Here is a 144,179-nt window from a genome sequence, read left to right on the forward strand (position 1 = left end):
TCAATTTTTTTTTTTTTTCTTTCTCTGTCACTTCTTGCCTCTTCAGTTCTATATCCAAGCAGTTTTTCTCACCAAGATCCAGACAATCTGTCCCAGATGGACCACCCGCTAAAATGCCCCCTAGCTCAGCCCTCTCCTCCTCTCTGTCTTATGGACTGCATTGCCGGGTAGAAAGAGATAAATAACCAATGGAGCAGAACTGCTCATTTGCCACCCACTGTGGGAGTTCAGTGTTACTTTTTTGTTTTCTCATCTTATAGTCATTTGTGGAAACTTCCTTTGTGTGGATCGTTTTCTACTTTACTTTGATGTGGGTCAGAACCCCAAATTAAGTGGCCAAATATCCCAAATACTCCTTCCTCCAAACATGTCTACAGAACCCAAATCAGACAATAGTACAAATGAGAATGAACAAAAGTAAAGATAGTAATACCTTTATTCTTATCTGAAGTTATCTAGTCAATACATAATCATTTATCTCACCTTTGTTACTTTTGCTGCTCTGGTTTCTTCATCACAACATCAAGAAAGGACTTTTCATCCTGACTTTCAGTGTGAAGACCGAGAATCACATTGTAACTCACATGTGTAAACTGCCTCAGTATTTCCAAGAATCTTTATATAAATTACTGCCTCATTAAAGATTAGAATTCAGTAGGGACAACCTATCCCAACTTGTCATTTTTCTCCATATTTTTCAATAAAGCAGAAGATGGCAAATGTTTTTTGTACGCATCAAATAAATATTTTAGGCTTCGCATGACATCCTGTCTCTGTTGTAGGCTAAAAGTAGCCACAGACAATACATAAACAAATGCAAGTGAAGTATTACAATAAAAATTTACAAAAGCAGGTGGAGGGCTAGACTTGGTCAATGGTCTATTGTTTGCCAACCCATGCTATAAAGGATTTGTTTACTAATCTTTAAATATATCTTGTATTTTCCCATCTTTTCACACTTGTAATTGGCTGTTGCTTAGCCTATTATGTACCTTTGCACAAACTAGAAAAAGGAAAAATGTGCCTCCTCTGAGATATCAATTTTGATAGAGACCAGCCCTTTGGGAGAATGAATTAAAACAAGTTTTTAAGCTCCTTCAGGGTTATGGTCACATCTAGGTATCCCACTATAAGGCACTTTAAAAAATAATTAATGTTGCTGATTTAATAAAGATGAAAATTATAGCTTCAGAAATACCTTATGTCTTTTGAACTTAAAACATTAGAACATTAAGGGCACCTGGGTAGCTCAGTCTCCTGAGCGTCTCCTTTGGCTCAGGTCATGATCCTGGGGTCTCCTTTGGCTCAGGTCATGATCCTGGGGTCCTAGGATCAAGTCCTGCATCAGGCTTCCTTCAGGGAGCCTGCTTCTCCCTCTGCCTGTGTCTCAGCCTCTCTCTCTCTGTGTCCTTCATGAATAAATAAATAAAACCATTTTTAAAAAATTAGAGCATTAATCCTTATGCATCTAAATTATTTTCTAGCTTTATGTTTACAATGGAATAAAAAAAATGATTGTAGCAATTCACAGTCCCTAAATAGTAGAGAGAACAAAGTAGTATTTTTTTTTTTTTTTAATTTGCAGCATCTGAAACTTTTCCTTTGTTTAGAGATTCCTCCTCCAAAAGGATACTGGTGAAAGACAAAGCTTGTCTCCAATATAAAACACCAACAAACCAGACTATTTTTTCAAGTCTTTCCTGCAGCTGGCATGAAAATGTGACTACACCTCATCAATCACAGGAATTCACCTTGGACTTTGGACCTGGAGCCTTGTGACAGGAGAGGGGAGGCATTGGAGAACCACTCTTGAGGTCACAACAGTTATACCTAGGGTTCAGAGGTGGTCACTAAGCCTACAGAGTAGGTAGTAGCCTCCGCAGACAAGACCTCACCTATGATTTTATCTGTGATTAGATTCTGTTAGTTTCAGGGATCCCTGGGTGGCTCAGTGGTTTAGCGCCTGCCTTTGGCCCAGGGCAGGATCCTGGAGTCCCAGGATCGAGTCCCGCGTAGGGCTCCCTGCATGGAGCCTGCTTCTCCCTCTGCCTGTGTCTTTACCTCTCTCTCTGACTATCATGAATAAATAAATAAAACCTTAAAAAAAAATTTAGCTTCTCTTGTTTTACTCATTATGTGAACATTGTTTTCCAGCCTTCTGGATACTTTACAAACTCCTTAATAATTTTCCAATACATTCCTTTTTTCTGATTAAATCACCCAGATGCTTACAATTAAGGATGTTGGTTGATACAGCCTTTTCCTCCACATTTTCACCAATAGATGTGATAGCTCTTAAAATTTTACCAATGTGATAAAGAATATATATATATATATATATATATATATATATATATATATATATATAATCTCATTATGGGGATAATTTTTAGTTTCCAGACTGACTCCTAGAGCAATTAAAAGTGTTTCTTTATCAATTTTTAGGCATTTACATTTCTTAGGACTGTACCTATTTATTATCTCTACCCAATAAACTTTACCATACTCTTTAATATCAGATTTCTTATTTTTCCTTACCTATTTTCAGGATATTATTTATAATGTGGATAATACTCTGTTAAATTTTTTAATTCTGGAATTTTTTTGATGCATTGTATGAAGAGACACTCAAAGGGGAGGTGGGGGTTATTATCATTACATAGTTGACTAATTATATCAACAACATTCTTAGACTTTTTGTCCTTTCTCTACTTCTTTATAAAATTGAGCAGGTTTCTGTTTTTTGCTTTAACAATTCTAAGTCTCAAAGTGTTTATCTAACAGAATACTAATTTACCATATAATTTAATAATTCTCTAATTATGACATTTATCTCTATTCAGTGTGACACACGATGCATAACTGGGAAAATAAAGAATGAGAGATACTTTTAAAGTAGTAAGGGTAGCAGTTTAGAACTGAATACATCTTATTTATTATTTCAGCTGATAAGGCACAAAGTCCTGATAATAGAAAGTTAATTATACTAGAACTTAGTCAATGAAAGAATCTGGAAACAACAGAAACAATAAGACCCTGAAAATCTACATGAAGGATTTTGCATGTAAGGATGCAAGGATGGAAGTCTTAAAGACTACTGAGTTTCTTGTCTGGAAGGCTGCAGAGAGAAACTTAACCAAAGGTCTCACATGAAATAAGTGGACAAAATTCAAATGTTGCCTAGTAAATTATCAAGGATTAAGAAAAATATAAAGTCTAATACTAATATACATGAGCTACTGGTTGAGAGATTATGGGCCCAAACTGAAAATCATAAAACATTGTTGATTCAGTTAAAATTCTGGAAATGCCCAACTAGGGTGTGATTGATTCCCAGAGTAAAGCAGACAAAAGTGATAGTTATGCCAATAGACTCCAACAGACACTGTCAGGAAGTTGGTGGTAGTTCAAATAACTTCACACTTTGCATCTGTTGATAAATTTTACCTTATGAGTCACTATCATTTCATCATATTGGCCCTTCAGAACTCACCTATCCAGAAAGTCTTACATGTGAGAAGCAGCTCCTAAGCTTTGACATACCCACCTATGACCACTCACTATGACTGTTTGGCTTAAAATTGTAATCTTGGAAGGTCAGTGATTTGTTTTCCTATCTCTTGAGATGCTAAACAAAAGATACCAAAAATATGAACTTTAACCTTTTTATATATTGTGTTTTTTAATATTGTAGCATAATTTGGGGATGACATTCTCAGCATAAGAGCAGTTACATGGGAAAATACTTCCTCTCTAGCTTTATTTTGTAATGGGCTGGGGTAGGAGTTGAGGACATATACTAAGTAAATATGACTTAGTATTGACAGATTTTTATTTTTTTATTGACATCTGAGATAACTAAAGGTGATAGCAGTGATTTAAGCAGAAATAAATCATTATTTATCTAAGCATAAGTAAACAGTGATCTAAGCATAAGGAAACACTGAAGCAAAGAATTACCTCAGACATTCTGTGAAGATAAACTATATTCTTAATTTGGTGGGGAAAAGTAAAGAAAAGATATAAAATTCTAAGTTTTCGGTAGAAACATGGTCTTTACTGTAATATTCCAATACTAAGAAATAAGCTTACTACATGATGAATAATTACTGTCTCAAGAAACAGTTTCCAAAGGCAATTCAAAAATATGCCTAAATAGATAAAATTACAAATATATTCAAGACAAAAATAATAAACGTAAAAAAAATATTTTCACAACTTTTAATTAGAGCAGAATGAAACTTGGCAGCCTCATCTGGGACACTTCAGAAAAGGAGGTCAGTGCCCTAGGATGAACCCAGTCCCTGACTGACAGGTCAGAGTGTTTTTGCTTAATTAAACCCATGGAGGGAAGCCCTCTTTGGGTTTATGTGAGGGATATAGAAGAAACATAAGAATGCCTTTCCTTACTATACTTGTATGATTTTATGAAAGGCTGCTTTAGATACATTGCATTCAAGACATCTCCATTTCCACACCCCCAGGCACATACTTATACTAGGGGCCAGATATGGAGAGAATCTGGCAGAAGGCATTGCTTGAGTCTGTTCCCGTTACCCTGATAATTTGCTTTTTTGCAATACTTGTAAACCGTCAGTTTTAGCTTTGAGAGGACACAGCCCACCCACTGAGGCAAAGTGTTCTTTTCTTGACTAAGCATATGCCTGAATCTTGGAGAGAATGTAAGAAGAGGTGAAAAAGGCTCCACAGTTAAGAAAATAAAGAATTATTTAATGTTGAAAGACAAAATTTAGCCTTTTGAATACTAAAAGCTAAAACTTGTATCTACGTGATACCCAAAGAAGAATGCCAAATGGCTATTTCACTTTTCCATCAATTCTGTCCATTCATTTATGTGTGTATGCAATTAATTTTTCTGTCCACCTACTGAATTTCAGGCATATATTGGTCTTTGGTGATTAAGTGGAAAAGAAAGACAAAGTCCCTGTTCACATGGATCTTACAAGTGTGAAAGGACTGCCATTGAAAAACCATTAAAAAAAAATCTCATGTAAGTTTCACATTAGAATACATTAGACCCTATGTATAGACATTCAATCTTTGGAATCCAGTCATTTGGATCCATTTGATGTGAGACTTAAGGTGCAAATGTTAGTATTTGTTGTTGATGATGAAGTCATCTGGGCTGTCAGAGGATAAGAGCCAGAAAGAAAAGGCCTAGCTTTCCTCTGACTTGGTGTAACTCTCACCTTCCTGGGTAAAGGAAACATAAAATGGGCACTGGGTAGCCCTGTCTGCTTGGCCACTTGATTTATCCTTTGCCCTGTATTGTCAGATTAAATCTATTACCCATGATCACTAAACATACATGACTGCTACAACCAACCTTCCAAAAGTCACATTCCTTCTAAGTCACCCTTACTGGAGCTCTCCAATGCTGACATTTTCTAATCAAGAAGATGTATGGAAAGCAAGCAGACAAATAAAATGAAAAAGTAATTACAGATCCATCAAAGGGCACACAAATAGGTTAACAGCTAGGAAAGCAAAGGGAAATAGTTACTTTAATTAGAGTAAGCAAAATGGTCTCTCACAAAAGGTGACATTGAAACTAACAAGGATAACAAGCCTAACATTAGAAAAGCTAGTGAGATCTTTCCATTTAGAGGAAACAGCTGGTGAGAAATACCTAAAGCAATGAAGAGTGCATTGGTCCTAGGAATAGAAAGCAGGTTAGCATAGCAAGAACAAGGGAATTAAGAGAAGATGGTATAACAAGATGTTGAAACATTAGGCAGAAACCAGATCAATTGAAGCCTTGCAGGCTGTGCTGACATCAATCAGATGAGGCTTTGTGTTTATCTGCCAGGTTCCTGTTTATAGCTATTCAGATGTAGAACAATAGACTGAAGTTCCAAACCATAAAATGAATGAAACTAACCAATGACTCAGCAAAAATTAACATGTGTACTAAATATTTAAATGGCAGCCACGCCACTGATAATTACTCTCCTGAAATCCGCTCTCTTTAGGACACAGATGTGAGAATCCTATGAGGCTTTTCGTTAAGAAAAAAACTACAAGTTCATGTTAAGGACTTAATTCAATTGTAAATGAGCATAGTTAAATAATGTTAGTTTTCTATCAAATTCATTAATGTTTTTCTGGAACATGATAGACACTTGGATAAAAATTAAATTCTATTTCCAATCTTACCAATAGCATACTACATTTGGCTTCTGGACATTTATTATTCTTCATGGAATTATCTTTGGAACCCATAGGTGGAAGAAGGTGTCTCTCTGGAAACCAGCTATCAAACTTGAATATTTTTCTGTTGGATTACTAAAACAAAAAGAAACTGGAGTGAAATACAAGAGTCAGCATTTGTTGGAACAGAAACAATTAAAATGTGCCTATCAACTAAAGGCTGTCACACAAAGTTTGCAAGACAATTGGAAGATGGCTTACTACCCAAAGTTTGCAAGACAACTGGAAGATGGCTTACTATCCAGATTACCTATACTTGGGACCTAAAGTAAGGTGAATACAAAGATTCTCAAATAGTTAAGAATGAGGAAATGTTGGTTTGGGTCCTTCAGTGGAAACTAGGCCACTATACATTGAATTAAATTTGAGAGCCCTTATTATTATCCTGTGAGAAGAGTTCTGGTTTCATAGGATCTCAAATAGCATTCATGTGGTAAACTTATTAGATTCATGTTTAAGAATTTACCACCTTCCTGATTATCTGTCACCCATCCTTCAGCAGCTACTTACTGTTCTAGCTCACTCTCCTTGCAATCAGTAGTTGATGGTCAGGGAATGAAGATTAATAGTAATATTTGCCTGAATTATTGGCAAATAATTCAGAAGTATATCTCCTGTTAAAATACTAAATATCCCTCAACCATTATGAAATATACATGATTTTTGGATTATCTCAAACCAAAACTTGTTGCAGATCTTGACTTACCACAGGATCTACTTATCTAAAAATAGCTTCTCAAAAAGAATTTATTATCTTTTTTGTTTTCATTTTATTGGGCCACTGGACCTTTTGAGATTCAGGTGAAGCATTCATGGTTAGGATATAAGCTTTTTTACCTGAATCCCCTTAAAGGTATCAATAAATACATTCTTGTTGACTTTCTTGTACTCTTGTATTTCATTCCAGGTAGTTGTTGGTTTTTATTGGGGGGGAGAGGGTGGCGGGGGTTATATGTGCACTAAGACACATTGGACTAAAAATTTGTTGAGTAAAATCGCCTATAGACTAAGATATCTGAGAACTTAGAAGTTGTTGGATCCAGAAAAAAAATCCAATTAGTTTATTTAGAGATCATGTTAAAGGCAAAAATAGAAAGATAAAGGTCTCTCGAATTCCAAAGAAAAGTATATTTCCCAAGCAGAAAGTCTGTTAGATCCAACTCAACTTAAAAACCTACAGTTATCTTTCATCCATGCAGGATGAACTATCCAATATTATAGTTTTTGTTATGATCCTAAAGTGAGATTGTGGCCTTCTAGGTCACTCTCATGATTTTGAAAAAAAGTCTTCAAATGGTTTCAATGTAAAACTGGAAAGCAAATACCTGCTGACAATGCTTCATTGAGTTATTTGGCATTTCAAAAAGAAGTAACAGTCACTTGTCTTTCACTTTATTCAGTTTTTGTTTAGATTTTGGCTTAAATTTAGTATTTATTGGAGGCAGTGTAATAGTCTCAGAAAAAAAATCTTTAGGACTACTTAATCTCTCAATTTACTATATGCTATAAGTATGCTTCCATACTACTATACAGTTTAATGGAATAAGTGGCTTGTTCTTAGGCAGTTTGCAAAAAGGGGTATAAACAGACTCTGCATCTGGCATGAAGAATGCTCCTGTACCATACTTCCTTTTTAAAAGAGTTCATATTATTAATATTGAAAGAGAAAACTTAAAAATCTAATTAATCTCCAAATGTAGAATTCTTAGATTTCTATTATAATGAAGAATGCAATATCACATAATTTAACAAGGGGGGGCAAGAGATCTTATAAAGATTAAGATGTTCAGATCTGCTCTAAGATTGCCCCATTGCTCTTAAATGAACTTGGGAATAGATCGGGATAAAAGGGAAGATGCATACACAGTAGAAGCAAACCATCTAGCTTCCCAACACAGGCCAAGGCCAGGTGCATTGTCTCAGTCATTGGGAAGAAGCATGACTTTCCTTTTCCCCTGTGTTAGACAAAATACAGCATTTCAACCTGAATCACATAGTGAAATGTCCTGCTATGGTATGATAAAAGATACCCACATTAGGAGAGAAGAATCTCAAATAAGAAAAAATGATGTTTCTCATTTAATAATTTTGGTGCATTGAAAAACAATGCAAACTTTACTTGAATATTTATTGAATATCTACCAGATTCTCTCCCTCCAAGGCAATTTCTCTAGCTTTCTTTTCTTCTGTTATATCTTCAGCACTTGGAAAAAGATCTACCTCATATTAGATGCTCAATATATTTGGTTATTTATGATGAGAGAGAAAATAACAGAGATTTACAGTATAATATTCTTGATACACAATGTGAATCCTAAGTCAAAAGCTACTCCTTGATTTCAACTTGGCTACCACCTCTCACAATTAAAATAGTGTATTAGCAGTTAAGAGATCAGGGCTCTAAAATCTGGGACCCTTGGGATGCCTGGGTGGCTCAGCGGTTGAGTGTCTGCCTTTGGCCCAGGGCATGATCCCAGGATCCGGTGTCGAGTCCCACATCAGGCTCCTTGCAGGGAGCCTGCTTCTCCCTCAGCCTATGTTTCTGACTCTCTCTCTCTCTCTTTCTCGCAGTGTCTCTCATGAATAAATAACAATCTTTGAAACTGGGACCCTAAAATCAGGGATCTAAAATACACAAGTCATTTCTGACTTAACAACTTACTAATTTTATAAAACTGGGTGAGATACTTGACCTTATAAATCCAGTTTTAAATTGAAACCACCTTTCACAATGATTCTGATGATACAACAAGGTAATGCAAAATTACCTAAGTAATGTACCTCACTCATCTTAAGGGTTTGGTGAGCGGTCATCTATTAAAACAAACAAATGAATAAGCAAATATTATTCAACAGGAAAATCATGTCTATTCTGTGCTTTCTACTTCATTCATTTGAACCTGCAATTTTCACATCCAAAGAGAGTTGGCTTTTTTTTTAAGTCTTAACATATAAAAAGTTTATTCCCATACACATGAGGCAATCAGCAAATGGTACACAATCAACATATAAAGATAGCTGGATATCTTATACAAAGCCAAATACTTTATTTGTTCATAATTGAGGGAGCATGATCATTACCAACAATTAAGATATAAAGTCAATCCGTTTGATTAAACATGGCTTTAATTTCATGCTCGCTTATGATATGGTCTATCATACAGACAGACTACAAGACTTTCTAAATTATTTTATGACTTTTGAGTTGTTTCTTTATTCTATCAGAAGTGAGTGTGAATTCTTCAACTCTCATTAGGTGATGCCTACAATAAATTAAGCTAAGTGACTTCCAAAAATCAATATTATTTCTTTTCATGTGATGAGTCAGTAGATGTGAGACCACAGCTACAGTTCTGCTCCATGATGACAACTTAGTTTGTATCTGCTACCAGGTGTTTTTCAGTCTAGGCTTCTAGGCTAAAGCAGCAACCCTTTAGTGTGATGTGTCCTTTCTTGTGTCAGAGAGAGAGAATCAAAAGAGCCAGGAGAAAACAGCAGATGCCTGTTACATCCTCTTCTCAGAAATGACCATTGAGTGTAACATATCACCTACATATCTACCACATGGCCAAGTACAAAGTCAGTGAGGCATGGACCTATATTCTTGCTACACATATTACATGACAGTGGGTAGAAATATATAATCACTTTTTATCAGAGGAGAGAGTGATGGAAAAGTCCTAAGTATTTCATAGAAATTGGGATTCTAATGAAGTTTCCCCATCTATAAACATAATATGAATGAAATACAAACCAAGTACAGATCTTCAGGAAGGCAGGTAAAATATTTGAAAACATTTTTTGAATGACTGTAAATAGTAAGGACTTTCTCTGTCCATGTTACTTGAAAGTGTATTTGACAGAATAATAAATCTGTAAATCTCCAAGATTTCTTAATGGGAACAGATGAAGAGAGCATTAAACACACGAGGATGAAACCATAGGGCATCACCGATTCATTTTGTCTGATAAGATCTTCCCTTTATAAATAAAGAAAAACAGTTTTAGAAAAGAAGATGAAAACCAATCAAACATAAAACCATATTCAAAACCAATCAAAGAAGCTAATCTCCCAGGAAGGACAGTGGATTGATACACTAGGAAGATGAATCAAACAACATCCAAAGCTGAGAACCAACCCTGAGATTTAACAATCAATGAATCACTGGACACCTAATCAGCCTGCCTCCTTAGAACATCATGATCTAAAGGCAAATCGATAGTAGTCGATCATATTATGATCTTGTTAAAATGGTGAATGATGAGTGAAGACCAGGCAGTTTTAAACTTTCTACAATATTGCTTTGGGCAATGAAGTGTAGAGAATCCAAGGAGAAAATCATGAGGTTGGAAACAAGGAAATATGGCCAATTTCTGACAGTTAACATGCCTGAAATAGATGGGATATCTGACTTGAAGGACTGTGCTGTGAACTATAGGTTACTTTTGTGCCTGGAAGACCTGGAGGCCGGAGATGCCCCAAAGGAGCATTCCAGAGTTTCTTGTGTTGGAGAAATGTCTTATAATCTTTCCTTGAAAAGTCTCAACAGGCTAACAACAAGAAGGCCAATCTAGAGATGATTGAGTACCTCAAGACCCTAATTTCCAGCAACTAGTGATGTGGAGGAAAGCAGTTCACCATTCCACCTCATGGCAGTTGATGGGAAACAGGGCAACATGGAAGCTTCTGTAAATCAGCACTTTTGCTTCTTTAAGTTAGGTAGTAGGGCGAGAGGTGATGGATAGACAGGTCATAGATAGATAGAGCTTTGCACACCCTTTATGTTTTCATTCTAATTCAGTAATTCTCAGCCAGGAGCAATTTTACCCTCCAGGGAATGTTTGGCAGTGTCTGGAGACATTTTTTTTTTTTTTAATTTTCACAGCCGCATAGATGTTACTTGTATCTGGTAAGTAGAAGCCAAAGTTATTGCTAAACATCTTATGGTGAACAATATCATCTCCTACAACAAATAATAATTTAGCTCAAAATGTAAATAAGGCTGAGATTAAGAAACTCTAGTCCACCTGAAGCTTGAAACTCCTCTGAGGATACTACTCACTCTGTGACCCTCTCAAGTTCTGGTTCTACCTGAAGGCCTCTCCATTTGTTATTCCCTCTGTATAAAAAGTTCTTACCATTGTCTTCCTCATCACCTGCTGCTTCACATCCTTCATGTTGGAATCAAATACTACCTTCTCAAGTGAAGCCTTCTCTCAAACTCCCTCCCCCTCCAGTGCCTGCTTTGTTTATCAATATTTGCCATGTCATCTTATCTATTTTGTTTGTTTCTTGTCTATCTTCCCATATTAGAATATAAACTGTGTCTTTCTTACTCTCCCACTGATCTATGAGTAGTACTTATAATAATGCCAGGCACATACAAGAAATTCATAGATGCTTATCAGTCATCATGTATAGATATCTTTACCAGAATGTAAAAGTCTTAGGTGGGTATGCCAAACTCTAATAGAAGTGTCCAGGAAGACAGAACAGAATACAATGGTAAATTAACAAGCCTAATCTAATCAACTGCTTGATTTTATCATTACTGTGAAACATAAAAGAAGATGCCCAAAGAGGAAAAAAATTTGATCATGTGGCTATAGTAATTCAATACTGAGCGAGGGAAAGGCGACAGGGAAGGAGGGAAAAAGAGAAGAATGCTGTGTATAGCAGCTATGAATATAGTCATTTGAGAGATATGTATACTCTGCTGTGGGGTATGAATGACTCACCAGACATCATCACAGTGGGATTGGGAATTTATGAGTTTTCACCTCCTTTTGCTCAGATTCTATTTTTACCAAAGAAGTAAACTTCTGTTCACTTACTCAGCTTTCTAGTTACTCTAATATTGGAAAAAGATGTTTTAAAGGGTAGACAAAAATGGTTTGGTCCCAAAAAGGTGACGCAGCAGTCAGAAAGACCTACGAAAGGTGCATATTCTAATAAGCCACAGTTCCCATTCCTGTGCCTGCTAGTATCTACTGTATGAAAAGACCATAAGATTTAGAAGCAAGTGTCCAAAATGTATTAGTGTATTTTTGTGTTTGTTTTTTGATTAGCTTGATGACAAAGGTAATTTATACCTCAGTCTTTCGACCTTAGTTAACATGGGTAAGTTTTCTGAATCTGACCAGCTATGGAAATCCTGATAAGAGTGAAGTTTTAAAACTTTAAGGATGATGGAGATGTCACCAAAGCGGCTTTGTCTTTTGAAACTCAACCAAAGACAGCCAGTCATTTGGCTTGTCCTGTATAATAAAAATTACCAGCACTCACCAATATCTCTTTTCCTTCCTTCTGGCTACACCGAAGATGACACTTCTCAGTCCTCTTGAAGTTAGGTGAGGGGGGGTCACATGACTAGTTCTGGCCAATGGTAGTGAGTGAAACCTCTTATATGTGTCCCTTAGAAACTGAAATAGAAGAGCAGTATGAAACCTTCACCTACTCTCTCTCTTCCCCCTCCACAATGACTGCTGAAGCCACAGGTTGAACTATTGTTACTTCCATCAATATGTCTCCTGAATGTGTGAATGGAGTAGAATGTCTTCGTGAGATATAATGGGCATGAGTAAAAAAATTTCCTTGGTTAAGCCACTAAGGTTTTCCCAATTAGACATATGTTGTCTATAAAACTTTCCTTGCCAAAATATAGTAGGATAAACGAAACATTTGGAACTAGTGCTTAGGGGAGGCTGAAGCAATTGTGTCCCCTCCCTATTAGGAAGAGAGTAGAGAATGACTCTGTGGGAGAAAGGGGGCATGCCCACGTGACACATGAGTGATTATAATGTGATTAGATGGATTATACATGAATGGATAACGGCAGATCTAAAGTGTGGCAGGGCAGGAACCTGCACATGCACACATGTATGCTCTAACATAAAAGCCCTGAATCAAATGCATCCAGTGTTTCTAGTACTTCAATAATTCTTTATTCTAGAGTACTGCATTCCTTGAATTATAAACTTGCAGGAGATTAACTGTAGCAGTCTCTTTGAGGAATATATTATTGGTTTCATAGAATGGGAGTAACCCTTACTTCTAGCACAATATATGCTCAACTAAATCCTCTCTAGAAAGTCAGAGAAGGCATTCAAGGAGACAGCTCATGACTAAAAATTACAACACATCATATGCAACTCATTGTCCCTGAATGAGTACATGGGGTTGTTCCCTAGGACCAGACACTTGCTTAGGGGTACCCTCACCATCATATATATAAGGCTAAAAATTGCAATACTCACAAATCTCCACAATGGAGCATGATGCATGGCATAGGATTTCATCAGGATCCACTAATAAGACTTTTTTTGAGAGAGAATGAGAGAGCATGAGCATGAGTTGGGGGGGCAGGGCAGGGCAGAAGGAGAGAGAGAGAGTCTTAAGCAGGCTTTCAGCTTAGTCTCACAACCCTGAGATCATGACTGAGCTGAAGTCAAAGGTCAGACCCTCAACCGACTGAGCCACCCAAGCACCCCAAGAGATTTTGTCCATAAATAATCAGACTTGGGGCACCTGGGTTGCTCAGTGGTTGAGCGTCTGCCTGTGGCTCAGGTCATAATCCCAGGATCCTGGGATCAAGTCCAACATCAGGCCCCCTAAAGGGAGCCTGCTTCTCTCTCTGCCTCTCTCTATGTTTCTCATGAATAAATAAAATCTTTTAAAAATGATAATAATCAGCCTAACCAGAAACAAAATTTAACCTCTGCTTTTTGTGGGTTAATATAATTTTAGGAGTGAATGTGAAGTAAAGTAAAATACTACTGAATTTTGCAAGTTAGAGAAGGAAGAAAGCAGAGAGTGAAATAGTATTGTGACAGCTCCTTTAGAGTGTAAATGTTATACTCTCTCTCTCTTTCTCTCTCTCTCCCTTCTCCATCACCCTATGTGCTCTTATGAACAAAGCATATGCCTTTACATGAATCATGGCCAATGGATAAAATCTTCCAACTAGAGTTTAGCAATTTATACTTACTTTTTCTAATATTCAATTGTATCACTCAAAGAACAAATTTTCCCTTGTTCTCCATGGAATAGAAAAAATGTTGTCTACAAGGAATTCTAATTGATATGGTAACACTTGTTTTTGTAACTCCTAGTATTTTGTAGGATTTTTCAAATAGAAATAAAGATGATAATAATTTTTGCTAAAAATTTCAGAGGCAAAGAAAATTTGATCCAAGTCAATGAACATTTAAGTGATAAACGTTTGTCTAAATAAAATCTACTCTTAAAAAAGTCCATTCTTAAAAAGTTTTCAAGTTGATTAACTATCTATAAATTAACATTTTCCTTTTTTCTGCCTTTTCCTCAATTTATTTTACTCTTATCCTCTGACCTCAATCCCAATATAATCTACTCCTATCTAAATTTTGATCATGTTCAGCTGTGATTATGTTGTTCCAAAAACAACTCAAAAACAGCTTGAGAGGTGTACATCATTTGCTTTTGCAAAAGACACACAGACTTTTACTAAGTTTCAGATTCAGGGAGTTACTCAAATCCAAACCAGATGTTTGCCATAATATAAATAATAATTTACTATTTATTAATCATTCGTTGACTTCATGCCAAGGTCTTTAATTCATTAAGCTCTAATCATTACAAAAAACCTACAAGTTGGTTGCTCTGACTCCTACTTTGTAAATTAGGAAAATGAGGCTAGTTTGTTTGCCTATTTATTAGTCACCAAAACATTTAATTTGGCACATGTAATTAAAAATTATATTTTTAATTCTTCAATTTTCATTTGTCTATTTGCTATACATTTATCTCTTTAATTTTTTTTACTTGCTATATATTTAAACTCAACTTTCCTGGTCCACAGAAAAAGTTATATTTTTGTGAAGAGTTATGTTTTTTGAAACAAGTTTCTTAAAGATAGCTACAAGAAAAAGTGAAATAGTTGGCTAAGTGAATTACCAGTGGAATCTACTTATAATTGGATATTTTATCTTTTGCCTTCATTTCCTCTCCCTGCCAGTATCCCACACTCCTAGATAATTTAGAATTGTTGATACAGATGAATATCTGCGTGTCTTAGTATGTCCCCTCTTTTTTGATGTCTCTAGTCTTCCCTATAAATCAACCCTATTAAACTCTGGAATCTTTTAAGAAAGGGACTATGCCTAATCATCTTTATTTTCTCAATGACAACGAACATGCCTCCGCACTTAGTAGATGATCCCTAAGGGTTTGTTCACTTAGTTAAGATAATTCATCATTTTAAACTTTTTTTGTATTGTAGATACTTTCTCCAAGAGGGTTTCAACAACTAACTTCCCTCTTTGCCACCTAAGGTCTGAACAACATGAAAGACAAGTACACCATTATTATAATCAAGGACTAGATGGAAGATGACCTTTAATATGAAATCCTAGAAATCTCACAACTAAATCCCAGAATTAGGCAGAATTGTTCATGCTAGGCACAGGCAAGATTAGGCACAAGCTGACTTCACACTCCAGCTCCCAAATCTAGGGGACAGAAATACTAGATTAAGAGAGAGAAAGAGAGAAACCAAAGGTGCAGCTGAGCCACACAAGCCCAGCTATTGCTCCCAATACTACTAGCCAAACAATCCTCTTCACCTCTCCAAAGATGAAATAAAGAGTGAATTGGAGAAATACTTGTAGTTATAGAGCTCCCTTACAGAAAAGAAACTCATCAGGAATGGAGAAGTGTTCCCAAATGATATTATATGGTTTTCATCAGGACATCAAAATTGTGAGTTAGCTTGGAAGTTAAGTGAAAGATTGTGGGATCTACTTTATTTGCTAATTTTGAGAGAAGAGTTCCCCAAAGGGGGGGAAAAAAGGTTATACACAGAAAAATAGCAGCATTTAATAGAAAGGACAGCTACCAACTATAAAACAGCAGGAAGGCCATTTCCCAGTCTGCATTCAAGGACACACACACACACCCCTGGACCAAAATTGGCTGTGTGTAGGAGGTGGAGAGAAATCAAAATGATGAAGTCCTCATCACTGCCTCCTCTGGGGGACTATAGGAGTTCCCTGGAAAAGTTGCCAAAACAACTGAGTGAGTCTAGCTGGCTTGCGTCAGTTTGGCAGAACTGTGAAAGCTCAGCCAGAGGTTTCACAACAATCCCTAAAATCAGGGCACCAAATCTGTGGCAACAGAAAAATTGGGGAGCTGACATTAGCTTTATATGGTTATTTGAAGTGCATCATTAGAGAAAGACAAGTTTTAAAGATAACATACTGTTATTCATGGATTCTAAGTCAGCAGTTCAGTATCATAATTTGAAATTTATATAGGGTTGTTTCAGTAGCTGCTTCACAACTGTAAAGTTTTACTTTAAAGCAGTAAAATTTAAATAAAGAATCTATCAGAAGCTACGTTATAATAACTAGTATTTATTTATTGTGACTACTAACCCAACATTGAATCTTTAATGTATTATTTTGAGAATTTGAATGAACTTAGAAAATAAAAACAGACCACAAAGAAGGAAAGAAGCAAGGGAAGGGAAGGGAAGAGAGAATGAAGGAAGAAAGGGAGAAGAAGGAAACAATGGGAAGAGAGTCAAAGAACAGAGACTCTGGTACTGGTTGCCTCATCAACCACCAGTGTAACCCTGGCAGATACCCATTTCTGTAGATAACACGGTAAGGAATTAAAGCAGAAGGGCTCTCAGAAATAAGTTACTGACATATTATCATCTTATAGAAGATGCCCTGAGATCTCAGAGGAAAGAAAGTATGTTCTCATGACATGCATTAAATCAACGCAGAGCTAAGATCAAATCCACATATCCTCACTCCTGGTTTAGTTCTTTTCTTCTAAACATCTCTGTGGTTCCTTTGAGCTCTAAAATTCTGTGATTATAGTCACTTCCTTTTTGATACTTTTCATCCCTAAAATATGGTTAAAGTATATCTTCTTACTCCTCCTTACCACTCCACTTTACAGATGTGAAAGCAGAAGCTCTGAGGGTAGGAATTATTTACTACATACTAAGAAGTACAGTTTCGTTCTGAGAAAGAAGATATACAATTCATAATGCTCTCTGCTCAGCACATGTCCCCAAGAGAGCTAAAATTCCTCTTAGAATAATTTACAGAGCAAGCTCACCTTGAACTGAAATCTGTATGCATTTACCCACCCTCCTATCTGTACGCTTCTTCTCAACATAGACCAAAAAGATAATCAGGAGACCATCTCTCAAAGGTGCCAGCAAGATTCTCTTTTAAAGAGAAAAGGAAAGGCTCTAAGAAAGTTTTACAAATGTTCAGGTTCCCAATGTCTGATCTCATTCCTGACAAATAAATATTAGCAAGTGCCTAGAATATCCTTCAGCACAATTCCAGAGAGTCCCTTAAACTTACTATCTTTATTTTATAATATCTGTATTTTATAATTCCTTTTCAAAGCTAGGACAATTCCAGTGTGGGTTTATCCTTATTGTAAAGAACTTCCAAATTGAACCACTACATTCCTGCATTGACATTGGAAACTAAGCCCCATGCTTCCACCTCCAGGAGTGTTTATGACAACTAGCCATTCTCTGCACTGGAGGGAAGCAGAGTTCTCCCTGAGTTAATTGAACCTTATATACCCCTACTAGTTCATTGGTTCTAATGAACCTATATCTGTACTTAAAAGGGTCTTTTTCAGTAACAATGGCTAAGTACCATAAACATCATTTTCTTCTGGTTCTTGAGTATAACACCTGAGACCGGGGTTAGGAAGTATCTGCGCACCAACATGGGCTATTTCACATTTCCAATATCCTTATTTTTTTTTCTAATGCACAGTAATGTCCCCTTCACTCTCTACCTGTGCGGGATTGCCCTGCGTCTTCTAATCTTAGATACAGACTCCAAGGTTATCCTCTGGCATGCAGCTTCTTAAACGCAAGCTGAATTATCTAGTGTGCCTTCCCGCATCCCCTGTGGGGTCAGGGTTCCCCTTTCCCCTCTCAGTTCAGTTCTCCTTGTCATCTTTGTAACACTTAGCAAAAGATAACAGATTAAGCCAAGTGCAGAGATAATGAAATATAAATTAGTAGGTTTTCTAGCCTTTATCCACAGCCCTGTCAGAGTGTATTATCTGATAGATAGAGTTCAGAGCAAGTCAGTTAAATTTTCCCTTATCAGAAACTGAGTGTGAAGTGTGGTAATGTTGCTAAGTGCAGAACAAAAATCTTTCTCTTTTGCATCCCATGACTGCTCCAGGCAACATTCTTGGAAACCTCTGACTAGGAAGGAAGAGAAGACCCTGAGATATATACAGTGTGACAAGCCAGGAGGCTATGCTTCTCCAGTAACCGTCCTATGAACGGCAGTCGCCTGTGGCTGTGACATTACCACACTTTGCTCAGCTTCAGAAAGGGAAATTTAACTGACGACTGCTATGAACTGAAGCCACAGCCTAAACCAGATAATACACCCTGACAACACTGTCAGGCAAAAAAGGCTGTGTTCCCATTGATTTCAGCGCATTAGAGACATATTACCCTGAGCAGTGTGTGTTCCAGGGTATATTGTGAACACTGTGGGAATATCAAAGAAAATGCACACTGATTTAGGCAGAAGCAGGCCTAAAAGAGAAGGATCTCCGATTGGCCTGCCAGGAACATGCAGCATTTGGCAAAGTGGAGAAGGCAATACTATTGACAGTAATTAAAACTTGGTTCTCCATCTGTATCAACTGTTACCTGCTGGGTTTATTTGAGAGAGGAAACTAGTTCAAATATAACAAGAACAAAACTGAACCTTTCCTTCTCTTTTCTTACAGAAAGATAGCAGAAGACAGGATGTGTGAAAATTATTTGAATTAACCCAATGTTGACTAAGTTTTATACCTCATTCAATTTGGAGATATAAAACCCTCTAGAACTTTCTCTTCTTTAACTATCATGTATGAGCACCTTTTACAAAACAATGTTGCCACACGTCCAGTCAAATAAATCAACATTCCTATTATAGTCAACTAATCTGGCAAAATCTGAACTTCACTGTGTAATGTGAAGGCAAAAGGAATTGAAGAGGAGAATTTTCTAATTTATATATTTTAAAATTTTAGAAATATCTCATAATTTTTAATTTGGTATTTTTAATAGTTTGTGTGTGTCCTGTTTGAATCAGAAGGTCATATAAGGAAGAACTGCTCTAGAAAGAATATGTCTTTACTTCTCATAAACTCAAAAACTAAATTCTAAGATCATCTTGAGAGACACCTGAGTGGCTCAGCAGTTGAGCATCTGCCTTCAACTCAGGGTGTGATCCCAGGGTCCAGGATTAAGTCCTGCATTGGGTTCTCTGTGAGGAGCCTGCTTCTCCTTCTGCCTATGTCTCTGCCTCTCTCTTTCTCTCTCTGTGTCTGTCTCTCATGAATAAATAAATCTTGAAAAAAATAAAATTAAAAAAAATTATCTTGAAACTCAAGCTCAAAAAACTATTTTATTAACATTTCCACTAAGTGTTAAATAATCTCATATTCAGACTCCCTAGCTATTCTTTAATTACATCTTTTTATTTTAAAATCTTCTGAAGTATTGCTCTCAGGATCAGTTATCTCTATCATAACTCTGATCCTAGCACTTTCTACTTCTGAAACCTTTCATTCCTCTGTAGACAATGTTTTGGACTTCTGTGACTCATTTTTTTTTTTTTTAACTGTAACCTACTGACGTGGGTAGGTAATCAACATCCTTAATTAGTCTTAGTACTATTCAACAATGGATACTTTCATTCAAATGATCTATATGATAAATTAAAGATTCACTGTTATCATTGGTTACATGGAGCACCTGGGTGGCTCAATTGGTTAAGCATCTAATTCTTGACTTTGGCTCAGTTCATGATCTCAGGGTAGTGAGATCCAGCCCACACAGGGCTCAGCACTGAGCATGGAACTGTCTCCTGTTTAAAATTCTGTCTCTCTACCCCTCCCTACTCTCCTTCCCACTTGCTCACTCTCTCTCTTAAAAACACATATATATATAAAACTATATATAAATATATATTAAAAAAACAATTTTATATAAAACTATATATAAATATATAAAAACTATATATATAGTTTTATATATGCTTTATATATAGTTATATTTATATATTTACATTTATGTATAATATGATTCTATGTAAATATATACAGTTATATGTATATTTATATATAAATATATAATATAGTTATATTTATATATAGATATATAAAATGTGTGAATATCTAGGGAAAAAAACACCAAAAAAACCTGCTCACACCTTTCTAAAACAAGGGTTAACTCTTAATCAGGAGGGTGATTTGTTATTCAAAAACCTCAGTTTTGATGCCATAATTTTTTAATTAATTTTTTTAATTTAATTCTTTAATTAGAATAATAGGCTAGTAGTTTGGGAAGAGAGAGGAAGTAGTGAAAAGACAAATTCAAATGTACTTAAGTCAATTCAAATCAGGTTCCTCCACCATCAAAGAATGATGTCAATATAGGAAAACAAGATGACCATCCTCTCCTCCGTGTCTTCTTTTCAATATTTTAATTAACAATATATTTGAACTTATCTTGATACCTTTTATACTATGTTTTTCTGCTGCTTTCCTCCCTCCACTTTCTTTTTATAGTTAGATTGACAGATTTTTCTTTCTTTATAAGTTATAATTTTCCTCCTTTATAAGTTATGAGTTACCATTCCATTTTGAACAAATTCATTAAAGTATTATCAACATCAAGAGCCTGTAAACTTGCTCTTCTGCATACCCAAGTATGTCAATAGCTGCCCAAATCTGGCTCAAACACCTTCCAGATATAGATTTTGGGTTTTATTTTCTGGTTTAACTTTTAATTTGGGGATTAATGTGTTGGCACAGGGAAAGGCATACTCTGTGTATGTATGTGGGTATATAGTTATTTTGGGTTAGTAAAATATATCCTCATTAATCTTTGTAGAAAAAAATTTGCAAATGATGAACTTCTTAACTTCTCCAATAACCAAAAATGTCTTTTTTTTTTTTTTTTACTTTCAAAGTTGAACGCAATTTTAACTGGGTATAGAATTCTAGGTTTAAAATATTTTCCCTGCAGAATTTTCAAAATATTGTGCAATTTACTTCTAGTATCTCAAGTGTCCATTAATAAATCAGTTGTTAAACTCATTCTTATTTCTTGTTCCTTTGTGGATGACCTTTTTCTTCTCTAAGGGAGCCGTTGTAATTATTCTTCCAAATTTTTAGAATTGAGTGAAAGAGTTTCCTGTTACGAATTATGCTTAATGCATTGGGTTAAATGTTAAGTATCTCTTTGGAAATAATTTATAAATTCAGTAAGTATTTATAGGTACATATTGTTTGTCTCACACTATCGAACAAGATAAATATAGCTCCACACTGGTTATGCTCATAATTTCCTAGGAAAATTACAGACATTAAATTACTGACAGTAAATTTGCAAGCCTATATATAATTACACTTTTGATAAGAGCTACAAAGGAAAGTAATGATGAGTGTAAAATGGTATAGGCAGGAAAGGGTGGGGATCAGGGTCAAGTCAAGTCAGAGAAACCTTCCTCAAAGAAATAGTATGTAATGCTGCAACTAAAATGTGAGCAGTCAGGTAGGTAGTTAAGTGTACAAAAAGGAAAAACTGAGACCTATATCATTTAACCTTGCAATAGTAATGAAATGACGTAAGTTTTTAAAGATTTATTTATTTATTTGAGAGAGAGAGAGAGGCACGAATTGGGGGAAGGGGCAGAAGGAGAGAATCTCATGTAGACTCATGCTGAACATGAAGCCTGATGTGGGCTCTATCCCACCACCCTAAGATCATGACCTAAGCCGAAATCAAGACACTTACCAACTAAGCCACCCAGGTGTCCCTTGAAATGATATAATTAAATGAGAAACTAGACAAAATCATAATCCTTAAGTAAAAATCACCATTTTTTCAAGTTATTATTTAAAATACCCTTTATATGCTAAAATTCCACAAATAGTTTTATACTAAGGTCTCTTCTATAGGATGACACCAGCAAGTTGAAAAATAGATGATCTGGTGCTATGAACCAACATGACTGCTAAATCATAACACAGCACAGGGGGCAACTGGGTGGCTCAGTCATTTAGGTGTCCAACTCTTGACTTTAGCTCAGGTCATGATCTCAGGGTTGTGAGATCGAGCTCCACAATGGCTTCCACACTTAGTATGGAGCCTGCTTAGGATTCTGTCTCTCTGTTTCCCTCTGTCCTTCCCCCCACTCCACCCCTTTTCTTTATCACTCTAAAAAAATAAATAAATACATAAAAATAACACAGCAGAGTGGATTTGATGGTTTGTGCCCTATGACACAACTACTCAAGCCACAAAGGACCTATTGCTGAACACCTTATGTGACAGCCTCAGGGAGATAACAGTATCAACGTTCATTTCCTACTTGTTAGACTTGTTAGACTGGCAAATTTAAGGCATGACTCACTTCTCAATACAAAAATACTTTTTGAAAAAAAGATTAATGAAGAAAGAGCAAGAGCAAGACCTTAGCTACTCTACAGCCTAAAGTTGGGGAATTTGAACCATAATTTTGCTAGAATTTATTTGATTCTACAAATCAAAAACTTGGATCTGGGGAGTTAGAATCCATTCTATCATAAAGTTTACTAATGTTTTCTTTTTTCTGTACTGTGAAGGCACACTCTTAGAGATAGAATCACACAGTGTTGGAAAACTAGGACAGTGGGTAATATAATGAGGGGACTTTTTGGGAGTGTGATTCCAGAATCTCCTGAGCAAATCGATACACTAATCAAATGTCACAGTTTAAATAAGATGCAGTGGCAACAGCATGAGGTCAGAGAGTCAATTATTTCCTTTATGCCATCCCCAGACTTTCTCTGTATAGTATATTCATAGTATAGTATGGGGACCTGCTCCTTAACTAGATATAACCAGAGGAGTCAAGAATCAAAAATCAATTTTGTCACCAGCGAAGTGATGACAAAAACCCTGTAACTATGATAGAATTAATCTGGTATTATTGTTATTCAGCCTATACCAGCAATTCTTAAAGTTTCTAGAATGTCACATAATTTTTAAATATTAAATAATCATAATAATTGGTGCCCCGTTGAAAAACAATTTTCTCTTCTCCTTTTAATAAGGTTGAAAAGTGGTAGGAGCAATCCCTTCAATTTGTTCCATCTGTTATATTCATGTGACTGTGTTTTTTTCATTCCTTTTTTTTCCACAGATCAACAAGATAAATCTAACTGCCTTGCTGCAAAAAAGGATGAAAGGGGCTCCACTGTGAACTGAAGTTTGAGTTGAGATGCCTTATACTGGCTGGTGTTCTGAAATTAGCATGAAACAGCACCAGAGGAAACAGAGGGATTCTTCAGTGTTGTACAAAGGACCCTGTGAACTTTCCAAATGCCTGAGATCTCATTACTGACAACATTTTTTTGCCCTCCAAGTTTTCACGTGGTGACCTTATGGCTTCCATAGGAGCGCAGATGCAGATTTCCTCTCCAGTGAAATGGCACGAACAGAGTGAAAAACACAGTCTTTAAGAAGACAAGCTGTGCGCCACCGACATAATTAGGAAAGCTGCTTGGGAGGCAAGCAGTGGACATCTAATGAGCTAGAGAGGATAAGGTGGGAAATGAGAGTGTGGCTATGTAGTGGAGGCACTGTTTGAGTTTTCCTTTAGGTGGGCTGAAAAACAAAATATTAAGCCTGCTGAAGCCCTTCCAGAGTTTGGGGATTCAAAGCTCTAAGGATACTCATGCCACTGTATAAAGAGAAGAGAGACAAGAGAGTGTTCTGCCTTTAGTGACTGTGGCTGATGACTACTCTTTGACCCAAATCCACTTTGAAAGGCAACATCAATGCCAGCAGGAAAAAGTCACAGAAAATGTTTTTAATGATTTCAATCTAGAAACAGGATTTTAAGTAGGCCATGTGACATATTCTGACAGAAGTGCAAGGAAGATTTTAAGTACAAGTAATCTGACTTTAAGGGTAACCACTACAAAACAAAGGACTCTTTGTCATTGTATTTTAGAGCCCCTTTAAAAATGCATGAACCCTGAGTAGCTGTGTGACTTTAGACAAGTTGCCAAACTTCTCTGACCCTCCAGTATCCTTTTTTTTGACCCTCCAGTTTCTGATCTACATAAAGACAAAAATAGTAGTCTTTATTTCAAAGATAAATTCTGTGAGAATTAACTAAAATAGTCCATAAAAACACTGAAGAGCACTATCCCATAAAAATGAGTGTTAGCTATTTTTGTCATTGTTATCAGAAATGATGAGGATCTAAACACAGTGGGAGCAGCAATAGAGGGAAACATGATGACATTTGAGAAATATCTAGATAGTAAAATCAGGAAATCTGGAGATTCATTGACTATGTGTGTAACAGAAAAGAAGTTATCAAGGATAATTCCCAGAATTTAATATGGACAGTTGTGTGGATGAAAGGTAATCATTTGAAATGGAGAGGACCAATGTTGAATGGAGAGGATGATGAAGAAGACTAGTTAGGAAATCATGAAGTTCTCATTGATTATTCCAGGACAGGACAACAAAGTGTTTGGTCTTAGAAGACAAAGAGCTCTTAAAGGAGACTAAAATAAATTGGTACCAGAAGCATGTGGAAAACCCAGTGTGTTTAGTGAAATGGAAACAAAGGATTAGAAAGGGTCAAAGAGACAATGATTTAACCAAAGAAAGGAAGAAAAATAGTGCAGAGAGAGAACAGTACACATAGAAGCCTAAAGGGCAGAAAAGGGTTTAGTGACTAAAAACAGGGCAAAACAGAGGAAATAATATAAAAAGGACTAAAAATGAAGTCAAGAAGCCTGTAATATTTTGGATTTTACTTGAAGGCAATAGGAGACCATTGAATAACCTCATGCAGGGGCATGCTCTAATCAAATTTTATCATTAGGAAGACAATTAAAAAGGAAAAAAAAAAGCTATGGATAATAGGTCAGAGAGGAACAAGCCTGGAGTCAGAATGACCATTTGGGAAGCAATTACAAGAATGGAGTGGGGAACAGGGGGATATAGATAGGATGAGATTGTGATTCTAGGGTAGTTAAGGGAATAGACTCAAGACATTTGGAAAGTTAATAATACAAAGAAGGTAAGGATGAAAACCTGATTTAAGACCATACATCTAGGTAGATAATAATGAGCAGAGAGAAAGAAATAGATTTGTTGGGAAGATAAATAGCCCCATTTTAGGTTTACTATGATTTTTCATTTTCTTTAGACATTGGATAGGAGATGTTGGGAGATGCCTCCACAGATATTTGTCTCAGGAGAGAAAACTATATTGGAAATACAGATCTGAGAGCCATTAGCCCATGAATTATACTTGGTTTGCAGGAGAAAGTGAAAGGGCAAAAGAAAGTGGCCCAGGAAAGAACTTGAAGAGCAAGCATTAATATAAGAGCACAAGAGGAGGCACCTGAAAGTAGACTATGAAAGAATGACCATCGATACAGGAGCAACTCGAATAGATCATTTCACCATAACATTGAAAAAGGAACATCTCTGGAAGAAAGTGACTGGGTTATTAGCGGGAGAAAATAATTCAAAGAAGTCAAGCAAGGTGAGTACTCAGGAATATCTGTGGAACCTAAACACAAAATCATCAGAACCCTTGGGAAGAGAGAACTAATGAAGGTGAGGAAGGATTGTAACTTGGCCTGTGGTAATATTACATCTTCCATTCAAAATGTGGGTGATGAGGCTGGCAACAATTTTAGAGAGTGATCTCTCTTCAATAAGACCTCCTAACCGGGGGATCCCTGGGTGGCGCAGCAGTTTGGCGCCTGCCTTTGGCCCAGGGCGCGATCCTGGAGACCCGGGATCGAATCCCACATCAGGCTCCCGGTGTATGGAGCCTGCTTCTCTCTCTGCCTATGTCTCTGCCTCTCTCTCTCTCTCTCTCTCTCTCTCTGTGTGCCTATCATAAATAAATAAAAAAAATTAAAAAAAAAAAGACCTCCTAACCTAGAATGGGTCTTAAAAGATGAGGAAGTAAGTGATCTAAAGAAACAGGAATATAAAGTGAAAAGATATCAAGGAAATGAAGTAGAATGAGAAAGTCACTTCACAAAGATTCTGAGAGGTACATTCTTATGTTTTTGTATTGTGATTTCTGTGGATACTGTTCCTTGAACATGAATGTACCTTTCCTCATACTTTTAGCCATCAGTTTGTTTCTACTTGAATGATCTTCTTATTTCTCATAGCTTCTCTTAGCCTTATTCCAACTGAAATAGCTGTCCTTTCAAATAACAATAATAGTAGCTAACATTTATATGCTTATTATATGTCAGCAAGGCTCTATGTGCTTTATAGGTATTAACTCATAGCCAGTTAAGGTAGATACTAGAATAAATGTGAAAACGGTGGTATAAAGAATTTAAGAATTTAAGCCTATCAAGTGGAGGATCTGGAATCAAACACAGGGTCTCTGGCTCTAGACTGTGTTCACAACCATTACAGTTAGTGCCTGCTCTACAGAAATCATCATAAAGATAAATATATTTATCAGCAATTCTACTTGACATTTTTTATTAGTTATTGAAACTGACACATTAACAAGTGCTTGACCGTTCTACCCTAACTCTGGCTCATCTGATTGATTTATGAGCCTGTATTGTAGATTAGCTCAGACCCGAACAAACCAGGAAGAATGTTTGTGACTGTGCAGAAGGGAGCAAGATGAATGACAGTAACCTCTGCAATAACACACACCAAGATCTCCTCCCCATTCATCATGCTTACATTGCCAGTTTTTGCATACGTCCCATGAAGAGACATGATTCTTGAATGTGCGCGCTTATACAGGAAGACACCCTCCTTTTCCCTATATCCATTCAGCATATTCCATTCTACCTATATATCCCATAACATCCTTATCCTTAAATACACCCAACCTCAACTCTTCAGAGAGATGGATTCATGGCCTGCCCTCTAGTCTCTTGTTTGGCTGTCTCAAGTAAAATCTTTCCTTACTACTTACCTGATGTCTCAGTGATTGCCATTACTGTGCATTGGGCATACAAACTTGAATTCAGTTATGTTATTTTCATTCTGTATATGATACAACAGATATTTTTTCTCTTCAACTAAATTGTGAGCTCCTTAAAGGAAAAAAAAAAAAAAACGTAGTGAGCATTTGTTGGGTTTTGATTATCCGGCATCCAATCATTTTCTTCTGGTAGAAGGATCCAAAGTTTCTTTAAGGAAAATATCTCATTCACTCTCCACACATTTCCACTTCTTCACTACATGACCCAATGTATATCGGTGAGTACACCAAATCTCTTGAAACACTCATTTAGGAGTAGATGCCAAGTTAGTCCAGAGTGAATCCTAGAATGTGTGGGAAAAACTTCCACAGAGATATTGCCTTACCTACTGGACTTAACCTTGACCTGCAACCACAGCCACTACCACCATGAGTCTCTTCAACAACCCCAAGAGCGAGAGGACCCCAGAGGAGCTGCAGAAGTGGGAAGAGGAAGAATTAAACATGGGTCATTTTTCCGTGCTCACGCAGTTAGTCAAGAACAACACCCAGGTGCTCATCAACTGTCACAACAACTAAAAGCTCCTGGGCTGCGTCAAGGCCTTCAACAGGCACTGCAACATGGTTTTACAGAATGTGAAAGATATGTGGACCAACGTCCCCAAGAGTGGCTAGGGCAAGAAGTCCAAGCCAGATAACAAGGACTACTACATCTTCAAGATGTTCCTGCACAGGGACTCGGTCATCATGGTCCTACAGAACCCACTCATCACTGGCTAGTAGCGGCCTCCTTCCTGCAGAATTTGCTCCCTCCTCTTGCGAAGACCTGTCCTTTGTATTGGGAATAATAAAGTCCTGGGTGTTTTTCTAGTGGGAAAAAAAAAAAGTGATATGAGCCTTGAAGCCTTGAAGCTCTCAAAGGAACTACATGGAGCTTCAGAACAAAACAAAAAAGGATAATCTGAGAGAAATATGGGGGAAGAAAAATAATTTTTCCTCTACCTTTGTAACTTCTTAACTGATAGCCCCCTATAATAAAAGGAGAAAAACAGAGGATTCATAACATATATACCTCCTTTATACATGGGAAAGACCCAAGGAACCTGAGTTACTCCCCAACATGGCCTAAGCTGTCACCTTAAACACCATCTCCAGCTAAAGACAAAGACGGTATTTGGGGGGTGGGTAACCATTTATGGAAGCTTTCGAATAAAGCATAGTAAAAGAAGGTAAGGTTGTTACGCAGATTTAAGTCTCTGCCTACTCCATTGATAAAAGGTTCTAGAGATTGTGAGTCATCCTTCTCTTGGTTCAGAAAGGAACACTTACAAATGAAGATCTTCCTTATAAATGTAAATGTCTCTTACAAAAGGGTAACTTTTGCTGCTTTTTCACTGCTTTTCCTATGTGTGCTGTTTCTTATATATAACCAGCTCAATGTCAACTACACCTCAATTTAAAAAATAATGAAAAATCAGAATAACGACCAGCTCAAGATGATCCTTATAACAAAGAGATACATTTGGGGGTGGCAAATTGTGCTCCCCTTCAGAAGCAAGAAGTATAAGGAAGGAGGAAAAAATGGAAAAGAATAAAGGAATGGAGAAGATAAAGAGAGAGAACAAGAAAAAGGAAAGGAAAATAAGAATTGGAAAGGGGAAGAAAATTATTTTGCACATCTACAAAAATTCCTCTCTGCAAGCTAGTCACTTTCACATGAATTATCCTATTTAATATTTATAAAAATCTTGTGAGGCTATAAACAAATATAATGGCTAGGGCTCAACCCAGCCCTAACTACTTTTTTTTTTCTTTATTCATCACTTTATGCAGTTTCTTAAAAGGAATAAAATTAGTATAATGTGTTAAGCCTATTTTAAATATTCCGTGTGCAAAATAAATGTAGTTGATATTAATGATAATGTACTGATATACTTGTAAACATAGTGTCATAAAATTTTCTTCTGAAAATAAAATGTCTAGTTTAATATATTAGAAATATAGTAACTAAGGTGAGCTCTAAGAAGAAACTAAAATTTTTAAAGTGGCATCTTTAAGTCCTAATAATTGTCATTTAGATTATCCTTCAAAATCTAGGGATTGGATTTTTTTATACTAGACAAATAGCAATAAATACTAATTAAATTTATTTCACCAATTGTTTTGCTTCAGGGTAGTGAAAATCGGGAGACTATGAATAAAGTAGAATACAGTAAAGGAATCAACAAAAAACAGTTCTTAAATTACATCATTATAGGTTGATATAAAATAAAAAGTTATTTTATAGAGCTCAAGCCCAACAAATTCATGTTCCCATTTATTATCACATTTATATTACCAGGAGGCTGGTCAAGGTACACATTATACTTTCCATTCTGATAAAATTTATAGAAAATCTTTCTGATTCAGCACTTTTACAGATGGCCCATTGAAAGATGCCTTCACTTTCTGAGAACCCTGTATTTCAAAAGCATGTCTAATGTAGATTCTCTGAGAGTATGTGTAAGGGTCAAGTCTTAGGATCTTCCTGGATATGTGATTTGGCAAATAGAGAAGTGAATGTGGCAAATAAAAGAGCAAATCCAGTTCAGTCTCGGCTATATTCCCCTAAATTCCATATTCATAGGTTTTAAAAAATAAGGTTAAATAGTTAGATATGTAATGTTATAAATTATCAATATTTCATTTGTCAGAAAAAAACTCATTCATATTAGTCTTCAACTTCCTATATTGATAAAAATGATTATAGTGGTCATCTCTTGATTTTGTCTCTTCAGGACACCTCCCCTACTTTGTCTGGTGTTAGAGAACTTTTTGTCTGAGGATAGCCCACTCTACATGGCTCAGACAAGCCTGATTCTTCTCCTACTCCAGGTGTAGGGATGACTCTGTTCTGACCCATCACAGTAACCCACTCAGCCAAATACAGTGAGGCAAACTAAGTCCAACAAAATCTTCTTTATGCGTTTTGCCAAAGATAATGGCCAAATCATGAAAATGCAACTTAAATTGTGGGCTCATGCAGCATTGTTCTGTAATCATTTATATAATTGACGTCTAACTCCTGCCTCTCACTCATCCCTAGTTTGCTGCCAAAATGGGAAAAACAAATGCTCCCTACTTCTGTGGTGATTTGCTTGCTCCTTCTTGAGATAATTAGCAAGGAGGCACTGAAGTGTTTTTTTTTTTCTTTTCCTTCAAATTAAACATGAGAAGCATCAAGAGATATTTCAAAACTCTCAGGTTACATCTCATCTTACTTTAGATTATAATAAAGTCTATAGAATTAACTGTGCCCCATATAAAAAAAATTCAAACAGGGGCATGTGGGTGGCTCAAATGGTTAAGCATCTGACTTTGGCTCAGGTCAAGACCTCAGAGTCTTGGGATTGAGCCTGCTTAGGGCTCAGTGGGGAGTCAGCTTCTTAACATGTTAAAATTAATGTGACTATGAAATATCCATGGATATTTCCGCAAGTGGAAATAGTAGCAAGTTGCCGGATATATGTACCTAGATCTTCAAGAGCAGGTCAGGACTCATGGTACTAAGTTAAAAATTTATATACATAAAAGCAAAATAAGATACATCACACCCACTGGGATGACAAATATAAAAAAAGACAGACAGAAAAAAACTCTGCATTGGCAAAGCTGTAGACAAACTGGATCTCTTCTAAACTGCTGGTAAAGTGGAGCAGCCACTCTGGAAAACGGTTTGGAGGTTTCCTCAGAAGCAAAACAAAAACTTACCATTCCACAGTTAGAAAGCATTCCAAGAAAAATGAAAACATATGCCCACACAAAGAATTGAACGCTCATAGCTGCATTATTCACAATAGGCCAAAATTGAAAAAATTCCAATGTCCATTGACTGTTTAGTGGATAAACAAAATATGAGGTACCTATATAATGAAATACTACTAAATAAGAAAAAGGAACAAAATATCCATACATAAGTTCATCTAAGTGAATGAAGGCTAACACAAAAGACTACCTGATTGCCTAATTCCGTTTATATAAAATGTCTAAAAAAGGTAAGTTCATAGAAATAAAAAGCAGATCAATTTTTGCCTTGACTGTGGGTGGAAGCAAGAATTAACTTCAGATGAGCAAGAGAGCACTTTTTGGGGTGATGGAGGAAATGTTCTAAAACTGGACTGTGGCAATGGCTGCACAGTTCTATCAATTTTCTAAAAAAAATCACTGAATTGTACACTTGCAATGAAAGAATCTTAGGATATATAAATTATATTTCAAAAAAATTGTAAAAGATCATATTCTTGAAAATGGTGATTGAAGTCCCAGAAGTTGTTGCAATCTCAAGAGTAGAGGTGAGAGTTCAGAACCAAGAGCTACATTTATAGGGATTTTCATTTGAAAAATAGGAAGAGGATGAGCTACTGATGAAAACAAAAAGTAGACTGGGAAGTTAAGGGGAAAAAAAGAACCACAGAGTTAAAAAAAATCTATGGGAAAAGTTATTTTAAGAGGACAGTTCTGTCCAAAAATATTAAATACTACAGAGAGATCAAGTAGCATGGGAACTCAGGAAAACACATTGGTTCTGGCAGTTAAAATCTAATTGGTGAAGTTCAATTCAAGAAGCCAGAAAAATAAAGATAAAAGCAAAAAAAAATTAATTAGGAAAAGAAAAATGTAGAGTAATAAATAAATTCAAGAACTGTTTCTTAGAAAAGACCAACAACAGATTGTTTTTAAAAACCCAAGTTCAAAAGATAAAAGAAAGAAAAAAAATATAGAACAGACCTAGAGAAATAATATAAAATTCTGTAATTGTCCTAATAAAATATAAAACTATTATGCTAAATGAAATTTAAAATACCAAAATCACAATTAATTTTCCAGAAAAAAATACAAATTTTCAAAGCTAACTCAAAATGTGATTTTAATGGGATGCCTGGGTGGCTCAGTCAGTTAAGCATCTGCCTTCGACTCAGGTCATGATCCTAGGGTCCTGGGATTGAGCCCTGCATCAAGCTCCCTGCTCCACAGGGAGTCTATTTCTCCCACTGTCCCTCCTCCCCTCTCCCTCCTCCTCTTCCCCTCCTCCCTCCTCTTTCCTTTCCCCTCCCTTCTTTCTGCTCTTGCACACATGCTCTCTCTCTCTCTCTCAAATAAATAAATCAAATCTTCTTTAAAAATGTGATTTCAAAATCATGAATACACAATTATGTAAAACAAGAAAGCCATTTTTTAGTTGCCTCCAGAAACTCAATGAGCCAAGACCATTTCTCCAGAATATTCTACTAATTCCAGCTCCCAGATATTGTGTGACCTTGAGGCATTAATTTAACTCCTCCAAGCATCAGCTGATATAACTTAGTAATGAATTACTGATGCAAATTAAAGTTCATCTCAAGCCATCTTCAAGAAGAGACGTGTATTGAATTTTGCTATTGGCTGGCTTCATTTTGGGAGAGATGAAGATTAACAATAAACTAGGCTTTGTTTTTTATAGAATTTACTCTATTAAAAAATATGCTTTCTGGAAATTACAGTTCCAGTATTTACTAGTTGTGTATATGCAAGTTACTTAAACTTCTTTGAGTTACAGTTTGTTTGTACCTCAAAAGCAAAATAAGGATAATAATACCTTCCTTAAGGCATTGCCATTAAGGAAAAAAAGGACATTATTGTTAGACACATTGGTGATACACATATACACATCTGTTGTAAAATGCCTCACTTATGGTAGGCATTTAAGAAATAGTATTAAATCACATTTTGTACCTTTTAAATTTCTCCACATAGTTACTATGCAAATATTGTTAGCTGCATTTGCTTATTTAGAATAAAACAGAAACAAAGTATACTGGGCTTCACACTAGAAAAGTTCCTGAAAGTTTATTTCTTATTTCCAAAATAATTGTTTATAATTCATTTGTCAATTTGTCATGTATGTTAAATAACCTTGTCATTTGAATAAACCTAAGCAACAGTTGAATCCTAATGAGTAAAGAGGCACTCAGGTTGTAGAGAGTAACCTGTGCAAATTACTCTTAAACATTTCAGGGAAGAAGTGTGTGTGTGTGTGTGTGTGTGTGTGTGTGTGTGTGTCTGCGCGTGCATAGGAAGACCAAATGATAAAGCAAATATGGTAAAATGTTTTCATTTGGGGAATCTCAGTAAAGCAATTTAGGAATTCTTTGCAATTTTTCTGCAAGTCTAAAACTATCTTTTAAGAAATTAGCCCCTGTGCATTTTTCAAATGTTAGCCTTCCTTAAAGAATATGTAGTACATGCTTTTTAAGTATAAAATGAGTCAGGCACAGAAATATTTTGAATTTAGGATTAGAAGATCCAACATTGCCTATATTATTGGTTTTATGTGGCCAATGACCAGAGGTTCTCTAAAGTACTGGGGAAATTAACTTCCCACCTTTCTATGTGAGTCCTTGAAGAAATCCTATAGGTCACCTGTCTGTGGGTCAGATACTCTTTGCGTCAAATTCTCTTTGGTGGAATAGAGGTTTCAGAGAATGTGCCAAAGGCAACCTTTCTGTGTGTGTCTTCATATACCAGAGAATGCCCACTTAGACATTTACTCTTGGAATCTTGAATGGGAATTGCAAAACACAGTTGGAGATTAAATCTGATGAGAAAGCCCACTAACTTGATGCTTTTTCTTTTCTTTCCATTTATCTCTTGCTCTCTTTAGCTTATTTGAGTGCAGTCTAAATCCCACCATCCCATTGTATTACTCCTCATACCATTTTCATGGGTTGTAGTGAGCCAGTTTGTTTCTTCCTTTCTTCTTTCCACAAAAGCAAACTAAGTTTGAAAACCAAATCAGAATTAATAAGGATTAGAAGTCAATGTTATCAAATACAGAAGGAAAGAGGGAGGAAGTAGATGAAATTTGACAATATTTATAAATAGGAAGGAGTGGGAAACTAGCAGAGAAATGAAAAAGACAGATAAATTATGTCTGTCTCATCACATCCATTCCTCTTCCATATGTTGTATATCACCTCTAGCAATTTACCACACTCTAGCTTCAAGATAGCGGGAGGCAAAGGATTTCCTGAGAGACCACAGCTCAGCACTGCTTCTCACCTCTTCTTCACAGGCCCATATTCAGAAAAACAAAAACACTCAACAGTAACCAAAAGTTCACATTGGACTGCTTGTTCCTCCTCCAGGCCTGGTTTCTAGGCAGATTTTTTTCTAGCCTATGGAAATGTTTTAGCGTTAATTTGATCATGGTTTCTTTCACACTTCCTTACTCAAGTACTAAAAAAGGGAATTCACAGAAATTCATGGAGTGCCATCAGCGACATTTTCACAAGTGTTAAAGAAATGAATATGATAATAGATTTCAGACTAAGTTCTTCAACTTATTTAGTTCGCTGGGTGTTATAAATTAGTCATAGTCCAAGAGTGTATATCAAACAAAAAATTTGAATTTTTACCATGTAGGTACTAAACTCGAACCATAATTATTGATCCTATATCCATGTAATCCTTTCTAATTTTTCCATATGCAGCTCTATCCTCAACTTCCAGCTCCCAATACCTATTTTACTGCAGCTACTTAAGATGTGTACATGTTCAATTTCATGGCTTATAGTACAAGCTTCACTCACTATAAATAGCAGAATTGTGTTTTCCAGGACATATCAGGCCTATATATTTAGATCAAATTATTTGATTTGATTTGTAGCCTTTTAAAAATATCTGTTCTCTCTGGAGAATAAGTTTGAGGGCAAGCTTGCCATAGAATTAGTAACCACTTATGGTCTTCTGAGCGGCTTAATCTCAAAAGGACATAATGTGCCAAGAACAACTGAAATTATATTTAAAATAAAATGAAATGATTGAATGTAATCAAAGGTTTTCAAAAAACATATATTTTAAAAGATCAAGGAATCCTATCACTACAAGATACATGTGTTTATCAGGTCAGGGTACCATGAAAAAAAAATGCCGCAGATTGGGTAACTTAAATAACAGAAGTTCATTTTCTCATAGTTCTGGAGGCTGGAAGTCCATGATCAGGATGCCAACACAGTTGGGTTCTTGTGAGCACTCTCTTCCTGACTTGCAGATGGCACTTATCATTATGTCCTCTTGTGGTGGGCAGAAAGAAAGAGCAAGCTTTCTGGTATCTCTACTTATAAGGGTACTTATAAGGGTACTATCATGAGAGCCCCACCCTCATGATGTCATCTAAACCTGATTTCCCAAAGGTCACATCTCCAAATATTATCACCCTGGAGGTCAGAGTTTTAACATATGAATTTCCGGGGACACGACTAAGTCCATAGCAATAAACAGAATTAACTGTGTTTTGGCAGTCCCATTACATTGCTGATTCATCCTGAATTCAATGGAGTGTGAAAGCCCCATGTCTTTTTACACTTTGCTGTCACTGAGCCCCTCATCCTTTATTTGGGTAGTGGGCCTAGAGTTATTAGTGTAGACTATTATACTAATCAATATTCAATTTTATTTATTTATTTTTTGCCTCTGATCCATTATTCCAGGATTTTTATACTTTTGGGGTAGGAGGAAATTCCTAGCTTTGTATTATCTTTATGTGTTATAATCTTGCTTTATATATGTCCATCTGAGTCAATAATTAAAATGCCAAATACATAAGGGAAATGTGGAGAATGTTAGGGTCATGGAACTTTCCCTATGTGTTATATAAACCCATCATCCAGGGTTCTGTCATTCAATAAATCCACCTAGTTGTAATCATGTATATTTTATATTTTATCTAATTATAAGAAAATTATCAGATGTTTTTGTAAAATACTTTCAAAATTCCAAGTACACTACATCATTTTTTGGACTCCTCATTCCAGTAACACTGAGAAAAATTTGAAATGAGATAGACTACCATATTTTGCTCTCGGTAAATTATGCTGATTTCTAAGTCAAGCATTCTTCTTTCTAACTTTCAGAATCTTTCCTAATCTAACTCTCATCTGCCTTGGCATGTAGTTTGCCTTGAATTTCTACTAACTTTATGCTTCAGTGATGAGTTCTATGTTGGAAATGTAGCTCATATTTTCTCTTTCTATGTTTAGATTTAAATCATTTCATTTTTTTCCATGACATGATGTTACAGGTAACTTCTGTGTTGTTTAAAACTGAGTTGAACATATAAGAAGCTCTTCAGAAGTGCCCATTAAATGAATAGCATTCCTTAGTGGAGCAGCTATGGGAGTTTGTCATTATGGGAGAAGCAAATGCAAAAGGAATTTTGAGGTAGGTATAGGAATTCAGGAAGCAGCGTAAAATGAGAATGGGGGACATAGCACAGACAAACTGAAGAAAATACAGAAAGAGACAAGAGGAAGATTCAGAAGAGAATAGAAGACAGAAAATGCTGGTTCAGCTACAACTTGGGAATCATTAAAGGTTCCATGGGCATTAGAGGGGTAATGCACAGGCTGCCCCACGATAGGCCACCTTGACATGAGTGTTATTTTGAGTTAAAAGTAATCAGAACCCAGCAGATGCAGGAAAAGCTCTCATCCTGGTCCTCAACTGCTTAAATTTACATTGGAAAGGAGAGTCTGTATCAGGAAGATGGCTGTTAACAGACTCCCCTTTACCTGAGAAACTTAACTGCACAATAGGGCAGCTTTCATTTTTTCAAAACATTTCCCTTCACCTTCTCCTAATAGCCTTCCTCCTCTGTATATTCTTAGACCCTACTCCTCTCCTTAGCTCATATAAGCTTCATGTTACCTCATTGTCTTTAAAATTTAATGTCTCTGAATTCTCCATAGACACACTATTAAATTTTACCTTCTCCTGTTAATCTATCTTATGTCAATTTTATTTTAAGTCCAGCTAGAAGGATCTGGAAGGGCAGAAGAAGCTCTTCCTCTCCCACAGGAGCAATAAAGACCAAGGGTACAAATTAAATTGAGTAAACAACGTCTGTTAAGAGAAAGGCAAAGAAGGGGCAAAATAAGTTTTTAACATTCTAGAAAGCAAACACAAAAGAGCTACAAGATCATTGTTAATTATGTCTGAAGTTGTCTGACGAGGTTATTATTCTGAGCACATTTAAAACAATAGGATGGGGATCCCTGGGTGGCGCAGTGGTTTGGTGCCTGCCTTTGGCCCAGGGCGTGATCCTGGAGACCCGGGATCGAATCCCACGTCGGGCTCCCGGTGCATGGAGCCTGCTTCTCCCTCTGCCTGTGTCTCTGCCTCTCTCTCTCTCTCTGTGTGTGTGACTATCATGAATAAATAAATTAAAAAAAAAAAACAATAGGATGACAGGGTGAGCTTGGAGAGGACCAAAACACCCCAGAAGTTATTAGTTACTCTTTTCTCTCATCCTGCAGAACTATTTGATGCAATCTCACCCATAACTTGACACCCACCCTCTACTTCAGCTATAGTATTTCTATTTGATTATCTTTTTTTTTAAAACTTAGTTATTTCCAATTAAGGTTTTATGAGAAAACTAATTCTGCAAATAGAAATATTTGTACGTCATTGATTTACATCAATACATAACCCAATTACCTTCCATTGAAAAGTAATGTCAGAAACAAAAATGCAGGGTTTTAAAATTTTAAAGTAAAATAATTATGCTCAAAGCATGTATACTACATAGAGGAAACTACAAATCCAAGTGAATAATATTTTTCACTTGTCAAGGCTTCATTTGATGTTACTGTTGTGAGTTCCATAGAATGCACTCATTACATGAAGCATTTTAACCCAACTTGTTGATTTTTTTTTAAGATTTATTTATTTATTTATTTATTTATTTATTTGAGAGAGAGAGTTTGAATGAGGGGGAGGGGAAGATAGAGGGAGAGAAGCAGACTCCCAGCTTAGCAGGGGATCATGACCTGGGCAGAAGGCAGACGCTTCCTCCCTAGCCACTCAGTCACTGCACCAACTTGTTAATTTTTAAGGACATTCTTGGTTTCCTCATTTTTTCTAGTTACCATTGACTTCTTTTTCCTGTGTCAGTCAAAAGTTTAGTTTTGCTTTATCTTGTTCCTCTTCTGCATTACTTCAGATCACATATAGCATTCTCCTAGTTTCTTTCACTTCTCTCAAGTATCTCTAATGAAGACTGTATCTGTAGAGCCCAATTTACTAAAGGTTTTTGGCAACAAAGTATGAAAATTACATAAGAAATATTTTTTAAATCTTCATATTAGTTATCAGATACAATTCTATATTCTACTGGGCATCTCCTACTGAGTAATTTCTCATTGATCATGAACAACTTTGGATGTAACTTTCTACATCCTTTTCTTATCTCTACCAGGTAGCCTCCAAATCACTGTTCTGGTTCATTTCTTGTGAGGAGCAGTTCAGCTCTCTATCCCCCACACCAAATGTTTGGGCTCAGGGTTGCATACTCAAAAATTCATGAACATGATTTGCTAAACAAAGGGCTGTTGACTTTAAATTTCCACATTTAATAGTAAAGCACCCGAGGGCTCTTCAAAATTGGTTTCCAAATTCTTAGGAAGTTTCCCTCCAGCTGTCTCCAGCAAGATCCTACATGTCCTGAGTTTTATTTTATTTTTCCAGAAAATTCAACAACCACAGATACAGGCAAAAAACAAAAAACAAAAAAACAAAAAATAAAACAAAAACAAAACTCAGTATCACAGTTGTTCCCCAATCATCAAAAACCCATTTTACTGACAAATTCTACTAATGGTTCAGCCATATTATCAATCTGATGAGAATACATAAAGCACAGTTTAAAAAAGAAACTCTCCTCCTGCCTTATGGAATTCACTTTTGATCACCTTCCCGATGGTAGGGGCTTGTGGAACCTAGATTAAGAAAAGAAGCAGAAGGAAAGTAAAAGAGTCACTCCACGCCTTGGAAGTTGGAGGAATGCACTAGCTTAATTTGTAGTCACCAAAGGAACACGACTCTCTCCTCTCTCTGTGGACTTTGTTGCCACTTGGATTTATGGTGACAATATTTCCTGGGTCTCTAGATTTATGCCGAAGACTGAAGTTGCACAGACGGCCATTTACATTTCTTTAGAAGACTTGTTAACTCTGTAGCTCTAACAACTGCTTTTGAGCAAAGGGAAATTAGGTAACTTTGAAGATCAAAGCCATGCATTTTGTGTTTCTTCCTTACCATTGCTATACTATGTGTGGCTGACACAGCCTGAAGATACAGCATGATACACCATATGTGTTTAAGGGCGGAGAACAAATCAACCTCAAGGAACTGACAGTCACCTTCAATATACCAATTTGTGTACAACTATTGATATTCTTGCTTCTTTTCTTCAAGAGCCAGAAGGTGGCATCTGACTACTTAATATTTGAGTTTATTTCATTAAAATGTATTACGCTTAAATAGAGGACTCAAACTTAGTTTTACTATTAAGTATGGGATTAAGCACAACAAATTAACTCTCTGGATATATATATATATATATATATATATATATATATATATAAAACCAAAGCAAAAAATATGGAAAGTCAATAAGGCCATCTACTTTCACACCCAGAGTATAGATCAGAATGGTTTTCAAATGATTATGACCTAAATAAGTTTTATATTTTTACACTGATTTCAAAGTGTTTAAATGGTGGTAAAATTATTAAAATGGGAAGATAAGAAAAACATACATCTTTCACATTACTCTGATTCGGGCTTAAATTCCAGAAATCTAATTAGATCTTAGATCTAGAAATGGAGAGAAATGCAAAGAAATACTCTTCAACTTAGAAGGCTGAGTAGCTTTCCTTTCCCTCCTAGCCTATGATTTTGTTCACTGCGATTTATTGGTTACAATATTAGTAAAACTGAGGAAGAACAAATAGTAAAACATAGATGAAATGTTTTTAAAGATGTCATTCCTCTTTTTATAATTTCATTGCACTTCTATATATTCATTCACTGATTTAAAAAAATACTTTTTGTTACTATTCTGTACAGACTTTCTGTGCTAAGCATGTTGGATACAAAGAAGAACAAGCTATAGTCACCCTTGAGTCACCCAAAATGTAGCCTGGACGCTATTACAGAGAGATAATCAAAATGCAACACTGTGAGGACAGTGACAGACAAAGGCAAAACAATGATGAAAGCTCAGAGTAAGGCATTTTCTGGGGATCACAATGAGAGCAAATAGGAGAGTCCAGAAAGACTTCCTAAAGAAGGGGACCTGAACTGACTCTCCTACCATTAGCAGGAATTCCACAAAGCCAGGTGGTTTAAGAAGGTAGTAATGGCATCCCAGACAAGAGACAATAGGAAAAAGAGTAGGGAAGTGAAGATGACAGGTGCTAAATTACTGAGCTGCTTATATGCTACCTTAAAGAGTTCGAAATTTTACCCTGTGAGAGTTAGGACTTCTTTGAAGGGTTATATACCAATAGGCAACACAGTCAAATTTGAGTTTTAAAGAGATCATTCTGGTGGCAGGATGAAGAATTAATCACAGCAGGATAAGCCTGGACACGAGCATATGACCAGGTAGGAATCTATTACATGAAAGGATGAGGGTTAACCCAAAGAGTGTTATAAGGACAAAGAAAAGAGAACTTATTCCAGAGTTTAGGTGGGGAAATCGACAAGATTTCATGACATCTACCATATGGTATGTAAGAAGGGTGGGATCTGTAGCGACTTCCTGATTTTTTGTATGGCTGCTGGATACAAAGTACACTATCAAATAAGATAGAGACCATAGAGGGAAGGAAAAGTTGTAAGAGGAAACAATTTAGGAATGCCGGTATTGAAGCCCCCCATAAGGCACGCAGGTAGAGGTACCTAATTGGCAGATGAATAGGAGAGGAAACTATAAAAGTTCAGATTAGCATGATCAATTTGGCAGTCTTCAGTAATGTTCAGGGGCATAAGAATGGCTGATATCTTTCATACAGATCATGACCAGGAAATCCAGGGCTTTAGAAAAACCCTTGGCAAATTCCAACTGGGAAGAGGTGGGTAGAAGGAGTTCCCAGCACAGAAGACAAAAGCTGATGTCCATTTTTCAAAATGATCCATATGATTTAAGAAGAGTACTCACTGACTATCCTAATAGTCTGCATTTTCCTCTAAAAAATGGCAATGAGGATGGCAGATATTTATGTGCTGAGGGTGTAGACCCCACAAATTGGAACTTGTAGTTATTAGCCTTGAATGTTTCTCTGCCTGAATTTTTATTTCTAAATATAAACTCTAGTGAAAGGTTGCTAATAATCTTCTTGCAGATAAAGGCTTCCCTTTCAAACATTTACATATTTTTTTTCTTGTTTGAAACACTTAGTAAAAAGAATTCCTTGCAGAGCGGCAGTGAAGAATTGGAAGAACTTTGAGAGCTTGACTGCAATGGAGCAAAATAAGACAACAGGTTTCTTACCAGATGAAGAAAAAATAATAAACAAGTTGCTCCCTGCTTTATTAGTCAGGGGTTAGCTGTGTATAAAAGACCATATTGCAAAATCCTACATACAAAGACAAGTCGAACAGTTTTCCTTTGGAAAATTAGTTATATGTTTCTAGTACATTTTCCCCCCACAGTTAAATCTCTGTTCCTGTCCTTGTCATTTCACATCTGATATTCCAAAACCCATTCCTCACCACCTGTCTTAGCTCTCTTTTCAATCTGTCCAAACTCTTCTAGTTCAAAACATCTTTTAAATCTCTTCTTTTACCATAGTACTCTCTTCCATAAGATTACTTTTCAAGGTAATCATTATGTCTAAATCAACATGTTCTGTGAGCCCTTGGGGACATTCTAGTAACATCTACTTAGCCTCAGAATAAGTATCTGAACCTAATAACAAATATACATTTTTATTTTTTTAATATTTTATTTATTTATTCATAAGAGACACTGAGAGAGAGGCAGAGACCCAAGCAGAGGGAGAATCAGGCTCCCTGTAGGGAGCCTGATGTGGAACTCCATCCAGGACTCTGGGATTATACCCTGTGAAGAAGGCAGGTGCTCAACCACTGAGCCACCCAGGCATCTCACAAATATATATTTTTAATAGAAATAAATTGCAATATATTGTACTATGCACAATTAAGCAAAAATAGTAACATCACTGAGGTGCATATTTATTAAAAATGTTAAGGTCTTTTGTCTGGTTTATTTTATCACTGTCTATCCTTTGCTAGATGTTATTTTCATTTTAAGATGGAAGAAACTAAGACCCAGATTGTTTAGAGATCTTATACAAACTTAAACAAAGATTAAAATGAACACCATAGCTCAGTTTTCTCAACTATTTACCCAGTGCTTTCACTACTAAAGTAAAATGATATGCTTAACACTCCCTAGTATGAATGCCAGTAAAACAAGTGGGGGGAGGCAACATTACTAGTGCCTATCATACATCTGTCACTGAGCTTAAGAAGTTATACAATTACTCCCCTTAATCTTCTCAATAACCCATCTCTTTTTTGTCTGAGGACATGGAGAGTATAAGAGCCAGTAATATGACTCATTACCTAAGTAATAAAGTAGTATAATTTTACATAAGGAATAGAGGACTGATTTAAAACTATGCTTCTGACCCCAAAGTCTGTGCTTTTTCCACTTAAATGTACTATCTCACCAATAAAAATTGTCAGGTCCATCTCCTGCTGTTATATTTTCACAGTAGAATTTCATTGAGTGGCTATTATGTTACATATGTATCTCAAACAAGGTGATAATTACTGAAAGGGAAAATGCCATCAGCCCTGACCTTGAGAAGCTCCCAGTCTAAGAGGAACACAGATAAGTAAACACAGCAAAAAGTACAGATTTTTCCTTGACAATTTGGGGAGAGGAGGAAATGAAAAAAGATAAAACAAAAATGTAAAAAGGTGATTGCTCAGTAACAAAACTCTGAAGCCAGTGAATCCCAAATTTTATTTTGTTTTATCTTAGGACATTTTATTATACACAAGGATAATCTATATCTCTCAAAGAAAATTAGGACAAATTTTAATCCACATAGCAAACCATCCACAGCAGAGGGATATCAAGCATAAAATTAAATAAATAATGATATCTCCTCTGGAACACAGTCAAGAAGCATTGTTCTTCAAGACATGAAATATAGTGTGTTTGGTGCCAATTTTGAATGCATACCTGATAAGGTATGCCTATTTAGAAAATGCTCATTGATTATAGCAGTGAAAAGCTGCTATTGATTATAGCAGTGAAATGTTAAATAATCTGCAAATAGAAATCAGAATTGTGCTTTGTTTAAAACATACTAGCCCTTATTTAATTAGCATAATAAAATTATAAAGCTCATATATCATTTTCTACTACTATCCACCCTCCTGCTGCTAAATTATTTCCATCTTTCTAAGGTACAAGTATGTTAACGTAAACAGAATCCCATGACAGTCATTCTATTATTCTCGCCCAATTCAATAATCAATACATATTTATTAAGGACCTACTATGAGCCAGGCACTTAATAGAAGTTTCCTTGAAAAATGGACAAAATCTTGACTGACCTCACCGAACACAGAAACTATGTCCCATTCATTCTGCATTACTTTAACACACATTAAATAAAGTCACATTTGTAACAGGCTTAGATGAGTATTTGTCAAGTGTGGATTTAAGGAGTCTTATTCTTGGTAAATTCAAAATCCATTTGAAACATATGGGTTCCTTATTTCAATCCAAATTCATCTTTTTCAAGTTTAAATGAATTGGTTTTGAAACATGAATTTAGAAAGGCAAAAAGACTAATCAAAGAGGTTCCTAAGACTTCTCGCCCCTGGAGAAACATATGGATGTTATTTAAAATCAATTCAGAAAAAAGACAGGTTGAAATTTCTTATTTAAATCAAAGCTTGTCTTTGCAGTATTACATACTGCATGATTATTAGAATATGAGTATCAGATGGAGTTCACTTTAGCAATCAACACAAACTGACTCTGGCTAATGTAAGCAAATAAAAAGAGTTTTTTAAAGATGTTGGGGAGCTCCCAGATTTGAATTACAGCAGTCTCCCCTATCCGTGAGGGATATGTTCCAAGACCCCCAGTGTATGCCTGAAACCACAGAGAGTACTGAACCCTATTATACTGCTTTTCCCCATACATATATGCCTGTGATAAAGTTTCTTATAAACTAGACACAGTAAGATATTAACGACAATAATGAATAATAAAACAGAACAACTGTAACATATACTCAATAAAAGTTATGTGAATGCAGTCTCTCTCTCTCTCTCTCTGAAAATATATTATTGGACCGTATTCACCCTTCTTCTTGTAATGATGTGAGATGATAAAATGCCCATGGGAGGAGCGCGTGGGTGCTCAGTCAATTGAGCATCTGACTTCAGCTCAGGTCATGATCTGGGGATCCTGGTATCCAGCCTTGTGTCAGGCTCCTAGCGGAGCCGGGAGTTTGCTTCTCCCTCTGACTTTCCCTCTGCTCTCTCTCTAACAAATAAATGAAATCTTAAAAAAAAATAAATAAATAAAATGCTTACGATGAGACGAAGTGAGGTGAGACAGGCATTGTGACGCAGCATTAGACTACTACTGACCTTCTGACAATACATCAGGAGGATCATCTGCTTGCAGCCTACACTTGACCTCGAGTCACTGAAACCATAGAAAGCTAAACTGCAGATGAAGAAGCCTGGAGAAGAGAAAGAATCAAGTAGGAACAACATAGCTAGAACGGTAAACCCTTAACAGCAAAACTGCCAGTTATATCGTCTGCAAAAAACGAGTTAATTGGGAAAGACCAAAGAATTGCCACATGGGACAAATAAGCTAATGCAAAAACCATAGGCAAGTTCAGAGAACAAAGGTGAGGAAGGCACCTTTAAAGAGCAAAGGGGGGAAATTACTCCAATGGAAAGTCCGAAGTATAGTGGTTTTTCCGCTGGCTGAGTTGTGATAGTCTCTTACTGGTGGGGCTATTGCTGGGAAAGAAAACTTCCTCCTGCTGGGAGAGGAAAGTAGTAGCTGAAATATTCTCAACGGGCAAGGTGTTGTCTCTGTTAGGTCTGCAATTGACCACAAGTGGTCGGGCATGAGCGCTCCCCCTGCTGGCCTCTCGACTGCATTTTAATGAGGTTTCCTTTGTTAATGAGGTTTCCTTTTGTTAATGTTCAGGGAACTACCGTCAAAATCCAACTAGAGAACTTCTGCAAAGAGGAGCCTTGTTGCTGCCACCACGAATTTCTCAATCCCACATCTCACTCTCCCACATTGTAGGCACTGGATGCTGTATGACACCACTTTCCACTGGCACATCCAAGGGGTTTCCTGCTCTCTCTACCTGGCATCATTTGCTTATGATTTAAGGTCCAAAGTGAGAGGTCTGATTACTGAGTGGTCTGATTGCCTGAGTAGCCCAGATAACAATATGTTACACTCACAAAATAAAAGAAGACTCAAATATTGCATAGAAAGTTTTAAAGATAAATATTAACAAGATGATAATTGCCCTCCATTCTTTGACTCTTATTCTCTGATTTCGTCAAATTTCTCCTTTTCTATTTTCTTTTATAAGTCTATAAGGTGCTTTCTCTTACAGAAGTTAATCACATCCCTATCCCATAAGACTTGACTATATCTGTACTATATGATACAGATATAGTCATATCATATTATATGATATAATGATATCATACAATCATATGATATATATGATTAGACTCATCTGCACTAACAGAAAGCCTTTAAAACAGCACTGGTTTCAACAACATAGTTTTCCATATCCCTTACAAAATGATTTTGGAAATCAGCTGCCCAGAATTGCCATGGTGGCTCATTAATTATGAGATCAAGACCCTCTTCTTCCATTACACCATCAAGGTCACCTCATGGTCCAAAACAGCTGCCAGAACTCCAACCATCACATCTGTGTTACAAGCTAGCAAAGTGAAAAAGTGAAACAGCCAAAATGATACTTGCCTCTTCCCTGGTAAAGAAATCTCTTAGAAGTCACACATAAAACTTGCTTATATCTCATTAGCCATAACTTAGTCACCTGTTTCTACCTAGCTGTTAGAGAGTTAGATAATATATCTTTAACTTGGGCTGCAATGTCCTCAGACTAAAAATTGAGATTCTGATACTATTGAAGAAGGGATGAGTGGCTAATGGGAAAAGAGATGGTATACATGGCATTGTCTCAAACAATTCCTTTTAACTGTACTCCCACTATCCCATATGTGGTATTTTTGTTCCACAAATAAAATTGGCTGCAATAAATATACATCATCTTCTAGAATGCACACAACTCTTTAAAAGTAGGCCTCTCTACTACATATTCATTGTTTGCCTCCCCAGGTGCTATTCCCTGCTCTCCCAAAATAACAAGTAGATTATTTTAAGGAAATTTTGTTCCTTCAGTCTCAGCCACATGATTTACTCTACTTCATCCTCAATTCCAGTGCTCAGTATAGCCCAGTACCATGGTTCTAATTTTTCAATATATAACTGGTATCTTTTGGGGACTAATTTTACTCAATAAAAAATAAATAAACAAAAAGAAATTTGGGGGTAGATGTGTCTGGGGAAAAAATCAGCCAGGTAATCAATAATTTTTGTTTATGCACAATATGCCAACTATTATTGTAGGCACTTAGAATATAGCAGGGAATTGATTCAGATGTGGAGAACAGAAACTATTCTAGACAGCTTAAGCAGAAAGGGATTTAGTGCAGGGTGCTTACAAAATCATTGGAGGAGCTAAAGAAGACAGACAAAAATCTCAGTGTTCAGAAATGATTGCCAGAACATCATAAAAAGATTCCCAGGACACCAAAACACTGGCCTGACAAGGCTGTTGCTTTCACTGTTACCAGAAAGCTGGATAATCAGAAAGTGGCACATTGAACTGCTAACTACAGTATCTTCCATTGTTTCCTCCAAGATCTAGGCTGTTGGCCCCAAGATCACATCGCCTCAACTAAAATCAGGCCCCATCCCGTGACTCTTGACACTCATGAGACAAAAACTGGACACTGGGAACTCTAATAACAGTGATGAAGAAAAAGCAAACAAACAGAATCTCCACAATTGTGCTTATCTGCAGAACTAGCTGAAGCCAAAAGTGGAGACTGGCTTCTTTCTACCTTGCAAATCTTAACATTGATGGCTTTCCTGGCAGAAATAACACATCTGAAAGGGAGTCTAGAAACAGTCTTAAACCTCCCAGTTTGAAAACAAAAGAAAAATGTATTATACATGAGTGGGAATGGAGTTTTTGCATCCAGTATGTAATAGCTGTCTCACTCAGTCAACAAAATAGACGGAATCTCTGTCTTCCAAAATATTTGAGTAAGTGAAGAGCTTATGTCCTCATAAGGAAACTCCCTTCTTTGAGAGAGCTAAACTTACAGGAGGGCCATTAGACTAAGGTGACTCTAATGCCTTGGCAACCTATGCAACAAACTAAAATCTAAGCCTACAAATGCTTCAAGGTTATGAAATCAAAACTCTAAGGACAACCAAGCACAAGCAGCCAACTAGGCACTAAGCTATAGCCAATCAATAATTTCCTTATTTTTCTCCCACCTTTCTCTATAAAAGTGTCTCTCCTGGGCTCCTATCTGTTCAGCACTCCATACCACTGTGGTATAGTGCTAATTTGCCTACTTCAAATTGATTTTTGCTCAAATAAACTCTTAAAAGTCTTAATATGCCTCAGTTTATCCTTTTAATGGGAGCAACCAGAATGGCTATATATTCTGGATAGTGTAGTTACTATAGGTGAGGCTCTAACTTCTCTTAGTCATTTAACATCTTGATAATTGGATGGAAAACAACCTAAAAATGACACTGATCAATGAAGAATAGTAAAGCCAAGAAATTCATAGAGAAATATATAACTGAAACTTTGATGATAACAGGAAACTCTAGATCAAGCAATAGCTTTTGTTTTCCTTGAACTTCTCTGTTAGCTAACAGAGTCCTCAGTTCTTTATTATTGGTTAAGCTACTTTGATTTGCATTCTTCATCTTCTGGAAATGATTCCTAGTCATATAGGGTTTAGAACCAGGAATGGGGTATCAAAAGAGAGCTAACATACAGAATTGGCTAAACTGAAGTATGGATAAGAGTAATGAGGATTCTGTTGTCCAGATCTGAAAAACTGGCACCTTTATTGTACGAAAACTGGTAGCAATTGTAGCTTTAGGCTCAGACCATGTATCTAGTAAGGCTAAAGCGGTAAAGGATTTAATAGGAAATTTTCAAGATATGAGTGTGTTGGCTGACTCCTATGACCTTTTTTTGCCATCATTATATCAACTATTTACTAGGCACCAGGCATTTTTCTAACAGTTTACTTGTATTCACTAATTTTACACTAATAATAACTGATGACACTGTAGCCAACTTCAAAGGGTTCACCTCTTGGGATGCATTAAATTCAACACAAGCCAAGGAGTATTGAAAGTAAATAACTTTTCATTACTTGTTACAAGTAAGGAGACAGAGAGACAGTTTTCAAAACACCGTCACCCCTTGGGGTTGGTATAGGAGGCTTTTATTCGGTGTATTGGGGTTGAGGACAGGGAACTTGCATACATATATTTTTTTAAGATGTATTTGTTTCAGAGAAAGACAGAACAAGCAAAAGGAGGAGCAAACAGAGAGGGAGAGAATTTTAAGCAAATATCTTGCAGCTGGACATGAGGCTCCATCTCACAACCCCAAGATCATGACCTGAGCCAAAATCAAGAGTCAGATGCTCACTGAAGTGAGCCACCCATGTGCCCTAAGAACTTGTATACATATTAAAGAACTTACACACATATTCTATTACTTAGGTTCAATCATGCATGCCTAGCATGTCAACATATATATCATATGTTCAAAAAAATGGTGGAAAGATGACCTTAGTATTATAATGAGCTAAAAGTAACATCAGGACCACTTAGGGGGCTCCAAAGCAGATGAAACTGGCTCATATAAAGGGCTATCAAGTGAAACATTTAGAAAGTTTTATGGTAGGAACTACTGGTTCTGAAAAACAAAACCTATTCCCTCCCTGCCTTTGTCCTTTCCTCTTCTCTTCTACTGATAGCTTTCAGCTCTCTGATACAAGATGTACCCATTACATCCTACCTAACAACACAGCTATCATTTTTATTTCCATTTCATTGTTGAGTAGACCAACATACTCTTCTCTAAGGAAAAGAGAATAATCTGGTCCAAAAAAAAACAAAAAAAGATTCACTGTTCTCTGAGTGATCCTTTTGGTCTGTTCTTAGCAATCAAAACTGACTGGAAGTTGACTGTGCACAGGTAATCAATCAATTAATTAATTGATTGATTGATTAATTAAAATAAAAAATCTGACTTATCAGCCCACACTAAAGTCAAGTTGCAATAAAAATCATGGGGAGAGATACTCACAAGTGATAAGATTGGGGATGGAGACAAATATTATCACCTAAGCATCTTCCAAGAAAACTCTTGTTCATTACTGCATGCAAAGGGGACCATCTCCTCTCATTGCAGGTGAGTGACTCTCCAACCCCACAACTATCTTGGGGTTGCTCTGAATTGATCCCCAAAAAAGAACAAGGCAGAGGCCATTAAACAACACCTATTTTTGGGAAATAAATTTCTCAGGTCAAGTTATACACTCAAAGACCATTACCTAATAATATCTCTGGTTTTATTTACTAGCCTTTGAAGTTCAATAAAAGGAGTTTAAAATCTGTTTAAAATTCAATTAAAGTATTCAGGAAATAGTTTGAAGACAAAACCTTCAAACAATTAGTGAGACATTAAGGATGTTGATGGCTCTACCCCCAAGGCAATTATTGGGCCTACACCCAGAGAAAGTGTGCTGTGTGAAGGCAAATACCACTCAAATCCTACCCAAGAGGTAATCACAGTAACATGGGATAAAGGAAATAACTCCCACGGGGGATAGAAGTACCAGATCGATGATTGAGAATTTACTCCCAAGTCAAGGAGTCTATGTTATACAGTCCAGCAGGAAACATGTATATTATAGACCATTGATTAATATATATTTTTATCTGTTATCCCCCACCGTATATTGACTGCACTTTAAGAAGTTAAACTTCCAAGTTAAATTTGATCAGATCATCACATTATAGGAAGTTAGATATGAACAAAGCCAAGAATATGGCCCACTACCTAGAGTAACAGTCAACAAAGTACAGTGTGTGTGGCCCAAATCTGCTCATTCCCCACCACCTGCATTTATAAATAAAATTGTAGTGAAACAGCCACACCCATTTGTTTATGAATTATCTGCAGCTGCACTACAACAGCTTGCAGATTTAGGTTATTGTCACAGTATTATTACTTGCAAAATGTATTTAAGATTGGGCACCTAACCACTAACTCAGAAAACCCTAGTTTGGATCTGGATGCTGCAATAAGATTGTTTCAAGGGTAACGCAACCACACACACTTTCAGTGTTCCTGACAAGGACTCACAAAATCCAGAACTAATGTTTATTATAGCAAAAAGATACAAAGCAGGATCAGCAAGGGGGAAAAGTCCTTTGAGTAGAGTTTGTCTGAAGGTAGGCACATGTTCCTAAGGCCCTAAAGGAATCACACAGGATGCACTGTTCCATGAAGAAAGAATTGTGGCACTAGCAAATTGTGTCTGACCAAGGAGGCACTCCTGAGTATTAGAGGAGAGGACTTTTATTGGAGCTTGTGTATGTGAGCTCATTTACTTGCATGGCCAGCCATGATTTCTGAAACTAAGACCCCTAGAAGGAAACCATTCTCCACCAGAAGTCTGTACAAGCTGTCTTAACAAGTGGTATAGCATGGGTGGGTGCCCTGGGTATACAAAACAACTATATTCATTAGTAACAGGGGGAACATCTCCAGAAGCTGTTCCCTGGAGTTAGCCAATGGTCAGTCACACAGCAGACCCTCTTGAAGATATGCTAGTGTTGAAAAACCAGGTGCATTGTGTTAATTCTTTCCTACTCAGGGATGTGAAGTTGGATGGCCTCCTTGGAGGAGGGGAGATGGGACAGGTACATCTGACTTAGTCCTTAGCGTACCTTCATGGGAAGAAGAACGTAAGAGATGTGGGATAGTCAAGTGATAGCTAGCAGATGCTGGCCTCCCCAGCATTTTTCCTCTAAACAAAACCTACATTTCTTTTGGAGAACTACTTCTGAACCAGAAATTATTTGTAGGATGGATAGCTTACCCCACTTATGTGGCCACTGTGATTATTTTAGAGGCTGTCATGTAATCAAATTTATTGCAAGAAGAGCCTTTCATTGTAGAGTTCTAGTTCATTTTCTAGTCTTTTGTGGAAACTATTTTTTTTACCTGTCCTCTTTTCTGATTTGTTTAGTCTGCAATTATGTAACCTGGATGTTTTCCAGTCATTTTTGCTACCATTAATACAATTCGTATGATGTCCCAACTCAAAAGAAGATAACAGCAAAACTGAGAAATGCAGAGAAAGAGAGCTGGAATCTTGATGACACATGACCCTAAATGAAACGGCTCCTCTGATACTGGTATGCCTTTGGATTTTCTATTAGGTGAGCCAAAAAACAAAACAAAATAAAACACCTCTATTTCTGTTTAAGCCAATCTGAGTTCTATTGGCAGCAATAAACATTCCTGACAAAGTATCATCATATTGGTTTTACAAGTAAGAAAGTTAATGCGTAGAAAAACTAAATAATTAGTCAACTGTTGCAGCCAGAATAAATGGCAGAGCCAGGATTCAAGAACAGCTCTCTTTGAGTCCCAAACCAATACATTTTTCTACTAATTCATACAGCCATCAGACTAGAAGATTCTCAGTGAACTCATCCTACATCCCCCACCAGAATGACCAATGTGCTTGAGACCTTCCACACATTCAGATACTACATGGGAATTTGTTGTGGCATCATTGGGTTTGTAGCTGTTCATTCCTATAAGTTGTGAATATATGAGGCTTAACGTGAAAACAGAGTGGGGACCAAATCAACCAGGGCTTTGGTCTTATGTTCTCCTCCTCCTTAACTGCTTAATACACTATATTCCATCTTTCATAAATCATATGTGGAGAGAAATAGATATCTTTATTATTCTGGGATTCTTGAGGAGCTCCAGATTTTAGGTTCAAAAGTTATTTCCGAATAGAAACAGCTGCATTAAGCTTCTAGTAGAAACCATCTCAAATGATTTTACTAGGCTTGTCTATAATCGTATTTATCAAATATTCATGCTTATGTATAATCTCAATTACATTCATACAGGAAAAAAACACTACGCATGTCCCCAGAAAGAAAAAGGTGAAGTATAACTGTGGGGGAAAAATCTTTTCAAATATTCTCATACTGTGAGCCTACTATAAGTGCAAAAAGATTAAAGATATAGTATAAAGGTGTATATCTAAATGACTACAGCTAACTGTTTAACTGGAGCTGCCTAGGGTACATCAGTAGCCCCTAAATGATCAAAGGCTATTGCTGCAGGCAAGGTCCAAAACCACCTGCTTATATAAAGAACTTTAGATGACAGGACTGATACTATGCATGTATATTGATACTTCTTGAAACAACGATTAAAAAAAAAGTTATCTGTCTAAAACTGACAGAAGGCAAACAGATTGAGAGTTAAGTTTGTACTTCTGCCACCAACTCATCCTTAGCCTTGTGTAGAGATGTGATAATTTCTAAGGATGTTTCATGAGTTTCCTATCCAGTTATTTTTATTTATAGGAAAAAGAAAATTCAGGTTTTACTGGAAATTACATGGGCATCCTTTCACTCCCCCTGTGCAACCCCAGCCAAAACTGAAATAGGATAGGTTCAATTTATTTTCCAAGTCTACCTGAAGTACTACCTTGTATGAAAAGATGTAGTAAACTAGTTACACTATTACTGTACCATAGGAAGAAATATGTATTGCAGCCAGCTTAATAACCTGCATTTATATGTATAGATAAAAACATATAACTTTCGTTTTTTGTTTACATATACTAGCATATTGATATGCAATTACATATTACACATATAAATAATACAGATATTATATGTTTTATATATATTACATGTATAGGCACAAAAGTTATACAAAACAATTTTTAACTGCACTTGATTTAACACACTGTAACTTTTTTATTCTGTTCTTTTTCATCTTTTTAAAATTATGCAGGTCATAACTTGATGTTAAATTGATTTCAAACCTGCTAATAGGTTATATTAGCAAATTACAAACCAATAACTTATACTAAAGAATAGATATCCATCAATGCCCCCAAATTCCTACTTATTTATATGGCAACAAACATAAGAAACCATTGAAAGATGTTTTATAGTAGAATATTGGACATCAGTGAGGATATAGGAATACTGACTTGAAAGGTTCGAGAGTTCTTCCAGGAGTTTCTCCTTGCAAAGTTCATGGCAAGACCACTTATCCCAAACTCCCTTACAGTTGGTGTGGCCAGGATAGAAATAATATAAGCCACTTCCAAGTCTGGTCTAGGTCTCCTCATGCATGGTCCCCATCCTCCACCCTCTGACATAAAGCAGTTAGCAGAGTGGTCTTGAAAGCCAAACATTGAAATGGCAAAACCACAAGATGGAAAGATCCAGGACACCTTAATCACTACTCAGAAAAGTCCCACCGATCGGCCATAAACATCAGTGTTGGACCTCATATGAGAGAAAGAAACTTTTATTGTGTTAAGCCCCAAAGATCTGGGGGTTTGTCTGCTGTAGCAACTGCCATCACTGTTAGAAACAGCGAACCTATCATTTTAGGAAGTACTCACCCTCCAGTGGGACACTAACAGAAGGTTTTCACCTACAAGATGTAGATGAAGGGTAGCTACAGGCTAAGAAGCACACAGCACTCAAAACCCACTTCTTGATCAGAAATACAGACTGTACCCAGAATCCTTCCTATGGCAACTCTTCTAAAGTCTACTTTTCAGGTTTTCTTTCACAGTCTTTTCATTTCCACAACTTTCCTTCACACCCCTATATAAATTGCTTAGACACCCTTATCCTGAGCCTAGACTTTCTTCCATAATCCAAATCCAAATTCCTTTTAGTGCATCAGCAATGGTAAACACATTTTCACACAAATAAGATAATAAAACAAGCGAAAGAAGGATAATCCCGTTTCCAGCACAGGTTGCATATGCACTCAAATCAGATAGGTTCTTGATGTACTTGAAATGTGATGGCCTTCTCTTTCTCTCTCTCTCTCTCTCTCTCTCACCCATGCTCTCTCCTGCCCTTCCTCGATCCTTTCCAGATCTAATCCCACATACTCATTAAGAAGCCTCCTCTGGGGATGCAAGGGTGGCTCAGTGGTTGAGCGCCTGCCTTCGGCCCAGGGCGTGATCCTGGAGTCCAAGGATCGAGTCCTATGTCAGGCTCCCTGCATGGAGCCTGCTTCTCTTTCTGCCTCTCTCTCTCTCTCTCTCTCTCTCTCTGTCTCTCTGTCTCACATGAATAAATAAATAAGTAAAATCTTAAAAAAAAAAAAAGCCTCCTCTGTCATGGGAACTTCTGTCTTCTCTTTGTGGGAAGAAAGTAGGTTTCCAGCATTTCCTACTGTTCATCTTTAAGGTGGGGTTTGTTCTGTTGTTACTGATGTGTTGTCTTTAGCGGGTTTGGGTGTCATGAATCAGTTTTCCCTGTACCTGACTTTCTTGGAGAAATCTATCACTGAAAACAAAAGACCATAGTACAGAAAAACCAAAGTAACATTTTTAGCACCTTATATAACTCTTTTTTTAAAAAGATTTTATTTACTTGAGAGACAGAGAGCATGAGCAGGGCAGAGGGAGAAGCAGCACCTCCTCTCTTCCCTGCTAGCAGGGAGCCCAGCCCAGTGCCAGGCTGGATCCCAGGATCATTCCCGATCATGACCCTAGCCAAAGTTAGACGCTTAACCGACTGAACCACCCAGGCACTCCCCTTATATCACTCTTATATGACCTGCTGTGCAGTACATGGAAAATTATCAAAGCTTCAATAGACAGAATGATTATTCAAACATCCCTTCAAAATCCAAAAACACATCTCACAGCTGTATTGGCCATGGGGATAATTTGTCAAATGAAGAAATGCAGTGGAATTTTCTTTTCAAAGGTCTCTGTGCAAAGTCATGTTATCATTAAAAATATGGAATCACTATCATATTGAAAACTCTGAAGACTTAAAAGAAATTTTTAAAATAGCAAATGTGAATTGGGCACTGTCCCTTACAGAAAAAAAAAGTTCTCTCCTGTATATTTTATCTTAATACCGTGTTTCATAGGAATTTATATTGGTAGAACTAAATACATTGGATGAGGGAGAGAGACCCAGATGTAACTAATCTACTTATATTTACAGAAAAATTTCCAAAAGTATGAATCTTTAAGAAATGCAAAGCTATGGTTAATTTGACTTCTATTTAATTCCAGATTAAAAGAAAATGTATTTTTTTTTGAGTACCTGTCAACAATCTTCCTAAACTGTTCAATTTTCCATTGAGGTAAGAAGAGAATAGCTAGAACAGATTATTTCTCAAATGACTAAGGTTTTGCACATTCTGGATTAAAAATGTTAATATTTTGCCATATTTGATTGGACTTGTTTTTTTAGGAAATAAAACATCACAGGGTTAGTTGAAGCAGCTTATCTCTCTTCAGATATAATTAATAGTTAGAAGATCCTGTGTCTCCCTGCAAATCATGTCTTTATACTCTACCACATTTTTGGTAATCAGAAATCATGTAGTTTTTTTGTGTATTCTAAAGTCACAAAAATGATATTTGGGGCTTTTTATTTATCTGACAATCTGTTTTTAATTATGTGTTTCATCCATTTATTTCTCATGCTTTTTATGCATTTGGATTTATATTTACTATTTTATTTTATGCTTTCTCTTTTCTGTGATTTTTCTTTGTCTACTTTTCTTCTTCCTGCCTTATATGAGATAATCAAATTTTCTTTATTTCCTTCTATTGACTTTGAAAATGTATTTAGTATTTCTATTCTTAATAGGTATAACTGATTTGAAGTTAACCAGCATCATTACCAAGGTCTGGTGTTCTCTATCTGTTTTCCTTCTTACAGGAGTACGGGAGTACATTTTTTTTTTAGTACTTCTTTCACTGAGATTCAATATATAGTGAATTGTCTTAGTTCTTTTCTGGTATACCTTTAGTTCACTTCTGTGCTAAATGACAGCTTTGCAGGGTAAACATTTCCATAGTATCAGTTATTTTCTCTCTGTATTTTAAACATACTATTCTTCTGTGTTCTGGTCATTAGTTTTGTAAAGAGAAAATTACATTGAGTCTAAGATTTTTTTGTAGGTAAGTCATCATTTCTATTGGCCCTTATAATTTTCTACTGTCTTTGGTGTTTCACTATTTTTCAAATTTCCAGTGATGCATGCAGTGGTCTTAAATACTTCACTTTAGATTTGATGTGCTTCTTTGTCCTGGGATCTAGATTTGCAAAAATTCATGGAAATTGTCAGATATTAACTCTTAGCATTGGCCCTCCTCCATGTGTAGGCATGTGTAGGGATTTGTTATTCTTCCCACTGTTACTTAATCTCTTTCTCATATTTCCCATTTCTTAATCTTTTTTTTTTTTGCTATGATCCCAAGCACTTAATAAAATTTGTTTTTCAGTTCACTAATAGACTCTTCAGATTGATCTGATTATCCTATATATTGCATCTCTAGATTTTTTTAATCTGTTAGTTCTTTGTTTATAGTGTTTTATTATTTCATTGTGGTGTATGTGTGTGAATTATATGTTCTTTATATGTCTTATTGTTTTAAATATGCAATGTATACTTCTATTTTTCAATTGTTTTACCTTCTTAATCTTGAGAAAAATACAAGTTTAGTATATCCATTTACTCTTTCTCCTATGAAATATTTCCTAATGTATTTGATAATTTTTTTGGTATGAGATAATCTTCAATAAAGTTTTTTTGTTTTGTTTTCTTTCATTTTTTGCTATTGTTGTTTCTGTTGGGGGTGGGAGACACTGCTTGCTCTGATTAGAGAAAATGTCCCTTACAGAGATATTCTATGTTTACTTTCACCAAATGTCCAGGAGTATCCCAAGCAGAGGGCTAGTTTTTATGTTAAGTTTTCAGCTTGGACTTCAGTATGCTTTTGTATTGTTCAAGCTTTAGCTACTTCACTATTGTTTTTTGCCTTGTGGTAGATTTTTTTTCCCAGTCAGGTACCCAAACAGGAATAAGTTTCAAAAAGGTAGAATTCTCTAGTCTCCATTTCACAGAGCATTTTCAAATGTGTACAGTTTGGTTTTATCACATGACTTTGCATGGGCCCTGAGCCCTATCATCTCCTACAAGAGCGTCTTTGGCCCAGCCTCTAGCCATGAAAGCCAACATCTCTGTCCACTACACTTATCCTTAACCTTTTGCTCAGCTTCTAAGCATCATCTTGCATTCTTATTGATGTGGCTTTGAGGTTATGGTTATTATCTTTTCTCCTTGGTAGGCAGGAATTTTCCTTCCATTCTTTTATTTGTTTTTTAAGATTTTATTTATTTATTCATGAGAGACACAGAAAGAGAAAGAGGCAGAGACATAGGCAGAGGGAGAAGCAGGCTTGACGTAGGGAGCCTGAAGTGGGACTTGATCCCAGGAGTCCAGGATCACGCCCTGAGCCGAAGACAAATGCTTAACCGCTGAGCTACCCAGGCGTCCCCTTTCTGTTCATTTAAATTTGCAGGGAAATTAATGTTTTGGCTTTATTTTGTACAGCACTGCTTTGTGTTTGTAGTTAAAAGTAGTTCTCTGTGAATAAAGGCTACAATAATGCTTTAAATAAAGTTTGTCTTCTTTTTCCAATTAGTGAAGTATCATAAAAAGTTTTGGCTAATAAAGGTATTCAGTTAAATGAATTACATATAATTTGGAATTTTATTCTGATTAACAAATAGAAGTAAAAATGAAGCTAATAAATTGATATATTGAATTTTATGTGTTAACTATAATAGAAAAATATGCTAATTTGGGCTTAATCAAAATTTGAAACTTCTGTTCATCCAAAGACAGTTCTTTAAAGACTTATAAAGATTTATTTATTATTTTAGAGGGACAGAACATGAGCAGGAGGGCCAAAGAAAGAGGGAGAGAGAATCTCAACTAGACTCCATGCTGAGTGATGAGCCTGATGAGGGGCTCAATCTCACAACCCTGAGATCATGAGCTGAGCAGAAACCAAGAGTAAGAAGCTCAGCCAGCTGCACCACCCAGGCATCCCAATGTTTTTATATGTATGGAACCCAACATGGGGCTTAAGCCCACAAACCTAAGATCAAGACCTGAGCTGAAATCAAGACTTAGATGCTTAACTGACTGAGCCACGAGGCACCCCATCCAAAGACAATATTAAGAAAATGAAAAGTGAACCATAATCTGGGAGAAAATTTACTCACTGCATATATCTGACAAAAAGCTTATATTCAGAATATATAAAAATTTCCAACAAAATACCAACTTTTAAAAATTACAATAAAAATGGGCAAAAGGCAGGAATATATACTGCACAAAAGAAAATATATGAATGATTATTAAGCATGCAAAGAGGACTCATCATCTTTATTCCTCAGAGAAATGAAAATCAAATCCACAACTAGATAGCATTCCATATCTACTGGATTGGCTTAAACTAAAAAACCAAGACCACCACCAAATTTGTTGAGAATGGAGAGTAAAAGAAACTCTCTAAAGCTTTGGGTGGAACTGTAAATGTTATAGCCACTTCAGAAATGGCTTGATATTTTCTGGTATATTAACTGTATATCTACCTCATGACCAAGTAATCCCATTTATTCAAGAGACATGAACACATACCCACCAAAACATCAATACAAAAATGCTCCTTACAGCTTTATTTCTAATAGTAAATATATGTAAACAATTCAAATGTTCACCAACAGGAGAATGGATGAACAAATTGGGTTATATTTATACAATGGTATACCATTCAGCTCATATAAATGAGTAAACTATTAATACAGTAACATGCATGACTAAAAATATTATATTGAAAGAAAATAAACATCAAAAATATGAATCATATGAAGTTCAAAAACAGGCAAAACTAATTTATAGTGATAGAAAACACAACAATGGTTGCCTCTAGCTGTGTGGGGTTGCAGTAAGAAATGCCAGGGAATACTAGAGGATTTCCTGGATAAGGGAAATGTTTTACACCTGACTAGATGGTTAAGGTTACATTAGAATACACCTCTGACAAAATATATTAAATTGTTCACTTAAAATACTGTTCATGAATCCTAGCTAAAGTAAAAAAAAAAAAAAATTCCCCGAAACATTAAACCTGTGGTAATAAAATATCAAGGGCAATATTTTAAAATCTTATCAATAAGAATTTAAAAAATGTATTACTCTTAAATAATTTTTCTGGTTCCACTCTGGCCAGAGGACCAGCTGAGTGCTCTCTGGAAGCTTTATCTAGCTTTGAAGTTCTGCACCATTTCTTGTGCCTTCTAAAAGACGGCATAAAACTTTCGAACTACTTTCACAAAAAGTTAGTTAAAGAAGTAACCCTAGAAAAATCACACAACCACACAGCTATTTCACTCTTCTAAGTAAATGCCATTAAATAAAATGCATACATCGCTAATGCTTTGAGCTTCAACTTAGTAGCTGGAACCAAACCTTTTCTCACCATCAACTATAAAGATTATGAAGGTGAACTAAGAGGCGATTCTCTCACAGATGTATAAGGCAGAACCAAACACAGTTTCTCCATCTGTAGCTCTCAAGTTTCTGTACTGCTGTCAAGAAGAACAGTGTGGATTTTGTCAATAAATTCAGGGCACTTGACATGGATACTTAGGACACACAGGGAGCAGAGATTTACAGCATGCTACTGTTTTTACATAGTTTCTCTTATCCCTCCAAAGTCAATGGAAGAGTAATGGGAGCATGATCCCTGAGGAACTGGTTCTTTTGCACACTGTCATAGCAGATGTGGCTGGAGTTTCAACTATTTCACCCCTAGACTCTGAGTAAGGAGTCTTTGAGAGGCTTTGTGAGGTGCCACATGCAAGAGAGAATGATGGGGGAAGACAAAGGACCAAGAAGAGATAAGAGAGCAGATAAATCATAAGACTTGGTGATAAGTCATGAGCTTTGGTTAAGTCAAAGATTTGGAAAAAAATTTCTTAAAACCTTGAAAACTCTCCGATGCAAAAGGAAAGATGACTATCTTGTTTTGATTTGATTTGTTTTAACAGCATCTCATCACATAAAATAAAAGGTGGATCTAATAGTCCACCCTTCTCTTCTAATATTAATAGAGTTCAGCAGTCTGTGTCCATCTCTAATTCTTTTTTTCTAAGATTTACTTATTTATTTTAGAGAGAGAGTACACAAGAGGGGAGAAGAGCAAGAGGGAGAAGTAGACAAGCAGACTCCACACTTAGTAGGGAGCCCGATATAGGGCTCGATCCCAGGACTCTGAAATCATGGCCTGAACTGAAATCAAGAGCCAGAGGCTCAAAAGACTTAGCCACCCAGCACCCCTGTCCATCTTTAATTCAAAAGACAGAGATGTAAGATAAACAGAGTTATATCCTTGCTCTGTCTTCCTGGCGTTACATTACTTCTTTTCCTCATTGCTCCTTTTGCCACCTCAGGGTAGGGGACTTGAATTCTCACCTGAACTTCTGAAAATGCCTCCTAACTTGTCTTTCCGCTACTACTTTTCTGCCTTTTTGATACGTTCACCATCCAGTTCTTAGTGGTATCTCATGAAAACACACATTATATGATGTAACTTGCGTTAGGAACTCCTCTTAGAACCTTTTGATTGCTACAGACTCCTTTCTAAAGCCATAAGAATTTAGCAGGCACTATTCTGTACATCTCCTTGTAAATGTAATGGTAAATCTTGGAGGTAGTAGGTTGAAGCGGGTACCCCTTGATACCAGGAAGGTGATCCTATCTGAGGTGTATATTCAAGTGATCAATTCTGGCCAATAAGCATGAGATGAAGTCTGCTGAGGGCTTCTGGGAAATCCTAACCTCCCTGAATTGAAGAAGGAAGAGGAACGGACAAGAAGAATGGAATGGAGGGAAGAGGAGGAGAGAAAAGGAGTCCAACAGAGAATTCTTTTCCGTTTGCTATTTCTTGCTTCTGAAATAAATTGTGTAAATATGTTACACATGAAGATACCGCAACCATCCTGTAACCCTGAAGGAAAAGTGAGAAAAATTGCAGAAATATGCTTTCCATGCTCTGACATTGAGTTGCTTGGAAAAACAAAACAAAACAAATAAATAACAACAAAAACTTTCATAACTGTGACTCCTATCTATCTCTCCATCACATTAAATTGAATCCAGAATCATGAGGTATCTTTTACTTCCATGAATATATGAACTTCTTTCCCACTTTTGTTAGGGCTATTGTCAGGCAGCAATGTGAAACTGTGTAAAATATAAATTGAACTTATAAGAGGCTTAACTCACATTTGGTTTCTTCACATATTTGTCTATTTATTATAGTAATTATCCAGCAATGTCTTTAGGAAGGGACATTTTTTCCTACATCATACAAAAGACCATTTGAGCTACAGCTACCTTTTCACGTGCTGAAAGTGTTTCCTCTGATGGAAACACTTCTCCTGAAGTATATTTGACTACTTCTTTTAAATCCTTCAGCTTTCAATGGATACATCATTTCCTCACACAGGTTGTTCCTGGGAACTCTATGCAAAATCATGCTCCATCATTCTCTCACACAGCTTAGTGTTTCCTCCTAAACTTTAACAATATCTGAAACTATTGTATTTAATAGATCTTTTTCTACTACTTATAAAAGCTATAAGAAAAGAACTATATCTGTCTTTTTCACTGTTAAATCACAAGCACTTAGCCCAAAGCCTAGCATATAGAAGACACTCAACATTTGTTGAATGCGTCGATGGGATACAGAAGGAAAGCAACAAGGCAAGAGGACATGAAGACAGAAAGGTAGGCAGAGAGGGAGGCAGAAAGAAGGAAGGGTTTTTCTTGAATTGAGGCACACCTGTCATTTGTAATAACCAAATATTAATTAAAATCAAGTCAGAGATGAGAAGCTCTGGTGGTTATGATTAATTAATTACATAATCAAGTATTTGATTAATATAATATATAATTAAGACATAATTATAATATATATATTATAATTGCATACTACTATATATAATATATCATATTATAAAGTGACATATACATTGCTTTATGTGAAGATAACAAAGAGAATGCACCCAGCTATATATACATGGGGGACCTATGAGTAGCAAGTCTGATTATGCAGAGTAAAGGGATCCTGCAGCTCTCCCTAGAAAAAGGCACTCTGGCAGTGTCTCACTGGGAAGAATCAGAGGGAAGGGCTCAGAGCTCTGAGTTAGTTACCAAAAGCAAATCAGTGCAAGTTATATGTTGTTTAAGTTGAACAAGAGAGTAAAAAGGAGAAAGCTGAGTGGAGACAAATTAGCAGAACAAATTCGTAAGAGTTATATTTAAATAGCGAATGAGCTGGACCCAGTCAACTCTAGCAGCCGAAATGTATCATCCAATAGTACAAATCGGCATTCCTACCTTTCTGACCCTACCTTATTCCAGACTACGAACCTGAATGTTGTTTTTCTCTCTCATAATTTTGACCTGCAGCATTCTTGATCTCAGCTTCACCACCACTTCAGTCCTCTTGACCTTGACATCTGACAAGCTTTGTCAGTGTCATCCTGTGTTTGATGATGATAGAAAAAGATCAGATGGGATCTGGATCCCTGAGCTCTTTGACAACCAATGAACTGTGTGTGTGATTGGTCTTGTCTCAGTTTTTCTTATTTATAAAAGATACACATGAAAATATTCTCTCTAAATTCCATTTCTAATCATTCCAAAGGTAAGGATGTCATGTTTGGTGGGCAGTTCCAACAATCAACAGATTTATTTCCCTAAAGAAAATTATGTGCCACTACAGATGAATAGCAGGGACTGACTTATATATGCATTTTTGGAATTACAAGGTAAATGCTTTCCTTTAAAATTCCTCTTTTAATTACCTAAAAAGTGGACATTAGGTATCTTTATTTGACTCAATTTCAGTGGTTGATAGTACCTAAAAATGCTGTCACTTCAGGTAACTCAGAAGTGACTGTCTACTTTTCTAAATTAAATTTGCTCCATAAAAATCAGCTTCTATTCTCACCTCCACATCTACTCCATTAACTCATTCTGTTGCTTCTACTCACAAAATATGCATTGAGTCCATCACTACAGCTGCCCCCCTCAACTCTCAGCATGTCCACTGCCACCACTACCAAATGACCACCTTGCTCCACTTTTGGCTGCAGAGAATAACATTCTACACAGAGTAGCAGAAGTAAACTTGTAAGTATGCCATCCTACTGTGTAAAATACTTCACAACTTCCCACTATCCTTAGAAGACAAATAGAATGTTGGCATGATCTGGCCCCTAGTCATTTCTCCAGCCTTCTCTTCACCTCAACTCATAGATTCTTTTTCAGTTACAGGAGAAAACACCTCCAACTCTGACCCTGTGAGGAGGGGATAGCACTCATAGTTCTGAGATCTTCAAAAATCCTCCCCTATCCCATCTTTAATGACCCAACCCTTTTTACATCCTCTACATTTAGGACAGATTTAAGATTCATAGGGGATTTAAGACCACCTGCATGGAGGATGTCTCAAAACTCTCTTTGATCCAATGCATATCACTTCAGCATCCAAACTGAAGCCACCACTTCAGCATCTCATTACTAAGTCTCTATATACATCAGCTTTCTCCTATGTAGGATAGGAATGATAGTATTTGCCCTTTAAGATCATCATAGGGACTAAGTGTATTTGCCCCAGACATAATCCCTAGCACAAAGTAAGCACTCACTGATTGCATATGTGGTCCTGGGAATATAGTCATATGTCATTGCCCCTCTTACCTTTTTTTTTAAGATTTATTTATTTATTTATTTAAGAGCGAGAGAGAACAAGGGTGGAGGTAGGGGGAGGGGCAGAGAGAGAGGGAGAGAGTCTCTAGCGACTCCACACTGACCACAGAGCCTGATGCTGGCTTGATCTCATGACCCAGAGATCAGGATCTGAGCCAAAATCAAAGGTTAGACCCTTAACTGACTGCATCATACAGGCACCCCTCCTTATTGTATTTTTTTAATTTCTGTCAGAGCTAAATTCAGCCCTTCTCTCCTCATCTGTGTCTGAAGGATGTCAATCATTCAGGATATCCAAGAGAAAGGAAAGAAAATAAGCTAAGAAAGAGATTATGAGAATAGAAGTTTTCAAAGCAGATTTCTTAAACAACTTCTCTTTTTTCTATTTTTTGTAAAACAAGTTTCAAGAAACATTCCAAAATTGTTATATGCTTTATCTTTTCTCCCTGGTCTGCTAATCAGCTTCAGGTTATTGGTTTTGTTTTGCTTTACTTTGCTCTAATTGAGTACTGAAAAAAAAATGAAATATTGTTGCCTTTTGAGAAAAATTAGTTCTCTCAAAAGAGATCTACTAACCCTTTAAAAAAAATAGAGATACCAACTGTCTTGACCAATTATCAAAGCAATTAGGAGTTCACTTAAATTTATCCCATTTATCACTCCCTAGTATAACATTGAAAATGCATTCAGTGCCGAATTAATTCCTTCAGTCAGTATGTATTATTTATTTGTTGGTAGATCATTTTGTCCTCAAGAAACCAACACTTCCCCCCACCTTGTTTCCTCAGCCTCACCCTTCCTGATATCATGAAATACAAAATGGAGGTCTGCTGAATGAACACCCAAAAATATCTTGATTTAACACTGTGGACAGTAGTTGTGAAAAATACGTTCAATAAAAACTACCTCTTTCTTTTCACTTGCTTTTTGCAGATTTCATAACATAATACCTTGCATTTTTAGAATGTTTTAATTTTTTTAATTTCATATTTATATCAAGAAGTTAAATTTACTCTTAAAAACACTTTCTTTTGATACACTTTCTTTTTGTTAAGTGTCTAAATCATTTTTGAAATGAGGCAGGGCAAAAAGAAATAAATATAATCTTCTAAGGGCACTCATATTAAAAAATAGATACTACTATACATAATTAATCATAAAAGTACCTACCACTCAATTACCCTTTTGTATTCAACTTAAAGTCTTTTTTTTTTCAAGTTTTTATTTAAATTCCAATTAATTAACATACAGTGCAAGTTTCAGGTGTAGAATCTTGTGATTCATCACTTACATACAACACTCAATGTTCATCTCAAGTGCTCTCCATCACTGATTTAACCCATCTCCCTGCCGACCTCCCCACCAGCAACCTTCATTTTTCAACTTAAAGTCTTATACTTAAATACATCTCATATAATAATTTAATCACTTCCATAGATAAAAAAGAAACAAAAATATTTCAGGCTAATAAAATCACTAATAAAACATTGTCCATCCTATAGATGAATCTGAGTTAATAAAGGTAAATTTTTCAAGTATTAATTTTCCCAAAATTAATAAAGATTTTTTTTCTAATTTATTAAAGATTAGACCTAAAATGCAGGTGTTCCCATCTTAACATAGAGTTCATTTTCACAGCCCCCCAAAAATATAATATTAAATATCATGTTCATCTTGAAGATTCCCTTACCTTATGCCCAGATATCAATTAAGAACTCCTACTATTTTGTACCTCTGCTTTGTTGCTTAATTAATTTCCTTGACTTATAATTATGGAACTATCTTGCCTCCTCTTCCCCACCCTGTACCTCTATTATAAGTCACTTCAATGCAGGAATTTTTGTCTTCTCATTTTTATGTTACCCTTTACAAGGTCTTAAATTATGCACTTAAGTCAGTAGATTCTCAGTAACCTTCATTGAATTGAAATGTATGCAAACTACGCAATTTTCAACCAACCTGCAAAACTAAATCTTTTTATAAAATCAGTCATGAAAATTATCTTATGCTCAAATAAAGAAGAACATTTTTGTTAAATCTAATATTCCATTTGGTAAGTCAGGAAATAATAGATAGTACCGGCTACCATTGACAATTTTTCATCCATCATCTGTGTCCCCTTTCTTTCAAGAGGCATCTGTACCTACCACATACCTTTGAGATGGGATGATGTGAGACAAAAGCAAATACCTATTGTCAATACCTCAAACTCCAAATACCACCTATGGTGTTTGACTGACATGACATATGCCTTTAACAAGAGCTGTCTTACAGAGACTATAGGAAGGAGACAGGCAGGCAGACTTCAGACAGCAGCTTAAAGTGACTGGTATTCCTCTTTTGACAGTTTCATTTGACTCTAGCTCAAGTTAACTTACCTTCCTACTCCACATAGGTTTTTAATTTACAAGTACCTAGCATCTTAGGAAAAGAAGGAAAAGGAAAAGAAATATTAGCAGAGCTTAGGAAAGCAGAATAGTTGAATTTAGTGCTTCAGTTTTCTCTAGAAACAACACCTAAGGCTTGGATTTTCACTTTGGATCCATATAAGAGAAGTGGAGTTTTTGATGCCCATGTGAGGTTGACTGTTGTTACTTTTGTCTAAGATCCATTTCCTATTTTCTCTTAATAAAGAGAGATTGTTTTCCTTTAGGCAAAAGACTCTTCCCCGTCCTCAGTCGGTGACTGTTAACCAATATACACCCTGTCTCTGGGAATGAAAACATAATCCTCATACAGTCAATCAGTTTATTCTGTTTTCCATCAGTAACAAAGCATTTATCTTCCAGCTAGAGGAAAACCACTGAAAGTGACCAGTCATAACTAAATAACCAATTCCAGGATATTACAGCAACTTCATAATCACAACCTGTGAGGTAGATATCCTTAAGACTCTTAACTTTTCCCTTGTACTTCCATGACTGCATCTATAAGCAAGAAGTGAGGGAAGGGTACATGCCAGGGTGGAATGACACTCTTCATGCTCATCTCACCTTTTATCAGGGAGAAAGCCCTTTCCCAGAAATCCCTCCAAAGACTGTTTACATCTTAATAGTTAAAACTGGTCCATGTGGCCATCTGTAGTTACAATAAAGAATAGAGATTCAAGTACCTGGTTTATACAACTTTTATAGTGGGAGGATGGTGAAGAGCTCAAGGGAAACACTTTGGGGTAACTATCCTGACCTTATCTGCAATATCTTCCTTTGGTCAGGGTGATTATGTCAAGGATAATTGTGTAAGCCATGCCAGGCCAATGGAGCTATGATATGAGTTATCTTAATTGATCTGTATTTAACCAATTATCTATATTAACTAATACTCTTTATGCCTTCAATAAAACACAGTGAACTGGAAACCATACACACTGAATGGATCTGTCTAGTTTAGCAATATTATTATGAAGTCATCAATACCTCTTCTCAAATTTATTGTAATCATAAAATGCTACTAAATATGGGGGCACCTGTGTGGTACAGTCAGGTAAGCAACCGACTCTTGGTTTTGGCTCAGGTCCTGATCTCAGGGTAGTGGGATTCTCTCTCTTACTCCCTTTGCCCTTCCTGCTCATGCTCTCTCTCTCTCTCTCTCTCTCAAATAAATAAAAACATAAAAATGCTATTAAATACTGAATATACTAATGAAATACAAGGAAAAAGAAAGGTAGGTGTTACTTTTATAAGAAGTTGAATGCTTTGGAAAGAAAGACTAGATCAAAGAAAATCCTATGGAATTGCATGTGGATGAGACACCAACAACAAGTGACAGGGGACATTATATAACTCCATATAGTTTCTGTGATCCAGCTGCATCACAAGTTTATACTTCACTTTAAATACACTTACACTGAAATCATAGATATTTCATTATAAGATTTATGAAAGAATGAACATCTGGAGCTCTAATCAGGAACTGAAAAAAAAATTCTACATTCAGTCCCACCTGAATCAGCTATAAGCAAATAGATACCATATATTCATTTCTTATTGTTGTCGTAAATGATTATTACAACTTAGTGGTTTAAAACAACACAAAATTTATTCTTTCTTGGTCCTAGAAGTCAGAAGTCTAAATCAGTGTGGGATCCTCAGTTGGCAGGATCATATTTCTTTAGCACCTTCAGTGGGAAATCTGTTTCCTTGTCTTTTTCAGTTTTTGGAAGTCATCTATGCTCCTTGGCTTATGGCCCCTTCCTCATATCACTCAACTACTTGCTTTCATCATCACATTTCCTATTTCGGTTCTGATCCTTCTTCCCTCTTATAATGACTTGAGACACACTGGGCACTAACCCCACTCCCATGCTGACCATTCAACTTACTAGTCTGTCTATCTATCTATCTATCTATCTATCTATCTATCTATCTATCTATCATCTATCATATCTATCTATCTATCTATCTATTTATTTAGAGGGGAGAGAGAGTATGAGTGTGGGGGGGGCAGGAAGGGGGTGGGAGGTCTTGTGGAGAGGGAGAGAGGGAGAAGGAGAGGGGGAGAGAATCTTAGACAAGCTCCATGCCCAGGGCAGAATCCTACTTGGGGCTCCATCAAAAGACCCTGAGATCATGATATGAGCTGAAATCAAGAGTCGTTTCTTAACAGACAGAGTCACCCAGACATCCCACTTACTATTGCTTTTAGTAGTGTAAGGATGATGTCTTGATCATGTCATGGATCCATGCAGTTTGGTAGGAACAGAACTCTTTTCCATGCAATCATCACTCTGTGTCTTTGACATTTGTGAGATCCCAGCTTCCTAACAGATCCTTTGAATCTGGTCCACCATCAGGGAAGAAAAAGTATAAAGGATGCTGCCAGAAGGTTCAGCAGTCCAGCGTGGTCTGGCAGAAGCACACAGTAGTTCCTCCCACATTCCAATCACCAGGAACACAATCAAATGGCCCCACTTAGCTCCAAGGGGCTGGGAATTAAGCTATCAGTTTCTCAGAAAGAGGAGAGGCCATATCTGCTACTGGTTCCATTCCTCTGCCTTGTCAAAATGACCATTTAACTTAGAAAGCAGTATCGACATTAACAATGGTTATCTTGCCCTGACAAATCAATCCACAGTCACCCAGACCTCACTGTAGCGGACCCTTCACAGTCCCTTTCAGGTCTAGAGAGACTCCTTCTGAATCTAGATGAACCCTACACAGAAGCACCAAAGCACCAAGCCCTTTTCTTCTAAAGAAGTCCTACCTTATAATTGCCTGTGAGGCACATACCTTTCATACAAAATAAGGAGAGTGTTTTAATGACAGTCTCCATCTAGCCTGAAATGAAGAGACATAATTTCTTCTTCCTGACCCCATGACACTCACAAATCTGCAAATAAAGAATATAAAAGCCTATCTGATGGGAGAGGCAAAATGACCTTTAAATTCTTCTGTTGATAAGATTGCTCCACTTAAAATCAGTAACGACAATGAAAAAAACACAAGTTAACTTCTGTATTAACTTATGAATAATCTCTGCTGTTGTGCCTTCTTTCAGGAATGCCATGTCCCAGGTATGATGGTAGGCTCTAGAATACAATAGTAAACAAGACTTCTGGAAATTCCGTGATAGAGCTTAAGGTCTGGTCTGAAAAACACAATAAATGTAAAAAACAATAATAATAAATGACAGTAGTGACAAGTTTGACAATTTCATATGCTTGCTTTTTAGACCTTGGTCATCTCACTCACTCTTGAAACTTCCAATTAGCATAAGCAGTCATATTCACATCTATTTTTCCCATGTATTTCTCTCCTGGTCATGACATTGTCAATTCCAACTGCTTGCTGAATGACTAGATAGGTATGTACACATTCTGCCAATATCACAGCTATCAAAAATGGATTCAGCCATTTCCCCAAATTGAGTATTGTCATGCCATTTCTCTCATCTCAGTTAATCATATTAATTATCTTCCAGGTCTGTGTAAGTGTGTGGCTATTAACTCTCTTTAAGCTGCTCCTTGATCTAAGAGTACATAAAGCAATCATTTTTCAAATGTGTGCTACCATCCATGAAGAACAAACAAAACTGAAGGAAAGAAATTAATCTCGGAATCTACTCCCCATCCTTGGAAACTAATCTGAAAATATTTTTCTTGCTAATCAGAGGACTTCTTGCATCATCTTTGCACACAGTGGGCAGCAAACTAATATTCTTTTGCACAAATTTGTCATGTCGGAACTATAACATTACTTGTCCTTTTCCAAGCATTGTTTAATACACACACACACACACACACACACACATGCACACATGTACATACCCCACATCTCATTCAAGTATTTATTATCATCTTCCATTTGGGCATCATATCTAGGTCTGATCTTATATCTTAACTTTGAAGACCTGAAAAGTAAGAACAAATGAAATTCAAAGCAAGTAGTTGGTTGGTACATGTTTTTAAACCCATTTTATTTTTGCTTTCTGAAAGTTGTCAATGTACAATCTTGAACTTAGCAGGCATAGTAGTTATCAGGCAAAGGAGTTGGCATATCTTCCATTCTTGTTCAGATGCTAGCTTGCAATAATTTTCCAAAATCCACAGGGGATGTTTTGGAGAGAAGCTGTGAGACAGCTAATCAGAAAAAGATATTCTAATGTTTAGTTATACTACAGTGTAGCAGAGGCTCCTGGGGGATAAGCAGAAGCCCCATTGGCTGATTCATTTTAACAGGGTTGAATAAAGCAGGGAAAACAACTATCAGAGGAAATCTCACACTGGTAATTCTTGAAATGAGCTCAAACATGTGTTTCCTAATTTCTGTGATGTTATTTTCTTTTAAGAATTCACCTTTATTTTACTTTCTCTTACTTTCCTATCTGTTTTAGTTTTATATTCCATATCTATCTACCAGCATCTGAGATTTATTTAATTTCTACTATGAGTACTGAAATCTTGACAAAGGGAACAGAGACATTCAGAAAAACACCAGTTAAACAAGTTAAATTCCTTAATTATCCCTATTTACTTTCTAGGTGTAAATAGATGGCATTTATATATTAGGCATTGCTTTTGAAACATTAAAAAAAAAAAAAACCAGGAAGTTGCCATAGCAACCTCAGCTGCCAACAATCTCCATGAGAAATGAATTCCCAATGGGTATGGAATCCTTGGCAGTTTACACAGCACTTTCAAGCTATAAATGCACTCATTATTTATTATAATCATGTAATTAAGTGGGGCTGTTAATATTATTATCCTTATTTCCAAATAACAAAACCTCAGCTTGAAGACATTAGAAGACTTGTCCAGGGTCATGTTAACAGGAAAGTGGCAGGCTCAGAACTCAAAGCCCTGTCTAATGATCATAAGAATCATACATTTTCCACAGTCAGACTAATTATTGGAAATAAAAATGTATCTATATTTAGAATAAATATTTTTCAAATATGTGATTGATTGAATAAGTTTTGCTGGACATTTTCTTGTTGTTAAGCTAAGTGTAAGATGTACAGCCCACTAGTATGGAGCACAAGTCCCCCTCGATAACTTTGATTTGAGCAATTAGCCATGGTGACATTAACAGATAATACTTTCAGATTCAGTGGTGTAAGCCAGCTACACTTTGTCAATTACTCTAGTTCAGTCTACATTCAGGCTTTCTCTGGAAAAAGGCAAATACAACTTTTCCTTCAAGATGAAAGAATGAAACGAGATAATATTACTAGAGGAATGAACATAAGAGAGAAGGGACACCTGGGTGGCTCAGGGGTTGAGCGTCTGCCTTCGGTTCAGGTCGTGATCCCAGAGTTCCAAGATCTAGTCCCGCATCAAGCTCCCCGCAGGGAGCCTGTGTCTCTGCCTCGCTTTCTGTGTCTCTCATGAATAAATAAATAAATAAATAAATAAATAAATAAATAAATAAATCTTTTTAAAAAAAGTGTGAGAGAAGATAATTGTTCTATATACGAATTAAGAATCACTGTACAGGGATGCCTCGGCAGCTCAGTAGTTGAGCGGCTGCCTGTGGTTCAGGTCATGATCCCGACGTTCTGGGATCAAGTCCCACATCAGGCTCCCCGCAGGGAGCCTGATTTTCCTTCTGCCTATGTCTCTGCCTCTCTCTGTGTGTCACGAATAAATGAATAAATAAAGTCTTAAAAAAAAAAAAAGAATCATGGTATATGGTATAAATCAATCAATCAATACCTGTAAATCAGTAGTTCTCAACAGGGGTTATTTTGCCCCTCTTCCTACTCAGGAGACATTTGACAATCTCTGGAGACATTTTTGGTTGTCATAATGAGATTGCACTTGCATCAGGGAGGTAAAGGCTAGGGATGCTAGTAAATAGCCCACAATACATAGGATAGCTCCCATGACAATGAATTATTTGACCTAAAACGTCTATAGTGAGGCTGTTAAGAAATCCTACTATACATAATGCAAATAATTAGATTCTGATGCATTTAGTTATCTATAAAAGTAATTCTTGAAATTTTTTCTAAAGCTTATGATTAAAAGCTTTTTTTCTTTTTTAAGACATTACTAAATATAACATGACCATGACAGAAAAATAGAAAATAAGCATAAAAAAAAAATATCAAGTCACCTTAAATCCCACAATGTAGTGATATTTTCTGGTGTCTTCTTATAGACCTCATTTCACGTGTGTATATTTATATATACACACACACATTCTGGGACAAACATATATCATGTTATACTTCCCTATAATTTCCTAACATATTGTAAATAATCCACTATGTCAGAAAATCATGATTTACCTCATTATTTTAAATGACTGATTAGTATTCAATTTAGGGATGTAACAAATCATATTAATCAACCTTATCAGATATTTAGATTAACTCTGTTTTTCTTGTTATAAGCAATATTGTCATAAATATTTTTATATAAATTTTGGCATAAGTGTGTTTATTTCTAGTGTATGTTAAAAAATGTGAGTCAAGGGAAATGTGTCATTCTATTTGATACACTTTGCTAAACTTTACACAGGTTTACAAAGGTTACACAGATTTACAAATTCATAATTAAGTCCATTATAAACACACTTAGTGACAAGTGAAAAAATCATTCCTTCTCATTCCTTCAATTTCTGTGCCAAAAAAAAAAAAAAAAAATAGACCTCATGATGGCCATGGGTATATATGGATGAATGGTCTAAATCCATGTTCTTCAACAATACACAATATTCAATTTGTAGAGGTAAATAAAGAGGGTGCTAAATTTCTGTAATCCTCAGTTTGTTGTCAATAGAGTAAAAAGGACTGACTTCCATATATATATATATATATATATATATATATATATATATCCATTTAGATACTTTTATAAAAGGATAGATGTGAGTAAAGTCAAGAATTCGGTAGAACCCATAGCAGAAATTAAATAGAAATAATGAAATCCTCTCAAAAACTCTAGAAAATATTGGTAATTGTGTTGCACTTCCTATTGTTCATACAATGAGGTTATGAGACTTTTCTTAAATAATAAAAAGGAAGTATATCCCTATTATGCTGGAAGATTTGGGAACACCCAGATCACTGGCATCTGGATTATACAAAACAAAAATTTCAAGGAGTTAAAAAAAAATTCAAGGAGAGAAAAGGAATCCAAGGAAATTATCGAAGCTTATGTGTTACTCTGTGTATTCCAAAGCCAGAGGGAAAATGCCACTATGGCAGCAGGCAAAAACATTCTGCCAACCGTCCCCCTCCCAATTTGATGCCTTTTTTTTTTGTTGAATATTAGAAAGATACTTATGAAATGCGATTTAATATATTTGCTAAAAATTAACACAGAGATAGATTTTCAGCTAATTAACCTACTCTCAAAAAAGGCAGTAGGGAAATGCTTGTTAATGTTTAAGCCATAAGATACACAAAAATGCAAGCAATATTTCATCGTGACACCCAGGAGACCCATGTGTGACACAATATAGAGTCTATCTGTATCTCACTCTCCACAGGAACTAATTTTGAAGCACCAGAATGCTGTGAATTGGCTGTAAAACAATGTTGAAGAAACTCAACATAGAACAGAAGGCACACTTTCCTTAGGAAGAATGCTGATAAAATTTTAATGAACTAACATGTTGTCATGGGGATTTGTTGCTCTTCATTAATTCATTGTGCTGTTCCTCTATAGTTTTGCTGAAGTTGAGTGACAAATTGTCAAGTAGCTGTTGTGGTGGTTTACATTGTCTCATTGATACCCTAAATTTAGGGGGCAAATTCTCTTAGAGACTTACCCCATTGCATGAGGGGTAACACATTTTTTAGCATCATGTGCACTCAACTGTATTTCAAATGAAACTCCATCTCTAGGGTAGGCCTTTGACTCTGCAGAACAGTAAAAATAATCACAGAATGACTGGCAGTCCTGGTCACAGATGGAGACTGCCACAGGAGCCAGGGCTGGGGAAGGCTCTACCATACAAAATAGTCAACTGGCCGCCTATGAGTTAGGGTAAAATTCTCAGTAGAAAAAGAATAATTCAATCATAAAATCATAGACAGCCAGAGTTTAGAGGGACTGCAAAATCAGTCTAACTGTTTCATTTTTCAAATGAGAAAACTGATGAGGCCCACAGAGATAAAGCTTTGCCAAGGATGTGAATGGCAGGGCAAGGATTAGAAACTGAGTATTTTGACTTATATCAATTTTCTTATCATGATGCCTCCCTGGGTTTCTTCTCTTGTTCTTTCCACTTCCTATAGCATTCGTATTTTCTCCTTGAAATTAGTCTTAATGGCAAAATAATGTGAAACACCGCCCCTGGGGTATAGGAACATAGACAGAGGTGGCCTACCATACTCTCTCCTACTGTTTTTTAATGCATACAAATTCTATGGTATAAATGATCCATATTTGTGTTAATTAGAATTTTCCAGGTCTTTGAGTAAAATGGATGTTCTAAGAAGATTAGGATAAGTTACCCAGTATTTTATAGCCCCCTGGCTGCACACCTACTCGGTAATAATTAGGTGAGGATTATGGACAAAAAGCAATCAGAGCACAGATTATGATATGAGGAATGTGTGTGTCCTCACCAGGGTCATCAGTAAACAATACTGATAGAATTTGGTTTCTGCTTCTGTGCCATGGTAGAGGCCAGCTGAAAAAACTCACACCATTCTCTGGTGACCGTGACATTGAGAGCAGCCAGAGATGAGAAAATCCACAACTTGGCTACAAATATTCATGTCAAATTGGCAGACAACCAAAGATTAGTGGATGGAGAGGTTCGTTTTTTGTTGTTTGTTTGTTTGTTCGTTTGTTTTAATCCTAGTCTTCTCCCACCTGCCAACTGTTTGAGAATATTAATTTTATATAAATGTCTTGACTTCTTAGGGTGTCTGGGTGGCTCGGTTAGTTAAGTGTCCCACTCTTGATTTTGGCTCAGGTCATGATCTCAGGGTCGTGAGATCAAGCCCCACATCAGGCTCTGCACTTGGTGTGGAGCCTGCTTAAGATTCTCTCTCTCTCCCTTTACTTCTGCCCCTCCCCCTTCTCTCTAAAAAGAAAAATACAGTGTTGACTTTTCACTTTTGCAAGACTGAAGAAACTCAAATTCCTAATATGCAAATATACTAAATGCCCAAACCAAAAAGCTAAAGAGGAAAAAAATATTATTTTAAAATTTAAAAACTCACAGAACACCTGGGTGGCTCAATCAGTTAAGCGACTGACTTGGTTTCAGCTCAAGTCATGATCTCAGGGTCCTGGTATTGAGCCCCATAGGATTCTCTCTCCCTCACGTTTTGCTCCTCTCCCTGCTCACATGCTCTCCCTCTCTCATTCTCTCTTAAATACATACAGAAATAAATACATAAATAAATAAACAAACAAATAAACAAATAAATAATAAAATCTTTTAAAAAATTAAAACTTGCTATTAAACTTCACTAACTTTATTTTTTATTCTAAATCTTTGTTACTCAATGGAGCCATTAGACAATCAGTACCACCTGAGATCTACCAGAAATACAGGACTCACCCCAGACTTAACAGGGTGCACCCCAGATTTACAGAATCTGCTGTTTAGTAAGATAACCAAATGATTCATTAAAGTTTAAGCAGTTCTGGGCTTCTTCACATAATACAGACACAGAATCCTCACATGTTGAGCTAATAAGGCACATAACACATAACCCAACCAGACACTAGGATCTTTCCTCTCTGATGTTCCCAGCAAGCAAGAGTAATTGTTATTATATTGCTTTGTACCTTTCTTAAAAGTTCCTATTGCCACAAATAAAAGCTTTTGTAACCAGGGATTATGTATGTAATGAAAATATTTGCTATTCCTGACTTCCACACAAGAAATGCAATGCTTGAAGAAGTCAATCGGAGAAGGACAAACATTATATGTTCTCATTCATTTGGAGAATATAAATAATAGTGAAAGGGAATATAAGGGAAGGGAGAAGAAGTGTGTGGGAAATATCAGAAAGGGAGACAGAACATAAAGACTCCTAACTCTGGGAAACGAACTAGGGGTGGTGGAAGGGGAGGAGGGCGGGGGGTGGGGGTGAATGGGTGACAGGCACTGAGGGGGGCACTTGACGAGATGAGCACAGGGTGTTATTCTGTATGTTGGCAAATTGAACACCATTAAAAATAAATTTATTATAAAAAAAAATGCAATGCTTGTTAAATCTGAATACATTTTTCTTTGGTAATGACTATATTCCTCCTATAATAGCAGGAGTTAACATTCATTGGAGGCTCTCTATGTGCCGGGCACTGCATGAAGTAGATTATGCACATTACCTAATTTAATCCTCTCCACAACTCAAAGATGTGGACAATAATATCACCTTCATTTTATGGAAGGAGAAATTAAAGCAAAGAGGTTAAATAATCTGTCTGAGAATACAGTTGGCATGAAGTGAGTGTGGAACCTAAACCCACAGAAGTAGAAAATCTGCCATCCACCCTACTAATTTTGGAGTAAGCCACTAGCACTGGGAAATTAACACCTAGATTAAAACATAAGTATTTCACCTAATGACCCCAGTGCTATTCTTCAGCCATGACATGTTTCTATCTCTTAGAACACCTAATGACTAATTACTACAAGTCTGCTATACCTCGAATAGCCTAAAACGAAACAATTAACAATATATTAAGTAGATAGGGAAATGTCTAGTGCTAATCACTTGACTTATTTTTTTTAAGATTTTATTTTTAAGTAATCTCTACATCCAGTGTGGGGCTCAGACTCACAAATCCACGATCAAAAGTTGCACACTCAACCAACCAAGCCAGCCAGATACCTCTTTTCTTTCTTTTTTTAAGAGTTAATCATTAGGGGATCCCTGGGTGGCTTGGCGGTTTGGCGCCTGCCTTTGGCCCAGGGCGCGATCCTGGAGTCCCGAGATCGAGTCCCACGTTGGGCTCCCGGCATGGAGCCTGCTTCTCCCTCCTCCTGTATCTCTGCCTCTCTCTCTCTCTCTCTCTGTCTATCATAAATAAATAAATAAATAAATAAATAAATAAATAAATAAATCTTTAAAAAAAGTTAATCATTAACTTTAAATGAGATTCAAAGTCCTCTCACATGATCAAAACTATTAAATATCCTCTGACTTATAATTTACCTGAAGCAAATCCATCCTAAAATGAAAATTAAAAATAGATCTAAACTAAATCAGAAATAGGAGTTATCTCTTGCAGGTGCCTGGGTGGCTCAGTTGGTTAAGTGTCTGCCTTTGGTTCAGGTCATGATCCCAGACTAGGGAACCCGCTTCTTCCTCTCCCTCTGCCTCTTCTCTCCTGCTTGTGCTTCTCTCTCTGTCAAATAAATAAATCAAATCTTAAAAAAAAAAAAAAGATATCTCTAGCAGTCATTGTACATCCTTTCAAATTTAACTAATATTACATCCAACATTGGCATATTACTTAGGAATTATACTATATTCATATATTAAAATATAACAGGGTCAAAAATATATATTCAGAGAATTTGCTATAACATGGGAACATATTCATTAAATGGGACAAAGAAGTTGAGTACAAGCATTACATATCTATATCTATATAATGTGATATATTTTTTCTGATCTCTCTCTCTCTCTCTCTCTCTCTCTCTCTCTCTCTCTCTCTCTATATATATATATATATATATATATATATATATATATATTCTAAGTAGTTTATAGGGACACCTGGGTAGTTTCTTTGGTTAAGGATCTTCCTTCTGCTCAGGTCATGAATCCAGCATTCTGGAATCAAGCTGTGTGTCAGGCTCCCTGCTCATCAGAGTCTGCTTTTCGATCTCTCCCTTTGCCCCTCTCCCCTGTTTGTGCTCTCTCTCTCTCTCTCAAATAAATAAATAAACTCATTTTTAAGAAGTAGTTTACATTCTATATGTATATAATACATACATTATACATATAATACATGCATTATACATATGAATGTCTGCATTATGTTTATATTTTTCCTTCTTATTTGGGGGGTACTGCCAATAATAAGCATTCATCTATGCTACTTTATTATTTCTCAAAGCAGGAAAAATATGTTTTGTATTCATTAAATCGATTCCAAGAGCCAGTGTAACTATTTATTAGAATTTCACAAAATGTGTTTAAATTTGAAACTTTTTGCACTTTTCAAAGTGGGAACTTTGAATCATTCAATATTTTCCCAAGGAAATATATGCAGATAAAAAGTTTCGTTTGGATATAGCAATCAAGCATTTATTTGAAGATCAATCCCAGGCTCATGTTCGTTGTTCATGGTCTACCATTCAGTTTATACATACAGCAGGTATTTGAATTGATACATAGGACACAAATTGGAAACTAGAGAAGAATAAAAACCCAGGTAGATTTTACCTTATGTCACTGGAGAGTTCCAGTGGGCCCTATTCAAGAGCAGTTGCAGATTTAAATCTTCATTATCATGTTCTCATTTTAAGACAGATACCATTGTCACTTAAAAGTCCCTTTTATTTCTTCTTTTTTAAACTGTTAATGATCGGGATCCCTGGGTGGCGCAGCGGTTTGGCGCCTGCCTTTGGCCCAGGGCGCGATCCTGGAGACCCGGGATCGAGTCCCACGTCGGGCTCCCGGTGCATGGAGCCTGCTTCTCCCTCTGCGTATGTCTCTGCCTCTCTCTCTCTCTCTCTCTCTCTGTGTGACTATCATAAATAAATAAAAATTAAAAAAAAAATAAAATAAAATAAATAAATAAACTGTTAATGATCATGAATTGTTCAAAAATAAGTTTCCTTTTGAAATTCTTGGTTTTGAATGCATTTTTTGTCATACATAGGCACAATTTCACCCCTTATATTTATGTTCATCTCCACCTTAATGGGATTCCTAATAACTTTCAAAATTATTTCCACAATCACACACATAGTCCCCAGGTACATTTTTTTCCCCTAAAGACCTTAAAGTCAACATGAGGCAGGTAAAAAAAAAAAAAAAAAAAAAAATCACTAACAAATAAGTTCAGGTGATCTAGCCATTTTCAACATAGAGTTATGTTCCAGAATCCTATGTTAGGAAACCTTATACAAGCAGTCAAATCTTGCTTTTTAAATTTACACACTAAAGAATGTCCAAAGCAATGTATGACATTTCATCATATGATTCCCGTAATTAATTTGTTACGAGCCCCCACAAATAAAATAAATGTTGAATGATACAGACTTCTGTTGTCAAAAGCATCCCTCTCTCATTCTTGCCTCTCTGGCTCCTGACATTATTTCTTGGTTATTGGTTGACAGTTCAGTGCCTTGAGTGTTGCTCTCGCTGTAGGGTTAGCAGGATAATTGACAAACCATAGGGATCGGATCCCTGGATTAGGATGACCAGACTGTCAAAACAACCATGACATATTCTCACATCAGCTTCCACTGCAAGTCAAGACTGGGAGGGAAACATTCACTCTGGCAGGGCCAGATGGGAAGTATTTAGTTTAAAATATTTCCCACTGCAAAGTATACTTCAGCAAGGAACAGCAACAATGTAATATCATTTTTAAAAAAAACTCATAAAAAGATATAATTCACTGAAAACATAACTCAGGAAAAACTCACCATAGTCACAGTTAATTCAAGCATTTATGATAAATAAACACCCCAGAGGCTTACTTCATTTATATGATGTATCTTTTGAATTTTTTTAAATGTCTTTAACTTTTTTTAGAAGAATGATGTGTATTTGGGAGAACTATATCTGTATTGATAGAATGTGTTGATGAAACGTATGTATGTATGTATACTCATAATCAAACGGGAGGGTGTTAACTATCCAGTTTTATGATGTATGTATAATTTTTTAAAAGATTTTATTTATTTATTCATGAGAGACAAGAGAGAGAGGCAGAGAAGAAGCAGGCTTCCTGCAGGGAGCCCAAAGTGGAACTTGATCTCAGGACCCCAGGATCATCACCTGAGCCAAAGGCAGATGCTCAACCACTGAGCCACCCAGGCGTCCCTGTATGTATAATTTTGTTTAAAACTATCTTGTGAACTATAAATCAAATTCATGCATTTATGTAATTCATATTAATAAGCACTACACCGTAAGTTGTGGTATCAATTAGGGGGCCATATAATCTTTCATCTTAAGGTGCACAGTTAAAAAATGTTTCAAAAACTCTAAATAAATTTGCCACATTAAACATTGTCTCTAGACTTTCAGATTCTTATCATAGATCTTTGAAATGACAGCTCAAGTGACATCTATTTATAATGCAGACATATTCTCTGTATGAAAACATAGATTGCAAAACCGTTAAAGGGAAATTAAAATGCAAATACAAAAAAGGGTTATTTACTTAGTTCTGTGCCAGCTAACACATGGGATATGGGCACCTAGGATTAGAATGATCCAATTATTTTTAAAATATAAAACTTAAAAAACTTATTCATGCACCACTTGGGCCTTGGAATATGATCAAAATAGTTTTGGAATAGTTAATCAGTATTTTTCCATCAGAGTCAAATTTTTCAAAACATTAAAAAGAAAAAGCAAGAAGCATGAGTGAATATTATTTACTGACAGACACTTCAGTGTAACAAATACTGAAATGTTCAAAAACAAGGATTGGAACAAGATGACATTAAACTGTCCATTTTTATCTTGGAAAACTGACATTTTTTGAAACCATCATTAACATTTGTGAATAAGGGGGAAAACATGAAACTTTGTTAGTCCCAACCAAGTCAGTCTCATTTTTCTAGTACTATGCATCAAAATATCATTCTGGAACAGCCTGTAAATATTCTCACATTTTTTATGCACATTGTACTTGTTTAAGAAAAAGAACTTGAGCCTAGAGTTAGAAGTAACATGGTAAGTGGGGTGTTCTGAAGGATACAGTAAATTTTCAAAACTGTGTAGCTGATAAATGCAATCTTAAAAACTACAAGCAATCAGAAGCATTGTTTCACATAGAAGAGTAACCCATGGATTCTTATACCTCCAAGTGATCTTGTCCAATGTGAATTAAAAGAAGAAATATCAAATGTCAACTAATCTTACCGCTGTTACCATGAATTAGGCAGGGCAGGTATTAATACCACATTATTTCCAGGCAAGGAAATTGTGAGGTTAAATGATATCTATGTGTGGCATAGCTAGGACTTGAACCCACGTTGAGTAACATACTCAGCTCTTTTTCCTAAAACTTAATAAAGGAGTGTCCCCTGCACATGAAAATAGAAGCATAGTTCTTTCTTACTGCCATTTTTGTTCATGCAGTCTTTTGTTCCATATATGAACTATATTAGGACAGTTCCAATAAATTATCAAATAGCCAAATTCTCCCTCTTTTACTTAAAAGAGAGGCATAAACCAGATTATTTGGTGGCAATAATAGTAAATTTGAAGAATTTTGGCTATGATCTTTGTAATGTAGGGAAGAAAGCACCTAAAGTATAACTTCACTGTTAAACTACATTCTACTGCTTCCCCATTTTGTAGATGATCAGTAGAAGTTTACAACTTGTTCAAGATGATCCCAAGGTCACATAATTATAATAGAAAAAAGCTATGAGGAGTCTTCTTTCCATTAAATCAGGCTACTTGTCCATGAAATTCACAACATTTTTACCATTATCACATTATCGTTATATTATTGCCTATGACAGGGTTCAAAATGTTTAAGGGGCTCGGAGCCCCTAGGTGGCCCAGTTATTTAAGCAGCCAACTCTTGATTTCACCTCAGGTCATGATCAGGATCCTGAGATTGTGAGCCCCATGATGGGCTCTGTGTTCAGAGAGGACTCTGCTTGTGATTCTCTCTCTCTCTCTCTCTGGCTCTCTCTCTCTCTCTCCCTCTCCCCCTATATACACACAGACACACACTGTCTCTCTCTCTCTCTCTCTCTCTCTCTGTCTCTCCCTCTCTGTCTCAAATCAATAAATAAATATTTTTAAAATGCTTAAGGTGTTCAATCAATAGAAACTCTAAATATTGATTGAGGTATTCTTCATCCTTAGGCAATACTGTATTTTAAGCATTTAAGAACAATTAAGCAATTATTCAGCTTCTTACATTCTTCAATACTGACCTTATGTTTAAGAGTTCACACCTATATAACTTTGAGTGCATGCCTGACACACAGATATTCAATAAGGTTATTTTCCATTCTTTCCTTTTCTTGATCACATGGCTGAGAAATCTTTTTTATTACACTATGAAAACTTTCTTAATGAGTAGAATTTTCCAAGATAAAATTCAGTAGCAACCAGGAACTATATCAAATTGAAGACAAGTTATAAGACAGTATGAAATTCATGATCACATAATGGTTTTTTTCTTTGGCAAGTATTTGATTTTATTGGAAGGGAGAGTTTTGATATTTGTGGATATAGTTAATGAAATTGCTGTCCCACTGATTGAAATTGCCTTTCCAATGAGGATGAGTAAAAAGAAAATGTACAAAACCAATAATTCAAATTAACATATCATGAAAATGACACTAATAAAGAAAACAAAGAATTCTGATTAGCTTGAACAACTAAAAGGAAATTATTTTCCTTTGCTATTGAAAAATCTCTTTCCAGCTACATATATAGTTCTGAACTTGATATCTGCCACAATACTTTCAGATGAAAAAAAGCTGGAGAGAAGAAGAAGCCTGGTAAAGGAAATTATAAAGCAGTTAAGATACAAAGATGATAAAAAAAAAAGAGAAAAAATAAAAGATAAATTACAGACTTAAATCTAGAAAATGATCTCAAAGAGCAAGGTCAATTTAAAGCTCTTACTTTAAAGCAATGTTAAATCCCTTAACAAGAAGTCCACGGAGTTTGAATGATTTCTATACAATCAGAATTTGTAACAATAGAATTTCAAGTTAGCAAAGACCATGTGTCTGGATTTCCTTTTCCATGCCTCCCAGAGAAGAGTAAAAGGGAGCAGAGGAAAAATACAACTCCAGCGTGGTGGAACAGACCCCCAAGAAAATATTATAACAATGGCCCCTATCATCTCCTCTCCAGTTCTTCGTCCCCATTCCTGTTCCTTCCAGTTCCTCCAGTCAAGTTATTACAGAAGGGGAAGAGGGAATGGAAGTGACAGAGGAAGGGTGGGGGGCAGGGATGGAAAGAAGAGCAGTTAAGGTTGGAGTTTGAACACAACAAGGACACATTGGCTTCATGTAGTCCTAGGCAGAATCTATAATGTAAATTTATATACTATATATAAATATACACTATATATACATAAATATATACAGGTGGCCTTTGAACAATGTGAGGGTTAGGCACCAATCTGTCCCACAGTAGAAAAATCTGCATATAATTTTCGACTCACCCAAAATTTAACTACTAAGAGCCTAACTACTAAGCTATAGCATTAACCTAAACAGTTGATTAACATATACATATTTTGTAGATTTGTGTATACTGTATTCTTACAATAAAGTAAGCTAGGGAAAAAAGTATTATTACGAAAATCATAAGGAAGAGAAAATACATTTGCAGTACTATATTTATCAAAAAAAAAATTTGCCTAAAACTACGCAGTTCAAACCGATGTTGTTTCACAGCCAACTATATATAGATAGATATCTATATCTATATGTTTATGCATATAAATGTATATATACACATATCCTTTTTAGGGATACACACACACACACAACCATCTCTTTTAGAGAAAATTATTTACTCAGATACTACTATTATCATTTATGGGCACAATCCTTTGGGTATAAAACAAATATTATGCTACCAAAGTAGGTATATACACAAAAAACATTTAGAATTTCTCAAGTTTATTTTTTATGAGAGTATTTTTAAAACAGTCCTAGGCAAAAAATTCAAATAAGCTTTAACTTTTACAGCCTGGGAACCAATATAGAGTCAGAAAGTTAGCTCTAAAATGCCTGAGGGGGCAAACAGTTGTTTAATGAGGACAAATGGAATAAAATTAAAATTCAGCCTAATAAAATAACTTCTAAATGTAACATTAGCTCAGTCATGTGGCTCAAATATTTTTGCTCAAAGGTACATAAATGTAATCTTAGTAAAATGAAAATATAAAATGAAAGGGAAAAAGAAAAGCAGTCAAGAATCCCTAGCCATCATACTATAGAAATAAGGAGTAGAAAAATACAAATAAGATTATAACCAGATTATTATTGTAATATCTCTTCAACCCCATGAAATTTTCTCATGCAAAATATGATGCTTAAGATCCCAAGGAGGTATAGGTATAAGCTTCACATGGAAAAAAAAACACAACTCTCATTTGTGAAGAGAGCTTCAATGTAGAATTTTTTTAATGTTTCATTAGTTTCAAGGTTGATTAGAATTCTCTAGAACAAAGCCCTACAATTATAGTTTAATTTTAGTTGAGATATGCACAAGCTAGGCCCCAGTAGACTTTAAATGCTCCTAAGTGTCCCAGAAGGCCGAGAATATCTTGCCATCTTCCAGGTCAGTCCAATCTGGCCTCTGGGATACTAAGAAAAAGCCCAGAAAAGTTAAAGAATTCAAGACACCCTGGTCACACACATTAATCAGCATTTAGATATATTTGGTATATTTAAAATCATATTATATTAAGGAAATGCTTGCTAATAGTATTAGAAAGGAGCCATGGCAATGTCGGGCATTCAATCAAAGGGTTAAGCCGAGGCACCCTGGCTTAGTCTACTGATGAGACTACTGAGGGAGGAAAGTTTCCTTTCTTAAAAAAAAAAAAAAAACCTCAAACATCTCCTGTAAAGATGGAGATGATAGAGTATATACACACATTCCCCCTACCAAGTACAACTAAAACCTTTGAATATTACATATATTAAAATAAAATAGAAGACTCTGAAAGATGGGAAGAAGACAGACTAGATGAGGACCTTGGAACCCAAAAAAAAGACAAGGTGATGAGATTGTTTTCTCTTTACCTCTTGTATCCCAGACTTAGAGCTGAAGATGTTGACACCTGAAGAATGCCAAAGGTACAGATAAAAAACAAAACAAACACTACAACAAAACAAAACAACAACAATGAAAAAAACCCAAGAGCATTCTCTCTCTAGCCAAAGGACCAAGAAAAGGGAAACCTATCAGAACAGAAAATTTTTAGACATCAACCATATTACTGCATCTAAATACCACAGAGAAAACCGAGGCCCCATTTATGTCCATGCCACCAAACGACAAGTGAAGAAACTAAACTTTTGCCCTTACCAGGCTAAATGAAGCATACCAAAGCTTGCACCAGCACATACACCACACACTACCCTATAGGGTGATGTCAGAGAAGACTGAGTAGAGAGCCAGGACTTCCATCTGCATTGAGCCAGTCAAGAGTCACCTACCTCAGAGTTTTAGTGGAGACCAAGTGGGTATCCCAGACTTCCACTCCATCCTTCTTTCTGAAATGGTGTCAGAGGCCTAGTAAAGAGTCAAGACTTTCACCACAGTAATGGGACTGCCCTCTGTGATATCAGCAAGGCTATGGGAGGACTAATATGTGATAAGAGACATTCCTATCTTTCTCAGTCAAAATGGTTAACAGTAGAGGCCTAATAGGGCAGACAGAAACTCTCAGCCCACCCAGGAACAATGAGGAGCCGTCCCTTGCTCCCTCTCCATCTGTGTCAAACGAAGCCTAGTAGAGAAACTGGATGTCAATTCTTAAATGTCAATACCTTAGCAACACACCCACCCCTCATCCTTCCCCTGCCAAAGTAGTATCACTGGGAGCCAGCTAAAACAAAAGGTTTAAATAAGATCCAGTCTTATAATATCCAAACTGTCCTCTTTCAAGCAAAAATTATTCATCATATCAAGAACCAAGAAGCTCTCAACTTGAATGAAAAAAACAATCAATAGATGCCAAAATCAAGATGAAAGAGGTGTAAGACTTATTGGATAAAGATTTAAACTAGCCATCATGAAAGGGCTTTGACAAGCTGTTATGAACATGTATGAAACAAAAAATACAAAGTCTCAGCTTACAAAAGAGAGAGAGAGAAGAAAGAGATATAAAGAAGAACCAAATGAGAATTTTAGAACAGAAAAATACAAGAGCAGGAATTATTTTTTAAGATTTTTATTTATTTATTTTAGAAAGAGAGAATGATCAGGAGGAGAGACAGATACTGAGAGAGAGAATCCTTAAGCAGACTTCCCACTGAGTGCAGAGCCTGATGCAGGGCTCCATCCCAAAACCCTGAGATCATGACCTGAGCTAGCCGCCTAACCAACTGAGCCAATCAGGTACCCCTACAACACCTGAAATTTTAGAAAGCAGCTCAGTGGATGGACTTAACAGCAGAATAGAAGGAAAGAGAAAAGAATCTGTGATCTTGAAGATAAAACAATAAAAATAACCCAATTGGAACAACAAAGAGAAATATACTTTAAAAAAAGTAACAGAACTTTATACACTTGTGGGAGTATAATAAAAGAACTAAACATTCATGTCATTGTAGTACAAAAGAGGGTAGATGGAGAAATACTCAAAGAAAGAATGGCTGTAAATTTCCAAAATTTGACAAAAGACATAAACTTACGGATTTAACTAAGCAAACTCCAAAATGGGATCAGCCCAAAGAAATCCACACCAAGACACATCATAATGAAGCTTCTCAAAACTAAGGGCAAAGAAAATATCTTCGCAGCAGTGAGCGATAAGTAACAACTTAATTTAAGGAGGAAAACACCCTGAATAGCAGTGGATTTCTCATCTGACACCATAGAGATCAGAAAAAAAAAAAGCATATTTTTCAAGTACTAAAAGGGAAAAAAAATGCTGTGAACTTAAAATTTTACATTGACAGAAAATATCTGTCAGGAATTAAAGTCAAATCAATACATAAGCCCCAACATATCAACTGCTATATTAACTATAAATTGCCTGCATATCCCCACTAAAAGACAAAGCTTTGGTAGAATAGATTAAAAGTGAGCATCACCCAATTCTATGCGTATGCAAAAAGCACACTTCAAATATAATGATATAAGTAAGTTGAAAGTAAAAGATTAGGAAAAGATATATTATGCAAACATTATTCAAAATAAAACAGGAGTGGCATATATTACTAAACGAAAGAAGCCAAGCTGAGAAAGTTATATACTATGATTCCAACTAAATGACATTCTAGAAAAGGCAAAACAAGGGAGACAGTGAAAATATCGGTGGTTGCCAGGGGTTTGGGTAAAGGGGAAGGATGAAAAGGCAGAGCACAAAGGAATTGGAGGGCGGTGAAAGTATTCTGTATGAGACCGTAATGACAGTACATGTCATTATACATTTGTCCAAATCCATTATACAACTGACCAAACCAAGAGTGAACCATAAAGGTAAACTATGGACTCTGGCTGACTATAATGTGTTAATGCAGTCTCACTCGTTCTAACAAATGGACCATTCTGGTGGGGGATGTTGATTATAGGGGAGGCTATGCATGGGTAGAGCAGAGCATGTATGGGAAATCTCTGTACCTTCCTCTCAGTGTCACAGTCTATGAACTTTAAACTGCATTAAAAAAATAACTCTTTAAAAGAAGGATATGGAAGATAAAGGAAACTTAATGGTAAAAGAATTTTGAAAAAGAATCAAGTAGGAGGAATCAAATTACCTGACTTGAAGACTCACTTTAGAGCTATTCCAATCAAAACGGTGATAGTGGTGGAGGGGCAGACACTCAAATCAACAGAACAGAATAGACAATACAGAATAGGACCACACAAATGTGCTCAACTAAAGTTTGACAAAGCTGCAAAAGCAATACAATAGGAAGAATATCTTTTTCAACAAATGGTGCTGGGGCAACTGGACATTCATAGGGGGGAAAAAAGAGAATGTCTGCCTAAACTTCACATCTTATATTTAAAAAAATAGCTCAAAATGGATCACAGACTTAAAGTTAAAATTATTCATTTTTAGGGAAAAATATAGAAGAAAGTCATTGGCGTCTGTGGATAGGCAAATATTTCTTAGACTTAACGCCAAAAGCATGATTCACAAAGAAAAATACTGATAAACTGGATTTCATTAAAGCTTTAATTTTTTTTTCTGTAAAAAACCAAGAGGATGAAAGACAAACTAGCACTGACAGAAAAGACTTGCAAATCACATAGCCAACAAAGGACTTTATGCATCTAAAATTAAAATACAATTAGAAAATGGGCAAAAGTTATGAACAGATATTTCATGGAAGAAGATATAATATACAGACATTCCTTTTTATTAGCCACTAGGGAAATGCAAATTTAAAACATATGGAATATTACTACACACCCATCAGAATGTCTAAAATAAAAAATAGTGACAACACCAAATGCTGGTGAGGCTAGAAATAAACCAGATCAATAATAAATTGCTGGTGGAAATTAAAATGATCCAGCTACTCTGGAAAACAGGGTGACAGTTTCTTCAAAATACACAGACACACATACAGGCAACTACCATACAACCCAGGAATAGTACTCCTGGGCATTTACTTCGAAGAAATGAAAAGCTATGTTCAGACAAAATGCTATACACAATGTCCATAGTAGGTTTCTTCCTAATAGCCAAACACTGGAAACAATAAAGATGTCCTTCAGTGGGTGAAATTAAAGAAACTGTGGTGCATCCATACCATGGAATATTTTTCTACAATAAGAAAGAATAAATCATTGAAACATGCCACAACTTGAATGAAAATCTAGAGAATCATGCTGAGTAAAAAGAGCCAATCCTAAAGGCTGCATATTGGAGTCTATTTGTATAATATTCTAGAAATGACAAAATTATAGACAAAGAGACAGATTAGTGATTGCTAGGGCTTAGAGATTCAGAGGGGGACTGGTAAGGGGGAAGGAGGTGCGACCACAGGGGGAAAAAAACATGAAGGATCCTTATGGTAATGGAAATGTTCCACTACTTGACTGTGGCAATGTCAATAAACTATTTTTAATTATACTATGTAGTCTTGCAGAATGTTACTGTAGAGACACACTGGGTAAAAGGTACATTGATGTCTTTGTATTATTTTTACAAGTGTATGTGAATCTATAATTATCTCAAAATTAGTTTATTTAAGATATATGAAGCAAGTTATGGAATAATTTTACATAATTTTATTTTTAATGCCATTTCTCAATGATTTTTATGTTGTAGAAGTCATAAAATTACATACACACTTGTAAATTATGGATCACTGTTTTACTTGAATTAAGTGAGATAATAAACTCTCAAAAGCTTTTTGAACCCTAAAAGCCCATTCAAAGATGACTCTTTCCCAAATGGTATTTATTTTACATATATCATCTCATTGTATAATCAAAAGACAACTGACAGTAATTCTCTTCATGTCCACTAGCTGAATGAGGAAAATTGGAGTTGGAATAACAGTAGCATTGAGGAATTCCTTAAAATTAGTTAATAAACAAACTTGGAGAAGAACCCGACTTTTATAGCATCTCTATCCAGAGTTGCCACCACCAGAGGAGTAGAATGAGTGTAGGATACTTTGCTGATGGGTGTGTGAAATGGTATAATCTCTTTGGAAACCAGTTTGGCAATTTCTTAAAAAAACTAAACATGTAACTACCACAGGACTGGAGAGTAAATGTGAAGGAGTAGACACAATGGCTAGTAAGAGCCATTCTATTTTCAGTGGAGATGTGAAAGGAGAAGGAGGAGGAGGAGAAGATGGAGGAGGAGGAGGAGGAGGAGAAGAAGAAGAAAGAAGAAGAAAGAAGAAGGAGAAGAAAGAAGAAGGAGAAGAAGAAGAGAGCTAAACTAAGAGATCAGTCATGAGCATCTACAAGGGGAATGGATGATGGATGTTAGGGGTATAAAAACATTCAAGTAGATGTAAGGAAAATCTGAGGACATAAATGATGGTACCCTTCTTCTTTAGATGTGGTATAGGGAAGACAAACATATTTGAGAAGGCAGGCAGTAGGCATGATGCTATGGTGAACATGGCAGCAGGCGGTAACTTACAAATAAATGAGGTAGTTGCTTAGATAGTTTCTTAGAGCCTTGCAGAATCTTGAAACTCCAGAGTGATGTAGAAGTAATAGCCTCAAGAGGGGCATGGAGGTTCTAGGATCATCAGAGTCCTAGAACAAGTCCAGGATCAAGATGGATCACAAGCTAGCTCTCAGAAAGCTTGCAACAGGATATTAGTACAGTGGCTGTATGTTTTAGTAGCAAAGATTGGAGCCATGTTCAAGAGAAATGAATGGCACCAGCCACCACTACTGAATACCAGTGCCAGCGGTCCAGACAAGATCAATCCAACTATTCCAAACTGGCAGCACCTTAACCAAGACCAAAGAAGAGAGTGAAGATGTATACAGGTGCATGTCAATGGAACCATGGTGAATTAACCCACTCCCCAACCCCCATCCCCTGCCACCCACACTAGACATGAGAGATACTGTTTTAAGAAAAAAAAAAAGGTAAAGTTATTTTTATTTGTGAAAAGTATCTCTTCATCCCCCCACAAGATACATGGAGCTCCAGAGCAAAATGAAAAAACCAATTCAACAAACCAACAGTATTTCCAAAACATTTTGTGAGATACTTTGCTGAGCCGAGGATGTGTGATACAGGGCTTCTCCCCTTGTAATGTATTTCAAGTGACAACCCTGCATCTTATTAAAGTTTTAGGAAGAGAATCAAAAAAGGCAAAGGCTTTGTTGGGCTAAGCACAAAGTTTGTGGTACTAGCACCATGCTACAAGTGGGAAGGGAGGTACGTGTAAAGCTTAATCTCTTCCTCATACTTTTCAGGATAAGCCACCCTGGATCTTTGAAAAATAAAGAGAAAAACATAACCTAATAAAATTTTTTTTATGATCACCCGATTTATAGATATCACTCTTTAAAGCGATCTCTTTCTGGTTGTTGGAGTACCAGGGGATTTCACCACCTGTATGTTTACATTTTGGATACACACAGAAGCCTATAGGAAAACGAGCAAGAGTGATCTATCTCTCCTGACTCAGATGTGACTCAGGCAAATGACTTTAACAGCACTAATCATTGTAAACATTTTTCTAAGTAAACACAGTTTAACAAAGCCTATTCACCTGAACATTGTGATGCAGTTATGTAGATATAAGATATCTAAACCACAAATACTGTGTAACCAACAGACGACCCATCCCTCATCTTCGCATACCCCTCATCCACCAATAACTCCAGAATTTATATGCACTTCTTGAAACTTCCATCTGAGATCTAGACTGATCTTGATATTTAAACTCAGATGTCTCTCCAGTATCTCAAATTTAACATGTTCAAAATTGAATTCTTTCTTCTTTACCCACAAAATAAGCTTCTCCAGTGTTCTCTAACTCTGATCATCACCCACCCAGGTGCTCATAGCAGAAACCTAGGAATCTTACTTGACACATTCTTCCCCTTTGCACACTCATACCCATTATCAAGTTATATCTATTTCATCTTTAAATTAGATCTTAAGTCTGTCCAGTTCTCTCCATCACCTGGTCTAATTTACCACCAATCTAGACTCATACTAGCCTCATAACAAGTCTCCCTCATATCATTCCTATTTACCTCCAACCCATTTTCCATAACCCCAAAAATAATCTCTTAAATACACTATCATTCTCTTACTCAAACTTCTAAATGGATTTTCACTCACCTTGAATGGAATCTATTCTCCTTGCCTTTACCTTTAAGACCTTTCATGATGTAGCCCTACTACCTCTTTACCTTGTCTTGTTCCCTAGTCACCCTCACCGACTTCACCCAGCCATGCTGGCCGTCTTTGATTCTCCAGTGGTCCAGAAGTATTCCCTCCCAGGCCTCTACACAGAGGCTCTTTTTCACCTAGTCTTCATCAATCTCCATGTTACAGCCTAAACTCTCCTTTATAAAGAGGATTTTCCCTTACCCTCCTTTCTAAATTAAGTTGCCCGTTATACTCTCCTAACACTAATCTTTTTTTCCTTTATGACAAGCATTCCTTAATGTGTAATTATTTATTTGTGCACTCATTGCAGTCTGCCCTGCTAGCTGTAAGTTCTATAAGAGTAGTAGGGGAACTATCTTACACACTATTGTAATTCTAGAATCCTGGCACAAAGAAGTTTCTCAGCAAATGTCTGATGAATAAATAAATGAATTAATAATAAGTTGATGAGTTATCACCTAAAAGATGGTTTGCAACATTAATTTAAAAGGATAAATTAAACAAACAAATAAATAGACAAAAAGTTTCCTACCTGTTGGAGGAGATCATGGAGAGGATATAACTGCCAGTTGACTCAAGAGCTGGAGCTGGTGGGCAGCTGGAGCTCCTCGCACAACTCCCTTGTCCTTTGAACAAGTGTTCTGTTTGCCTTCTCCACCAGAGAAGCTGCTACAAGGACTCCACCGTGAGATAGTGATGTGTTGTTGAGATCTTCTGGATGGTACACATGACTGACCCCAGTTAAGTTTATTTGCTGTTGGTTTGAAACCTCTGGAAGCTTTCCATGTGTAATTGGAAAGTGGCCCCTATTGTACAGAAAGCAGGGAGACACAGAAGAGAGACAAGAGAATTTACAAGCAGAGGGCAGGGAGAGACAAAAGAAAAAGACAAGAGAACTTAGAAATAAGGCTTGTCTTGGGCAGCCACAAGAGGAGTAGATCTCCACACCTTCCTGCTAGCATCCTAAATGTTTACAGAGAGGCTTTAACTGGGCTGTCACACATATAACCCAGATGTCTCAACAACACATCACTATCTCAAGGCTATGTCCTTGGGGCAGCTTCTGGGAGTAGGAAAGGCAAATGAAATGTGTATTACAAGGATGCGGGGTGGGGTGAAAGAGCCTCTAAATCCCCAGGTGCAGTTCTGGGGTCAATTAGTGGTCACATCCTCTCAATGAACTCCTCCAACGCTTGCTTCTTAAAACTGACATCTACCAATCTAACGTGGCCCATGTCTTTTTTCAGTTCTCCTTTGCCCTCTGTGTCTAGGGGTGTCTAGGAGCCAGTTTATGAACAAACACTATCCTGAAATTGAGGAAACCAATGCACATGCTCAGCTTCTGTAAAACCTGGCCGAAACCCAATTGGTGATGTTTATGAATGCATAAATGATCAATGATGCATTTACAAGATGTCCAAATATATGTATATATTAGGACACTAACTTCTATGATCAGTGCAAATTTAGTTACCTGGCAACACATGTCAATATATTGGTAGTAATTGTTTTTGTTATAGCTTTTAAAATATACGTAAAAAATCATGTGTAAAAAAATGTAAATTTAAAATCAATCTTTCATGCAGTCCCTTATAGGGATCCCATAGAATAAAGGGTGAAACCCATGCTCAGATACCAAGATGTTTTTTCTAGAGGGAAAAACAGTTGTGATAAAAAGTTCCTCACATAAATTACAAGCAGTACTCTATTGGAGAGATGAGTTGAAACATTGGTGAGTATAATAAAATCTTAGGTCAGCATTTATATTTCACTATTGTGGTTACTGATAGTAGAGCTGTGATAAACAGTAAAATAATTTTTAAAATTGAACCAACAGGAAAGCAATGGATCTGGAGGCCTAGGTGGCTCAGTGGTTGAGCATCTGCCTTCAGCTCAGGTCGTGATCCTAGGGTCCTGGGATCCAGTCCCACATTAGGCTCCCCGCAGAGAGCCTGCTTCTCCCTCTGCCTATGTCTCTTCCTCTCTCTGTGTCTCTCATGAATAAATAAATAAAATATTTTTTTTAAAAAAGGAAAGCAATGGATCATTTAGTTTAAAAAGAAAACTGAGTTCTTATTCATAGAAATGTTTCCATTAGTAGAAAAAGAATCAACATTTTAGTTCACAAAATGATGATAATTTTGCCTTAATCCCACTATTTAGCCAATTTAAATCTCCTCTGATTAAAGATAATTCCAGCATTTTAAAGATCAAAGCTTCTCTGCTGGTTGATTAGTTTCTAGGTCCTAATTTTACACTCTTAGTCAAACCATACAGTCTTTAAAAAAAAAAATCTAAATTTGAAAAAGCAAGGAATATTACCTCTCACAACATAATGAAGAAAATAATTGTTCCTACATGAGCTTACTCTTCCAGTAAACGATAAATGCTAGTCAAAATAAACATTAATTATCCCACCACATGCCCTGTGGCTGGAACTCTCTGCTTTTCTTGATTTGCCAGAACTCTTATACTGAACACTAACCTGTAAAAATGACACTATTTCCAAGAAAGCCTCTCCATACCCCAGAATATGTAATCAATATTTCCCCTTCTATTACCCCATTTTTTGACATACATAATCATAATTCAAGAGAGATTATTTCAAAATAGTCCTTCAAAATCCTTATTTCTTTAAATGAGAAAACAGATTACTTCCTTTAAATAAGTTATTTTTCCTTATCCTTGACTAACAGAGAAACTGAGTCTCAAGAAGATTGATGAATTGCACAGAACACTCCAGCGAAGGTTCTTACTTGGCTCTAAAAAGACATTCTTTATTTTACTCTACAACCAGATGCCTCCTACAATGTTATCTGAACCTTCTCTTCCCAGCCTCCTCTCATTGTCTACATGGAACCTGCATACGTTCTTCAACTGATTCACCTTCTCTGTTTAGTCTTTCTAGCTCCTTTACAGAATTAGTAAAAACATGTAGTCAACACCTAGATATTCCTAGTTTACTGAGGTCAGTGGCATCTGTTCACAAAGGACAAAAATCCACATTCCTAACCTCACACAGCATCCACGACAAAGAGGTTATCACTCATCAAACCCTTTTTGATGTGTTTGACGATTCTAAGACCTCCTAGAAGATTTAAGAAAGACTCAGCATTTGGTGCTTCCACAAATTCTGACATGTAAGGCGATTCATGGGCTCCAAACCAGTTCTAAAACTCCAGGACACCAATTCAATTTCTTACAATGTGAATATTCTCAAGTTTCCTTCTTTTTTCTTTACAGTGAAAGTTTTAGGAAGTTTATATGAATTAATAAAAATCCTGGGCTCTATGAAGCCAATCTAGCTTTGAACACGCTTTTATTGATCTTTCAGGTAAATCTACTGTGAATGTTATGAGCCAAGCCCAGATCACCAACTTCAAACAGAATTGGAGTTACCTGTAGAGAGTTATGCTGGCAGACAGGCTTTTACTAAAGCCAGCAGAGCAGAGGTGAGGATTTAAAAAAAAAAAAATTGCTTAATTAACATTTCAGATGTGTTGTAGGTTGAGTGATTTAAGGCAGCTTATTAAATTTTCCCTCTTACATCCTGGAGGATATCATTTTTCTTTCTTTTCTATTTTACAGATGTAATCAATTTGTTTCTAATATCTGAACACATTAGCATAGGGAAGATTTTTTAATATGCTGAGGTTCTTTTTATATTCATTCTTATGAGTCAGTTATCTTCCTTGAAGATAGCAATTTTACTACAGCCAATGTAATGGAAAAATATTTTCTCAATTCTCACTTCTTAGAAACAGCATTTCTCAACCGCTAAAGAAAATATTTTTCCTTCCATCTTTTGCATATGGATAAAAGGAACAATAATTTGATTATTCATCCCAACCATCTCCAAAATTCATACTCATATACATATGGTACATGTTTCCATGTATCAAAATGGATTCCACTCATAAGTCTTGGAAATCCAGAGGCATAAGCCATCAACATCCCTATCATGTGGCCTTTTTCCTTGGCTTACACAGAGTTTTGAATCTGCATCCATCAAATAAGCCATGAAGTTACTTGTAAGTTCCACATAAAGCTTTAGGAAAAACGAATTTCAAGAATCTCTTTTACTCCCTCTCCTTATTACTTTAGAATGTATCCTAGACATTGTATCACTTCTTCTGTAGTTACTTTCATATGTCTCTTTAAAAGATAAAAACTCCTCTCAAAAATAGAAACCATATATCAACAAAAACATTATAATACCTAAAAGCAATAATGCCTTAATGTTTTTAAACATCTTGTTAATGCTCAGATGTTCCATCATAGCATAGAAGTTTTTTTTTATTTTTTTTTTAATTTGTATTTGTTCATGAGAGACAGAGAGAGAGAGAGAGAGGCAGAGACACAGGCAGAGGGAGAAGCAGGCTCTATGCAGGGAGCCCGATGTGGGACTCGATTCCAGGTCTCCAGGATCACGCCCTGGGCTGAAGGCGGCGCTAAACCGCTGAGCCACCCAGGCTGCCCTAAATCATTTGTTTGAATCAGTATCCAAATAAGGCCTACATATAGCAATTAAATAATATTTCTGTTAAGCCTCCTTTAATATATAGCTTTCTTTCTCTTATTTCTATTCCATTCGTTGACAAAATTAGGTACTTGCTCTAGATTTTTCTACAATATGAAATTTTCTGATTGCATACCTGTGAAGCTTTTGTTCTTGTTGTTGTTGTTGTTTGTTTTTTAAATATTACCTTGATTTCTATATTTCTTGTGAATTTTCAGTTGGACCTAAAGACTTGATTAGATTTAGGAATGATGTCTTTGGAAAGGATATTTCCTAGTGGGTGGTATGTTGCTCCCCTGGGGACTTGTAATATCTAGTTGTCTCTCTTCTAATGATGTTAGCAACCATTAATGTGCAATATACAGATCTAAAAATTCATTAGGAGTACAAAATATTGATATTTTAGTTTCATTATTTTCTTCACTTATTAGGTAATATACTTCTGCAAAAAGAAATGTCCACTCCTTTACCACGTTCTTGTTCAGTTGCACAGCTGTATATAAAGGGAAAATTAATGCTTTATTATATGTTTTTTAATCAACTTTCAAATTATTCCATACTCTAATGATGACTATTTCTTTTTTGATACATTTTAAGAACTCATAAGCACAATTGATTTCTTTAAATCTATCGAAGCTATTGCCCTTATTGATATGCACACTTGGTGAGAGGAAGCCTTTCAAGTTGTCTCCTGTCTTTTTACGCAAATCTGGTAGTCTTTGACAGTCCCCTTGGTATCTGCCACAGTAAAATATTGAGTATCATCTTGTACATCTTTCCTGACATAGAATCATCCATATTTCTAAGGAATCCCTGTTCCTTTTAGTAGGAAGGTGTATAGTTGACAAATACCATATTTTCTTTCCCCCTCCTTCTGTGTACCATATGTGTGTGTGCATATATGCGTGTGTGTATGTGTGTGTTCATACATATATCTGTACCATTTGAAAGTTGCAACATCATGGCACTTTGTCTTTAAGTATTTTAGCATACATCTTCTAAAAGTAAGACCCAACAACATCATATCACTATGACCTAAGAAATTAATTATTGTTCTATAATAATATTTACTATTTTTTAAAATTTTTATTTATTTATGATAGTCACATCAGAGAGAGAGAGAGAGACAGGCAGAGACACAGGCAGAGGGAGAAGCAGGCTCCATGCACCAGGAGCCCAACGTGGGATTCGATCCCGGGTCTCCAGGATCGCGCCCTGGGCCAAAGGCAGGCGCTAAACCGCTGCGCCACCCAGGGATCCCAATATTTACTATTTAATCCATATTTTAATTTCTCCAATTCTCCAAATTTTCTTTTTTATAACTGTGCACACTGCATTTTATTATATTTGTTTAATTTCTTATAATCCACAATAGCCTCATTCTTTTTGGTGTGTCTGTTTTCATGTTATTAACTCTCTCAAAAGCACAAGATAGTTCTCCTGCAGAATGTTCCGCCTTTCGGATTTTTGGATTGCTTAATCGTGGCATTCCATTTCTTTCAAATATTGACTCTTCAAAAAAATTCTCACCTTGAGCTATTTCGGTTAGCCATCTATCTAAAATCTTTCCTGGAGCAATATTGATTTTCTCTGTGTAGAAAGTACATTTGAATTACAGGAATATCATAGTTTACTGACATAGTATTATTTGTTCTTTTTATGAGGTGCAGAATGTTCTAAAATTCATAATCCCTGATGAATATATAATGAATTATCTCAAGAAATTTCATGGGAGAAAGAATACTCTACTTTGACCACTTAGACGAGAATTTAACCCTATGGCAATCTAGCCCTTATCTGATCATAATCAGTGCCAAAATGCTTGGTTTGGAGTATAGGTATAGGAGAAGTTACAATCCCAGCAACCAGACTTTCCTTTATTACCAAACCATCTCTAATATTTTGATTTATATGATGATTATTTTTTAGTTAAATATGCCTTCCTTCCCTCCACAATCTCAGGAAAATCTTCCTAGTGGCTCCTCTCAGTTTCCTTCCCTCCTTACATTATGAAAAAAAAAAAAAAAAAAAGAACCTGATTTAGTTGATTCTAAGTTTCATAGTAAGACCACATATTTGCATTTTTTCAATATCTCTTAAACATTTTTCTCAATCATTCCTGATAAGAATTACCTGAGAAGCTTCTTAAACTTGCAGATTACTGGTATCAAGGGAGGGACTCAGAAATTCTGAACACATTTCTTAGGTGATGCCTATAGGCAAGTCTGGGAAATATGTCCCTAGTGTGTATTTCATTTCCAAATTACAAAAAACTCTCTGGTATCACAGGGATTCTATCTAACCCAGAGTTCTGAACCCACATCGCCTGAGTTCAGACTTCAGCTATACTCCTCACCAGCAGACAATACACAAGTGAGTCTCTGGGCCTCCACTTCTGACTCTCTCTAATGATGAAAAGAATAGTGCCTACCTTATATGTGAAACTCAAGTGTGATTGATTCTCATATTGAGTACGTGGTGCAACAACCTCGATAAATGTTAATCATTAATTATTATTAATAACATTTCATTATAGATCTAGGAGATCCAAAAGTTAAAGTCCTTTTTTCTTTTAAGATTTTATTTATTTGGAGACACTTGGTGGCTCATCAGTTGGGCAGCTGCCTTGGGTTCAGATCGTGATTCCGGGATCTGGGATCAAGTCCTGCATTGGGCTCCTGTGAAAAGCCTACTTCTCCCTCTGCCTATGTCTTTCTCTCTGTGTGTGTGTTTATGTCTCATGAATAAATAAATAAATCTTTTGAAAATGATTTTATTTATTTATTTGAGAGAGAGAGAGAGAGAGAGAGCACGTCAGGGTGAGGGGCAGAGGGAGAAGCAGAGTCTTCCCTGAGCAGGGGCCCAATGCAAGGCCTAATCCTGGGACTCCAGGATCATGACCCAAGCCAAGGCAGACCCTCAACCTACTGAGCCACCCAGGCATCTCAAAAATTAAAATTCTTAATACATGAGATTTTCATGCTTTGATAGTATGTACCCAAAAAAACCTTGAATTTAAGGAAAAGTTTTTCCTCCTATTTAAGATTTTTAAACAGTTTATCTTCCATTTTTCTGTCTTAATGGAATACATTGAGAGGGCCACTCTGGATCCAGTGACCAAACTCTCTCCCTTGAGAAGATTCAACTGTATTTTTGTTTTGGTTTGGTATTTGTAACATTAGTTATAATTTGCCTCAAGAGCTGCATCCGTTTCTAAAAATGGCACATTGTGTTTGTTCCCAGGTGACTGGTCAGATTTTGGTGATATTTTACCCTTTTAAAAATGTATACATCCCATGGTAGAGATAATTATCTCTAAAGACATGAAGAATAAGATCTGCCGCAAAAACAGTGAGGAATTATATAAAGCCACTGAGGGGAAAAATGATTGGCTCCTTTGAGCCCCTCCTCCAAAACTAGGGAAATTTCAAGAACACCATAAAAGAACACAGTGAATAGAGTATTATTAAACAGAACATGGCAGTCTCACAAAGTCATTTTATTCTAGGGTCAGAACTATATTATAGTTCATTCTCCTCATTTAATTTGTATATTTTAGATCAGAAAGAAAGTAAATTGTTATCTGTTGCTGTCATCATGATGTGACTGTTACAGACTGTTTCACTTAAAATCAGAGAAAAAAAATTTTTATTTTTATTTTTCATGGATTACTTGGAATTTAGCCTCAGAGGCCTCAATGTGCATAAGAATTACCAGGGGATATTGTCAAAATGTAGACTCTTATCCAGTTGGTCTGGAGTGGGGCCTTCTTATGCTGTTCCAGGGATAGTACTTGAAAACCAAGTCTTGAAGAGTGGTCATCTTTCCATTATGGGAAGACCATGGATAAACACAAGCAAGTCTGATCCTTGACAACTGCTTCATTTCTACCAAGAATATAGGCCCATCTGTGGGGATCTCAGAATGTAGCCTATTTTGTTTCCCTTTGCTTTTTTAGGGGTAATCTTCTACTGAGAATGCACAATCTAAAAACAGGCACCAGGAAATCTCCACTCCCTGGCATAGGCCTAGAGCATCGTACTGCTTATCCCAAATCATGAGCGGAAAGAGACATGAGAAATGAACATCTGAAATCTGCCCACAAGTGAACATGGGATTCACCTGCACTCCTCATGTAGTATAGAACTGAAACCTTGAGCTGAGACACAGAAATGAACCAATTCAGAACTGGGTAATATCACAGGAGTTGGACAGGCAAAAGGAACTTGAATAATCACATAAATGATTCTGTATAACCAGAGCATTCTAAAAAGAGCTTTAAACTGCTCAAATAGTCAAAGGAAAGAATAAAATCCAGAAAACAGGTGACTAATAAAAAAGACGGATATTTGAGAATCAACACCTCAAGAAATGGAAAAGTGCAGTAGAAGTGAAAAGGTAGCATTTTTGCTTTTGTAAAATGGAAATTACTAGAGTGGCTTTACATTTGATGGAAATGATCCTGGAGCCTACAAGTGACTCATTATGCAGTAGACAGAAAACGCTGAGCATGCAGAATTCTTGACTAGCTAAAAGCAGATGGGCCACAGAAGAGAGGAGGGACCTATCTTTGAAAGGAAAAGTTCTCCTAATGTAGCAGGAAAAAAATGCATGAGGACACATGAGTTTTGTGGGTTCTGTGATAGAAGATAAAGGGGTTCCCATTCAATGACTTTTTTCCCATGAGGTACGGCATGCAGTTTGTGATAAGAATGAGTAGAAGAGATGTGTAGTGACCAAGGGGACTGAAGAAGGACCAAAATAGTACATGCTGCAACTAAGAAATACAATGTTCTAGGTGAACAGTAGGATCACAGGAAATTGTGGAATGCTTGTGTGAGGTTTTTGAAAATAATTTAATATAAGATGAATATTATCAGTCCAAATGTCTTGAGTCTGTCTAGGAATTTTCAGCCTTCTTAAGGAATAGAGAAGGTGGATATTTGGTTCAGATCAGGTTGGAATTCTTTGGTGAGTACCAATGAAGGGAAAAATAACATTGGAGTTGAAAAAATGTTCAAGGTAGTGAATCTCACGAGGAGACGACATTTAAGCTGGGCAAAGAAAAGTGGAAAGAGGAAGGTGCTGAAAGAAGAGCAGTGGAATCAGTGGAATTGATGGAACCATGAGGTTATAGAACATTATCAGTGGCAGACAACAGATCAACATGGCCAGAAGGATAAGAGGTAGCAGAAAGTAGGGGGATTGAAGTGAATATTCAGAGATGGGATGCTTGCGGTGCTGGCAAAGTCCAATCTCAGAAGTGAGTGGCCCAGGACAGCATGTTGGATCATTCAGTTCCTTGGATGTTGAAGCCAATGAGAATGATCAAGAACTGGAACTGGAAGTGATTGAACCAAAAACACAAATAAAATGAAAGGCCAGGGAGTTAGTAGATGACACCACTGAGGAAGGCAAGACTATTAGTTAACTAATATCAATTATATCTCAGTTTAAAAAAAAAATGTCAGTGGGATGCCTGGGTGGCTCAGCAGTTTGGCGCCTGCCTTCGGCCCAGGGTGTGATCCTGGATCTAGTCCCACATCGGGCTTCCCGCATGGAGCCTGCTTCTCCCTCTATGTCTCTGCCTGTGTGTGTGTGTGTGTGTGTGTGTGTGTGTGTGTGTGTGTGTGTGTCTCATGAATAACTAAAAATAAGATCTTTTAAAAAGTCAAAAGAGTAGAAATGGGCAATGAAGGAAGAAGAAACAAGTAGCAAGGAGGATGTTTTTCCAAACTCTTAGCCTTCTGATGTATTAAAATGTAATAGAAAAAAATGGTCTCCATGTGAGAGGATGGCAAGGAAACAGAATCTTCAGAAGAAAGGCAGGTTGGAGTTAGGCAAGGTGAAGGGAATATTTCGAAGCATTAATGATGAAGTGGATTTAAAAAAAAAATCACATCTCAGAAAATCCAGAAGGCAAAATGGAAAGTATTATAGGAATGAGTGAAACATTCCTTCTATTTGGAAGATATAAAGAGCATTTTGTGAATAGAAGTCAGTTTAATACATCAAGAATACATACATAAGAACAATGCCGTTCCAGGTGTGAAACATTAGTCGATGAATTGTAGGGTAGTGGGGCACAGGCAGAATGGAACGAAGGGCCAGAGTGTCTAGGGAAGTGCAGGACATTCAAGAAGCTCTAAAAAAAACAGATATCTGGGTGCAAGGTACGGAAGTATTTCAAATATTTTAAAAACAAGCACTTACCAGGTCAATAGAAGCACTCCATCAAGTATACATGAAAACACATAGGAACCCAGTAAAGTAAGGTATGAGGCATGATACACTGGTTCTGATGTGTCTCAGAGGGGATAGATTCTCTTTCTACTATATAGCTCTAAAGACTTAGTAATAGCAAAAGAGCAACCTTCTCTCCAGTGTTTACCAGATACACAAGAGACTGCAGAAGCCCATAAGCAATTCTTACAACAGCTGCTACAAACCAAAACTGTTTCTCACCTGTGATACTACAACAGATGCCAAACAAATAATTTGTCATCCATGGTGAAATTGGAATCCATAACCATGGGACTGTAAATAATGTGGGGAAGCATTTCATGGCTTAAATTTACAGCAATGGGAAGCCCTTCAACAGTTTTACTTAGTAATATGCTCACTACTTCATTTTAAGCACCCTTCCATCTGTAAGATCAAGAATGCACTACATACACCAAGGGTGCCTTATTTCATACGCTGTGTCTACATAACCCAGCAATCCTGGTTTCAGGGATAAAGATCATTGAATGTAAAAGCAATGGAAGAAACCACAATGGAAAATATCAGTAGTTGTAATTACCTGAATTTTTAAAACTACTATATATCCGGGACACCTGGGTGGCTAAGCAGTTGAGTGTCTGCCTTTGGCTCAAGTCATGATCCTGGGATCCTGGGATTGAGTCCCACATCAGGCTCCCTGCAAGGAACCTTCTTCTCCCTCTACCTATGTCTCTGCCTCTCTCCTTTTCTGTCTCTCATGAATAAATAAATAAAATCTTTTAAAAATAAATAAATAAATAAAACTTCTATATATCAAAAGACATCATAAACCAATGAAAGGGAAATGACATACCAGAAAACTGCTTATCATAAATATAAGTAAGTGGTCATTTCCTAAATGTGGAAATAGTACTTATAAATCACCCTCAACTGAAAAAATGGGGGGGACAACTCACAGATAAAAATCAATCAATAAAAATATACGTAAAAAAAATGCAAGCTCAATCAATAACCAAATAAACACATACAATCTAATATAGCCTTTCCAGGTAAGCTTCTTAAAAGCAGTCTTGGAAAGGAATCCATTAACTGGGCCAAAGGGATCTTTTTCTTTGATAAGAGCTAGGTCCTTCCTCAATGTTTCTTATGCTTCATTAAATTAAGCGTAGAATATTCTCATTACTGAAAGTATATTACACAGTTGGTACTGTGGCAACATGGAGCTGGCCATACATTGCTGGAACCTCCCATAAAAGTGGAAATGCTAATCCTTTTCCTGAGATACTACCTGGTAATATCAAAGGTCTTATGTGTCAATAATCTCAACTCAGTAATTCAACTTTTAGATAAATTCACCTAAGAAAATGACCCAAGATAAGCACAAAGATTTGTTTTATGTAAAGATATTTGTTACAGCATTTATTGTAATAACAAAAATTTAGAAACAGACTAATGTTAAACAATGTAGAAGCTTTTAAATTATGGTTTATCCCATACAATGAAATAATATTAAGTCCATAAAAATCATGTTATTAAAGAATATTTACGTTAGTAAATACGTTAGTTACATTAGTAACACTGGAAAATATTCACTATAAAATATATTTTAAAAACCCTAAATATTAAATAAGAAGTCAATTTTAGGAAGTAAAAGTGTGTAATTACATAGAAAAAGGATCTCATAAATCCTATTCAGAATTTTTTTGGAGCTGCACAGGAAAACGCTGCTTCAGATCAACAGTGTTGTTGACTATGAATGATTCTATTAGCCACTAGCCACAGCTAGAGTTGGGTCACCAAATAGCCCCCATACACAGAGGGCAAGAGAGACTGAACAAAGAGGCAGACCACTCCAGACTGGAACAAGGAAGGGACTTACTTACAAGGCTTGTCTTTGGTGGCCACAAAATAAATAGATCTTGGCAACTGCTCACCAGAACTATAGAAGTCACAGCCTTTCAATGACCTCCTCCAACAGGATCTCAGATCCACCAAACACTGTTTCCTTACAAAGGTTCACTTTACTCACATTGGTAAACAGTATATAGTAAAAAAGATAACATACACTCACACTCAATTATATCCCATTCCTTGGACTTGCCTTTGTCACTGTGTTAAAGGAAATTTTGAAGACCACTACAGTTCACTGATGCCAAAAGACAGATATTTTTTGTACAAAAGACTTTTTAACACTTCCGTGCAGTTTTCTGAAATATTTAGAAATGCAAATTTCTGGCCAAGCCTAACTGGAATCCTATAGTTAAAAAAAAAAAAAAATCATATAGTGCTCTCCTTCGGTTTTAATGGCATGTGCTTTTTCAAGTTTTCTGAGTAACAGGGCTTCAAGTCAATCTCTCTTGTCAGAACTTTGGATTTTGTTTTATCAGCTACTTCTAATTATAGACATTTTGTTTTAAAAAAAGGTGTTAAATAATGCAGTTTTTGAAGTATGCTTTAAGACTATCACTTACCTACACATGTCATATACATTTTATAAGAATACTAAACCAGGAGACACTTAACCCTGGCAGAGGAGTGAAACTTTTTGAACATGTTTAATTTCTCAGTAAGTTGAACTAAGTCCAAACTATTTTCAGAATTTCCTAAGAACCATAGGACTGATAGCATCAGTGCCAGATTTACTGTTATTAGTTGGAAAGGCCAATTCTTATAGCAAATGACAGCCTGACTCCTCATACCTCAGTGCTTAGAAGAATGTTTCTCCTAAGCTAAAATGGTGGGAAGAGGAAAAAATGGCAAGAGGGGATTGTAGTAAAGTCCAAGTGACCATGTAGAACATACGTTGATTCTTTTATGAGAACTGCTTCACTTCTCATTGGCTGTCCCAGAGAGGCTTCTCATGTAGGTCAGTGATTCCTGTACCTTATAGACAGGAAAATTCCAGAAACTTTTAAGAATAAATTCTGAAAAACTATGAGCATATAGAGCCAAATCATTTTTTAAGCCACAGTTTCATAGTCTTAGTCAAAACTGGATTATTAAGTAGTTATTTTAAATTCATTTTTTATTAGCAACTTTAAGTATAACGACTTTGAAACATGAATAAGTATTTATTTTCTATTAATAAAAATGAATTCTAACAATATTTATTGCTAGGTGATACGTTGTTTTGTTCTCCTTATATTTTTTGTATAATTACATTTTCTATAATATACATGAATTACTCCAAAAATCAAGAAAAAGTTCATTATTAAAAAAAAAGAAGATGATTTTCATTTTTCCTCTTCAGAGGCTCGTTTACTTTTCTCTTTAAACCCACATGCAGGGATTAAATCTATGTTCTCCTCAGTGCCTAGTATATGTTGGAATCTAATTAAATTTTAGCTCATTTAAAAAACAAAAACAAAAACTCTGCTCTTTCATCATCTCTTTTCTTTGCCATGCACCAAGTAATTAGTCTTCTATAGCTAGGCAATACTAAAGGAAAGTTATTTTTTACTGGATTTCTATAGCAGCCAATTGACCAATCAAATGTGAAAAATCAATACAGATATTTTAGATACATAAGGACTCAGAAAATGTGTTTTTCATTCAACATTCCTTAATAAGGCATATATCACAGAAATGAGGATATAATAAAATGTAATGATAATTTGAAATATAATAATAGTATATACTATTATATTTAAACACGTATATTCAAACATAATAACATAATGAAAAAGTGGACAGCCAGAAACTCTAAGGGAAAAAGAGCTGAGTGAAAAGAAAATATATTCACTCCACATTTTTTGTTTTTGTAGTGATCATTGAGAAAGAGACAACAATAAAAATTTTTGGATTGTCAAATCAGACTCTTAAGGACCAGAGAGATCTTACCTAATATTAAACTTTAGTATTAATTCAAAGAATTAATCTCATTAATATATCCACCTCATAGTCATCTATGAGATAGAGGTGCATGGAGAAGTCTGAAACCCCCCCCAAAAAAAGTTGCCTGGTTTCTTCCCCACAATGTGAGAACATACCCTGGCCCAGATTTAGCATGTAAGATCTCAGAGTAATGCATCATTTACTCAAAGGGAGCCCTTTTAGTCATAAAATACTTCTTTCTTATACTCTGATCATGACACAGCTGATACTGACATTTCAAACAGATCATGCTTCGTAAATCTTCAAATTCTAAGTTTTCCTTCAGAATAGTTTACTTCTTCCTTTCTCTCCTCTGACCCCTTCCACTTTTTCCTTCTCCATCACAGTGTCTCCAGAGTACAAACCTGTTGCCAGCCTATTTCTTCTGCACTAATCATAATAATGTAAACAATATCCACTGATTTTCCAACTCTTAGAAAGAATCTACAATAAAATATAAGATACTTGATTTGGTTAATAAATACAGTGTAATATTATCAACCTTGACATAAGAACAAAGAGGACAAAAGTTTGGGTTAAGAATGGAAGATGAAAGCTGAAAGAAATGTTTAGAAGTGCTAATATCTTCACCTTCAAAGTAGAGAATCAAGATAATAGTGTCTGTAATGGACCAAATAAGAAATGAGTATGTAAGCATATTACTTAAAATTACAAAGACAATGAGTAAAGGAACTACAATTTTAATATATTGAGTGAGAAGTATGCCATTATTAGTAAGTGAGCTAAGATTCAACAGATAATGACTAAAATTAATAAACTAAAGCTCATGAACAAAAAAGTGCTCTGAAATAGGGATATACCTGTAGGAAGACATAGTTAAAGGAATTGAAAAGGTGTCCCCTATCCTGAAGGCCGCTGGGAAGCAGGAAACTTTCTTAGAAGTCTACCTTGTCTGATCTTTGGTAACCATGTGTAGGAATTATTTTTACTACTTTACCTTTTTAATTACTAAAATAAAGACCCAAATATTCCAATCTGGTAACACTGGGGTCTACCTTGGTATTAGAGTATTAAAAAGAAGGCATTCTTGGGGATCCCTGGGTAGCTCAGCAGCTTAGCCCCTGCCTTCGGCCCAGGGTGTGATCCTGGAGTCCCGGGATCAAGTCCCATATGGGGCTTTCTGCATGGAACCTGCTTCTCCCTCTGCCTGTGTCTCTGTCTCTTTCTCTCTTTCTGTCTCTGTCTCTCTCTCTCCTTCTGTCTCTCATGAATAAATAAATAAAATCTTTAAAAAAAAAAGAAGAAGAAGAAGAAGGCATACTTGACTAAAATCACACATGTAGTCAGGAAAATTTTCCCCAAAACAAGGTGAATATCAGGATTAAAATCTAAGACTCTACAGCTTCATTATCCCTTCCAACACTCTAACTCCTCCTGGATCAGAAATGATGATTGCCCCACATTGTCCGGTCTCCATCCTTTAAGAAGAGTGCTATTGAGTTTTATAAAGGGACATGTTCCTTGGCTACAGAGTATACTTCTCAGCAGCACTTGCAACTAGGTGTGGCTGTGTGATTTTGTTCTGTTCGGGAGGGGTGAACAGAGTTAATGTTTGTCACTTCCTGGTTGTGCCCTTTCAAGAAATGAATGTCCTTTGTCCTATCTTCTCTTTGCAAGAACTGATCCAAGGATGGAAGCTATATTTTGAGGATGACAAAGATTCTTCCAGGCTTAGACTACATAATTCTATTCTGTTATGTGACGTACACTTCTAAATGGTTTAAGCCACTTTATTTTTCTATCTCCATAGCAGCTTAGACTGTACCTTAGACTAGTGCCTCTCACATTCACTGCTGGCCTTATGGTTCATTCAATTTGTGTAGGTTTTCCTTCCCTGAATTACTCTATCTAGTGTCAAGTTCTACTAGTCTATTGACAGAGCCAATAGATATAATTCTATCAGTATCCACAGATTTGGTTATAGTTTCAGATACATGTATTGTTATATAGGTTTCCAATTCAATTTTAGTCAAATACTTCCCCTAATTTCCATACTCATGTTAAAAGCATCATGCCTTTGATAAACCACTTTTTATTATTTGAAACTGAATATACTTTAAATTCATTCCAATGCAAAAAAAAGTTCAAAGCTTAAAACTTTTCAAACTGAATTGCATTGCCCACCTATGTAATATGAAGTGTCCCTCGTTTTTACCTGGCTTTCTTTATTTTTCCATTTCAATAAGCTAGAAAAAAATTTTGGAGGCTACATTTGTTTCCTAATAGAGTATATAGGCCTCAATTCAGATTTTCCATTAAGCGTCTAACTTGTCGCCTCCCCTCAATCTTTAAGTATTGAGATTCTGGGTTTTCTGACTACACCAGTGGTGAGCTACTACTTGATGTACATTCATTCTTATCTAAATTTGATTTATATTGGTTTCTAACCTATTTTTATACATTATTTCCCTTGGTTGCAGAGCTGACAACTATCCACTGATTTTCCTTCATATTTTACCTAGCTTCATTACTGGTTGAGTAAATAAAACTAGAGAATTTCCAAATCTTGAGGCTTCTCTTAAATAGAGCTAACCTCCTTTGTAAGTCTTGTAGCATTTGCCAAGTTATCAGTTAAAATACTTTTCATTGAAAGGCCTGGAAAACCTAAATGAAAAGTACTCATACCAATATGTAAGTTGGTATTTATTACCAACTCACATAACAAAAATATTAAAGTAGACAGTTGCAGAGGGATTCAATGACTCCATATGTTATCAAATAACCAGGATCTTGCTATCCTGCTTTTTTTTCTACTGAAGAAGTTGATGATATCTCCTCATGGTTGCAGAATGGATGCAGCTGTTCTAAGTATTACATCTTCACATAAAGCATGTATGAAATCAATAAGGACAAGGACTTACATTCATATATCTTACCTTTTCCTTTTATAAAGGAAGAGTATCCTTCCAGAAACTCCCACTATAATTTCCTTCATATGTCATAGACCAGTTCTAGTTCACATGGTCTTTCTTAGCTGGAAGGAAATTTGGAAAGTATCTGGTATTTTCCGTCTCTTTTCTAGTTGTGTGGCCAATAGGAGAAGACAGAGCAGAATGGCTTTGGGGAATGTAACCATCAATGTCAGCTATAGCAAAAGAATAAATGTTGCAAAAGGGAGAAGCAGGAGGATTCCAAGAGACAAGAGCCTTCTTATGAGCCTTTTTCCAACTTGTCTCAGAACCTTAGCTATATGAATTAAAGAAATGAATTTTTTTCTCACTAATAAAATTATAAAGCAGAACATATAGTTTCATTGACTTATTTTCTATAACCAGCTAGGGAAAATTAATAAATTTATCTGAATGCCTGCCTTCAATCTTTGATGATATTTTATTATAACTCCCATGTAAGTAAGGAAAATGATTGATTTTTTAGGGGATGTTAAAGATAGCTATATCATTTGGGGTTTTTTTGTATTTTTTTGCTATGCATAGTAACCTCTCTGGTACTCAAAATTTTATTAAAACAAGTTGCTCTACATAGTTTTTAGAATCCAATGAGCCGATGAGAAATTAATCACCAATTCCATACAAATCCAAAGGCAATAAATCACAATGTTACATAAGCATAGCATTTTTTTCCCCTTCTTATCACATTCTAAGTGCAAGCAATAGTACAAAGATTTTCTCAGCCATTATTACACTGAATATAGGGGAAAAAACAGTTAGTTAACTGACAAACATTTGTCAACACATCTGCAGACACCAACCTAGGATGGTGCCTAATTACGAAAAGTTCTGTTACATTTGCTTGCATTAGGACTTACTTTAGTACTATTACTTAGTGAGAGAAGGATATAAAATAAAGGGGAAAGTGACACATAAAAAAGAATTATGAAAAGAAATTCTAGCTCATAAAATATTATGTCCATCATTTGGAACTTAACGCTTTGAGGAAAAGCTGCTGTCAGGCTCAGGCATTACCAGATTACAGGGAGGGTAAAGTGTAAGAACCCAGACTGAAGAGGATGCAACCTTCTCCCTAATTGCAGTGACAGGGAGCTGGAATGGCTGCTCCTGAGAATGACATGTCCACAAGAAAACAGCACCAGCAAGCCTTCATCCCAACAGCAGCTGGTAGGCAGCAGGGCTTGAATTCCTGATAGACCACAAAAAGCTACTGATCCTGGTGGAAAATGCTGAGAAGCATTCTAATTCAACTTGTCGAGCTTAAATTTTAAGCATTTTTTTTCCCTCTGAGCAGCAGGAACAGATGAACTCTCAAGAAATAAAGATCTCATTTTCATGGAAATCATCTCCCAAGAACGAGAAAAAAAAATAAAGAAAATGTATGAGGTAGACTTGGGATTGCTGTAAAAGACAACAGGTGTCAGGGTTTTCCATAAGGACTTAACTATTCCTCGAGGTATATTTTAATGACTTTCTAACAGTTGACATAGTTTATCTTCCCTTTGGAATAAACGGGATTCTGGTAACCAAGTGCAATATAATCAGCTCAGAAAAACAAAGTTTAGCTACACAACTACCATAAATGCAAGATGACTCCATATCTAAGGTTAACATGTCAACAGGATTTGTGGACACTGGGAAAGGACAAAGGTCTCACTGGTATGTGGTTCCTAGTAACTGAGCTGACTTTCTAAATACTCTTGTGATGAACCCGTATTTCTTTTTTTTTTTTTGATTTTATTTATTCATGAGAGACACAGAGAGAGAGGCAGAGATGTAGGCAGAGTGAGAAGCAGACTCCCCTGCGGGGAGCCTTATGTGGGACTTGATCCCAGGACCTCAGGATCACAACCTGAGCTGAGGGTGGACACTCAACCACTGAGCCACACTGGTGCCACTGAACCCATATTTCTGATCAAATAATAAAAATGTAATAAAACTTCAAAGGATCACAATAGAAGCACTATGAAAGCTCTTCAAAATGTAGACACCAGGACCCCTTTCTCAGGATTATGGATTCATAATGTCTGAGTTCAGCCCCAGGCAACTGTATTTAAAATGCTGCAAGGTGATCTGCTGGGCACCAAAGGTTGCGAATCACTGAAATACCCACTAACTTAAAACAGAACTGTCAGAAGTATTTACATTCTAATCTCAAATATGGGATTGATAGAAAAGTTTGATATAAAATAGTAGACACTCATGGGTTCTCTTCATTTACAAGCTTATTTCTCTATCTCTTCCAGCCTCCAGGCCCATGATTCTGCAAGCTTCACAGAGACAGAGATTATGTTCTTCTTTGTACTCCCAGCAACAAATCTAGTTGGTGATGCATGCTAAGAATTCTGCAAATGCTTGTGGAACAAACAATGAATCTTGCATGCATCGAATTCCCACATATTCTTCTTAGCATTTTCAAGGAAATGATAGAGATGTGACCTTGAGGTACCAAATATTCTATCCCTCTCTTTTATTGAAAAAGAAAGGCAACAAAAATGGGAGCTTTAGCATTAAAACAGTAACAGTGTTTAAACCTTTTATGATCACAAATTTGGGTGTAGCTTACATGGAGAGAGCCCATAGAGAGTGCTTCCAGACCAGGAAGCCCTCAGTGAGCTGTCCACAAGGGTAAATATGTTACATATATTAGGTGGGTTCTGTTAGGGTGTAGCATTTGTAGCGTAGAAAGGTGGATATAGGGGCTCCTGTGTGACTCAGTTGGTTAGGCACCTGCCTTGGGCTCAGGTCATGATCCCAGGGTCCCAGGATTGAGTCCCACCTCAGGCTTCCTGCTCAGTGGAAAGCCTGCTTCTCCCTCTCCCTCTGCTGCTCCCCTACTTGTTCTCTCTCTCTCTCTCTCTCTCTCTCTCTCATAAATAAATTAAAAATCTTTAAAAAAAAAAAAGGAAGAAAAAAGGTGGATGTATTCACTTATGTCTTGTTACAGTGATGAGCATCACCTTTGCCTTCTGTAACCAGGAAGTTATGTAAGCACAGCTTTGGGGGAATTCCTAAAGTCTTTTGGGCATATTTCTTCTCACACTCCCTTTAGCTATACACTCTCTACAGATTTGTGAGTTTGCCCATACACTAGCTTGAAAATTTGTGTGTAAGTCAATGAACTAGACCTATGTAAATCAGCTACATTCTTCTCCTTGAGAATCTAGTGAACGCTCTGTGATGGGGGACCATCTGAACTCACAAGAAAAATCTCTTGTTCAGTTCCAGAAAGTCACTGTCATCCTGAAGTCCATCCACAAATCTAAGGATCCTTGAAACTCAGGTGAGAAACCATGCAAATGAGTGAGTAAAATCTTGCAACCCTTATTTCTACATCATCTCTCCCCACTCACTCAAAACACTTGGCCAATTTCCACAGTTCAAACTTCAGACTCTCCTTGTCCATTCCTTTTGTCTTCCTTCCTCCTCACATGACCTAAAACAAGGAGAAACTTGGCACCTCCTTCACCAGGTTGCCAACCCATATACATTCACATACTAATGCATCCAACACAACTGCCAGAAGACTCAGTCACATGGTGTTACCTAATCACAGCAACCACTCTTAGAATTACAGCACACAACATGAACCTTTCCCAGCACCTGTGTACACAGCATCAGGTTATTCATGGCATAGACAAATCGAGGAAAAGGGGCTTCCGGGATTGCTATTTCATTTTCAATATTTGTGCTTTGTGATTGACATAATCTACCTTTTTAACATCAGCAGCACAACTGTTAAGTTATTCAATGGCACCTCAGCTTTACAGACATCCTTTCTCTTCAGACAGTGATTGTATCAGCCAAGCAGTTAGTGGAGCTCAGCATTGCGGAGAAGCACGTGGGGGCTAAACCTCCAATGCGGCAGATAAAATTAGGCACTGAAAAAGCAGACACCACCATTTAAGCTCTGTGTGTGAGCCCATTAAACTCATCCAGTTTATGAGGTTCATTCCTGCAGTGACTAAAAAATAAAATATGCATTTTTAGGAGGATAATAAACTTTTTCAAGTTCCCAGGGCAACATTTATTGCACTGGAACAGTCTTTTTACAAAATGGCATTTTAATGGCCCCAAAAGTTTTGCACATGGGATAAAACTTTTACATATTCCCCTATGGTCTGGAAAATAAAACACCATATCAATGAAAATCTCTAGATAAGTTCTAGTGTCTGTAAATGTGACTAAAAGTTAGGACTATATTACTGATTGCTTTATGAGACAGTTAAGTGAAGTTTAATTAGCCATCACTAACTCTACAATGATATACGTTAACATTACACAAATGCACACACACACACACAGAGATTCTCAAATATTTCTGAATACTACACACATATTTAAAAAGTATATTTTAAATGTACAGAGCCAATAAAGAACAAGACTAGCATTTTATTTTTTAAACACTATTTTATTTTGAAATGAAACTAGTTCATTTTAGAACACATGGAAAAGTTTCATTTTTTTAGTGGCTTCGAAGCTTCCTATAATATGGGTGTAGCACAGCATATTTAACTAGTTTACTTTCACTGATAGACCACTAGATATTTTTAGTATTTGGCTACTACAAACAATATAACATGAAATTTTGTTGATTATCTTTGAACATGCACTTTTAGACATAGGTACAAGTATACTCATAAGATAAATTCTCAGATGTGGAACTATTTGGTCAAAATGATTTTAATTTTCAAGTCTATCCCAAAATTGCCCTTGAGAGAGGACACAGCAATGTATCACTCCAGCAATAATATATGTGAGTAGCTATTTCTTCACTCTTTATATTCAGTGTATTATCAAACATTTTGGTGTCTATCAGTATATCAGATGAAAAAATGATATTTTACAAAGCTTTAACTTCCTCTCATTAAATAATGAGCTTGAGCACCTTTTGCTTTATATATATGTATTTTTTTATTGATTTGGGGAGCTTTTATATATTAAAGAAACTGGCCCATAGATTTCAAATATGTTGCAATTTTTCCCTACTTTGCAATTTGTATTTTGACTTGTCTATTTTTTTAACAGAAAGGTGTTATGGTTTCTATACTTAAATTTAAATTCTTTTCTTATAAAGCCTCTGGGACTTTGGTCCTCTTAGAAAGGAATTTTAATTTGAGGTGAATATTAAAACCAAAACCAAAAATAAAAAGCCTCTCCTGTATTTCTGAAAGATAAGAATGTCTTTACATTTACATAAAGTGTCTCAATAGCAAAACCTTTAATTTACTTAAATCATTAGTATTCTGTGAGTACTCTTCATAGAGGTGGTGGATGTTGATAAATATAAATGACAACTTTTTTAAAGATTTATTTATTTTTAGAGAGAGAGAGAGAGAGAAAGCAGGATGAGGGGCAGAGGGAGGAGAGAAGCTGACTCCCTGCTGAGTGTGGAGCTGGATGCAGGTTTGATCCCAGGACCCTGAGATAAAAACCTGAGCCAAAATCAAGAGACCAACATTCAATTGACAGAGCCACCAATGCACCCCAAATGATAACTTTTTAATATAATTGTTCGTAAGACTGAGTCCAAATTAAAACTTTGCAGTGGAACAACAGATTCATTATTCTAAGCCCCAGGACAAATATCCTGTTCCTTTCCCATTATCCGTGGGAAGTCTTTAGAGACATTTTAATCAAGAACTGTAGGTAAGAGTTCAAGTTTTACATCTGAATCCACAGAAATGAATGTTCTTTCTGGAAGGTCTAGTAACAAACTCTTTCTCTAATCATCAATTGAATGATAAAAGTACATTCACATGTCTGAATTAACTCAATCAACAAAATTTTATTGATCAGCTACTATGTACCAGGTTCTATCTAGGAACTTGGGATACAGAAATTAATAAAAAGATCAAGATTCCTATCCTCATGGAATCAGGAATAAGAGTATTAATGAAAATTTCTGCTAATTAAATAGAGCTATGAAGAAAAATGAAGGTAAGATAATTACATTTTCAAGTAATTCAAGAAAGAATTGCTCTTCTCAAAGAAAAATCTTTTATATTCCTAAAATTCTAAATTCCTCATTTCTTTATGGGCTGTATTGGCAATGGATCTCTGATTATCCATAGATTCAAAGTATGCAATGTATGTTGAAAAAAGTGAATCTTTTTGGGTCTTTCCTAGCTCAAGATTTTGAGAACTATTCAGAACAGTTGGAAGCTGGTAATCAGCCTTTTACTCCTGTTTTTTGAAATACTAAAGCAACTTGCATATGAAGCAGCAATAGAAAATAAATCTGTGGTACTACACTCGGCACAGTGCTGGACACACAGAGCTACTCTACCCATACACAGAGATCACTCCGTTGAGTGCGGGGAAATAAAGCCGTATTTCCCATTCAGTCTCAAGACAGAAATCTTTGATCAAGTGACCCACATCTCTAGAGAACAGCTTCTTACAGCCTTATTTAGGCCTTGGTGTGGATTTGCAAATTAACTGGAAAGACCATTAGAAAACATTTCTGTTTAAAGTGCTAAATGGGCTGCAACTTTCAAAACTACCCGGCCTGCCAAATTGTGATTTAAAGTGAAATTGGCATGAGCAGACATTTCCACATCAGCCTGTAGCACATCTGGTCCAGACCAAACAAACAGAAGATTTATTCTGTCAGGGAGATCATTTAGCATTCCTTTTCATGCTTCAGAAGGAGCCTGTACCTGTCACTCACCAAAGCGCTAGGCTTTTGGTGGCTAGGCTCTGTTGCTCTCCCGGACTAGCCTTGATCTAACACTTCTAAGGAGGCTCATGTGCACCGCTCCACCTGGGAGCCCAGTACCCATGCCAAGTTCATTTCCATAGTCTTATAGAAACCTCCTGGAGGATTTCAAACATCTGCTCATAAGTAAAGAAACATTGTCTTGAGCTCTAACAATAATATAAAGGGCAACTGAACCTTCTTTTGCAAATAAAGCAGAGCTGATAAATGATCTTATTTCACAGGACTGGGGGCAAGTTTCTTTGTGTCTTTCTGAATTCAAATCCTTAAAACGAATATCGTCAATCACGGGAAAAATTTAATGTATCCAGAGTTTTACCATTAACTGCACTGGTATAGAGTCAAAACTAAAAAATAAATCCAAAAACAAAAACAAAAAAGAAACAAACAAACAACAAAACAACCACATCATCTCGCTGAAACTAAATGGACATATTTATAAAAATTGTGTCATTATTCCTAAAATGTATTGTTATTCTCCCTGTCTCTCTGACTGTAGCCTCAGAGCCAAGTCTAACACTCTTGCTGTGTGAGCCACACAGCCACTTTCTTCTCTGGAATGTTAATCTGCTCCTGTTGGGAGTCAGCAACCCCAGGAGGATCATTTCCTGGCTTGTCTCATCAGAAATACTATTCTTTCTTTCTCACCCCTGGAGTACTAGGAATACTCAGAAGGGATAGATGTACCACCATTGAGAGTCCCGTGATTCCCTTATGATGTTAGCTTATGTGAATATGAAATATTTGGTTTCAACCTAAACACAAACTGGAAAAGGAAGTGGCAAATATTTTGCTGGGTACATGTCCTTTCTGATTTCTAGTTAAAATGTACCTCTGTTTCTTCTTTTGAGAAATACATGGGTTAGGCAAAATGTCCCCAAATGTCCTTCTAGTTGTAACATAATTATTATGAATTCCTTGTGGTTCTTTTATCCCTGAGGAATTCACTTAATTCATAAACACCATTACTTTGCTTTCATACTGACATGTGAATCTAGATCTAGGCAAACACAGGTGAGTTTATCACATAAACATAGAAAAGGTGTTTGCCTTACCTAAAATACAACAACAGTAAATATTTTTTAAAAATCTAGAGTTTCTAAGATAATTTTAAAAGTGCTCATCAGAGAAGGCATATCCTTTATACAAATATTTTCATCCTGTTGGTTTGTTACAGTACCAAGATAGTATGAAGAGTGAATTACATCTATACTTGCTTCACGTCTGTCTCTCCTACTGAGTCATTAATAAACATGACACCATAGTACTGCATTGTTAATACCCAGCTAGGTCTATGGAACTCAGAAAGCACTCTTCTCAAATTCACACAGAACATTCTTAAATAAGTTACATTCTAGATAGCACATTTGCCAATGAAAAATGTATATCTATACCAAAATCCAGCTTCTTCTGAAGAAAACAACAAAATTAGTCTTCTATAACAACAAAACTAGTTTCAACCAATCTTGAAATATATTGTGATATGAAAATGCTGGCGATTTCTCAGCATATCTGAACATTTTATCCACTTGGAAACTGTCAAGTGGGGGAAAAAGTATATGATATTCAGTGCCCATATAATTCATTTTAGTTGGATCTATTTATATTCTCATTCTTGTATTCTTATTTGAAGGTATGAAATTAACATTATAAATAGCATGTTTCTATACTTTCATCACAATAAATTAGAGTAACATATAGGAAACAAAGATTTCATCTTTCCATAGCAAATCTGGAAGATAACACTTTTAATTAAATAAAGGATAACACTTTTAATTAAAAATAGCTAATATTATAAGTAATAACTATCTAAAGGGAACCAGCTTATGAATAAAAGGAATTAGAAAGTTACTTTATTTTTCCAGTTTATATTCTTGTAAAGACTGCATGTAGAGACAAAGAAGGGATGCTCAAAGCAGACAAGAAATAACTTCATTTTAATAGGATACTGGACTGGTGAATGGGTTGAAGAGAAAAAAAGTCTATCTATAAAATATAAAATTTCAATCATGTAAAAACACATGGGCAATTCATAAACTCTGGCTCAATGAGATCATGCAATGTCTTCTCAATGCTGGCATTCTAACCAAGTATCACTAATCAATACCAGTCTAACCAGGTATAACCAATCAATCACATCATGAGCTAAGAAATAAAGAAACAAGAAAAAGTAACCAGTCTTGGTCATCAAAATAATAAGCCATGTATATAAAAGAAAAGAGCAACAGAGACAAAATATGGTCAGAATATATGAGAAGAAACTATACTTGAAGATAAATTCAATTTTGTTAAGTAGGAACTTTCAGAATGGGGTATTTTGAAACTTTTAAGAACATACTTGTAAACTTATTGTGTTATTTTGAGTTTAGAGTTCTAAATTTTTAACACATTCTGTTTGTATCTAATTACCTTATAATCAATCCTCATTTTTCACAGATCCCATATTTACAAATTTGCCTATTAGCTAAAATTTATTTGTAACCCCTAGATCAGTCAGTACTCACAGCTGCTTTCATGGTCATTTGCAAACATACACATGGTGACAAAAATTTTAAATCTTCCATTTCACACCCAACCTGCCTTCTTGTTTTAGCATTTAGACTGTAAACAAGGGTCCTATTGATAGTATATTTACTGCTACATTTTTTGCATTTTTGTGCTTCTTGTTGGGGTTTTAACTATTTATTTATGGTTTTATTTATTTATTTGAGAGAGAGAGTGAGAGCATGAGCAGAGGGAAGGAGAAGCAGACTCCTTGCTGAGCAGGCAGCCCTACAAGGGGCTTGATCCCAGGACCCTGAGATCATAACCTGAGCCAAAGGCAGATGCTTAACCAACAGCCACCCAGGTGTCCAAGGTGATTTCACTGTTTTAAATGGCCCTCAAGTAGTGTCTAATGTTCCTAAGCACAAGGAGCCTGTGATATTCCTCATGGAAAAAACATATATATGAGATGAACTTCATTCAGACATGAGCTATGGTACTATTGGCCATATTTAGTACTACTAAATCAACAATAGATATTATATAAAATGTCTTTAAATAGAAATACATAAAACAAGGTTTTATATTGATCAGTTAACCAAAATGTGAACAGAGGCTCACAGGAACCTAACCTTGTTATTTCCCCTAGGAGCAATGGTTCAGTATTTGCTACTATAGCAACTGTGGTGACTTCATGGAAATAATTACTGCGAATAACGAGATTTGATTGTATACATATGTATGCATGTGCGTATATATGTATATTTGTGTGTGTGTGTATGGGTGTGTGTGTAGGTTCTTCCTTTAAAATAAAACCAATCGAGAAGTTATCACAATTGAAAACCCCTTAAAATGTCTACTAACTGAGAAAATATTGTAGGGAAAAAGCAAAAATAACACTGGGTTTTGATTGTGTGTAATATTTTTAGCCATTGAAATTTCCATAAGGAGTTTTAGCACATGCAGTTAATTTGCATGAGAGGCAGCTGGAGCATATTGGCTCTTTCAAAGCCATTATGATTTATCAGCTCAATAATGCATGAGCTTAGACAAAGTTATACAACCGTCTGTATTTTTAACAAGGTGATGGAGTAAGAAATTTGCTAAAACAGCCATTCCAGACCCAGGTGACTAAAAGGAGGTTAGATCACTTACACAAACTGGAACACAATTTTATCAGTCCTGTTCTATTTGGGTCTCAGACTTTTTTTTTCTTGAAAATAATATTTTGTTTAGAGAAAGTGCCAGACTGACAGTCTGAGACACTGAAGTCAAATATTCATATATGCTATTAGTATAACATAGAAAGAGTTGATTAAAATCCCCACTAGAGTGACCTATGGAATTAGATTCATCCTGTACCAGGCATCATCTGAGAAAGAATAAACAATTTCTTTCTGTTTGTTTGATAAAATGTATGACATTTATTTATTAAACCTTAAATCTCATTTGGCAAAAATAGCTTGTTGGAAATGCCTCTTTATGATTTATTTTAACTTTTATAATATTTTATTTATTTATTTATTTATTTATTTATTTGAGAAACAGAGAGAGCACACACAAGAGCAAAAACAGGGCAAGGGTGAGGGGTAGAAGCAGAGAAAGAGAGAGAAGCAGACATCCCGCTAAGCAGGGAACCCAATGTGGGGCTTGATCCTAGGACCCAAGATCATGATCTAGCTTAACTAACTGAGCCACCTCGGTGCCCAGGACATGTCTTTTTTTTTAAGTGAAGTTCATGTCTCATGTTAAGTTTTGATAACCGTGTAGCCAAACACCCCTGAGAAGCTATTGCTATAGTAGAGGTATGAGCTACAAGAATTTGACATAGGCACTCTGAAGTCAATAGCAGCAACATGGAAAATCTAGAGGATACTATGAATTCAAAATATTGTGAATGAAAAATTAATTGATAAGACAATATTTAATGACCACTGGTATAAAAAAGAGAGATGAATTATTTGAAGATTCCAAGTTTTTATACCTAGGTTAATAGAATAGCTGTATTTGTTTTAGAGCTGGTATAAAAGCGTGAGTTTATCCTTTAGAACTCATTTTAGGCAATCACATCTAGACTATAAGCTTTAATATTTAATACACTAATTTTACAAGATAGCAAATGCCTATCTTGTTCTAGACACTCCTATCCCCTTTTCTTTGATAATATAGGAAAAAAGGGAAATAAGAGATGAATGTTACAAGAAACATATAGACCCCATCCTCCTTTCTCCTGGGACATCTTGGATTGGCAGGCTATGGTCCCATAGCCTCACCAAGTATGCTGATTGTAGACTTAAGATTTACAGTAGATCTCTCAATATAAAAGGCCACTGAAATGTGAAAATCAATCAAGCAGGGTGCCTGGGTGGCTCAGTCAGTCTGGGATCGAGTCCTGCATCCGGACCCAATCCCTATTCCAAGGGGAGCCTGTTTCTTCCTCTCCCTCTGTCTGCCTCTCCCTGCACCACCACTACCACCACCAAGCCCCTGTTTGTGCTCTCTCTCTCTCTATCAAATAAATAAACTCATACCAAAAAAAAAAAAAAATCAACCAAGCATCCAGTTATAAAGTTACTCTCTTCCATTTGGGTTAATCTTACTCTGAATACCAAATCAGGTGACTGACAGGGAAACCCGAAATTACTTACCACATTGCAGCCACAAGACTAACCGGAGAAAACTTCCTCCTTGCAAAGGCAGCCACACTGTCAGAGTTTAGAGTTAGTAAGGTATAGTTACCTATAACTTTGTGACTATAACCTCCCATTTCATAGCTGGGAAGCCTGAGGCTCAGAGTTGCAAACTGAATTAGTGCAGGAATGAAAACAGGAACCACATTCTCTAAGTAATACATTCTCAAAGTTAAGTGCTCAACTATTCTCTAGACCAGCAGCTCTCAAACTCCTCTGCACATCAGAATCACCTGGAGGGCTTATTAAAACACAGACTTCTGGCTCCATCCCTAGACCTACTCATCCCATAGGCCTGAGATGGGACCAGAGAAGTTGTATTTTGATGAGTTCCCTGGTGATGCCAACACTGCTGGTCTGCAGAGTGCACTTTAAGAACCACTCCCACTCCAACAAATTTCCTCTCAAGAAAAACTAGACCCTGCCCTGAAATGCCCAAGTACAATGCTTCAAAAAGAACATATAATCTGAGATACTGGAATAGGAGGGGCCTATAATCTCATAGCTAGAACAATTCTATCTATTCAGAAACCAAAGTGTACTTCACGATACAGGTATGATATGGCTATTCTGAAATGATTGCTAAGAGCTAGAGATCATTTTCTTTCCATACCAATGCTAAAATTTCTTGGACTTTGAGCAAACTGTATCATTAGGATTTGTCCAAATGCAAATAAAGGAAACATCATTTAGCTGCCTTTTTTTCTCCCAAAATTAAAATAATATTACAACAATTATATTATCCAAAGTCTAGGCATAGAAGTTAGCAAAGAGATATATACACAGAAAACATCATCAATAGATAAGAGAGATGAAGGAGGAGTAAATAGTATGTAGGTAGAAGCGTCCACATGGACACTGAACATTCTCAGGATGTTATCCAGATTTTTGACTTTAGTGTAGAGGAAATTAAGCATCAGAGTTGTCAGTGATATTGGGGAATAATTAACTTAGCAAAGAGACAAAGGAGGTGCTATACTTGAATAAGAAAAGCCTCAGGAGAGCAGGTTTTGAGATATCAGAAGAAATTCATGGTCTCCAGGCTGGAAACCAATAACCAGTCTCTTCTCTGGACTATGATGTCTATGCTTTGTGCAAGAATGAGGTTTCCCCTCAGATTTCCAAGAAGGCACAGCTTTGTTTAGGATCCAACAGTGGAAAGAATGTGGTAAATAACTATCTTATTCTAAATCTATGAAGAACCTGGGCATGTAGGATCAAGTTTTCAAAAAGAACAATTAAATAGTGAGTCCTTCTTAAAAAGTGAGACTGAATAGGATTTGGCAATAATAACTCAGTGATTGGACCTTTTTAGGTCTTGGAGCTCTTTTATTTCTGAAAATGTAATACAGACTTCCAGTTTTCTGACCACATGCCATATATTTCTAACCATCTCAATTCTTCTGTCTCATCATACCTGATATTTTATGTGGTTAATATCTCAAACTTTTTTTGTTTGTTTGATCAGCTTTCTGCAGTCTTGTATCATTTTATTTTTGGGTTAGGATCCGTTGCTTCTAATGCTTGCCAAATTTCTCAACTCCATTCTCCTTTATTATTCCAACAATCCATTCCTAGATAGATTCTACTGACTGCCTCTCTAGTTTCTCTGTTGGGAGGGTTAATTTTTCTGAGTACTACTGGAGAATAATCATCACATATAAATCCATGGTCTCCAAAGCAGTTGGGTCCTTGCCACTGCCTAGGAAGATTTCTACATGTTCTTATTTTTTTTTTAAAGATCGTATTTATTTATTCATGAGACACACACACACACACACACACACAGAGGCAGAGACACAGGCAGAGGGAGAAGCAGGCTCCATGCAGGGAGCCCAATGTGGGACTTGATCCAGGGTCTCCAGGATCATGCCCTGGGCCGAAGTTGGTGCTAACCGCTGAGCCACTGGGGCTGCCCTACAGGTTCTTAAAGTAGTGCGTCACTAATTCCCCACAGCCTAATTTTGAAATCTTCCCTGTTCTCCACAGGGCTCCTATCCATCTGCCTCCCTTTCACTCTCAACATTACTGAGCAAACAAACAAAAGACAAAACCCAACAATACTACCACCACCCCAAACCTCATCAACAATAGCAACAATAACAAGGTAGGGGAGTTTCCAGTAATTAATTATTATTTTAGAGTTCTATTTGACATACAACATTGTATGTGTTTACCTATTGATCTGATTGCCATTGTAATATTAGCTAGCACTTCTATCCCATCACATAATCATCATTCCTTCTGGTGTTGGGAACAGTTAAGATCTAGTCTCTTAGCAAATTTGACATTTATAATACAGTTTTGTTATATCTGTACTATATATATCTATACTATATTCTAGTACAGAATACCTAGTACTCTGTATTAGGTCTCTGGGACTTACTTACCTCCTAGTTGCAAGCTTATACTCTTAAGCAGCCTCTCCCATTCCTCCACATCCCACTGCCAACCACCCCCCAAACCCTGGGAGTTACAGTTATCTTTCTTCATCTTCTGAAATAGTGGAAAATAAGTATCTTCCTGAGACTGACCCCCTCCTGAGCATTCTAGCTCTCAACCATTCCCATCTTTTCAGGTATTTGATTCACCTATTACCTTATTTTTGAGTCTCCAGTTTTTTTTCTCTATTGCCTCTTTTGAATCAGTCTTTAAAATATGCTCAATTTTCTTCAATTTTCAAAAAGAAAAGGTACCCTTCCACAACCTATGATCTTCTCTAACTCCCACTCACTTTTCCTCCCTTCCGCTCCTCATAATGTATTTCAGCTGTGTTTGCCATCTTTAATTTCCGATCTTTTCAGTTACTTCTCAACCTGCTCTTCTCTCTGAAATGCTACTGAAATGGATCTGGCCAAGGTCATCAACAAACTTTTCATGACTGCATTCTTTAGGAATTTTTCACTTTTACTTCTTTTGTTTTACTGCAGGATTTTATGTTATTGAACAAGGAGAGCCTCAGAGAAGCATGAAAATGGACAATTCCAGGCAAGGGATTATGGCATAAATATGAGCCTGTGTCATGGAATTAAAGGAGACAGTGAAAAGATATTTTGGGCCGAGCACAAGCTTTCCATAGAATAAAGGGAATGGGGAGGAAAGTACGTTGGTATTAGATTATTGGAAGAGCTCCTTGAATCCCATGCCAGGGAATCCAGACGGCTTTCCACTGTGACCGAGGATTCTTTTGTCAAACTTTTGGAAAAGAGAACAATGTAAGATATGAGATGTCCATTATCATTTATCTGTCACTGAGTTTCAAATGAGGTGACTCAGGCTTACTTATGCTTATGGCCTAAGTCATGGGCACTTTAGCTAAGGGAAAAATAAGGAATTACTTTTGCTTTGAGTTTGAGGCCGGGCAAAAATTTCCGTGAAATCGAGGAAGGCAGTTGGAGTTACAGGACAAGCCCTGCCGGAAGGATAGCACAGACATGCAGACGACGGAGTTATTCCTGGAGAAGTGAGTGCTGAGGAATTCATCAAGATCTCTGTTGAGACAAGCCAAGCAAGCCATTCTCAAGATAGTCCCTTCCTTCCTTTCAATTTGCCTTTTCTTTTTTCTTTCTTTCTTTCTTTCTTTCTTTCTTTCTTTCTTTCTTTCTTTCTTTCTTTCTTCTTTCTTTCTTTCTTTTCTTTCTTTCTTTTCTTTCTTCTTTCTTTTCTTTCTTTCTTTTTTTTCACTCAGAGAATTCCTTGCAGTACATTTGCACAGAGTTCCATTTTATCTTACATTTAAAACTGTTGTCATTCATAGATGATACCATTTTTGTTACACTGATAGGTCCTTTAGTGACTGGTGGGTAAGGCACATTTTTTCCTTTTGACAGTTGGCTTGCAATTTTTTTTTTCTGTATATGCTGAATTGCTTTCTTGCTCTTACAAATATATTCAACATCACAGTTCTGCCACATGACAGACAGAGAAGGCCCTGGCAGATTCCAACTTCAGGAAGAAATTATGTCTGTTTCTATAGTACTATCAAAAGATCCATGTATGTATGTCAGGAGATACCTTTGCATTCACAGTGCACTTCCATGAAATGAAAGGCATACAATGTGAAATTCTTTGATTTTATTTTAACCAATTGGATCATTGTGTTTTAAATTAGTTGTTAAAGAGTTGATCGTTTAGAAACTGGATACTGTGTGCTTTTTATATGATTTCATACACATGTTTTAAAGTACAGTGTAAGAGTTGATGCTTGAATTTGATGTGTTTCTTGTGAAGTTTGGGATCTATAAACAGACAGTTATATAGTTCTAAGTATTAATGACCAAATATCAAGGTTCTGATGATGTAGATATAGAAGTAGATAAAAACTAGAATGTTTGAAATGGTCTATACAGTCTGCAACAGTTTCTAATAGATTTTTGTTGCATTCTACCCACAGATACTGATCCTCCTTCGGTAATGTGTGGTATCTTCAATTAGAATTCACGATTACTCTATGACAGTACACTAGATTTGTCACTGTCTTTCTGGAAATGTTGTATTTGTTAAAGTCTTTCAATGTTCATTCTGAGAAACTTTGCCCAGTGTATCATGTATATATAATATACATAATATTATATTCAGCATCTACTTAATATCCTTCAGATGTCAATTACTGAAGGTTTTTTGAGAGTAGGGGCTAGGCCTTTCTGAACATCTCGCCTCTGCACCAGATGTTGTGCTTTCTACATAAGTGGTTATACAATTGTTTTTTGCATTGAGGTATTCTATTGATAGACCCTCAATTACCTGTAAGACCACCAAATCTTGTGGGTCAAATAGCTGAGTTTATTAAATTTACTGTAGCATGGGGAAACACTGTTTTTGGTAGTGTTTGGTAGAATCCTAATTGCCTCCCAAAAGAAGGAAGTAATTGAAGAGCTTTTGTAAAATTTGGGGGCCTGGGGTCAAATGATTGAACATGGGTCTTTCCAGAGGTCACAGTTTGGACAGGGCAAAGTTTGTGACAAAATAGGCAAGGCTCAATGAGTTGATTGCTTTTAGTACATGTGAGAAACATATTGTCCTATGTAGATAGCAATTTTCCTAGAGAAGCCCGTGTTTGAACAAATTAGTGTACAAGAAAATCCTGAAGCAAAGAGTAAAGTTATTTATTGATATGCAGTCTGATCTTTCTGGCTAAAAAAATTTAAGTGTGAACAGTTATGTTGACACAGAGGGTCTCAGTTTTCAGAGCTGACCAAAAGTGGAAAAGATCCTGCCTGAATCATTTCCTCAGGACAAAATCATTCTTTGTGAGGAGTAAGAAATTACAGCATCAGATCTAACACATTGTTTAGTTCTTGAACATGAGGAAAACTGTTTCCATTATTTTGTAATCTGATCTCAAACTAAAATCATTAGAAATAAAAGGACAACAGACTTGATATAACTCTTCTATATGACTCAAGACCATCAGCTTTTAGTCTCTCCCATGGAAGGAAAGAATATCCAAAGTGAAGTTCTCTTAAGAATTCTTTTTCCTGTCCATCACAACCCCTTGGCTCCTTGGAATTTGCAGCTCTAATACTGGAAGATTCCTCAGCAAATCTGCCATTCTTCCTTCTTTTGATTCAAGTTCTTTGAAATCTGGCATGAATTAGTTCTCTAACCATCCCCTTCCCTAGAGCCATTTCTCTTACTCTTTCTTTTCTCTTTCCTCAATTGGTAGGAGATATTTGCCTCCTCCTTTGCACTCAACAGCCACATTTCTAAAAGTATTTCATCCTCTTGGCTTTCATAATGGAAATGTTAAATTTTCCACAGAGGATGTGCCCTGGAGGGGAGTTTTGCTTACACCCTAGAATGGATGTCAGTTAATATTTAGACACAATTAATTAACGGTAAACCCTAAGGCAAGCTTTGCTGTTAGGAAAATCAGACCATATCCCCTATCGAATGAAGGACTGCTTCCCTGACCAAGTCAGCAGATGTTCTATTATCAGCAAAGACTGACATCACATGGTTGGTGGATGGGGACATAGATTAATTAAGAATATTTAAAATGTATGGCTGAAATAGAATCATACTTTCTTAAGCTAAGTTGCCAAGGTGTCCCCTTCTCCTGAGTTTCTCTTCTACCACCTTTCTCCTCCTTTCTACCACATTCCAGATTCCAGTTCCAGATGCTTTTATAAGTTTCAAGATTTCTAAAAAGATCTTTGAGTCACAGTGGGGTCTTCTCAGATCTTTTTCACATAATTCTGCCTAGAGTGATTTGAAGATTTAATTGCCACCATATTCATTGAGAATTTTTTAAGATACTCAATTTCATGTTTTTGCCTCAGGACATATGTGGTCGAATATAATGACTGAAAGTTTAATCTTGACAGTATAAATACATGAAAGCATGTATGAGATAGAATAAGCTATTTACAATGTAGTGAATACTGGAATTTACTCAATCCAAGAATATTCAGTTCTTCTTCATTTTTGAGTTATCCATGAAATGTGTTTATCTTCTAATTTATTTAATATCTTATGAGTGCCTATTGTGTTCTAGTATATTTATGAAAAAATAAATTTAGAAAGGACCAATTGGTAGGGACACATGCAGAGTGTGTGTGTTGGGATGGGAACACTTCTTCCCCATCCAGATGTGGAGGGAGCTCACATCTGACCTAATCTACACTTTTAATTCACTCATGTCCAGCATGAGAAGACAACATGGGTGGACATAACCACCACCTTTCTGATCTCTGTACCTTTTCAGTATTAGTATTTGCTGGAAGTTCTTTCTCATACTGTATCACACCTAGCAGAGTTGGCACATGGCAGTGTTTGCTTTTTCTAGTAAGTTTTTACGAAAAAGTAATTGTCTAACTTTGGAGTTAGGTATCAGGGACCCCAACCACGTACTGCCCATTGTAAGCTCTATCAAAATAAATATATTTTATATTCCATTCACCTTATTGTTTGATCTTAATTGGCTCAAAATTCAGGTGGGAAGAAGGATACAATTTAACTAAATCAACACACCTCAATAAAGTGGAGAAATAACTATGATTAAGGTTTAAGTTTCAAAGCATTTAAAAGCAATATAAAAAGGAAAGCAAGTAGTTCTAACTGGAGCGGAAGCAGTTACAGAAAGAGAAAATCAAGGAATATTTGTTTAGATTATAAACTCAAGGACAACAGGGGTCTTGTCTGTCTGGGTTTATACTGTTTTCCCAGAATATAGCCATAGAGAATGAACTCGTGAAGAAGGTCAAGAGTTCCAGGAGCTGGACGAGAAATACAGGATAGACAAGAAGAGAGAGATGGGAGTCTGGAGACACAGGAGTAAAACTGGTAAGCCGGCAGGGATAAGAAATATACGTTTCTCGAAGACTGAATATACCAAAATGTTCACTTGTCAAAGCTTTCTATCAAAATGAAAGCATAAAGTCTATTTAATCCACAAAATGTACTCACCCTGTTATCGTATTTTTTTCCTCACAGTAGCGGAGGACATCTCTGTTATTTAAATATTTAAGTGAAACAACTGTGATAAAGAATAAGACTATATGTATGTTGTAGGATAAAAAGCAAGTCAAGGATTTTGTTATTCTCATCTGTTAGGATACGTTCTGAATGTGGCTTAAATTCCTAAAGAGCATTCCTGGCACTCAACCAATTGTTTTAATGAACTATAAACTTGAATCTATAATATTTATATTGATATAACCACTAAGAGGTGTGATTAGAATCAGGTTTGATGCCAAACTTTGTAGCTGTTTTATTAAAGATACAGTCATACTTCATTTTATGGCACTTTACTGCACTTCGCAGATAGTTTTCTACAAATTGAGGGTTTATGGCAACCCTGCATCCAACAAATCTATTGGCGCCATTTTTCCAACAGCATTTGGTCGTTTTGTGTCTGTGTCATTTTTTAGTAATTCTTATAATATTTCAAGCTTTGTCATTATTATTATTATATATTATGGTGATTTTGATTAGTGGTAACAATTCACTGAAAGCTAGGATAGCAAGTATCTTTTAATAATATTTTTAAATTAAGGTATGTACTTTTTTTAAAGACATAACACTGTTACACACCTTAACAGTCTACTGTATGGAATAAACACAACTTTTAAGTGCATTGGGAAACCCAAAAAATGCATATGACTCATTTCATTGTGATATTTACTCTCTTGCGGTGATCTGGAACCAAACCCGCAGAATCTCCAAGATATGTTTAAATTAACATTCTTTCCAGATGCATTTCCTCATCTGTCTTCATTTCAGAATGCAGTGGCTATCTGTCATGCCCCTGTCCTCTTATTTTCACAATCAGTAAACCACTCAGCTAAGGAACTGCCCACTGAAAAGCCTACCAAGTTAGGGTACAACATGGCACTCCCTGAAATACTAGCAAGTCCTGTTTTATCCTAGAGTTATAGGCAACAAGGCTTTGAAATGATGACCAACAAAAACTTTTTGTTTGTTGCCCTTTAAAAAAAAAAATGTTTTTTGTTGTGTGTGTGTGTGTGTGTGCTTTTTTTTTTTAAAGAATAAGAAATGAACTCTCTGAAGAACAAAGAAAGCAGCAACTCCAGATGTATTTTAAGCCTAAGGAAAGTTAGAAGCCAGAAGAGAATATGAGTGGCAGGACATATACAGTCGACCTTTAAAGGTTTGATTTCTGTTTTAAGTTCTGCAAACGCCCCCGGCTTTCCCCCACATAAAATAAAAAAAAAAGACTTATGTTCAAATGTGGCCTTCGCCCTTCACCCTAACACCAAACGCCATGAGGAAAAAAATTAGGGGTGGGAAGGCAACATGTCTATAAAGATATGAATATCCATCCCACTGTACCAGCTGAATCAAAGATGAAGCTCTGAGATTTGTGCTTCGTGGAGAATCACGATGTAGTGTGATGATTCTTAAGCATGGGGGTCACACTCAAAAAGTGTTTTGCAGCAGAGCTAGTGAAGAACCTGCTACCCTATTTCCTCCTTGGACCATCCTTCCTGAATCACCTACCAAGAGTCTGCATTTGACCTTAGATGCGAGTCCCTGCAAGGCAAAATCACTTTGATCTGTGATCTTTGCTTCATCTGAAGTTTAGGTTATCAGATCATTAACACTCTGGCTATGTGCACACCAACATTATTAAGCAATGCAGAATGGAAGAAGTTATCTGGCAAATCTGCGCTCCCATGCTGCCCCCCCCCTCTCAAAAAGTCCATGAGACAAATCTACTTTAGCTTAAAATATTTAGAAAATGAAGAAAAAATGACCTTGTTATTAGCTGAAAAGTATAGATAATTGATTCCATTTTCTATTTTACTTTGGAATGGACTAAGTTTTATTCTCTGCTCAGTTACAATTTAGTTCATTATTATTAAAGACCATTAAGAGGGTGGTTCAGAACAGTTTCTGCCAAGTTCAATATACATTTTTGCTAATGGTCATTGCAGTGAGAACAGTTTAGGAAAGCAGGAATGAGCGTGGATTCTAACTTACAATTCAAAATCCTGATATAGAATATTTTGAAATCTATTAAAATTATGAGATTCAGACAGTCCCATGGGCTTGTGTACTTGATAGTTACTTTTTAAACAATGAGAAAGACAATACATATAGAAAAAAATAGTAAAAGCCTGTATATGTGATGCATGCATTAATCATATAATACAAATGACCAATGAACATATGTTTAAACTCACTAGTAAAATTTAAAATATCAAATTAAAATGAGATGCAGTAGCACAATTTACCAGATTGGCAAAGATGAATAAAATAAAGAAAGAAAAAGGATAATACCATGGCTTCTTGGTCTTCCCCATTCAACTATTCAAAGTGAAAACACCTATGACCTTTCTTAAAGGCAATCAGCAAGCTACAGAGGAAGTTTTAACAATGTGCACATTCTTTGTCCCTGCAATAGCACTTCCAAAGTTTAGTCCCAATAACATACTAAGGATGGATACAAGCTTCCACCCTTAACTTCAGATATATTATCTTACTTCTTTACATTATTACAAAATTTGGAAATGAGTGCTATATCCAAAAGTAAGAATTGGTTAAGTAGGTTGTGTTAAACCCACAAACAGAACACTAGGCAACCATGAAAAATGATATATCTGTCTTATGTAAATATAAATGTATTGATATATAATGAAGATATTTATCACACTTATCACACAACATATTGGAATAACATGGAATCTTATTATAGGTATTTATTTATTTAAGAGAGAGAGGGAGAAAGAGGGAAGAAAGTGCATGCTAATGGGGAAAGAGGGAGGGGGGCTTGAGATGAAGAGAGAAAATCTCAAGCAGATTCTACATTGAGTCTGGAGCCTGACATGGGGCTCAGTCTTATGGCCCTAATAACATGACCTGGGCCAAAACCAAGAGTTTAGATGCTTCATTGACTGAGCCACCCAGGTGCCCCGGCACAAAGTCATTTTATAAAAGAAAGCATAAAAATAGTCTCTTCCGTGTTTTTTAAAAGGGTATATATCCCCCAAATGTTAACATAGGTTGCTTTATGTTGTAGAATTTTACATATTTTTAGTTTTTGACAACTAAAATGCATATAATTTTTTTTCTTCATTTACACTGAACAGATCAAAGGGAAGTGGAGATATATAGGTAATCTACAGCAAGGAGCAGAGAAATAAAATTGTGAGCCCCATATCATTAAGTACAGAGATATTTGGTTAAAACTATGTGAATATAACTCCAAATAACTTTATGAAAATACAGAATGGGGCAGCCCCAGTGGCCCAGTGGTTTAGCGCCACCTTCGGCCCAGGGTGTGATACTGGAGACCTGGGATCGAGTCCCACATCAGGCTCTTGCATGGAGCCTGCTTCTCCCTCTGCCTGTGTCTCTGCCTGTCTCTCTCTCTCTCTCTCTCTCTCTGTGTCTGTCATGAATAAATAAATAAAATCTTAAAAAAAAAAAAAGAAAATACAAAATGAAGGCATTCTCTGTTGGTTGCATATTTTGGTCTTCAATATATAATTTAGAAAGTTTTTCACTTATTGGAATTCCTTAGTCAAAATATGACTGATTGGGAGTTTGGCCTAATCTCTCAGAAATAAGAGCTCCAATCTTCTCACAGGTATATCGGATTGTAATGCTATCCTACACTGCACAGTTCTTCAGTAGTTGTTTATGAACATTAATGGAATTCCATTTACTTTCCTAAATAAAAGATGTCATATAAATTCATAAAGATGGTAATGACATGCTGTTATAAAAGAAAAACATGTTTTTATTTATAATTCTCTTTCCCAGTGGTATTTTCTGTACTCCAAGCAGAAGTGGAGGTTTTGCCTGAATTATCAGGATATTGCCACACTTCCGATTTTTGTTTTGCTAGGAAATATCTGACATATGGGGCTTGCCCAAGGTTGTTTAAAAATGAAGGAAATGCCATGAGGGGAATACAGACATTCTGACTAATTCAAATGTACCTCTCATTATTTATTCATTCATTCATCCATCCATGCCAACCCAGTTGTAAGATCCATTCCTCCCCTACTGGGATCTTCTCTTCTTCCTCTGACACCATTTCACAGGCCTATTTTACTACTGTCCTCCACTTTCTTCCCACCTCAGAGCTGATATGTCTTTAATTTCATAAGATCTTTTGTTCTCAAATAAATAGATTTTAAATCATATACTAACTCCCCCTAGTTGACAGTGGCCACATGAAAAGATTTGTTAAGAAGGATTCTGGGGACTCCTGGGTAGCTCAGCAGTTGAGGGTTTGCCTTAAGCTCAGGGCATGATCCTGGAGTTCTGGGATCAAGTCCCACATCGGGCTCTCCATGGGGAGCCTGCTTCTCCCACTGCCAATATCTCTGCCTCTCTCTCTCTCTGCCTCTCATGAATAAATAAATAAAATCTTAAAAAAAAAAAAAAGAAAGATTCTGAAGAAAAAAAGCAAAAGGATTCTGACTGTACCTCCAATTTATTTAGAAAAACTTCCATGACTGGTTAGTAATGTCTGCCATTTGTAAAATTGAGGGGGAGAGATGGAGATAATCACATGAAATTTTCATTTTCAAGGGGCACATTTCTAGTTTGAGTCTTCACTCCCCTCTGCCCCTTGCTAATATTGTGGACACAGCTGCCCTGCAATTTGGTGCTTTGAGGGTTGCCCCATCAGTGTTCTGGGCCTGAAACATTCATCTACATAGAAGCTTGGTGGGAGCCATGATGCAGCCCCTGATTCTTCCTGATTAGGAGAAACCTTTCCCCTCTTCTGGGTACTCAACTCAACCTGGGTACTCAATACAACTCAGTGCAAGTGAATGTCATATGGCATAAGTCCATGGGTCATATAATAGCCCGCCAGCCCTATCAATCTAACTGCCTCCAGAGAAGAGAACCAGGTCTTTGCCAGCAGCTTCAGAGTCCCAAATACAGTCCACCCCCCTGAATGGCTATCAGAGGGACCTGTTAGCCACACTACAGACACTGATCTTGCTGAATTTCTTCTTTCTCTTAGTAGCATACTCTACTGACTAGTGCCTTGAGTGTTGAGTTCTCCGCAGGGACTCTGAAGCCTACATGAGGTGGTGGGTGGATGCCTATGGGTTCTTATTGCTAACGGTTGTCTGTGTTCTGATCTTTGCTCACCTCCAGTGGCAGGAGTCCTCACTTGGGGTTGGTACTTGGATCTTCCTGCGCAATACCTACTAAAACAAATTATCAATCTTTCTTTCATTTTTTAAATCTACAGTAAAGCCAGCCCTGGCAACTTTCAATAGGACAAAACAACCCCTTCCTAATAGTTTACTGTATTTCCATTCTCTCCTTAAGACTTGATTCTCCATTCTATTATATACGGAGCATCAACCAAGTTTCCAACTTGGCACTGGGACTCCTTGAAAAATCACTTGAGAACCTGAATGGAACAGTGAAAAGCCTATAGCCAACCACACTCAACTCCAGCACTCACTGGAAGACTTCCCCTGGGATTTACATAGAAAGTGATGCCCTTCAGGCTAATTGTATCTCTGGCTCTATTGAAGAAAACAATACTTCCTAAACATTTAGTGGGTAATGAATGACAATGTGTCCCATGTTTTTTTTCTCTTCTGTTTCCTTTTTTCCTTCCTCTTCTTGCCCCCTGCTATATTTGAAATGTAACTTAAATAATAATACCAGGCAGAAACTCACCCCAGGAAGCTAACTAAACTCCTGTCTTGAAGTACTTGAATACAAATAAACACAAAACAGGAATTAAATGCCACTGAAGACTGTTAACCATCTGAACTGAGTAAGATTTTAAGCAATTGCATAATATTGCCTCCAGCAACAAACCTACCTAATCATATGAGTCCACACTACTTCAGCACAAATATACACATTGCAAGACAAAGCCACATTCAGCCTGAAACTAAAAGCAGTATGATGCATCCTGAAAAATATTCATCCTAATATACAAGGAAAGAGCAAAAGGAATAAGTTACATAAGAAAACTATCTACCCAAAGGTTTCTTGGCAAATAAACAAAACAGGGCTAATGTACTGCAAACAGTTGTATTCCGCACCAAGGGGAAAAAAAGTCTAAATTTTGCATTCACCATTGGAAAAAAATTTTAAATATTGATTAAAATGTTAGGTATAAGTGATAGTGTGCATTAGGCTCTTAGAACAATCCTTATATATGGTAGGCACCATATGATTTTGCTATTATTATTACATTATCCCCATTATTAATTCAGAAGTCCCTGTGCCTCTTCCATCACCTGGACCCAAATTTATTTAGGTCAGAAAAGCTGTGTATAAAAATATACAATAAATGTTTGCTGTGACAGCAAGCATCTCACTTTGCATGTCCAGATCTCATTTGAATTTGATTTATTTATTTATTTATTTATTTATTTATTTATTTATTTGGGAGATGGAGAGAGAGCACACAAGCCAGGGGGAGGGTAGGGGGAGAAGGAGAAGCAGGCTCTGTGCTGAGCAGAGAGCCCCAGGTGGGACTCTCTCCCAGGACCCTAGGATCACAACCTGAGCCAAAGGCAGACACTTAACCAACTGAGGCCACCCAGGCACCTTTCCAAATATCTTATTTGTACTTCTCTTTAGAATGGGAAGCCTGTGCTCCATGACTAAGCCACCCTACATAGATTACCTGCTCTGCCTGTGGGGAGGGACAATTGAGTAAAGGCTCTTGAAAAGGTTATGAATGCTCTTGCCTCACAAGTACACAAGATTGTGAAGTGAAGGGGAAGAAGGCTTCTGCCTCCAAGGTAAAACAAACAACAAACAAACCAAAACCCTCTCCCTTGGGATGCCTGGGTGGTGCTTGAGCATCTGCCTTTGGCTCAGGGCATGATCCCGGGGTCCTGAGATCGAGTCGTACATCAGGCTCCCTGTGGGGAGCCTGCTTTTCCCTCTGCCTGTGTCTCTGCCTCTCTCATGAATAAATAAAATCTTTTTTAAAAAATAAATAAATAAAAACTCTCTCCCTAAAACAAAAACACTTTCCAAATATTTTAGCACCATATTTCTCCTGTCGCTTGTGACAATGAATTGCTTTGTCCAAAAAGGCCACTATGCTAAGATCACCACAGAGACCTCTTATCATGAAGAAGTTTCTAAGATAAATCTTTAGTTCTGTGAAATGGGTCATGAGAATGGGGACACCAGCCACATATATTCTTCTAGAAAAGTCAGTTGAAGTCTGAATCATGGTGAGATGCCCTCAATGGAGAGCCTTAACCAGCCTGGAAAAGATGGGCACTGGACAGAGACAGTAGTGGTAAGGGGAATGAATTACTGCTCATTGGCAGTTATTTTCTCCCCAAGTCTAACCTTCCTAGTAATTTTAATTCCTGACTCAAGTTCTCAAGGAGAGTATGAGCATAAACCCCAGTTTGCCCAGGTCAGTGTCAGTTTACTTGTTTTGTCTCAATATTATTATTGTATTACTAGTAATACCCTCTTTCTCTCTAAAAAGTGCCCAGTTTGGATAATCAGTCATATGGTCATCCCAGATATAAGCAGTGTTGAAAAAGAAAAAAAATGGATGATGACATTATGCTTCCCTTTCTTCAACAGAGAAGTTGAATTGGAGCACTCAGTGCTCCAATCTCTACCTTCCATCCTCCTTACTCTATTTCTGATGACTTATTCCCTTACAACTATAGAAAAAAAAAAAAAAAAAAAAAGCAGAAATAGCTGAACAACAAGGTAACTTCCTATAAAGGTTAGAAAATAGAAATTCAAGATTGTTTCATCTTTCTTTCTTAAGATTTTATTTATTTATTCAGGAGAGACACACAGAGAGAGGCAGAGACATAGGCAGAGGGAGAAGCAGACTCCCGGTGAGGAGCTTGATGCAGGACTCTACCCTGCATCAAGGGGACCCCCCAGATCATGACCCCGGGATCATGACCTCAGCCAAAGGCTGCCGCTCAACCACTGAGACTCCCAAGACTGTTTCATCTTTCCCTGGACTATACTATCCAATGCCTACATAAATCTGAAGTGAATAAAAGGAGATTTGTAAGCCACTAACTTGAACTCAAGGTTTATATGCACACCATCACCCTACTGGGGAGTCAGAACAACTTAAGAGAGACAATTTCCTCTACACAGGACCATGTTCCTTCAGTCCTTGATAATCTCCTTTCAATACATGAAAGACTTTGTCATAGTAATTCTTGAGTTCCAAATGTAATGAACTGCTTAAATTACCAACAGGGAATTTCTGCATAGAACCAAGATCCAGAAAGCTTCCTAAATATGACCGCCAAATTGATTCTGAAACATTTTGGTTAAATGTATCATTCATACAAAAACTTTCCAATCATCAGTATTTGCTTTCATGATTTCAGCATGTATATGTCCAACTTGCCACGTTGTTAAATTTTTTAAAAATTCTGGGCCTCAGGCAGCCCGGGTGACTCAGCAGTTTAGCGCCGCCTTCAGCCCAGGGCCTGATCCTGGAGACCCAGGATCAAGTCCCATGTTGGGCGCCTTGCATGGAGCCTGCTTGTCCCTCTGCCTGTGTCTCTGCCTCTCTCTCTCTCTCTCTTTTTGTGTCTCTCATGAATAAATAAATAAAATCTTAAAAAAAACAATTCTGGGCCTCTGTTTTACCAAATCTTTTTCAGTATCATTAGGTACTGAAATTCCTCCCAATGGACTTTGTAACAGGAGAGAATTAATACACCCTTGAAGGTGCCTAGATAAAAAGGAATATGGAAGAAAATTCACATTTATTGGACTGTACAATCTACCAAGTGCACTGAGTTAAATGTTTTTCTTTGGTTTATCTTGTTAATCCTTGTGAGAGTCTGGCAAGATCATCTTCCATTTTACAAATGAGGAAACTGAGCTCCAGAGAGCAAATTGTCTGCGATTCCACAAATACTAGATGGTAAATCTGAAGCTCCAACTAGAACCTGTTTGTTCAAAAGCCTGTGCTTTGGTGCTGCTCTCTGGTATTTTTCAAATTTGGGGGCTTTATAAAGCATTTCACAGAATGACTGTCCCAAGGAACAAAACTAGGATTCCAGTGCAGGACTATCTCATGCTAATATTTTAAAATCTTCACCAGTATACTATTTTCTCTTATAAAAAGGAGATAATAAATATGATAAAGTTTTGGGAATTTTTCAAAATTGTATAAATGCAAGGAATTATTTCTTTTATTAAAGTGAAGATGAAGATGAAGTAGTTAGGCATCTCTATACTCTATTTTAATCCATAGTCTGCTTCTTGCTTCAGATTTAAAGCTTCTGGGGGCCCAAGTAGTGGGAAAGGCTACTGTTACCAAATTCAATAGTGAGTCCTATCTGCTTTACCTTGCTATCATCTCAGCTACTGATTCATCAAACTGCACAGGTTTGTACATAATCTCAATACCAGATGGATCCAAAGAATCTGGATATTTCATCATGAAAACAAATACAGAGTGGGAGAAGAGGAGAAATCTTTATGTAGACTCAAAGAATTTAAATAGAATCATCTAATAGCAAGGCTGAAATAACAAAAGCAATAGCAAAATGCCAGGGCAAGTACTTACACAGTTAATCCAGAAGGATTAACTTCCCAAAACGAATGGACAGTCTTCCTCAAACACTTCCATTGTGTCTTTCTCACATTGAGAAGGACTCAACATCATTTCTTGCTATCCCTGACAAAAAATGCGTGACCTGAATCTAATCTTTAGGAAAACTAAACAAGCCCAACATGAAAGATAATCTTTTCTTTTCTAAAATATTGAGGAATCCAAAAAATAAAATAAAATAAAATAAAATAAAATAAAATAAAATATTGAGGAATCGCCTGTACTCTTTTAAAATGTTAATGTTATAAAAGGCAAAAGAGGTTTGTCTTTTCTTATGAAAGAAGAAGAGAAACTGCTTCCCCACCCCACCTCAGCTAACAAACAAGACAATGAAGAGGAAACATGGACACTGTTGGATTCTGGACCCAAAATTTTTCTTTTTCTGAGAAATAGGGGCATAAAATTTGAGTGATGTTTAAAGATCAGATAATAACTGCATTAATGTTAATTTCTTCTTCTGACTATTACAGTGCAGTATGCCCAAAGATATTTTTGCTTTTAGGAAATACACTAAATAATTTGGAAGGACAAATGGTAAAAAGACATTGATTCTTCAACTTACTCTCAAATATTTCAGGAAAATCGTATATGCATGCACATATGCATGTGCACACCAAACATACACACACACACACAGAAAGAGATAAGCTCAAAAAGGAAAGAAGAAAGAGAGATAAAGAAAGAACTAGACAAAGGGAATCAGAAAGTAAATATGGTAAAACATTAGCTGTATCTTAGAGAATCTAGGTGAATGATCTATGGAAACTCTTTGCACTACTTGTGTAAATTTCCTGTATATTTGAAATTATTTCAAAATAAAAAGTGAAAAAGTCCTCATGCATGAGAATCCTATCTCCTGACCAAGATTAAGATTTTTCTCTCTCCCTATAGCACCCAGCCCTCTGCAAGGCACATTCAGTGTTCTTCGTAATTTACTGGCTGGAATAGAGGGTTCTTCATAACTTACTGGCTGGAATAGAGGGTTCTTCATAACTTACTGGCTGGCATAAGTGAACGTAACTTAACCCAAAATTGAAGCCTATAGACTAAATTCAACTGGTAAACATGCTTTATTTGCCCCCCTCCATGTTCTGACATCTGAAATTTTCAACTGATAAAAAATCTGCAGATTTTACTTGAAAAAAAATTCCATATTTGAGGCTTCTTTTTAAAGATCAGAAAATCAAGCAACATGGGGCTCACATGAACTGAGTGAGCTTCTCTCTTGAACTCATATGGGTGCCATTTCTCCACAGTGCTCTTACCACTTGTTAATTTTTTCCAAACTAAGATCTAGTGTGTATGGCTGTCGATCCTGGTCTTACACAATTATCTATCTCCAAGTAGAGCAATAGATGTCTATCACTCTATCTTTGTCAAAAGTGAACAATAGAAGAGAGGTTGATAGTACTTTACTCTTTCAGGTCACCTGTCAGGCCCTGGTGAGCATTTGAGTTTGAGACTCTTGACTTACCCCAATGTGAGGGCCAGGACTTAGTTTTAAGGGCAGCAAGATACTTTGGCTCCAACTAAGCCTTCTCTCATCGCTGAGAATTAAAGTTAATTCCCTGTTTGAACAAGCTTGAGGGAACCTTCAATACATCAATATTTACTGGTAATGGAGCAGATGCTGACAAGGAAGATACTATAGGAAAGAATCATTAGATAGATTTCTTTTTTCTTATTTTCTCCAACAGAGCTAGGAGTCAAATAATAAGATAATGGGAAATAAGGCTTGGCAGGAAGTGGAAAGATGGAAGAAGTTTATCACCTGGAATCTATGCAGAATGTTGATCCTAACATTTTCTGTAATTAACTTCTATCTTCTATGGGTAAGAAAAAGAAACAAGTTTCAGAAGAATCTCACTTCTCGAATAATAGCAAACTGTGTAGCAGTTAACTCTACTCCAGACTCTATTTCTTTACATGGTACATGTAGTCTTTACAACAACCCTGTGAGGTAGGCTACTATCATCATCTCCTTTTATAAATAAGAAAACTAAGGAAAACATTGATTCACCCATAGTCATACAAGTAAATTATGAAGTCAGGATTCTATTTCCAGAAATGACTCTCTTGGTCACTGTACTCCTTCTGTACAAATGGCTCTGGTTAACTACAATGAATTCTGAAGTGATTCTGTTAAGGTTCACAGACTGAAATAGCCTCATGCCCACCACTGTTAATGCTTTTAATGAATTTGCATACTGCCAGCTGAAAAGAAACAGAACAGTCACTTTCTGTTAAGAATCAAAATCATGACCTAAGTGTATGACAGTTGGTTTTAAGTAACTCTGGACTGAGAAGGAGACATTTAACTGACCACTGAGGTTCCCTGGAGTAAGTCTAGGGTTGTGTATCCTAACTTTGGCCTGGGGCCCTTTGCCTGGTTCTCTGAGGCCCAGTCTTCCAGAGTAGCCCTCTGGCCATATTTCTGCAGGTTATAGCTAGGTCTTTCTGTCTGAATATGCTTTCGGAAATGATAAACAGTTGACTACAGATGCTTTGCAGAATTAGAAGCAATGATCTAGCTAGCAGTTTGGACACACAAGTGGCCTTTCAGATACGTAACAATCTTCACTCCAATAGGTACCCGAAGCAGGCTCACCATGTACCATTTGCTTTGCAGGAAGCAGCTGTTCAGCAGAAAATGAATATGTTCCTGCTTCCTTAGGAATGTCTCTCCTTTTACAGGGCAGTGCTCACTGAGCTAAAGGTCAGGAAACTAAAAGACTGCCCAGGGCTTTGGAAGCTCAAAGTGCTTTGCTTGTCCCCTCCTTCCTCAGAAACTCAACCCTCTGGATTCCCAAGGTCTGTTTCATTTTGTGCCTTTTTACCACTTTGCTGATTTCCTTCAGTGTATTGGGCTGACTTCACGGTCACCAGGTGTCCTCTGTCCTCCCATCAACGGACACTTAAATGAGCAGATGGTGCAAATGGCCTGGCAGTAATGTGATGCCTGAGCAGGTGGGCTGAGAAAGGGAGATAGAAAAAGGGAAAGAAAGCAGCTTCAAGGAAAGGGACAGATTGGTTTGGTGCTTGTACCACTTAGATCAGGAAGTGCAGAAAGGGGTTAGTGGCAACTATTTTTTAAATGTGAAAGTAAGATCATTTTTTTAAAAATAAGAAATGCATATGAAAATACAGGGTTCTCATGCTTCTATGTGGCAGAAACAATCAGTACAACTTACAAAGGAGCTTTCTGAGATTTCAAGGTCTTGTTGGTCAAGATGACTTGTCTTTAAAGTTTGACTGGGTGACAATACCTTTCTCTTCATTTGTTCATTCATCCCATAATGCACTCTATGCCAAGGACTGTATTAGGGCTTGTTGATGGTCACCACCATTCCTGGACTCAAATATTTCAACTAGAAGGAAACCTGAATGGCCTTAAACACAGGGCTTCTGGAACTGCAATGTTCATAGAAATCACCTGGGATCTCTTTCAAATGTGTATTCTGATTCTGTACATTTAAAGTGAAGCCTGAGAGCCTAATAAGCTAGATGGTACTGGGCTAATGTTGCTGGTCCGTGGACCATGCTATAAGTAGGGAGGTCTAATTTACTCTGTCCTATTACAGCTGAGTCCAGGAAGTTCCAGCTATTCAGAGATGTGTCCAAGCTCACAAAGCCAGTTAGTGCCAAAGCTAGGCTTGCAAACCTAGGCTGGACCTCATTCCACAATGCTACATGGCTTCAACAGTGAGGAGGGATTCAGTGCTTTGGTTCTTCTGTCTCCTTCCTCTTATAAAAATGAATTGATAATAACTATACTCGCCATCTGTTGTCAGGGTTAGTGAAGTAAAATCATTTAGACTATTCAAACAAAAGATTATCTTTACCAATTATCCTTTGTAGTCTGAATCCAAACCGTGAAAATCATGACAATCTTCCTTTTGCCAGATGCTTAACTATCTGCAAATTTTCATTGAAGCACAACTTGTTTGCAAAATGTAAAATTAGAAGTGACAGACAAATCTATTTTTGTAAATCTTAGCCTGTCTATTTTGAGGCTCTGCATTTTAAAAGAAGGATTGAGGCCAGCTGTTGAACTTGACTGAAATGTCTAATGATGCTACTCTATTTCCTTCTAGTTTATAAGATATAGCCATTTTCCCCCAGTATTAACAATATGCACTGGGACGTAGGGCACCCAGACACCATTTCAGTTCTACAGAGGACATGTTTTAGCCTGGTGTTTGTTAGCTATAAGGCGGAGAAAGTGGTTGTGGTTGGGTAATTCATGATTTCCTAGAAACAGAGTCCCGGCTTAAATGTACTAACCATGTGACTTTAAATAAAACACTATACTGTCTAGACTTAAGTTTTTTCATCTGTTAAATAGAGATAAAATGGCTTATTTCCTTGCTCACCCAACTATTAAATTTGAATGTCTTGTAGTTAAAAATAATGCCTTGTACTTAAACAAAAACGAGCATCACGACAGGAATTTTAGACTTACAAGAGCAGCCTTAACCATATATGGGACTTCAATTTCTGTAGGATCAATCTCTCAATCAACCAGTATTCATTAAGTGGCTCCTACATGCAAGGTTATACAATCAAATACAGTTCTTAATGTTTCATGGGCCTTGGTCTCCAACTAAAACAAGTTCCAGAGCATTCCTGTCTAAGATACAATTATTATCATACTATCACAAGCAAATGATGAAAAACTAAGAGAGCCAAGTCCTATCAAGTCATTTATAATTCCAGTAGATGTAAAATGTCCAATGTAACTCAACAAGAAAAAGATGGAGAGTGAGAGTGATGTTCTGACTTCCACCATTTATATTCCGTTAACAGAACCGGAGGGTGCTCAAACAGAAATCTGTCCCATCTTCCTGGCTTTTTGTCACAGTCAGGAATCAAACATCCTTCTAAAGCTAAATGGCTCTAATTTTGTATAATGGCTTTTCCTTTGTTTGTTTAAACTCTGCTAACTGATTTTTTCAAAACACCTCTTCCCTTTTGGTCATCCATTTCATTCTTTAGCTAAAGTAGGCCTTTTAAATAAGGACCCACTCCATCTCCTGCTCATCTAGCCGAAAGCTCCCTGACCTGAGCTCCACACAGGTATGTAAAACTTACAGGTAAACTGCAGTTTTCCAGTCAGAAAGTCTAGTTTCCTTCCAGCCTTCCATGATAACAATCGGTGGCAAAATTGGGAGGAGACTAACAAAACACATTAAATGTGCATGCCAATTTGACCCTGTTAAAATGTCAACATTTCCTTCCTTGCAAGGAAATAAGGCGCATTTAATTCTTACAGCAACCAATGTGGAAGGCAATAATCCTTCTTCCCATTCTAAAGATGATGTAACATCTAACGCACAACTGGCCTGAGGTCTCATAGTCTGAACCTCAACTCTGTCCTGATTTGCCAATGGTCCTGCTATATCACACT

At 36.5% G+C, this 144,179-nt stretch overlaps 2 long non-coding RNA genes and 1 pseudogene across 3 annotated transcripts; 2 read left to right on the forward strand and 1 right to left on the reverse strand.

Annotated features, from left to right (window-relative positions):
* Positions 1-6,177: 6,177 nt before the first annotated feature.
* On the reverse strand, positions 6,178-44,652 carry LOC112641229 (uncharacterized). The gene is made up of 4 exons (XR_003124563.3): positions 44,476-44,652; positions 27,250-27,370; positions 12,518-12,654; positions 6,178-6,306 (listed from the first exon to the last, which is right to left on the reverse strand). It is a non-coding gene; the product is annotated as an uncharacterized LOC112641229 (long non-coding RNA).
* LOC112641204 (small nuclear ribonucleoprotein Sm D2-like) lies at positions 27,688-28,038 on the forward strand (annotated as a pseudogene).
* Positions 44,653-44,785: 133 nt separating the features above from the next.
* Positions 44,786-113,131, forward strand: LOC118350367 (uncharacterized). 2 transcript variants are annotated; one of them, XR_007401498.1, is made up of 5 exons: positions 44,786-45,035; positions 51,553-51,745; positions 80,488-80,617; positions 112,092-112,290; positions 113,068-113,131. It is a non-coding gene; the product is annotated as an uncharacterized LOC118350367 (long non-coding RNA). The 2 variants fall into 2 exon arrangements; XR_007401499.1 differs by having other exon boundaries at positions 44,786-44,905.
* Positions 113,132-144,179: the final 31,048 nt, after the last annotated feature.

Source organism: Canis lupus, chromosome 12 (genome assembly GCF_003254725.2).
Source record: "Canis lupus dingo isolate Sandy chromosome 12, ASM325472v2, whole genome shotgun sequence".
NCBI classification, from domain to species: domain Eukaryota; kingdom Metazoa; phylum Chordata; class Mammalia; order Carnivora; family Canidae; genus Canis; species Canis lupus.